A 144179-nucleotide genomic window follows, 5' to 3' on the forward strand; every position below is an offset into this window, starting at 1 on the left:
ATAAACAACTCCTCAAAATAAGTGCCTCCATACTCTCGGGTAACCCAGAGACTGCAGAGGAAGCTGCCATAGCACTGGCTTGTGTAGGCACAAAAGCGAGATACATCATCAGTGACTCCAAAGTTGCCAAACTAAATTTGAGCAGGGGCCGGGTCTCCCCTCTAACGAACACAATTCTATGCCGTCATGTAATAGACCGGAAAATTACGCTAGTCTGGACACAAGCACATGCATCCCTGCCTGGCAATGAGACGGCCCACTAGTTTGCCCGAGGCTTTTCTTTCCGGGCGGACCCGAGCGAGGTGGTCTTTACAGACAGGGATCGCATGGTGACCTACAGAGAAATTACACAACACTATCGTTTGCAACGAGCTAGACTTCCTCCAGCGGATAGATCCTTGTCCAGACACCAAGCCATCATCTGGCGTCGGTTACAAACTTAAGCATTTCCAAACCCGGCCCTCTGGAGACTTATGTACCCAGGGCAATTTTCAGAAAAATGCGCGAACTGCGAACTTAGGGCCACTTTGGACCACATATATGGGAATGTCCTCATGCTCCCCGGGAGGGACGAGGTATTAACACAAAAGATCAATGGGAGACCTTACTACTGAGCTCCGACCCGGCGACTCAGTTACAACTCGTCCGACTGGCTGAAGCCGCCGCCGAGAGTCAAGACCTTTCGGCCGTCGTCTAGGGCGGGTAGCCCTCTGGCTACCCTCTTTCTGTTGGATATTAAAAGTTTTCCTATCCTATCCTATCGCATGCGCCGTGTCAAGTGGAACGAAGATGAAGGAAGAAAGCCCAACGAAACGGAGTGGCAAAAGACTGACTTTGCAAGTACGATAAGTAAGATAAGTACGCACATTTGGTTGCGCACGTAATGAGCTGCGACGGGTGCGAGGCGCGTTTGAATGGGACGAAGATTCTTGGCAAGAGCATAGATAAGACTGCGCATGTTAGCCTGGAGGCTTTCTACATAAAGAAATTTGGCTGTAGGCGCATCCGTACACCTTTATCTCTTTTTACCTCAGAGTTTAACTCTTTAGATTCAGTTATCATGTAATTTTTCTTTTTCTTGCGTGATTTTTGGCTACCTGCCCGTTTCTGGGAAGTGATGTTGCCTCTGTTCACCTTCTCCTCCTTGTCACCCTTCTCTACCCTGGAAGCTTCACCATATATAAGCTGCGTCTTGGCTTCAATAAAATTCAGTTGTGAGTATAGCGCTTGTGTCTCGTCGTCGTTCGTCCTTGTGGTTTGCATGGTTTTGGCGCTAGGTTTTCTCTAATTGAAGTATGCACCAACTAGCCTAAAAAGAGGTGTTAATAGAGACGAAGAAAGATGCATCACTACTCCAGAGAGAAACGTTTAAGGGGTTCGTTATTGCCTTACAAACCTCTTTTCTGTGACTGTGAATTAGAATCTGACCTTTGCAGCTCGAATACCTTTCACCTTTCTCTTTGGACTACATCTTAGTGCATAACACTGGGAACGCGGGCTTCAATGTGACAGGGCCCATGTAACTGCACTCCAAAGAAACTGAGAGACAACCAGAGTTACAGGAATATAGAGACGTGTCCCACTTATTATACAGAGACTAGTTACCTTCGTCGCGGTCCTGGGGCTACCTACAGTAGTTATAGAAGCGACAGCGGAACATTCACAGCATCGTCCTGATAGCGTACGAGGCCAATGAGTATATCTTTCTTGAAATGCCGCGGTTGTTCCTGAATCGGCGCCTGTGCAGAACGCGACATCGTCGGTTTGCAGTTCCCTACCACTGAAGTGACCCGGAGACAAAAAAACGTGACGTAGCTCGCTGATTTAATAAGCCCTGTGCTATCGGGAGAATGAAATTCCATCGCGCTGCACTGAATTCACTTCCATTTTATTCTGCTGCACTGAAGCGTCACGCACGCTGCGAAGAAAAGCAAATATAAACCGAAACTATCGGAAGCTGGTTTGAACGCACAGGATTCGCTCCTACAGACCCCTCTTGCAGAGCCACAGAAAGCAGTATTCGTGTGCAGTGAGGTTGTGACAGAGAGAAATTTCGAGCCACCCTGAACGCACACCATATCTCCAAACCTCCCACCCCCCCCCCCCCCCCAAAGAAAAAAAGAAAGGAAAACAGAAGGTGCACTCACCGCACATCGTGCTCCGTTGGGCAGTAGCGCGCCCCTCCGTCTTTGCAGAAGGGAACTTCATACCTCTGTAGAATGTGCAAAGATAAAATTGCTTACTATTCCTAAAGACGCTTTAAGGCCTCCATTTTTTGTACTGCAAAAGCTACCGACTCTCCCGCCGGTAGGAATCGCAATACCTTCTTGCGTCAGCAAACGTTCGTCTTGTGTTTACTTTGGTTAAGGAGAGCTTGGAAGTGAGTCACGCTGCTTTCTACCACACTTACGAATATACACTTGGAAGCTGATCCCAGTGAAATGAAAGCTTCGTTTTTATGCAGACAGAAGGAATTAGAAGACGTTCGTACTGGGACTTATCCGCCGAGGCTCTCGCCTGGCTCTAAAAGTTTTCCGGCTTACATTTATTGCGAAAGCATAAGCAGAGCCATGAAGACGAAAACCCTCTGGCGTCGTTGGCATCCTTGTGAAGACTCCGCCTTCCAACCATGGCAGGTTGCGTTTGGGAAGATTTTCCTTTCTTAACCTGCCGCCTGCCAAACGTCCCCTCTTCCCGATGTTCTTCTCCATATACAGTGTTGTGCGTTTTTATCGTGAAGACTTTAAAAAGATTCCCCGCCTCAACCGCTGGCTCATTTGCCGTGAAACCGCACACAGAGCTTACGTATTATGGTAACTTTTGTATCATAGCAAGTTTGACAGCGGTACTTACTTAGTTGAGCCGTGCATGACGCGAAAACGCTATCGTCTACGTAGAGATCGGCGAACCAAACACCGCAGATGAAGTTTTTTCGCTGAGCTGCGTTCGTGCCGCCATCTGTTTTTGGCAGTGCAAAGCGTCTATACAAGGCCACCGAGGCGAGCGTTTTGAGAAGCGCGGCCCTTTGAATATGCCGTTCCGGCCGTTTCGTCTGCTTCAACTGAAGCGCTTGAAACATTTTCGGCTAATTGAGCGGTAAAAAATATCAGAAAACGAAATTTAAAGAGGCTTTACCTTTCAAAGAATATTGTTTGCAACGCTCGGCTCGGCGGCCTTGTCCCGACGCTTTTCACTGCCGAAAACAGATGGAGCCACCGCCGCCATTCACTGGGAAAAGCGTCGTCTGCGGGTTTGGTTGCCGATCTCTACGTAGACGATTACGTTTTCGCATCATGCACGGCACAACTAAGTAAGTACCGTTGTCAACCTTACTACGATACAAAAGTTACCATAATACGCAAGCTCTGTGTGCAGTTTCAGGCCAAATGAGCCAGTGGTTGAGGCGGGGAAATTTTTTTAAGTGTTCACGATAAAAACGTACAACACTGTATAGGGAAGAGGATCGAGACGCCGGATTAGGAAAGAGTCAGCCAAAATGAAAATGACTGACAATTACGAAGCAAAAATGAATAAAACAAGCCATTGCGAATAGAACTGCAATAATAAAGGGATCAGAAACAGAATAGAACCCGAATTGGAAAAGAATAAGAATAGAAATAGAAACAGGATTGAAATAGATTGGCGAGTAAACAGTATCTCCACCAATCTGCTTCAATCAGTCTGATCTTCCCTCAATTTTTTTTGTCTCCTAAAGGTGATATATTCTTTCAGCTTCCTTCTAGCGCTTTTTGTCACAAAGCCAAAAATTGTTTCACCTGAAATATTGATGCAGGCCTCAGGAAAGCGAAGTGGTCAAATTTGTAATGGAAAATAACACTATATTTAAAAAATTTATAGAGATGTAGAAAACTTCATACAAATCCTCACAATGGTTACAAATCGTAACATAAAAACACCAGAATTCGACTGATGAATACTCGAAGAACCAGGAAATAGTGTACAATTTTCCAGGAGATGCCTATAACACTGAAAAGCTAACAAAACGTCCTTATTACGGTTGACAAAATCTGAGTCCTCCAGTATGTCGACAGACATACTAACGAGCTTACTGTTTTGAGATATGTGATTTACTACGTTCGCTAGCAAGTATGCAAAAACACACGATTTGCGATATGTAGAACAAAAGAATCACTGCTAACTCTGGCAAACACCAAGAAGTTCTGAACGAATAGTGCACCAAATTAGGCACGTCGTGCCTGAAAGGCTCCCAGCTCAACGCCTTAGGAAAGCAGAGGCGACACAGGAGCTGGAGCACTCACCGGTGGAGGTCTGAAAGGACTCCTCAATGCGCGTGAGCAAGTACGTTCGTTTGCTTCCGCTAGGAGACGAAAACACATTAGAAAGATACTTTCATAGTTTTAAACAAATATCCCACAACAGAAAAATGTTGTTCAGAAATGTTCAGAAATTACGTAATTACAAATTGTGGGGATTAACGCCCCGAAGCATCCTACTGCTACTATGGAGTCTGCATTTGGTGAGGTGTGGATTATTTTAGACCCTGTGGATATTTAGAGCGTTAGTTCCACTGGTCGCTTTCCACGAATAGAATCCAAGATGGCGGCCTCCATAGCAATGACATTGTATCCCAGTGGTTGCCGTTTTAACCGAGGCTAGTTACATAATTGAATAAATAATAACAGGCGGCAGCGTGATGCCAAAGCACCGAAACTCGAAAATGAGCTATGTCGATCCGGTATATATATCGCTGTCTGGCACCCGCACTAACGAGGACTTCTGGCAATAAGCTCATTGCTTCATCTGTTTTGCCTTTCCGGTCTTTGTGTTAACCCGTTGATTCTTCGCCTTGGTGCCCCTTAGACACAACAGTGATGTCAATGTGAAATGGGAAATTTATGCGTATTCTTGTGAAAGTGCGTATAAGATCGAAAAAAAGACCTTTGTTTAAACGCAAACAATAAACAATGTCGTTGCTAGGAATTGGATGGAAAATTTGAATGCTGCTCACAGAGGTATGACCAGAAACGGCGACAAAAAAGGGACAACGATTTGTCGCTGAAGAAGAAGTGTCGTCAGAGGATATGGGAGATGACCACATTTAACAAAATCGATTTAACACGTGCTCTACAAGTCATTTCGTGAATGAAACAGCGAAAAGTATAAATTGCATAGGCAAAACCAAGTAAAGGAAGTTAATGTCATTTCCAATTAATTATACAATTCTAGAACAATATTCAAGTAAACAAATATAGTGCAGCCAAAGCATTTCTTTTTACAGCAAAGCACATGCACTAGATGCTGAGCTTAATCATCTCAAGCAAAACCAAATAGTAGCGCTTGAACAGTGATCATAAATTTGGTGGCTCGATGCGTGCTTCCCAAGGAATGCCTTAAGCTCGGAGATGTTAGTGCGGTTAATATCAATTCGATTGCGGTGAAGATTGTTTAGTAATGTTGGAAGGGAATGACGTAGCATTTGATAACCCAGCTTTCTCCTACAAAAAGGAGTGTTCCAAGGTATGAAAAACGCGTCACGAAGGCTTGTTAACTTGTTTAATTGGGTTATTGCATTAAGTTCTTGCTAATTATTGCGGAGTTGTTCGTGTATTTTTGCCAATGTATATAAATAGAAAATATGCACATTTGTTATTTTAAGCAGAGTAAAATTTTCGCCAGTGTCAGCTTGTGAGTCAGCCCCTAGAATATGACGAATGGACTTTTTTGTAGTATATATGTATGCGATATAGATTAGTTATGGTCGTTGTTCTCCATATAATAAACCGATAGTTAATATGAGAAACAATTAATGTATTGTATATATGTAGTTTCACGGCTTGTAGCAGGAACGGTTGGAATGTTGCCAAAATTCTAACAGATCTGAATACTTTTGTTGTAATATAATTAGCATAATTAACAATTAGGCTTTTGTATGTTTTACTTTTTTCCAGTACTGCAACGACCCCATGAAGCTGTACCTGAATTTCTCAATCATGGCACAGGAGACTGCATACGCCGTTCCATACAACTTCACCGAGTACCTGTCAGTCTTCGAAGTCATCTACACCGCTACGCTGAAGGTGTGGTGCTTAATTATTCACCGTCTCTCTTTAACTCCGTCGCTACCATATTGCCGATGAGAAAATAGAACACAGTTTAGTTTCCCAGCAGGACTGGACGCCGTGCAGAGAATAAGAACAGGACTGTAGCGCCAGCAGAAGACGAAAGACCAAGTGACAGACACGAACAGCAAACATGACAGCAGAACATGACATGTCATCACAAGTGGCAGCAGGATCGTTTTCGTAGAAACGCCATCTCTATCAGACAGGAATATATGACTGGAGTGCTAATACATATACCTCCTGATCCGCGCATCTTTTCAGTTTCAATTGTTGTCCTTTTTTGGTTGTTTTTTGCTTCGCTGTATTTTGGCTCTGGTGTATTTCCTCCGAGTAATGTTGCGAAGCTGGTGCGACACAGTAACATTTCTGTGCAGCTATTCGCTGTAATGGGTCTTTGGCTTTAGCGTTCGACTTCTGATCCTATGGTAGCCCCGGCGGCCGTAGTTCGATGGAGGCCAAGTAGGAAAAACTCGTGTGCTGTGCGATGTCAGCACACGTTAAAGAACTCAATGTGGTCTAAACTATTCCAGAGCCATCCACTACAGCGTCCCTTATAGCTTGAGTCCCTTGGGGAGGTCAAAAGGCCCCGCGTGCGCATGCATGCACTTCCTCCCTCCCAGCAACGGAAAGATGAACACTCGGTCGGTGGGAGAGCGTGCATGGCTCCATGTATGTACTGCGGAGAGCAAATATCCAAAGGGCTGTTTGGGCAACGGAATGGATTTGAAGGCGAGACAAAAGGAACAGCGAGAGGCGATTTCGGCGAATGAGTGTAGGAAGTTTTCAGGGATAATGGGGAGACAGCAGCTATCGCAAAGCAATGTTAATTGGAGGTCAGTGCGAAAGGCTATTGCCGCGCACTGGACGTAACTGTGCTGGTGATCAATATGTAGCTGGGTGCAAACCAGTTCTTCCACTAACACCCTCTTCTTGCTCATCCCTCCCAGTTGTGCGAAGTCAGGCGCCCTTACGGGGCGAATGTCAGCCTTGCCCTGTTCGACATCGAGTGCGAGGACTGGCGGAATGCGTGCAGCAGCACCGACTCCCAAATCGTCGCTGGTGCTAACGGGATCCGCCGCATCTACGACTACAGCGAGCACCTGACGCCCACATTCATCCAGAGCGATCCAGGCTGTCCGTGACGGAGAGGCCGTCCCGCCTGACGTCTCGTTTTACGCTGGTGACCTCACGGATGGCGTCCCAGTGAATACGTGAGGGTCCGTCGTTCGTTCGAAGACGTAACCTATTGACGCAATTGAGAACTTTCTGCCCTGTTATTAATAGCGCGAATATTAATCGCTTATTTGAAAACTTTCTGCTGCGTATTTGACGTATGAAGTGCTCCAGAAGTATGTTTTTTTTTGGCTTCAAGTGTGTCGAAGATTTCGCGGCATTCGTTTTATGTATGTATTTTTTTGTGACAGCTATCTCCAGCGTGTTCATAATATTCTGTCATAGGAGCTCGTGTCCGATGCACGTTGCTGTTTTCGATGCTGCTAGTTTGGAACCCGAAACTTCTAGTGCACGCTGGAATATTTGCGGCGCGTCATTGTGCCGAAATACTTCTGTTCTGCTATGCGTCTGGATTGTAGGGGACGTGTTTGATGCCCACGTTACGGCCCTGCTAAAAGTCTAAATTTAAAGTGTCACTCAGCTGCATGCAATTTCAGGAAATGAGTGTAAGTAGAAATGCTTCCGCCCCGGGGGATATTCGGTCTACACGAGTCAGATCGGACTCACCACGTTGATTAAATGTACGCATCACATGTGAGAGGCTCATAGGTTATCTACGCTGAAGTGGACAGTGTGCTGCACTGAGGTACACCCTGTATCTTGTATTCAAGCATGTGTTTTATTGAAGTACACCACATATCCAGCTGAGCTCTTGCAATAAGAACGGTGCGTGCTTGAATGCGACGCCGTGAGCAGACTGTCTCGCCAAACGGTGTTTCTATTTACAATTTTGACGGCTGCTTGTCATGAACACGAAAAAATGTGCGCATTCACTTGGTGGTGGTATTCCGCCGTTAGATGCTTTTCGTGCCAGGAAAGTGTGGACTCGTGTTTACTCTCATCTTACGTGCTGCCTGCTGACCACAACGGCAGGCTATACGTGATACGACATAGCGTGGGTAGTGAGTGTATAATGCAGTATGCGTGCCTTAGTTTGTGTGTGATGTACCTTAGGAGATGTGCAGCGGATCCCTGTATTGTTGTTTGCGTATATACCGTTTACAGTCGCCACCGTACGGCCTGTCTGAGCTGCAAATAAGTCCGCATTTTTTTTCCTGTCATTGGTGGTTGACAGTGCATGCAGATTAGCTGTCGCTCACTTTCTAACATTATTATATCGCACAACTTTTTTGTTCATATTTTTTATCCGCTGAAAGGATCCTTGTTATTGTCTTGAGTTCCTGCGGTCGATTATATTGCTCTGCTGCGTACAGTGTTGATGGTTGGGGCTGATACGCACCAAATGTAGCAGCAAGCGACGTTAGGCGAATGCCGCACTCAATCGCCCAGAGGTTTTGGGCGCACCTGCTACGTGCGATGCTCCAACGGACATTCCAAGTTTCTCCACTCACTGCAAGCCTCCACTGTCCTTTGTGCGTGATTTGTGCTCGGCCTGCGGACTGTGCGAGAATGGTCATCGGCTGTCACCAGCATGGTGAGGATTGACGCTGGAACCGGGAATCAAAGGACGAGCACATTGGTGGATCTACTTTTGTGGCGACCACTTGATAACTCCGCAGAGAACACAAATTTTCATTGCCGTTCTGCACTGTCGCGCTTCGTCGCTGTCCGGGAGAAATAAAGCTACGCGTCACTGTAGCATGAAGTGTTCTCGTCAACACTGATCGGTATTGCTTGGCCCCGTGAAACTAATGAGCAATCATTATCTTCGAGCGCGCGATGTACACAGCACCCTTACAAAAATTTATTTAGACAGTCTATATACAGTCCATAGATAGTCTGTAGACTCTCTATAGACAAACCCTAGTGAACAGTCTATAGGCAATGTAAGTTGTATAGACAGTCTATAGATAATTATGGTCATACAATTAGTAGAGTTTTGTTTATAGAGAGACTATAGACTACGAATAGAATTAAATAAATATCTATAGGAAGACAATAGTCTATAAAAAGTCTATTATAGAGTTGTCTATTTATAATTATTGTAAGGCTGCAAAACTGTTTTATTTCGAAAGCACTGCTCAGACGTATCAAACCCGAGCAAGAACCTTGTCGTGTCTTGTGCTCTCGGAGTAACCCTGGTAAGCTCAGATTAGTTCGGAGGAGCGTCGTCAAGCTGCAGCCAATAGGAGGAGGGCGTCAAGCCGCCTAGGTCACGTAACCTTGTGGCGTCATCACAATCTCCCACTGCATTGTGAGCAAACCGCGCGGTCCCCGCCTAATATGTGATTAGTTTTCCGTGTGTTGGACACACGGCAGACTGTGCGCGCCGATTTATGCTTGTCAGGAGGAACCATCACCTAGGTGATGGGCACAATCACCTGTCATCATATTCAGAAATGATCAGCGGAGTTCATTACAGGTTAGTTAAATTCCAGTGATGGAAAATTTTACTTTGTAAAAACTAGATACATGGGCTTCTATGAGAGCTTCCCAGGGGAATTTCGGGATGGATACTGCTTTGGTAAAACCATAATTTCAATATAGATGGTTTTCTTAAAATGGTTTGGCTGTATCCGCACTTGGCCGCTTGCACGGTCTTCTGTGCATCCGGGCCGTGAATCGAAGGCAAAGCGGAAGGGCCATGATTACGTAGCGCAAGTTTCTGGCTCGATAAGTCGCTCTGAACGCATTGTGTCACGCAACAGGAATACGAGAGATATAGCAGAACCAGAAAGAGCTGAAATGGTATCTATGCCTGTGCACAGCTCGCTTGAAATAGCACGCTCGCATAGTGATCTTTTTCCGCCGGGCCCATATAGTCTTGCACTTCCCCTACAGTGTTCACACGGTGAAATGGTATGTGCACCCTACGACCCCGCCCTATGTTGGCCGTCCTCTTTATTCTGTTGCTGGCTAAGCTGCAATTGCCGTAACTAGGCAGCCCCTGAAAATGGGTCTACGTATCGGTATACAACGAACTAGCCCGAATGCAAGCTGTACTCCGCGCTCTGCAGCGCGGCCACAGAACCCCTTTCATTAATACGGTCACGCAGCTGGGAACTTCGCAACTAATGGTGGATTACTTTATAGCAAGGCGGGATGAACACACTATGGAATCTCTCATAGCCAGAGAAAAATATTCTCGGAAAAATTATACCTGCAAGCCTTGTGTTCCCGGGTTCGAACCCGACCGCGGCGGCTGCGTTTTTATGGAGGAAAAATGGTAAGGCGCCCGTGTGCTGTGCGATGTCGGTGCACGTTAAAGATCCCCAGGTGGTCGAAATTATTCCGGAGCCCTCCACTACGGCACCTCTCTTCCTTTCTTCTTTCACTCCCTTCTTTATCCCTTCCCTTACGGCGGGGTTCAGGTGTCCAACGATATATGAGACAGATACTGCGCCATTTCCTTTCCCCCCCAAAAACCAATTAATATTATTATTAAGCCTTGTGGGCTGACAAGGGCGGTATTATTGCAATTGTGTGCTAAGACTCTGAACGACATACGTCAAATGTAAAAAAAAAATTGACAGATGATCATGATAGTCGGTAACGCGAAGTTTGAGCGCAGCTCTTCACGTATTTTAATTTTGCCACCTTTCGGGATGTTCCCATGGCAGCCAACTTCCAGTTGTCCATTCTTTCGCTTTAGCCTTGGCAGATGTCATTTCGCTCTGCTACTACCAGCTACCTTGTCACCTTTGAGGTGAGAGGTGACAGGGTGACTTGTGACCTGTCAGGTGCCGTGCTACGCAGACTACGCCGATGCGTAGGCACCGATTACGTGTTACGCTGCTGGCCACCTTCCGGGATCTTCCCTTGGCCGCCACTTTCCAGGTGGCGCTTCGCTCTGCTACTTGGACAGCCGATTACGCCGACAACGCCGACAACCTGCACGGCTGAAATCCATTAAAATGATGCGGATGTCCATCAACGTCCTTCTCGCGATTTGTTGTTGTTGTTGTTGTTAGCCTATCAATAGATGGCACATACCCACACTGGGGGATCGGTCAAGAATCGGGTGGCTATTCACCTGAACGCAGTTAACAAAAAGGAAAAGCACCTGGGAGCGCAACACCGGTGAATTTTTCGTCATGAACTGAAAAGGGATGAGTGTTTTGATTTTAAAATTGAGAGAATAATAATAAAGAGAGGGATTAAATATTAGTCAAAATGTAATTGATAGAAAAGAAAAGGTTGGAACACTTAGCAAGGCAGTCGGTGAGATTCTATCAGGAAATTTAGAACAGCGGTACAAACAGATCTGTGGCTGAACCCAAATGTGGTGGCGCCAAATGATAGCAAGAGCGGGCTGCTCAAACTAAGGCCAAGATGCTGCAAGGGCTCCTCCAGCAACCGTTTTCTCAGAGAGTTGAATCGGCGACAATACAGCCAAAGATGTTCAATAAATTCAGACTCACGGCAAAATGCACAAAGGGGAGAGAGCGCCAAACCCGACTTGTGTAAATAGAAATATAGAGGGGGGATGCGGCAGCGCAGCCTCGTCAGTGATACTTCAAGCTGCCGAGAGCAACAAATTTTCCTGTTCCAATAATATTTAAGGTGCTCATAATCCGCCGATGTTAAAAGTGATGTGTCTTGCGTGCTTAAAAACGCACGTCGCCGAAATCTAGATGCTCTAATATAGGCTGTAGCCGGGATGATTGGCAACATGGGGCCGCTGGGGGAAGCCTTTGCGAGATTATTAGCAATCTCATTTACTGTCACACTGCTGTGACCGGGAACCCATACTAAATGAACAAGGCTCAAATGCGGAGGAAGTAGGGATAAGAAAGTTGATAAAATGGGACCGTCAACATGTGCAGCGAGGGACGAACACAAAGATAAAGAATCAGTAATTACTGCAACTGCTGTAATAGAGGGGTCTAGCTTGCGTAGAGCAAGTACAAATGCTAGAAACTCTGCTTGAAAAATAGGGGTGAAATCCGAAAGGCGCAGAGAAAAGGACCAGTCTAAATGCGAGCAAAATATTCCCACACCTGCTTTTTCATTGCATTGCGATGCATCAGTGGCTATTGCTATATCTGTTGGTAGGGTCCTCAGATGATCTTCTAGAAGACCATTTAGAATACTCGGTGGCAAAAGTTTTGCATTTTTTGGGAATATGTCGTCGAAAACAATGTGGATAGTGGGCCCATTGCGAAGCGCAGGAAGGATATCATAAATGTTTACATCTAAAGGCTGAAGTAATCTTTGCACAAACACTACCTGAGGGGAATTGAAACGAGACCAGGGGACACCAAAAAAGAAGGTCGGCTGAGAACAGAAAATGCTTTGGGAACGGTGGAAATGGGATTCATAGATCCTGAGGTAAGTTCGCACAGTTAGAAATTGAAGTCGTGCTAAGAGACACGGAATGCGGGCTTCAAGGTACAGCACATTGATAGCCACAGATTTTGGAAGGCCGAGGCACATGCGAAGTGCTTCCCTCTCTAAAAGGGCGAGAAGGCGAAGTTTATACGTAGCCGAGCCTGAAAACAACACTGATCCAAATTCTAAAATTGGCCTGACATACATTATGTAGATCATTAATAGCGCATCTCTGCGCATGCCGTACCGGTGATGACATAATCTCCGTAACATACCCACGGCACGAGCCCCTTTCGCCGCGACATGGTCAATGTGAGGTCGCCAGGTGAGTTTGTTGTCATAAATGACCCCTAGGTATTTTAGGGATTGAACCTGCGGTATTATTTTTAACTGGCAAGTGAGAGAGACCACTACAGGAGTGAATAGAAGGAAAACAAGAGTGGCGCACTTGCCAACATTTAACTTCAGGTGTAATGCGCCCAACCAGTGCTCAAGTGTATTCAAATAGGACTGCAACAGACCATACTGAAAATGTATATCCGGCGCAGCAGCAAAAAGCGCAATGTCGTCCGCATAGACGTAAGTGCGTACATGGCGGTGGAGAGGAATTGAGCTTAACAGAATATTAAAGAGCACAGGAGAAAGAACAGCTCCTTGCGGTACACCTCGCGTTTGTCTATACCTCTCTGAATGAACAACATTATGGACGCAAAAGAATTCTCTGTTATGAAGAAATGCAGATATCCATGCAACTATATAATCTGGAAATTGAAGAGACTGTAGCCTATGTATCAGGATGGAGTGTTCTACACTGTCCTAAGCTTTGGCGACATCTAACGTAACCAAAGCCGCGACCAGGCGTTGACGACGAGCAAGGAGAATTCTGCTCTCAAGATCAGCATGTACATTCCATATCGAACACCGTGGCCGGAAACCGAGTTGGCACGTGCTGAGTATACTTTTGAGGTCCACAATGGCTGACACCCGAATTAGTAACACCCTTTCTATCAACTTTACTACGTTTGATGTTAAAGAAATTGGCCTAATATTATCCAATTCATAGCCTCCACCCTGATTTTTAAGTAAAGGGATAACCTTGGACAGCTTCCACTCAGAAGGTATCCAAGCGTGTTTGAGAGAGTAGTTTATTAGGTGCAATAAGGAGTTGGGAGACTCTTCAAATACAATCATGAGCACCTTTGTGGTAACACCATCAGGGCGAGGAGCAGCAGCTGGCAATCTCTGGACAACTTATGAAAGCTCTGATAGATTTACTTGTGAGGCATTATCATTTGGCACGACTGGTGCAAACAACAATGGTCGCAAAGGTAGTAAAGACGAGAACCGCTTTTGCAGGCCTGTGGCTATTAATTCAACCGCCTGGATAGCTTCTACAGGTGACATAACTAATGACTGAAAATTATGAGAGGACATGAGCTGTTTCCTAGACCGTAGAAAACCGAATAGTGCACGTCGGTTGCCCGCCTTTGAAAGATAATCGAAGTGTTCTGAGTCATATTTTTCCTTTGCGCGAGAAACTGTGCGTTTAAAGGTGGCTGCAATAAATTTATAATCACTCCAGTTATTCGGACATTGGTTATGAAGAAGCTTTTTCCATGCTGCCTTCCTCCGCCTGTAATCTCTTGTACAGTCTGCATTCCACCAGTTAGAAGAATTCCCTTTTGTTGGCCTCACCAGGAACTCCGACTTTTTATGGCTTTCCTCAATAGCCAGACATTCTTGCTGACTGGTGGACCTCGGCGATGTTAGACACTGGAGCAAGGGCAGAGCGCAACGCCGTGTGAAATCTGTCATAATTTACATGTGACCGCAACTGAGAAGACGCTGGAGTAACACGACATATGATATCAAAATGAATAGGTATATGATCACTTGAGGTGCCGCTATCAACTGTCGACCAATTCGTTACGCCAATTCCAGGACTAATGAACGTGAGATCTAAAACAGATTGAGTGTGTGAGCGAAGATAAGTGGCCGATTCTGAATTTAAGCACATCAGGTTGTGATCAGAAACCCAGTCCCAAAGGCGCTTGCCGCATGTATTAGTCCTAAAACCCCAAGACACATGGTGAGAATTGAAGTCCCCAACCACGAGAACTGTGTTTTTACAGTTTACGAGTAAAAAGTCCAGAGGTCTAACATCCTGGACTCCATTGGGGAAATAACGATTTGCTATTAAAAATGGAGAGCACCCAGGAAGTACAAAGTCTATTGCCAAAATCTCACAGTCAGGAGACATTTGTTGAAAAGATACCACAGCCCTGTGGCAAAATTTTGAAGAGACTAAAGTTAGTAAACCCCCGCCACTTGACTGGCGGTCTAGGCGAAATGAACGGTAATTTTTGATATGAAAATGTTTGTCGGTTAAAAGCCACGTTTCTTGCAGAATTATGGCATCCGGATTAAGCTGAGTAGAAAGGCAGTGTAAATCTGTGGAAGCGGAAAGAATAGAGCGACAGTTCCACTGCAGAACTCGCAACGATGCTATGGTTGCGAAAGTCTAGCAGCAGCAACTGCCTGCTCCAAAATGGTATCCTTGGGTTTAGTGCCAAGCTGCTTCTTCTTTGACTTGGGCTGGGTGCCCAGAGAAGACAACAAATGAGACATGGGGGACCCACTGCGCTTAAGAGGCCGCGCATCAGGCTCCACCATCTCGGAATCATACATTATATCAACATCCCTCGAAGTACCCGAGGTAGGTACAGCGTAAAGGACAGAAGTTTGTTCCTGGGGTTGTGATGCTACTGGAATTGGAGACCGGATAAGAGGAGATGGAATTGCTGTCGAAAGAGGTGCCAAACTAGCCTGCACGGCATGTGTAATCTGAGTCGCTAGAACATTTGTAAGGCACTCCGACACACTTGCGACAATCGTTTCTACCATTTTAGACATCGAAGCCTCCACAGCAGCTGCAATTGCCTGGGACAGCGTTGAGTCTAACATGACACCTTGCCGAGCGGTCACACCGGCATAACCGTGGGCACGTTCTTTGACCTCTGAAATAGCGTCACGGCGCGAACAGCGTTTCCTGTCAATTATTTCCAGAATTTGAATTTCCTGAGCTCGAGAAGGACAATTTGAGTAGTTTGCAGAGTGAGCACCACCGCAAAAGCAACACTTCTCATTCTTCTCAGTGCAGGTGCTCGTTGAATGACCATCCCCACAGTTGCAACACCTCAAGTTGGATTTGCAACCGCCAGCGCTATGTCCATAGCGCCAGCAGTTGTTACACTGCAGAGGCAGAGATGATAATGGGTCTACCCGAAAAATTAGAGGCCATGCCGTGATTTCAGAGGGGCAGGAAGTGCCGGAAAAGGTAGCAATCACTGATTCAGTGGGCATCCGCACGTTGTTTGCATCCCGGCTACAGCGGTGCACAGCAACAATACCTGCAGCCGACAGAAGCCCAAGAGTCTCTGCCGGAGACAGGGAAGAGTCTACGCCTCGTACAATACCTTTCGTGCACGCCAGATGTGAAGGGATGAAGGAATTTACCCGAAGGGAGGCAAAGGATGAGGAGTTTAGTAAATCTCTTACACAGGCGAGGTCTGGCGATCTGCACAGAATCCCGCCGCGTTTAAAGTGGCGAACCTCTGAGATTGACTCATAATGAGAAGTCGCCGACTGGAGAGCAGCCCGAACAGCACCAGGGTTGTTCATCTTGATAGCACCACCATCCTTAGGCACCAGTGCGACAGGGATACTGCCGACACCACTGCGCATAAAAGCTTCCAACGGTAGGAGATCAGTGGACAGAGAAGCCGACCAGAGGGAACTCTCCTGGCCGGGAGACTGGGTGGACATAGCCCGGGCTTACTGCCTTACCGCGCAAAGACGCAGAGAGAAAATGCCACAATCAGCCACCCGAAACTTAGCCGATCGTTCCCAGCAGAGCAGAGCCGTCGGGGCAGCGATGAACAGGACGAACGCCACTGGGTCGAACGAGGACCTCGAGATGATTGAGTACGTGTGCCGGAGATCCCTCTCTGGTGGCCCTGGGGAGATCACTAACTGTGCCAAATTACAGCTGCCTTTGGCGCGTAAGCAGGTGTTTTATTCGATAACGCATTTAGTCTACAATTTGTGGCTAAGCACAGCGCGTCCCATGTTGTGGGAAGTGAGAATCAATAAAGACTTATGTGCGGTATTCTTGCTGGAAAATTTTCAGTTCCTCAACAGTGTCTTCAGCTCTTGCCTGTGTCTAATAAAGTTTCCACCACCACCACCCCGACTATCCCTCAAGCATTAGCCGCGTTTGTGCCGTGAACGTTGTAGTCCTGTATTGGATCGGAAAGAGGGAAGTGCGAGCATGGAAACTGAATCTGCAGGCTTGCAAGCATGGGTTGACCCGGCCGTCCATCGTTCGCGCGGAGGCTGCAACTAGTTACCCAGACGACAAGCAAACTCATACGCTTCTCTACATACTTTATGAAAAGACCGCTGGCCATCATTGTCGAAGTTGCTTAAGAAGGCATGTTTTGCGCCAGCAGAAATCAATCTCATGCGTTGCGTATACAGGTGCGCCTTAGTGTATGGTAGTTGTGTAGGCAGAAAGGTTTTAATACGTTATTATTAGAAACCGCTTTCACGAAGAAAATGTCCGGCGTTGTCCGACGTATTTTGCGCCCTTGCATGCCACCTACCGGCAAAGTGAAGAGGCAAATTTAACTCTCCAAATGTAAGGAAGATGAGGGAGATGTAGGAAGGTGGCTCATACAGGAGGGAGCTCCCAAAAAATGAGTTTGAGAAATTGGAAATTCATAATGGCTAATAAGAAAATATGAAGAAAAAGTAAGAAGTGAGAGAATTGGTTGGTTGGTTTTTTGTGGAAAGGAAATAGCGCGGCATCTGTCTCACATATCGCGGGCACCCGAACCACGCCGTAAGGAAGAATAAAGGAGGGGGAGAAAGAAGAAAAGAAGAGAGAGGTGCCGTAGGGGAGGGCTCCGGAATAATTTCGACCACCTGGGGATCTTCAGCGTGCACTGACATCGCACAGCACACAGGCGCCTTTGCGTTTCGTCTCCATCCAAAAGCGGCCGCCGCGGTCGGGTTCGAACACGCTTACTCCGGATCAGTAGCCGAGCCAATAATATTTTGGAGACGACTCAATTCTAACACTCTGTCATTGCGTAATATTAATTAAGCAACCCGTAATCTATCTTTATTGTCGCTAAGGCCAAAATTGAAAACATTATAGAACACGAAACAGGAAGAAGACATTCCTTCTGGCATCTCCCAAAAAATTTGTGAATTCTATGCGCCTACGAAGGTTCTGGGAACTGCACCTGAGGTCTAAAGTGTATGGATGATCATTATTGGACAGTATATTCTACAGCTGCTTTCCTTTGCGCTTGGCTTACAGTGAAAGAAAGCATAGCATGATATACTGCATCAATAAAGGAACAGGTCGCATGCCTTAATTCGTCCCTGGCTTACAGCTTGCATCCTTTTTAACGATCGGGTAAACATCCTCTGCCCTGTATGTGCTTCATAGCTCTAGCCCTCTCCCCTCTCCACAATACCCGAATGTTATTAGCTACTCACACGGATCATCCTCTGCCCCCTTTGACCTTCATCGCTACAGGTCTTTTTCCTCTCCACTATTTCAGAATTTCGGAATTCGGAAAGGCGTATATTTTCACTGACATAAACAAAAGAAAGTGAGCATAGGCAGTGAGCAAAAAACCATACTTTTTGAACTGCAAGCTATCATTTTCAGTTGTTTTAAATATAGAGATGGAATAAAATGGGTTTTGATCTTCCTCTACACAATGAAAAGAAAAACAGACTAAAGAAATTTTGGCCATGCAAACTGCTCTTGGCGTTTCTACAAGCTTGAAAAAGCGCAAGGTGAGCGTTGACATGCTGCAACAGGTGACATGCGGAGCGCAGAATGAACTACAGAGGAGCAGTTCGTGACGCCAAAGCCAGCCCGAAGCCCGCCACTGCTCAATGAGAGAGCTGTCTAGACATACAATCTTAATTGGCTAATTAGCTATTAATATCTACACTCAAGAACCTTCTCATGAGCTTAGCATTTACGGAGCCGACCGTTCGCACTTTCCTCGCGGTGTCTGTCCGTCCGTCCGTCCGTCCATGACACTCATCTTGATAAGAAAAAAATCTTTGTGCACGATGAGATTCGATCCACCATCCTTCGGTTCCGTAGCTGAGCGTGCGAACGACTACGCTACTTCCTGCCAACGTCAATCCAGGCCGAGCACGAGCCGGAAGAGCTACCGCACCCGGTCACCAGGTTTCGGAATATTACCCGGATGTACCGCGAGGAAAGGTGCAAACTGCCAGAACCGCACCCCAAACTCACCAGGCAACAACAGGCGATCCTGCGTCGAGCGCAGGCGGGATCGCTTGCGCATCCCGTACTGACGAACCGCATGTACCCTGCGGACCACGATATGCTCTGTCCTTTTTGCAAACGAGAAAAGGGCACCCAGCAGAGTGCACAAAACTCAAGACCCCCCCCCCCCCTCCTTCCCTTCCCGCCAACACCCCCAGTCCCCAACCCCTTGAGCGATGGGAGACCTTGTTATCCAGCCCCGCCCTACCGATTCAGCTCGCACTGACGGACAGGGGGCAGGGGCTGCTGGAAACATATGGGTACCGTAACTAGGGAACCACCCCGTCTGGTGCCTGCGTGCACACCGATTTATTTCGGGCTTAATAGATGTTGATTCGTCATCATCCTGCCAACGCATATGTAGTTCTTCTTGTCTAGGACGCTGGAGAGTGTTTGCAGAAAGGCATCGAATCAGATGGATGCCTCCAAAATGCCCTCCAGTGTCTCCAGTATTGAAGATTCACGAACAGTCGTGTATTTAATTAACATCTTAACCACACATTAGTGACACAAGCATTAACACCGCGCTATAGGCTTTCGCCTCACCACACTTTAGGTCAACCAAGTGCCCCTTGAGGTATATTTTAATAAACCACTACTACTACTACTACTACTACTACTACTGCTGCTGCTGCTACCACCACTACTACCGGTACTACTACTACTACTACTACTACTACTACTACTACTGCTACTACTACTACTACTACCACTACTACTACTCTGGCGTTGAAAGTTGTGATATTTCATTTGACACCTTATCAGCTAGCTAACAAACGCTTCGAAAATATATGAACCGCTCTCGTTAGAGTGTTTAGAGGAGACGAAGTGGACTTTTATGCAGAATCACTTGAAGGAGCATAAATAAAATGTAAGATAATAAATAAACAGCAAATACTTAGTCATTCGCTTCGTGCTTGAGTAACAAACGGGCGGCATTATTTTGCACACCGATTGCAGTCCACACCTTCACGTCACCGGTTTCAGTCCTAGCAGGTTTCAGTCGCACATACTCGTCATTAAAATTGTAGCGATAGCTACATTACGGTAACATTTCGAGCCTTCAGCGTGGCGGTGACGGCGCCGCTACGCTGTCACGTGGTTGGTCACGTGGTGCGCAGCAGCTGCTGGCGGCGCAGCGCCGTGGCTGATCCCGTGGTTCGTCACGTGACCAAGTTCCACTAGGCCAACTGTAGCTGTCGCGTCACTCCAGGTTTAACCAAAGCTAAACCACCGCCATTTTTTTTAACCGCCAACTCAGATCTATACTCGCCATGGGAGATTGCACCAATATTGCCTATGACGAGTCTCACTCGTCCGGCCTGATGTTACGTTGCTCTCAGTGCCAGATAATAATTAATAATTGTTTTTTTGGGGGGGAAAGGAAATGGCGCAGTATCTGTCTCATATATCGTTGGACATCTGAACCGCACCGTAACGGAAGGGATAAAGGAAGGAGTGAAAGAAGAAAGGAAGAAGAGGTGCCGTAGTGGAGGGCTCCGGAATAATTTCGACCACCTGGGGATCTTTAACGTGCACTGACATCGCACAGCACACGGGCGCCTTTGCGTTTTTCCTCCATAAAAACGCAGCCGCCGCGGTCGGGATCGAACCCGAAAACTCCGGATCAGTAGTCGAGCGCCCTAACCACTGAGCCACCGCGGCGGGGCGCTCAGTGCCAGACGAGCTATTGCCGACCGTAGCTCAGTGCCAGACGAGTTACGGTCGGCAATAGCGTTTGTTGCAATTTTGGACAGTAGAGGACGCTAGTTGTTCACTAAACACGTTTTTCGCCTTTAGCGCATGTTTTAAGCCTGACATACATTTTCGCCAAAAATCACAAACAATTCAGTGATTTTAATAAGTTTTTGGCAAAAAAATGTGTCTTTTAAAGGGTTATTTCTTACACCCTGAGTGCGCCAATCGTAATAGCTTTTTCACATATAGCCGTTAAAGAAGTTTTCGTTGGGTAGCAAGCAGGCCGAAGCGATAATACGTAAATAACGATAATAAAGGCACGCTTAGGTGAACGCCATTATTATTAGGCGTTATTAGTTTTATTAGCAAAATTCACGTATGGCTGTGTTGCTCTGTTCATGTTTTCCGGCACCAAAATAGAGATGTATTGCTGATTTTCTAAAAGTCCAACCATTCTTCTCCACCGCTAGCCGATTCAAACTTGTGTCAAGACCGAGGAGGATTCAGCGGTCCTCGTTTTGCAGTGAATGCTGATGTAGCCTAACGTGTTTGGGCTACACGCACATCCCACAGGACCGCTTTATATTTACGCTATATCCATATTATACTTCGGAAACATTGATTTGCGCTATGATTGTCCTCTGCACGAAAAAATAATGCTTTTGGTTCTTGTTCGAGTATCAAAAACATAGTAAGCAAAGCAAAGTATGAGCTTAAGAACGAATATTTCGACATTGATGAAAGTGTATGCCTCTGAACATGAAAACTATGTAGGTCGGTGTTTTGAAAATGATCTATGTTTGCAGCATTAACTATGTGCTGAAACTGCCAGCAGAATTCTCTGCCGATAGACTACAAAGCGCCCTAACGCTTTGAAACGGCTGCTTTACCTGTGTTTCGACGATTTTGCAAGGGTGCATCAAATACCTTGAGGCTTCACGGCCAACGATTGCTGTTGTTGAGGGAGCCGGCCGCACTGTCCTCTGACGCAGTAGTCTCGGATACGTACGTACTCTGCGCTGCGGTGCATGCCATCCACAGCAACCGCAATCTTTCTGATCGGTTACCAGATCTCGCCTGCACATTTCATCTCCAACCGCTTCGACTCTGGAAATTATTGTTGTACACACAGTCATCTCATACACCCAGTTACTGCCCGCCCCACATTAGTATGCTCAATATTTGGATGCCATTCGCTCCTTTCAAAATCAAACAATCACACAATCCCTCCAGACCTCCACTACTCAGAGTGGGCAAATGCCCTGATTTTTGCTTTTCCTCCCTCACCCTCACTAATAAATCATCGCCCCTCCCTCCCTCACACCACTGCGGTGGCTCAGTGGTTATGGTGCTTGGCTGTTGTGCCGAAAGTCGCGGTGTCGATCCCGGCCGCGGCGGTCGAATTTCGATGAGGCGAAATTCTAGAGGCGCCTGTACTGTGCGATGTCAGTGCACGTTGAAGAACCCCAGGTGGTCGAAATTTCCGGAGCCCTTCACTACGGCGTCCCTCATAGCCTGAGTCGCTTTGGGACCTTAAACCCCCATAAACCATAAACTCCCTTTCGCTCACTTTGTAAACTTCCCTGGCCCTCCCTCACCCTCACATCGTTGGCCCTCCCTCAACCTCGCCTTCACAATCAGCAATATTCTAGTTTTCCTTATTTAAGATATGTGCCAATGTTACCGAGTCGCACTAGGTGGAAACTTGACTGCGTAATCTTTTGGCTGTGTCCAGTCGCGTCGATCTTGCTTTAGCACTTAGATTCACAGCAGCCAAGAATGGCCGCAAGAAATAACACTGACTACGATCATAGTGTAGCCTATCATAGGTAAGAGCTCGGTGACTCTGGTACTTCCGGTAGCGTCTAAAATTAAATCTTCCGGGAGAATCGAGGCCCGAGAAAAGCAAAGAAAGGTATTCACGGCTCCCTCAGCACCAAATCCGAGGAGAGTTCCGGGAGAATTTCCTGGAATTCTCCCGGCTCCTGGTAGTATAGTCACTTCCATAGTTAATCGGGCCGACGTACCCACCGCGTGCAGCCCAGCTTTAGGGTTCAGTACTTCAGTTGTTTTCCTTAGTTCTAGAGAACTCTTGTTTGCACAAGAGTTCACGTTTGCTGCACTGCTGCCTGCTTCAGCATGATACCTTTACATCCCAAGAATTCACTAGAACAAGCGGTGTCATACAGCGCAGATCAAGGAAATAGGACTCAAATTAGAACAAGAGTTTCTTTTTTTATATACAATGTGAGCTGTTAAAGTTGCGCAAGTGTTAAGGCCGGAACGGCAAACTCAAATTATCGCAATTTATTTACTCAAGCTACTAGAAGGGACGTACATTTTCAATCGATCTGGGTTCCTGTGAAGCGCGCGTTAATTTAGAACCGTTGAGCATAACGGCTGGTTCGAGCACAGCTTCCAGAGTAGCCTATGCATCGCTGATGCATTTGTATCAGGGAGCTCTAGGACGTGGATATGGCCCGTGCAATCTAAGGGAGTAAAGAACTCTTAGCAACATCTTTCTTTTCCTGGTTATCAAATGGCAAAAAGCTATCGAAGGTCATATAGCGCAGAAAAAAAAGAGTCGGAGGAGCGTGGAGAAGGTGCGAAAAAATTGAGCTTTGAAAGTTGTAAAAAAACAAAATAACGCTCCGACCACGTTTGAAGTGGGGAACACTGCCGTGCAGGAAGAGTGGGCGGCTCTGCTAGGCCGTCCCGTTGATGACCAGCCTCTGCAGCCTGCGCAGCACCGGTGCAGGACCACTGCCGCACAACTGCCGGTGGTCGTCTAATTCGGCGTGGTAAACTGCCAGGCACATGCGCGGGCCTTCGCGCTGACGGGCGAGGGTGGCCTGGGAGGAGAGCACCGCGCAGAGCACAGCGGACTTGGATGAGCAGTTTACGGTAAGACGATAAGATTACGTAGATAACACACACAAAACAAGCCGACGGCTCTTTCGGCTGCGTAAGTGCTAACGAATTACGTGGTCTAATTTCAGTAAACCGCCGATTTGCGTGGCTTCCATTTCGATCGCTCCTGGCCGGAAACTCAGGATTGACCACACGTTGTGCTTTTACAAAAAATCTAGCTTTGGCGATATCTGGCCTGCAAGCTAGCCTAGAGTGTTTAATCGCCATCATTCCAGGCATTTTGCCTATTTCGTTACTATGCGTAATGTATTGCTTTTTCTTGTCTTCCCCCTCCCTCTTCGTTATGAATGAGTACTTGGGGTGGTATATATGAGCGATGTACCTTGCGTGTGAGCGACCAGTCATCGTCGAAGGCGACCCACGTGTGCTTGGTGTGCTCCATGGCGTAGAAGGAAAGCGTGCGCAGGTCCTCGAAGCGCCGCACCGTGAAGCGTTGGCATATCTAGAAAAAAAGAGAATGAGCCTAGGTTGAGAATGTCAAGTAGAATGTAGCGCACTTTGGTTGTAGGTGGTCATACCGAGACCCTTATCAGGAGCCAGCCCACCAACAAAATTTTCAACTATAAGGGCTCCTGCAATAATAGTTTTCACCACCACCACAGCGCCACTCCACTCCCTACGCACGCACACCCCGCCGTGGTGGCTAGTGGTCGCTGACTTGCGGTGCCCAAGGTCGGGGATGGAATCCAGGCCGCATTCAACGGAGGCAGGATGTAAAATGACGAGCAACATCACTATGTTGAGCCCCAAAAGGATCCACTATACCTTCTCCCCGTTATCTGATTACTGAATTCACCCGGTACCACAGTTAAACTCGCGGCACTAGTGACGCCACCGCTTAACCTGGTCACGGTGGCTAGCACACTGTAGGCGCGTGCACAGGGAAATGAACCTCGTCTTTGCGTGGGTTTGTAGTGTAGTACGCATAATCAGGCGGCTCTTTTACGTGTGCTCACTTCGGAGAGAGATATCTCCTGCGGACCAGTCAGCGCGTCGTCCCCGAAGCTGAGACCCATGTGGTAGCGGAAGAGCAGGCCCCCCAGCGCAAAGGTCAGGCACCACTCCTGGCCGTCCAGGGGCTTGCGCAGGAGCGAGATCTTCTCAAGCTCCTGTAGCTGTTCGCACCGATTGAAATCATTAGGCCACCCAACTGACGAGCACGCTAGATCGTACTGTGGTCACTGCTATAAGTAGCTCCCTGACAGTACGAGCGCTGCACTCCGAACGAATCCTCTATGTGTTGCTGAGGGTGTAGTGACAGAGTGCACATGTTATGTGGTCAGTTCATGGTGGAGAAGCCAGCTGAATCAGACAGATGGGCTAGTTGGTGGTTTTACTTATATTACACAGATCAAACATGAGTATCATTCGATCGTCCTCTCAGCTCTTCATCAGCGTCCTTTTAAACTGGTGCAGTGCTGAATACCGAATTTCGCAGCAATAGAAACCCTATGAAAGCCCATTGGGGCTGGATACTCAGCCTAGCCCTGTTTCTAATTGTGCATCATTAGTGTCCCAAATCTCTTGGACCCAGGAGGAACTCTTGTCCAAGGATGCTTGTTTAGCCGCACTACATTAATTACAATTGAACCTCCCTGGGCTCAAAACTTGTAACAAAGGCTTTGCTTTGTCCTGAGAGCAGTGAGTGAAATAGGCTGTAGGAACTTTCGGAACAAGTAAGAAAAAAGTTTGACGAAACTTTTATGAGATAAACAATCAATGCTTTCTATGAGTATTCAGACAATTTCTGGACCAAACACGTTCCTTATGCTGTTGTGTGATCGTAATTATACTCAACCTCGGTAACATTCTCGCCTTAAGCATGCAATGAGAACTTCCACAATGAGCACGGGAACTTTCATGAAGGCAGTACGCTCTCAAAAAGTTTAAAGCTGCATTTTTAGGAGTTCCATTTTCTTGCATACCAGAAAGACCTCGGCCATGTCGGCTCCGATGTAGCGCCGGTAAGGGTTGGGCGCCCTCAGGACTTTGCTGCTGAGTTCGTGGTGCTCGGTGCGGAACACCACCACGTCGGGGCAGCTGTGTAGTAAGGGACTCAGCAGTTATCACAAATAACCATGACAATGAATTGTTGTTTATGTATCTTGAATATTAAGATCGTGTCTAATGTAGCAAATGGTGAAACGAACAACTTCTGATGGTTTGTGGAGGTTTAACGGCCCAAAGCGACTCAGGGTATGAGGGATGCCTTAGTGAAGGGCTTCAGAAATTTCGACCACCTGGGGTTCCTTAACGTGCACTGGCATCGCACAGCACATGAGCCTCTAGCATTTCGCCTCCATCGAAATGCGACCACCACGGCTGGGATCAAACCTGCTGGTTTCAGGTCAGCAGCCGAGCGCCATAACCACAAAGCCACTGCCGCGGCTGGAAGGAAGATTGGCGGGAAAGGAAGAACGCGCTGGAATAGTGGAAGGCCCTGGAACAATTTTGACCATGTGGATTTATTAACGTGCACTGACATCGCACCACATACGTACCCGCCGTGACGGCTCTGTGGTTAGGGCGCTCGGCTACAGACTCGGACTACCTGGGTTGAAACCTGGCCATGGCGGCCGTGTTGTGATGGAGACGAAACGCAAAAGGCGCCCTTGTGCCTGCGATATGCCAATGCATGTTGAAGATCTCCAGCTGGTCAAAATTACTCCGGAGCCCTCCACTACAAGAATATATCGGCGGATAACATACAAGCCTGTATCACACAGTTTTAGCATGTAAAAAACACCAAACGATACCGAAAATACCAAACTCGACACATGAGCAGTGGTACTGGGTGCCGCCCAGCTAGCACCTCGGCGGCCAGAAGAACCTGATCATGATGACCCGAGCAGCAGCAGTCTCCAATGAAGTCTTGGATGGAGGACACCACTCACATTAGGTCATCTAAAATATTCGTACAAAGAAAGTTATTACTAACACCACCATTACCACTCTCGTCTACGGCACCACTTTCTCTTTCTACTTTCACTCCCTCTCTCCTCCTTCCGCTCATGGCGCGGTTGAGGTGTCACCGATAAGTGAAATAGTTTTCTGCTCCTTAAAAGCTAATTTTCAATTTTCACCTCTCAGGCACACCTTTTCCGCTTCGCCTCCGTCGAAACACGACCACAGTAAGCGACAACAGGATCGTTTTCGCGAGTCGAGAAAAGAGAAGCGAGAAACATATTTTTTTAGTGGCGTCTTCAACATAGAATGCCACCACCGCTTCACAACGCCCCCGGACACTGGGAGGCGAAGACGGAAGGTTTGCAGTTGGACGAGGTTGTGCTACAATTTTGCGTTGCTCTCTTGGTTTCCGCAGTGGCGATGGTGCGAAAGACAAGTGTAAAGATTTCTTTGCGAACTGACAACGCCCAGTATCTAAGCATTGCGACAAACCACAGCTCAGTACGCATGCATTCCTGCGGTGTAGTCTAAGCGTAACTCAGACTAGTTCTCAAATTTTTAGTGCGCTTGTATTAGAGCTCACGTCAGAAGCAAAATTCGCTGTCATATGTCACAAAATTCGCTAATTTCTCGAGAGGTCACGTGACCATGTGGCGCCATCACAGCCTGCGCCCATAGACCACCCTTAGAGAAGTCACAAAACCTTGTGCTGTCATTCCAACTTGCCTACCGGGTTGTCAGCAACCTCCTGCTACACTAAAATGCAAATATCGGCACCGTCACAGCATAGCGGACACCTGCTACCGCAACTAGCAGTTCAAATATGGCGATTGATGGACCGGAAATAGTAATGAAACTGACGCGAACACGCACAAAATTGCAGCGGAAGCTCCTGCATGTGAAATTAAATGCTATCGCATTCCACTCTCTAGGTGACTTCAGCGTTTGCATACTTTTAACCCGACAGCGTTAAGGAGCTCGCGTCGCAGAAAAGCCGGTGTCGTCGACTTCGGCGCCTTTGGCCGTGAGCGAAAAATGGCGCATCTCGGTGGGCACTTGAACCGCGCCGTAAGGGAAGGGATTTTAACGCTACAGCGTTAAGGATTGATTGATTGATCGATTGATTCATGGATTTATTCATGGATTGATTGAATGACCGACTGATCAACTGATGAATCGACTGATTGATTGATTGATCGATCTATCGATCGATCGATTTTTCCTTCCATTACAGCGCGATCCGGGTGTCCAGCGAGAAATGTGAGACAGGCGTCATTTCCTTTCTTTGAAAGCAATTGTTCATTTCATTTTCCTTTCCTTACGGCCTGGTTCGGGTGTCCACCGAGATATGTGAGACAGGCGTCCTTTCCTTAAATTGTCCAACGGGCCACGCGTCGCGCCGAACGGGTGATGGGGCTCCGTGTACTCCTCGGCAACGCTGCGACACGCTGTCGCGTCTCACTCTTAAAGACGAAGCTTAAGCGTCCTCCAATTTTTTTTTAAAGTTTTCCGTTACGTACTGATCAGAGCACCAGTGAACAGCGAGGTCGTACGTACTCGACCAATTTCTCCATGCCGCCGTTGCTGGCCAGGAGTGGGCCGTAACGAAGCCGCAAGAACATGATGGAATCCGGGTCGCTGCTTTTCATTTCCTGGAAAAAAAACAAGACAAATCTACAAACGAAAATTCACCAGCACCAAATTTTACCGACATGTCAGCTGATGCTGCGAGTATGACCGGAAAAGTCAGAAGCGATGGTGGGTTTGAAGTCCACTACAGGCACAATATTCCACTTAAATCAATTTCGCAACTATCTCCTAATTCCGCGCACCATTCCACGTTATGAATAACAATGCGCATTTAGACGAACGTGTAATGCAATCTCTTTGCCAAGGGAAAAAAATCTGCGAAAACACCGAAAAAAATGACCCGCACTTGAAGGGCGCCGTAGTGTTTGAGAGCAGGCTCATGCGAATTGTAGTTTTTTGCAACGAAGGGAATGCAAAGCGATTAGCAGTTTTGTTAGAGCAATTCAGAAGCGAATATTTTGAATAGTTCTGACACACAAAAGAGGCTCAACGGCACAGTGCGCAGTATCAAAAGCAATATTAAGCACATGAACATTACGTGGAAAACTGGGCGCACTGAAGCTTTGTAGTTTTGACTAAAGTTATGTGAATTTTCTGCAAAATTGCCATCCGAAATTGTAAATGTTGACCAACACGCTGAGTTCAGCAGTTTGAGCGGCCTCATGTACAGGGTCGGTCAAAAGTTTCCGGGCCACAGGGTCTGCTTTTGAACAGTATAGTAAGGCCGTACGACACTCCTGAAGCTCAAAATATCTGTACAAGGTAGAAGAAGCATTGCTCTAACGTCTGAGACCCTTGACGGATTTATTGGCGTCTTAAATGCCAGGATATATTGACGAAAAGCTTACCATGTGGGCTGAAAATGTTTGACCAACTCTGTACGTTCACCCAAGTAGCGACTACAATGCGCCTGGAACCGGAGCCAATACTTCCTTAATTCATGAAGCTCCACGTGAAAGAAAAGTAGATTGTCAATTCGTACACAAATCGGTTCCGCAAGCGAAAATTAGAACTGCTAGCCATGTATACCCGCCTGACTCGAGTTAGCGGTCGCCTTATCGAGGCGAGCGGTAGCATGAGAGCAATCTTTCGGTCTTTCCAGTAACCTCCGGAAGTTATACGCCGCGGCGGGGTCAGACACGACAGGTCTGTTTGCGTAGTTTGGTCACAGCTTACCGCTGTGACCATCAACCTGGCTGCGCGCGGGTGGAGGGCGTATGCATGCAGGTTCCTCCATTTTGTCGCCTTTGGTCGCCACTTGCCACAACTGGGCTTAACTGCGCGCGCGCCGCGATGCTATACCGCAGGACGCTTGTTTGGTTTGGTTTGGATTATGGGGTTTAACGTCCCAAAGCAACTCAGGCTATGAGAGACGCCGCAGTGAAGGGTTCCGGAAGAATTTCGACCACCTGGGGTTCTTTAACGTGCACTGACATCGCACAGTACACGGACCTCTAGAATTTCGCCTCCATCGAAATTTGACCGCCGCGGCCGGGATCGATCCCGCGTCTTTCGGGCCAGCAGCCGAGCGCCTTAAACACTCAGCCACCGAGGCGGCAGGATGTTTGTTAAACAGAAACCACACGAAGAGAGTACTCCATAAACATTAATGGCTTGAAAGGAATACTTTTGAAATTCCGGATACCAAACATTCGGACGGAATCGAATATTGTATACCTTATTATTCGACAGAATATTATAAATCATCGAATATTGCCACAAGCCTAGCTAAGAGGCAATAAGCACTCGAGTACATAAGCCAAACAGAACACGAACTTGCGTTCACATCCGGTTTAACAAGCGAGCATCGCAATTGTGTTCGCCTCCAATTGGGCACGTTGTGAAAATACCCATGGTTTGCGTGACCGCCTCATCTCCTTTGGATATGACGCAAAGTGGTGTGGGTAGGTTTAAAGGAAACAAAAATAATGTTGCCAGCCCGCACCGCCTGAGGCATCACGAGATTAAACCAATATAAAATAAAATGTCGATAATATAAAATTTAGCGTTCCGGAAATAAGAAAAGGGGGGGGGGGGTCCTGGCTAGATGAATCGTCATCATCATCAGCCTGACTACGCCAACTGCATGCAAAAGGCATTTCCCGTATCTCTCCAATTAACCCTATCCTTGCCAGGTGCGGCCACTGATGATTATGAAAAAGCATTTGACTCAGTGCAAACCTCAGCAATCATGCAATCATTGCGGAATCAGGGTGTAGAAGAGCCTTATGGGAAAATACTGGAACATATCTATAACGACGGCACAGCTACCATTGTCCTCCATAAAGTCAGCATTAAAACTCCAATAATAAAATGTGTAAGGCAGGAAGGCACGATCTCTCCAATGCTGTATGAAGGGCGTCTAATAACATTTTTTCATCAAGCGAATGCCTGATGGGCAATAGATGCGCGTGTTCCAACACAGCAGAGCCAGCGCCATTCGCCCTACAGTTGGTTCTGTCGCCCAACATTTGGCCGACAGTATGTTCGACCGTCGCAGCCTCAATGACTTTCAAAGGCAGCTGCTGACGCTCCTTTCACAGGGCATCCGAGGAGCAAGCGCAGCGTTCGTCCACTCGCTTTGCAGGCCGCCTGCAACCTTGCGAGGACCTCCTCGTTGAGCGCGATTGCCGGAGACAGGCGCACCTCGACGCCGTGCAGGCTGGCGTTGTTGACGAGGCGCGCCATGGCACGGCCCAGCCGGTGCCAGCTCAGGAGGCTCGGGAGCCGCTCCCACAGCGGAGCCAGCGGCATCGAGGCCAGCAGTTGCGGGGACAGCGAGCCCGGAGTGCCCAGTGCGCGGAACGCCTCGAAGTTCGCGCTATCTGCAAAGCAAAGTTCCGTCCTCAAAAGCCTTTTCTACGGCAGCTACGCGCAAAGTCTGCAATGCGGATGCCAGTGTCGGAAAAGGAGGCTGACGACTATGAATATACAGGGTGTTTTATATAAGACTTTACACAATTTTAAAATAAAAAAGGCTTTTTGAGCTAGAAGAGCGCTTTTGTCAGCGGTGTAGTACATCAGAATACAGCTAAGATGTGACAACTAGCAGGCTGGTTAACGAATATTGGAAAGTTAACTTTGGATGTTGGATAAGAGTGGATGTTGAGACATCACCACCGGAGCCCGCTGAACTTTTTTCGGGAATCCAGCGTGCATCAATATTTCTGTTGGATAGTACTTCACGCCAAACGGCATGCTGTTGCAATAATAAAAAAAAGAGAATGACCATTCGGATCTCTGATGGTCGTCACACGCTAAACGTGCGTTCTGGCGAAACAACCATTACCATTTCCTCGCTTCAACATAAGTGCGGTAAGATCGCCCGTTGGGGCTGCCGGGAGAAAAAAGAACAGCATTTCAATATGACCATGCTCGTGGCGGGACTGTTCTCGTGGACATACACACCGGCAGGTAATAGCGTGTACTCGACGCCATCGCTGAGTATGTCCATGTCCCCGGTGTAGATTATGTGCGAGCAGAGGCTGGACAGCTCGGCCATGCCGGACAGCCGGGACACGCCGCACACCAGCGTCGGGGGAACGACTGCATCGACCCGTATAGAGGGTTAGCGTGATCATCAGACCCTAGGGGGCATATCGTTGAGTTAATACTCTAGTACCCCCATGCCAGCGCCTGTGTTTGGGTCAGTGACAATAAGTACCTCGAATCCAGCAGCTTTAATCCACAAGCTTCCTTAATATTGGTTCACTGATGATCCTCTCTAAACAAATTATGTTGTAACCTTAAGGTGTTCATCGGGCTGTTTACTCGAAAATCCAAAATGCTGCTGCCGGTGCAGGCATTATTAGCTATTCACAGAGAGAGGATGTCTGCTGCTCCCTCTTTGCGACACACGTGGGTTTTGCTTGAGGCGCAGCCAGTTTTAGAAATCGTAAGCGACAATTACTCTGATCAAATTACCAGAAGTCTTTCCCAGTTCCTCTCTAAGGTACGGCAGACACTACGAAAAGGACTCTCGGGGGCTGTTGGGGCATGCCAGTTGCCAGTTGGTCTCCGCGGGCAAACTTTGAAGCATTGCAATCTTTTACTTACAGCTGTCAGCGTTGAGCCTTCCTGGAATTAGGAAGGGAGAGTTGGGTCAGGCAGAAATAATCGATCACCCTTAACAAAGAAGCAGCAGAAAAATACGGTAAAATCACGACGTGGAACTAGTTCCGCGTTTTCTTCCTGCTAGTATTTCTAGATATGAAGATTTTCGGTGTTGGGATTGCGCAGATTACCAGGTCACCATGTCGTCATACTTGAGTCTTGACGCCCGGTAGAACTTCAAGCGAATAAGGCGCATATGCTGATCCTGCCTTACCGCCCTAAGGCTTTGCTGCCTAACCCACCGGCCTGTAACATTCATATACGCACAATAGTTATTGCAGTCCTTGATGAAGATATACAGCTTCTATTGAGGGTTCATTTTGATGCTTTAGGTTATTAACGTGCCCCAAAATCTCATCAACCGAAAGTTATTAATGTAGTAGCATTCAAAGCCCCACCGAAAAAAAAAGAAATGGCATCGGTCATAAAATTCGTCCGTTTGTTGAAGGGAAGTGGCGTCACCAGAGTGGACAATTCCAGTCCGCTGGACGAAACTGACGTTATCAGACTAAAAGTGACATCACTTTCGGCATAAGTGTCAGCAGGTTCTAATGCCATCGCATTGCCAACGCATTAGGGAATCAGGTGTACCCGCGCGTTTTTTTTTTATTTCGACTGGATCTATATGCAGCCGACGCAATCACGTTCAGAATGACATTATGCCACCGCTGTCACTGATATGGATTTAAGACTGCAGTGACGTCTAATTACTGCTTTTAAATGGAGATAACACTCACCCTGTCGGTTGACTCTGTGGAGTCGTACGATTAACAGGCCTACAAATAAAGGACAGAATAAGCGTAAAGGTTAAAAGTAATTATTAGCAGTACATCAGATTTAGAAGTGGCAACAAGAAATATCATTACGAGGCAGAGATCTGAATTGAGACGGTTTTTTGGTTTTATGGGGTTTAATGTCCCAAAGCATCTCAGGCTATGAGAGACGCCGCAGTGAAGGGCTCCGGAAATTTTGACCACCTGGGGTTCTTTAACGTGCACTGACATCGCACAGTACACAGGCCTCTAGAATTCCATCTCCATAGAAATGCGACTGCCGCGGCCGGGATCGAACCGGCGTCATTCGGGTCAGCACCCGAGCACCAACTACCGATGAACCACCGCAGCGGTTAACCTAACTGAAACGTGAATCCAAACGTGTGCAACGTACATTGTACAAACGTTCATTACATGTGCGACCTTCATTTCACAACACCATCGGCAAATTGAGCTCGCATGGTCTGGATCGCATGCTTTCCAGAAAACTTTGCAGGATTGGCACGCGTAGCGTATTTCTCAGGTATTACTCATATATAAGTTTAAGTAATATTTATAAGCAATAAGTAAACACCACGCGGTTCCGTTATCTAATCGTGATCGCTTTAATGTTGTCTAAGATTCGGGATAAAAGTGTAATGGAGTATATATTTCGCTCTCAAACGCTCAGGCATATTGTTTATCATATCTGTGCTAGATTCCACGAGATTGTCCGTTAGTGCCATTTCGCCTTAGAACCGTGTCATGGTTACTTTGTGTACATTCGTGCGTTTGTGGGCAATGCGATCGGAATCGAGCGCAAAAGGTGACGCTGCTCTCACTCTTCTGCTTGAATAGGTGGCGCGTGGAGGCAGCCAGTCCCGAGAGCACTGCAAGCGTGATGACGAAGCCGCACAGTATGACTAGGACGTCGGTCACTGTCGGCGCAGGGTGGCTGTACGGACGACGGCGCCTCCTGCGCAGGTGTAAAGATAGCGTAAACGAAGGCCTTAGCATGACACACTACATCACACTGCAGTTGAGGCCACAGGTGGTGCCGCGGGCCCTGTACCGAGACTTCCTAGCGACCACTTGTACATTGCGGCTGACAAGGAAAGTTTTTATGCTCATGTTTCGAGTGCAGTAGCCGAGTACTATTTAGGAGTAGAGTACGTCGGCTAACGGGGAGTTCTTCCTTGTCCACCAGTGCCGATGTGATGTTTTAGAATAGAACAATGAAAGAAACTCATAATGGATGGAGAACTATATGCGTAATGCAGCAGTCCATCGGAGCAAGCTAAGAGCACTGCGTGGATAGCTTTAGTAGCAACGAGGATAGCAATGGAAATTGCAAACATGGGCGCTACTGTGGATTCACATCACAATGTTTATTGGAAAAAAATCGACTTGAGGCAAAGAGATACGAACCCTTCAATCAATAGAGTCCATCAATTTTGCAAGAAAACGGCAAGGGTTGGCCGAGGAAAAAAATTGAATCTATCATCACTTCAAACAACCTTAGCACCCCGTATACAGGTCTGGAAGCGTAAGGGGACACAGAAATGATTTGCGCGGGATACGAAAGCACAAAAATTTGGCACTTAAGATGGACATACAGATAATTACTGTGCACATATGAGTCATCAAGAAACATGGAAAGCGCGGAAGTCCCTATTTCACAAATATACTGTTTCACATATATGGTTGGCGAATTTGCCTCACTACAAGCCCTCAGTCTATCTAGTGTCCATTTAACTGCAGGAATTATTGAATGAAGAATGTTGTCCCTGAAAACCGTACTAGTATCTTATGAATACATTATGTATTCCGGCATGTTGTCGAGGCTCGTGATATCATTCATGCACAAAAGAAAGAATAGCAGGCCTAGAATGCTGCCTGCGGAATACAGGTTTTAATGTTGAAAAAAAAAGATGACACCTCTTTTTTTATCACGATACATTGAAGATGATGCTGTAAACATGACCATATGAGAGAAAGGTGAGCGCCATGGATCCCTACAAGTTCTAATTTCTTAATAAACTCTGGGGATGAAGGCGGTCGAACGCTTTTGAGAAATCTATAAATAGAGCTGGACAGATCTGTTTGTCTTCAAAACAACCCCAAAAATTCTTTATGCATTAGCCTTCGAACTAAAAATTGACTTAGACCTCTTCTATACTTTTACAGAGACCACACAAGCAGTCGGCGTGCGCACGTTGACAAAATTACTGCGCTTTTCATAATAGACTTCGAGAGTTCCTTTCCTCCTCGTTTTTCTCACAGTCTCACACTCATTCTCAGTCATTCTAACGGTGCTAGTCATTCTCCACTGTAAGCCATAGTAAGTATGTATAGGGTTAGTCGGAAGTGTTCTGTCCAGAGGGTCGTTCATGAGCAGTGAAGTCGGTAAATTGTAGCACCCATGAAGCTAACAAGGCCCTCACGGGAGAGAATGAGACTCATTGTAGTTCATAGATGTTCAGCGCCGGCGCATAGCGGACATCCCACGAAGCGGCTCAAAGGCAGTGCCTGTAGCGTGGACACTTTTCGCTAACCCATCAGTCAGAATTTGACTCAGCCTAAGTGAATTATTTAAGCGCAAGCATTGCACCAAACCTGTGCTTAGCACCCGTCTTGCGGTCATTGTGTTCGGGTGCATCTATCATGACGTGTCTGGGGACGCCGTCGCCGGCGGCCTCGTTGGCGTGTCGCTGGTGCTTGGCCGCGGTCATCGTGGCTCCCGAGTTGCCAGACGCCGCCAACGAAGAGGCCCTGGACGCGGGAGACGTGGCAGCACTGCCGACGTGGCGTTCGTCACCGGCCACAGATTCGGGGGGAGGCGGTGACGGGGACACATCCTGGCACGGGCTGGACGCCCGAGAGTCGTCTGTGGGGGGCGCCGGTGACGAAGGCGCCTCTGACGGGGAAGGCTCCGGCGAGGGAGTGTCGGCAATCATCACTGCGTGTTCGTTGATCCCAGAGCGCGGATGAATACAGGTTGTTTGCCCAAGAGTTTAATACATGTAATATTGCCCAGTGGAACTTCACACTGAATGATTCCTATAATTCTGCAACCTATTGATATCGCATAGTGAAACGTCACTTTGAATGATTCCTATAATTTTGCATGTTTTCTGCTAGCGCATAAGAAAACTTCATGAAACGTACAGTCCCAAAAGACTGTGCGGACAACGTATACGGAGAAGCCGAAACAAATGCCGACTCCGTATGACGTCATGCAATTGCGGAAATGACAGAGAAATATCAAGAAAAAAGCATAGAATGCTTACGGATTTCCCTACCTTCTTTCTTGGTAACTGGATTCCATTTTTCTACAATTCTATCATGGCGCTGATACGAAAGGTCGCAGTTAAGACTTTATTATGTAAATTTTTTATGCACTCATATGGAATCCGAGTGAAAAGCTTGTCGGCGCTTGTCTACAGTCTGCTCTTCCCATAGCAACGCCATACGTACACTGAATAAGCCGCTGCAAGAATGCGTAACCTTCCTAGAATCCGTCACTAAATGTAACACACGTGAGATCTCTGGGCTGTTTTCGCTTGTTTGGTGAATGCGAACTCTTTTCAAATGGCGTCCACACCACGACCGACGCTCATCGGACATAACACTAGTAAATCCGAAGGACGGAGAGCTGGGCAAGCCGGTTCGTACCTGGCACAGTTACAACAGCGCGTATGGCTGCGAACGAAGAAAGGACAAGACAACACGGCGTTGTGTTGACGCCCTGTTGTGTTTGCCTTTTATCCATGCGCCGTCATTTGCGCACTTGTAGGTACTCCAAATAAGTAAATTGTGGAGACATGTCCGCTACTGTACCGACAGTCGGGGCAGTGGAGGCTGCTGTTGTCTCGACAGCCGGATGCACACTCTTCTTGAGGACCTCGCCCGTGTCGGAGTTCGTCACTACGGCCTCCACCGTGACTTCCTGTCCCTCGGGACCCCGTCTGGAGAGATGCTGTACCACCACAGGGTCGGGGTCGGACACCACCGCCACTATGTCGCCAGCATCTGCAGAATGCGGGTAGGAGGGTTAAACATTTGAAGTTTTGAATGGAGGTCCGCTAACCTAAGCGAAAGCGTTTCTGCACTATAAGCAAAATTCTGACTTGGTTCGTGCTTCGATGCCTTGCATGTCCAACATTCTTGGAAACAAATATTGAAAATTGGAAGACTTTAATAAACTGTTATTGAAATATTGAAAGTAATGCATTTTATGTGTAGCAAAATCTTTATTTTAACTGCAGAAGAACCGAAAACTGAGCAAGTTGGTGCATCTGTGCAAGTGTTTCCATCGATCGCATCGAACAGTTACTACTGCCATAGAAATCAATAGGGAATGCTTTTGACGATAGCAAGAACATTAATAGAAAAAAATACACGACTGCCGTCGATTGATCTGCAGATATATATTGAATTTTATTGTGAAATCTTACACTATATGAAAAATAATTGCTTTTATAAATGATTTCCCGCTCAAAAATGCGTTTGTCCAGGATGGTTGCGTATGAGGAACTGCGCAATGTGATGGCGGCCCCGCATTTCAGGCGCCGGTGTTATCGTAATACGTCTTTATAGTAGATCCTTTCTATCAGCCGTGGAAAGCAAGTGGAGCAAGTGGAAGCTTGTGCTGGCTCCAGGAAATGAGTATCGAAAGTATGTAGCTGTTCGCACGCGACAAATACGAGAGTTTGGCAGGCAGTTATAACATCGCAGAGGAGGAAAATGTTTTCAGCACATGCAAAAAAATTCAGGCCGAACTTAGCGTTCCATATCAAAAAGGTGGAAGGAAACCTGCTTAACCTAAAGTCTGACTAATACAGAAAGTAGCTTAAAAAGTCACTCGGTTAAAGGAGATATCAGAAAATGAAAGCAGCAGGATTCTTATTTTCCGCCAGGGCTTTGACATTTAAACCACGTGTTTCGAAGTTCCCTTCCGAGCTACGGCAGTGGAAAATTTCAAGAAATCAATGGACGATTATTATCGGGCAACGCGAGGTTCGGCCACAACTGTTGGTGGCGGGGAAGATAATATTGCTTATTTATTATTGTTTGCCTTCTTAGTCGGCGGCACGTCACTGTGCTGCCGCTCGTGACGTCCATGTGTTCCGACCACTGAGCACGGGGCGTTGGAGTGACGTCATGCATGACATCCCGGCACGCTGGCCTATAACAGCGCGGCTAGTCCCGCTAACGCCAACGCTTACTACTCATAACCGGGAAACGTGCCTTTAACAGCTCTCGCTATTAATATCAAAATTCCCCACTCTTAATCCTCTGTTGTTTCGAGCCACCCATGCAATAAAGATGTTTGAATTGAATAACTGTTAGCTTTGCAAGGTGCTGGTGACGTACTTTCCTTTTCGCTGTGGTCCAGAACAGGTCATGGCCATCAAGACAGCGCGCTATCCTTAACTTTCTTTATAACCTTATATCATAGTTTGGTTTATGGATTATTTGGTTTAACGTCCAAAAGAGACTCAGGCTATGAGGGACGCCGTAGATGAAGGGCTCTGAAAATTTAGGCCACCCATGGGGTTCTTTTACGCGCACTGACGTCGCACAGTACACGGGCGTCTAGAATTTTGCCTGCATCGAAATTCGACTGCCGCGGCCGGGACCGAACCCATCTTTCAGGTCAGCAGCCGAGCGCCATAACCACTGAGCCAACCTTTGATCCATCGCCAGACGTGTGCGCTAAAAGAAATGGGGTGCAGATGCTGGAAGGAGAGGGTGCAGGAAGAGGACGAATAGCCTTCTTGTTCGGAGGGACGCAAATGTGCTTCACGTAAGGGCAGTGAGCCTGAAAGGGGGAGGGAAAGGGAAGAGTAGAAGTGGATGAGTGGCGCTCTAAGCCCACAAGGGGCACTCACCAGCAGTTGCAGCTTCTACAGGAGCAGGAGTGCCGTCCTTTTCCATATCGGTCGAGATATCGCAGTCGTTCGAGCTCAGCTAGCAAAGAATAATGCGCCTGCGCGTGGCTTCTCTTTCTTCTTTCTCCTCGTTCGCTGGTGCGCGTGCAACTGATGTTGAGGGTTGGTTCATGGTTTGATGCCCGTGCGGATGAGTTGTCGTTTTCTTCGTCTCTACGCCGCAAGAGTAAGTTAGTTCCCGTGGGGCTGGTTTAGGGACGCGTGTGAAAGTGGTGTGCACACCGCAGCAAAGCTGCCTTTATAAATGGGCAAAGTGAAAAGGCCGAACAAGGTTCATCGTCTGGAACCTCATCAGAGTCTCAATGACAAGAGTAAGGAAATGCACAGGGAAGGCAAGCGCTGCTCCAGCGTTGTGAGTGCCTTCTTATCCCCATCCTGAAGTCGCGCTGAGACTCTTAATGCAATAAGGCATTAACAAATTAACAGTTCTGGCATCAGACTTAAGTCCAATAATTTCTGAGCACTTCGCCTATCCGTAAATGGATGGCACGATGGCTCTAGAGACTAAGTGCGTGCCGTCAGAGAGCAGAATTTTTTAACAGATTAAGCCTAGTGTACATTCGGCGGCTCTGGAATGTGGGTAGAATCATCACAGAACCACCAGCTTCACGTGTTTAACATGAGCGGCGGAAGGCCAACTGCCTTAAAAGGCAGCTCCGGCAGCTCCGAGGTCGACGCGAATAAGCGCTTTCCTTTCCGAAGCTCTCGATCTGCGGCTGCCTTACCACCTGAAATGCCCAGAAGACTACGTCCGATGCGTGGGGTTAATATAAACACATTTGATGATCCGTTCATCTACGCACTGGAGAATATCAGCTGATCTCTTACAGATGACTGCTGTCGTAGCGGGTGGTTTCCTCGAATGGGCTAACAAACGACATATAGGTTGCTGGTTAAGTTCGGACAAAACAGGAAATTCAATTTAGGTCCCTGCCTCCTAAAGACCCCCAAAGTTCCAATCCCGATCACTCCCGATTTAAGAAGCATCCGGAGGGACTTCAGTGGAGGGAGATATATTTTTAACAAGACCTGTTGCCGGGCTAATTGGGGATCGTCTGCAAAAGGCGATCAATCGGGACGGCGATAAGTGAAACCCTGCTCCAGAAGTTGAAAGGAAAAGCGCGCAAAAGGTCTGCAAACAATGCAACGAAATCTGTTGTGATGCCTTACGTACACAGCATCGCTTACAACCTGAAGAAAGTGGCTAGCACGTGCGAACTACTGATGACATTCTCAGCACCAACGAGGCTAGGCCAGCTGTGCTCACGCACGGCAAACCATAAAGAGAGGAAAAGTGGCTGTGGGAAAAAGGCGCACGAAGCCCTGTGTAAAATGCGCGACAGGAGTGGTTTACAAAATACGACTTACATGTGGAAAGGCCTATCTAGGCCAGACAGGGCACCCCGTAAATGATCGCGCATGTGAGAATGAGTGTTTATTAGGCGATAACGACAGCAGGAAAATTTTGTCGAAACATTGCAGAGACTGCTAATGTCGTCCATGCCTTCATGAGATAAAGATTCTTGGCAGGGGCAGAAGTGCCATTGCACGCGAGATTTTGGAAGCGTTTTTCTGAAAAAAAAAACGATAGCAATTGTGTAAGTGATGTGTCAGTGTGCTTGTACAATAACAAGTTGGTAATTTTGAGCTCTGTCTTTAGGGTATGATGAGTGCACAGGTGTATTAGGGCTTGTCGTGAATGTACCTTTCGTACATGCGCCGGTTTTTTCTATATTCAGGGGCTCGAACCCTGAATAAATCAATTGATAGTTTGCGCTCGCCCTGTGCTATGTGCTCTCTTTTGGGTTGTGGTTTTAGCGCAATGTAACATGATTCCTGTAGGCGATATATCTTTTGTCTTGGTTCCAGCTGAAAACCTGAATTATACCGTACTGTCTAAATATAATCGAAGGCTGCATTAAGCTGGGTGCTAAAGTTGAGTATTGACGTGAAGTTTTCTAATGGTGGTTACCAGCACCTGAACCTGCATATTTCGTTAACAGGCGATGCCGACTCCTCGGTCTAAGGTAGACTGCGTGTTTCGTTAGATGACGGCTTCTGTGTTCTCGGTATCACCGGCACCCACGGGGACAATAAAATTTGTCCGGCGTGTGGCGCTGTCTAGCTCGTCGAGGAAAACCAAGCAAAAGATAGAACTCATGGAAGAACGGCGTTATCGCGGAGCACTGGTGAGGGCGAGGGCGGAAGACACAGCTGCTGGCGAAGCGCCATCAAAACGTGCTCTCGGTTTAGAAAAAGCCCGCGCTTAAAGTAATCACATCGATAAAATAGAATGGGGGGGGGGGGGTATCTTATCGGCAGACAATGACCACATCGAAGCAGCCTTTACACAATTCTACCAGAGGCTTTTTTCGTGGCATCCGGCAGACGCAGTTGCATTTAAGCATCAGTTTCTTGGTGCAATGCCACGGCTGGACGAAGAAAGGAAAAGAAAATGGAACTAGAAATAACTGAAAACGAAGTAGGGCATGCGATAGATGAATTAAACCTCGGAAAATCACCAGGACCAGATGGATTCAGTGCGGCATTTTATAAAGAATTTAAGCATGAAATTGCCCCGGTGCTATGTACAATGTTTAACGAAGCCTATGGAATAAACTTTTTGCCTCCGTCTTTTGGGACCTCCCATACGGTACTCATACCGAAAACTGATGATATAGAGAAATTAAAATCTGTTACCGCATATCGACCGATAGCACTCACTAATGTGGACTACAAAATTTTTATGAAGGTATTGGCGCGAAGACTACAGACAGTGATAAAGGAAATTGTTGGACCCCACCAGACATGTGGAATAAAAGGGCGATCGATTTTTTCCAACATTCACAAAGCACGCAATGTACTTGAAACCTGCGATGCAATTAATGGGCGGGTGGCTATGCTTCAGATTGATCTCGAAAAAGCTTTTGATTGTGTTTCTCATGAAATCTTGTTTTCCGTTTTAGACCATGTGAATGTCGGTTCAGTTATCCGCGAGGGTGTAGCCCTGGCGTATCGAAACTGCACGACAAGTTTGATTGTTAACAAGTGCCTGGGGGCCCCCAATAGCGTGCAGCGTTCGGTGCGTCAGGGCTGCCCCCTCAGCCCTCTCTTATTTTGTATTTACATCGAAACACTGTGTAGGAAAATATTAGAAGACAATAGTATTAATGGCTTTAGGTTGCAAGCTGCTCAAGTTAAGCTGCTGGCGTATGCTGACGACGTTGCTGTATTCACGGTTGATCAGGAGAGCATAAGCGAAGCTGTCGGGTGTGTACGCGAGTTCAGCGAAGTCACTGGTAGCGGGGTTAATTGGTACAAATGCCTCGGACTCTGGCATGGATGGTGGCCATCCCACCCGGACCATTTTGCCAACGTACCGTGGACGACGACACCGGGCAAGTATTTGGGCGTTCCGCTCGATGCTTATCGCGAAAGCGAGGAGTATTGGAAACAGCAAACGAAAGAAGCACGTGACAGAGCTGGAAAATGGAAAGGCACCAATCTCTCCATTTTCGCCAGAGCTACAGTCTGCAACCTGTTTTTTATTAGCAAGCTCTGGTATGTGATGCAGGTTTTGCATTCCTCTCGGGTGCACATTCAGAAGTTACACCGGATTTTTGCCGTCTTTATATGGGCTTCCGAATGGGAACGTTGCAGCCGAACGAACCTGTTCCGGCGGGTAAAAGACGGGGGGTTGGGGCTAGGGCACCTCTTCTTAAGGCAGCTGGTGAACCGTTTTTTGTTCTTTCGCGACGTCTCAGACCCGTTCTTGCGCACCGTGTGCCAGGTGAGGCTGCGGCGATTGCTGCCCGAGTTTGTTGTTACCACAGAAGAGCTCTCGGGTGGAATTTTTGGTTACTACAAAGAGATTGTAGCAAGTGTTAGATTTCTTTCAGCGCGTTTTTCTAGCGATTATTTGTATAAAACTAAAAGAAAGAAGTTGTGCCATGATCTTTGTGATATTGTTTTCCCAGAGCCTATGTACAGGGCCTTGTACAGTGGAGGTTCTGGAGCTGATGTTTTAAAAAGGGTAAAGAAAATGCAGGTGCCACCAGGAGTAAAGACCCTCTTTTTTAAATTACACACCGGGACACTCCCAGTTAAAAAGTTTTTGGAAGGAAAGGATTTCTTTTTACCGTGGGGATCGAACTGCTTAATTTGTAAACAGCCCGAAACAATAGACCATGTTTTTTTGCATTGCTGGGAAGGGGTTTATTTTTGGGATGTGTTACAAAGGACAATAAAGAAAGAGCTACCACTTGACGCGCAGGGAATTCGTTATTTAAGCACAGACAATCAGGATGGGGTACCATTTGATCTCATAATGCTCTTGGGCCTCCACAGTATATGGCGCTCCAGAATGGCAGGCTATTATTGTGACAAAGACGCACGACCTGCCCGAATTTATTTTCGGGAAGGAATGGACTGCTTTCTGGCCATCCAGAAAGCAGCTGCGGAGCCTCCCGAGTGGCTCTCGAGGCTAGAACCGCTCTGTATGCTTCGTGAATTTTAGTATGACGAAGCCAGACTCATGATGGCTGACCACGACAGTGTCGTATGTACATAGCGTTTTGTGTGTTTTTTGTTGAGTGTTTTTTGTGTAAATGTTATGGGTCAAAGCCAGGCAATAAAGAAAAAAAATGGGCCCCGTGATGTTCCAGGCCTGGATTTAAAGGTTTTGGTTCATCCCGCGAAGGCATGAAGGCACGTTCGAACGTGGGAACGTGCGCTGTGAGACGCCGATCATTCCTCCCCACACCGGTCACGTGTCAGGCCTTTTTTGCGTGATCGTATACGGTGCGATGCAGAGTCCCGTACATGTGCCCCAAAAGCAATACTGAGCACGTGTCTATGGAAATTTGGCCGGTTTGGCCGCACCGCTCATGAGGAAGAAGGCGAGGATCTCATCTGGGTTGTATGCAAGCCAGGTTGGCAGCATGTGGAAGTGAACACGATGGCTACTCGCACTCATTGCTATGCTTCTTCGTCGGCGGCGCCGATGTCATGAGCCGCGCCACCAGACTATCAGTTTCGAAATTATGAAAGCGCGAATGGTGTGGTATGACAATCTGGCTTCGTTATTTTCTTTTTCTTCAGCGCTACTCAAAATTCATACAACAGCCGCGCCAGTACGCAGTGACAATTTGGTCTGCTCTGCTACGTCCGTACCTTAAACCTATACAAGGTCCGTTAGTACCCCATTATACTACCGGGCAAATGGCGGGGTGTGTATACACTCATCCACGGTGCGGTAGGCGGTCAGTCATGGCTGCCGGTGGATTGCGGGACCCCCTTATTATTTACCCTAGTGTTCAGGTGGGGGCACAAAGACCGGGGTCTTAAGACGCCTTTGAGGGAAGTGTGACACCTTCGCTGAGGGTCAGATGCCAGTAGGCATTCAAACGCAATCCGCACAATTTTTTTTCTTAGGCAAAATCTCTGCGTAAACACATCTCGTATGGATGCGACCCAGGTTGGCAGCATGTGGAATCTAAAACAAAGACTAATAAGAAGGTCCCTTTTGTGACAATTAAGCCCAAATCTGGCACGTGTAGTCAGATAAGGTGGCGGTATGAAGCTGTAGTGGTCATACTTTTCTCCTAGAGAGGAATTTGGGGGACACGAGGTCTACTTTACGTGAGCCATTTATTGTGTAAAAACATTGCCTGTGATATTTTCCATCAGAAATGTTCAAGAAATTCGTTGTGCAAACAGGACCGACCCACCCACTCGAACCACCTCTTTCAAGAGGTATCCGTGAATCTGTTCCTATAAGTAAATTTGCTCGGCAGAGGTCAGGACGCATGACAATTTTTCGTCCTCCTCGTGTTCACAATAGTAGTAGTTCAGTCGGAATATGTTGAGATACTGTGGAAACACGCGAGGAGTGGACGCCTTAATACGTGCCTAGTTTGCGATTTTGTTGACTCCGTTAGCGTAAGTTCCGGCGATTCGTGGCTATTTGTAGTACTAACCATTGGAAGGGTATGTGTGGTGTCTTTAAAAGAGGCGGAAAGAGGAGGAGGAAGCATAAACTCCTCAAAAGTACTCAGAAGGGAGAAAACTTGCATAGCCAGCGATTACGGTTCCATTGGGAAGTGCCACAGCGAGCAGGACCGTTGCATGGGAGGGCCGTATTTGGGTAAACATTTCTGCATCGTTGTGACCTCGTGGCCAGAACACGCAGCGGTGTTTTAGGGCGTGAGCACCGAATCCCGCTCTCAGCGATTTCTCCGATCTTTGTAAGGAGAATGCGTTACACTGAACCACGTGGAAGGTTGGCCACCTAGGACACCTGATAGTGCGTCGTAGCACGACCTGCCGATCGGATTCTCAGAAAACTGATCAGCGTGGAAGATGGCTGTTCGATTAACGATTGGTCGCGAGATGTTCCTCAGGAGGAGCAACCTAGGTCTCACAATTCCCTCCAGTGGCAGCCCCTACAATCTCAGGACTGTGGCGCATCGCTTAAGCGCAGCACCACTGCGCCAGGAGTGGTACGAGGGCTCCCAATGATGCATGAATGCAGGAAATGATCAAGTTCACATAAATGAGGTTAATTCATCGCATCATACCCTTAACGTGGAGCTTAAATGCCCGCTCCAGCTTTAGTGCGCTGGAAGTAAGGCCCCCACTCACCGATTTCCCTCTGTCAGGAGCTTGCTGATATTTAGATGAAAGCATCGAACCGAAACCGGAACTGAAGTGAGAACTGAAGCTCTAGCGCACCTAGTTCGTATCTGGCCTAAGGGTATGCCGCCTTAAAGGTTTGACCGGATAGCGAATGAGTTACTCCCATATATGCAGAAGGTCATTCTCTACATTCATAGATATCTGGGAGTCCTCATACCACTGCTGGCGCAGTGGTGCAGCAGTTAAGCGATGCGCCTCTGCCCTGCGATGACAGGTGCTCCCAGCGGTGGGCCCTGTGCGACTTAGCTTGTTCTTCCCAAGCGGCCAATCATTTAACTGCCACTTGCAATGGTGGGCAGTTTCGTCTCTATCCGGTGGGCAGGTAGTGATGACGCTACAAGGTCACGTTACCTAAAGGGGCCCACTTGCCTCCAAGGTTGCTCTCTGGGGACCGCCATCCAATGCCATTCCGGTTATTTTTCGCTCACAGCACCGACGCCGGCAACACTGACGCCGAATTTTCTGGAGAACGGGGCCTTTAACGCCTTCGAGTTAATGCTTACATATAGAAGAACACAACCACTCCTGACGACAGCCTGCAGTCAAGATACGCGCTGACATAATTAAACTTACCTTCAAGTTGCCGGCTTATGGGATCTCCATGAATTCAAAGCTAGGTATTATTTATCCATTAAATTTAGAATATAGGCTTTGTGATTTTCATGGCAATCTCTAAGGAAGAACTACAACACTTGCGTCTTGACCGAAAATGCGTATTATGAACGCGACGCTCGTGAATGGCCGAATGATCGAGTTGTATCGATGTTATCGATATTATACTCTTGAAACTGTGATGTGCGCACTAAATGGTCCGCTGCTTCCGAAGACAGCACGCCCTAGCATTCAGTCGTAAATACAGGGTGTTAAGAACACGAACTTCAAACTTCATGAAAGTATTTTTCTCAACACGAAGTCCACGGACAGGTTGTCTTACGAAAGCGCGCTACAATTGGAGAAGCCTCAGTACGCTCATGTTATCAGCAGTATTGGTTATAGACTTACTACTAAGAACCTTTTTTTGTCATTTTGTAAAGTTGACTTTATATACGCTTCTAAAATCATCTAAAGTGTTCTTGCTGGCGGAGAAAAAAGAGGTAATTTTCACCCGCAAGATTCCTTCATGTTTGCCCGCGCTTCGTATTTCTTGCACTCACATATTTAAGCGCTAGAAAATCCTTGCGAATGCGAGTTTATGTTAGTCGACAGCGTGAGCAGATGCAAGTGGACGTGAATCTTTAAGAGTGAGTTCATATATCAGTAGACGTCAGCCTGTGTGGACCTGTTCTCTTGTTCCTGCATGTGGAGTTTGTGTAAATTTGTGCAAGGTATTTCGTGTTAGCGCCAAACAATTCTCAATACTGACGTGTGCTACAGTTTAAAACTTTGATATAACAGGAGTTGGCCAGAATGGGCACTGCAAAACAGCTGAGAGCTAAGAAATAGGACGCAAATAAAAAAAAAAACTGCCTATTTTTTAAATAGAAAGTGGTGCTTTAAAGCTGAGCAGGTGATAATGTAGAGACGACTAACTACGAATATACGTGAACCAATGATTTTCTTGCTGAATCGTGGGCACCATATTTACCTTAACCACTAAGTGGGAAAAAAGTTTAAACTCGATCAGCATTCGTGTACAGAGATCATTAAATAAGAGAGCATGCATAACGGGCGACTAGACAGTCCACAGGTACAACAGCCGCATTCAGTACTCAGTCCAATTACAGAGCTGCAGGAGATGAATACTGCACTGAAAGCGCGGCGGAATATAAAAGCGAAGGATACATCTTGCTTCCTGTGTCGCAGAACATCTCCGTCTTCCGAAGTGTTTCTTAATGGCGAAAAGGGCATCGAAACTCATACATCACCAAAAAAAGATGGGAAAAATGAGTCACATATGCGTGGAAAAGATAGGGAGTCATTGGGTACTAAACTTAAAGAAAGAGAAAGATAGGACGACGCTCTGGTGAAGTTGGAAGCAGTGCTGCGGTGGGCATGCAGGAGGGCGGGGCTCTGCTAGGCCGTGCCATTGATGACCAGCCTGTGCAGCCTGCGTAGTACTGGGGCTGGGCCACTGCCGCACAACTGCCGGTGGTCGTCCAGCTCGGCGTGGTAAACGGCCAGGCATATGCGCGGCCCTTCGCGCTGACGGGCGAGGGTGGCCTGGGAAGAGAGCACCGTGCGCAGCAATGCGAAAAGTGCAGGGAGGCGTGAAGGCCTTGCTATATCACGAGCATAAACGAAAGAAGCCAATGGCGGTTTGTCACAAATGTAAGCATGGTGGCATAATCTACGCCTGACTTCTGTCTTCAGTCAGTGTGTCGCTGCTGAACATGCAACGATAAATATCTCTTGCGAAGCTCAGACACAATCAGTGACTGCGTCTGATTTGCTTGCCGTACTTTGGTGGGCATATTTTTGTGTTTTCGCCACTACTTGTGTTTCCCAGTACCTTTGTTGTCCGCTCTACCAAAAGTCGCTTCCTTCGATCCTATTTATATGTTGCACCTAAAAATTCCTATCGCACTGCTGCTCAATTTGTTTAACTGCTTTTTATTCACACCGCTATGGCATTACTAGAGAGAACTTTTACTGCATATTTTTTTTCCTCATTTTAACAAGAGAGAAATTTAGTGGATATTTACGCATATATTTATGCGTGCGTATAAGGTAGCCTGGACACTTCAGTCAACATGATTTGCTCCAATGCCCACGTCACGAAGGTACGTACAGAACTAATTTCTTCTACCCTGTAAGGCGAAAAAATAAGAATTTTCAATTTCAATAATATTTCTTACTCAAAATGAGCGGTCCCCTTCCTCTCCTTTATCAATGGGTCTTTGCACGTGGAACATAAACCACGTACCTTGCGTGCGAGGGACCAGTCATCGTCGAAGGCGACCCACGTGTGCTTCGAGTGCTCCATGGCGTAGAAAGAAAGCGTGCGCAGGTCTTCGAAGCGCCGCACTGAGAAGCGATTGCATACCTGCACAGAGACGACGGGCCTTAGTTGCTAGCATCAAACAAAATGTTGTAACCTTATTCCTACGGATCGTGGGTATCGTGTCAAGGCGGGGAAGATTTAAAACGACGAATCTCTAAGTATTACAGATACAAAGCCCATAAAAGGAAGCAACAACCTCCTTTAATCTCCGCAGTAAGTGCCACTTGTTTAGGCATTTGAACACAGGACCACTTTTTCCAGAATATTAGATGATCCAAGTCGTTAACAAAGGATAGGCACGTTCGAATAAACATTTGAATCGCTCTAATGCCATTAGTGTACTGCAAGCCACAGAAACATGACCTCGATATGCAGACTAGATAGACACGTTAGAAAAAACATTCGAACGTGCCTATCTACCTATCTAGATATCGAGGTCATGTTTCTGCGGATCGCAGTACACTAATGGCATTAGGGCGAATCAGGACTATAATAGAGCAGTCATATACTGGACCAGGTTGCAGATGCGCGTCTCAGTGGCCAGGTGAGGGCGCAGCCATGCCACTGCGTAAGCGCCGATAGCATCAAGCTCCTCCGGTACATGTCTACGGAAGTACGTAGCGTTTTTGATAAAAGGAAACCACGCAGTGGAGTTTACTTCTCAGCCCTAAACCGCAGGTCTTATGGCACCTCCAAAAGACCAAAAGTTCCAGAAAAGTGAGAACTTTAGTTCTTGCCGTAGACAGATTTAGAGCCCAAGTAGTGTCCAAAGTGCTCCGCCACAAGAGTAAGAACCGAACCCCATTTCTTGGTTACGTTTGGCAAGACCGGTACTTCGTCATGTCAAATCTCCATCGTCCTCACATATCATGGCCGTCTCGAAGCAGCCGCCTATAGAGAGGCTCTTTTGCACGTGCTCACTTCGGAGAGGGATATCTCCAGCGGACCAGTCAGCGCGTCGTCCCCGAAGCTCAGACCCACGTGGTAGCGGAAGAGCAGACCGCCCAGAGCAAAGGTCAGGCACCACTCCTGGCCGTCCAGGGGCTTGTGCAGCAGCGAGATCTTCTCAATCTCCTGCAGCTGTTCGCACCGAGTGCTGCTGTTAGCACCAGTTAGGCCCACCAATTTAGAGATGCACACACTATTATGAACAGTGGTTGCTGTGGTTACGTGCGGTTGCGTGGTTACTGCTGAGGTGTTAAAAGCGTACCCGGGTTATATGTTAAGCTAATAGTTCAGAATGTCATTACAGAATTGAGATCTGCTAGTTCAAGATACTTTTCAACCACTGCATCAGCGCAAATGACGGGATATAGAAGACCCGACTGAACGATCGCAGTTCCTGCTTTGCTACGTATACTGTCTTCGACGCTCCTGCAAGGACCCCCTCGGCAGGCACCAGCCTGTAAGGTACCTAGTCTTGAGAGTAGTCAATGAATTCCGCTTTAGAAATTTTGAGACGAACTAATAAAGTCAGAAAAGTTATCCTAGATAAGAAATTATAGTGCACTGCTGCTGGTAAGTTATGAGATCACTTGTAGACCAAATCCCATCCCGTGCATTCCGTGGGATGCGCGATGGGCTTCTCTACCACCTTGGGCGACCTAGAGGCCTTGACTAGCAAGAACACCTTCAAGAAGCCCGGACCCTTAAAAGGAGCGCTGCGTGCTCTTTAAAAGTTCATAGAAGTATTTCGCTGAGCTAAACTTGTAGCGTACCAAAAAGAGCTCGGCCATGTGGGCGCCTATGTATCGCTGGTACGGGTTGGGCGCCCTCAGCACCTTGCTGCTGAGTTCGTGGTTTTCGGTGCGGAACACCACCACGTCGGGGCAGCTGCGCATTAATGGGATCCAACAGTTACCACACACACACAAAAAAAAAACTGTGAGTGGAGCACGCAAATATTACGCGACAGCGTGAGGTTCCCTCCTGCAGAAAATTTGGAGTCGTTTGCGGCGTGAGCGAAAACTTCGGATTGGTCGAGAAGGTGGCTACGTCACACTTGGAGAGGCGGATTTTGAAAGTGATTGAAACATTATAAAACTGGTGATCGAAAGGTCGCAACATGACTCAAGCCTCATTGCGACATGTAAGTATACCGGGTGTTTTAGAGCAAAAGCTCTACTCTCGTACAAAGCTGAAGGTCATCTGGCTATGAAATTTGACCTTCAAGCCAGGAGGAGCGGAGGCTTGGCTCTGACGTCATGCCACGTGACTCGCCACGCCTCGCCACAGCTGCATATGCAGAGCCAACAGCGCTCTTGAAACTGCCGGAAATCGCGTGACACGCCGTTTGCTATATGAAAGCGTGTAGCGTGTGCTTACTTAAAAGAGCTTTCACTCGTCTTAGGAGGTTCAGTCGGGCTGGACCAAAGCTAATTTTTTGGAAGGTCGGAATGAAAAAAAAAAAGAATAGATGTTTTGAGGCAAATTTAAGACAAGATTTTTTTGGCATAGCATTTATCCTGCTGGCGGACATCAAAAAACAGGCGAATCATGTTAAGTAGCGAAGTGATTAACAAAATTCAAACAGTTGCAAGTTTTTCGGTCACGGTTTCGTGCGGGCGCAACTATTGAAGTCATCAATCGACTAGCCAGTGAATTTAACATAGAAGTCGCAATAGCACCATCACCAGAGAAAAATATCAATGAATTGGATATAAAACACTTGTGTGCTCATCACTGTTCTAAATTGCTGCACAAGCCTTTTGTGAGAATGAAGAGAAGGAGGTCTGGCGCTGTTGAGACGTGTAGAAAAACAGTTTGAATACACACGAAATAACAAGCCTACGGACTTACATGTGCCCTATCGTTCTTACTTCTCCACAGTTTTCGAGCTGGAAAGTTGCGTTATTAAGTTCCCCACCGTACTGCTCAAGAGCAATCCCTGTTGCGTGAACACTTCCCAGAAAGCTCTGCCTGCCAGGCAGGCTCTGTTTAACTAGGACGGCCAAACAAACCTATACACCGTGTCACAAAAGCATCTCCACAAGGAGAAAATAGCTTCACAGATTTAAAAAGTAGGTATGCATATAAAGAGAAGGATGGATTAAATAGAAAAACGGGCAGTGAGCAGGCCCATTGGAAGGCTGCGGTTTACTAGTGTTACATAGCGACTTGTTGCGTTGTTTACTGGCCACCCCTCCGCTTAGCGGCTTGATCGCACGTACTCGACCAGTTTCTCCATGTTGCCGTTGTTCGCCAGGAGTGGGCCGTAGCGAAGCCGCAGGAACATGGTGGAATCCGCGTCGGTCCTCTTCATCTCCTAAAGACAGGATAGATTATAATGAGGGAATCTCAGCACCACTCAACACTAACCACCGGTCGTTTAATGCTCGTGCAGGATGGAAAAATGAGCTAGAAGCGACGTTTGATTTACACTCCGGTTTAGCAACAACGCTGAGCACATCTCTAATTTTCCTTATAGTGCCAAACTACCTACGCGGCCTCTCACGCTATGGAGAAAAATTGAAGCCTAAGTAAACTTGTAGGATTGTCATTTACTATCTGTTTTCAGAGAAAAGTGCGACAAGGGCTTTATTACGCGGCTTCGAGCCGCTTTGTTCACGGCCTATCTCTTGTTTTTTGGGTTTTCAAAATGGCGAGCAAAATAAACGTGGATGTCAGCGCAACTGATTGGCTAGTTCCAGAGCCAGCTTGAAGCCTGAAGACCGGAGCACCCTTACCAAGGCTACACTATGCAGTTCGGGTTAACTTTTCCAAGCGCCTTGGGCGAGAAATTTCTCTCATTCATGCATTAAAATTTACAATCTGGCGTCGCTTTGAATGGTAGCAAAATTCGTGGAAGCGTAACACTGTTTTGTTTACTTTATGCCTCACATTCTACAAGCTACATGTGCACTTAGCTTACCACAACTAAGTGCAGATGTACAGTGCGTCGACATAGTTGCTGGAGCGTGCTTTTTCCTCTCAATAAAAGCAGTATCAGTGCAAAAACCAGTACCAATAAGTTGCCTATCGTCTAATGATCCAAAGAAAATAAAAATGTTTCCATATCCTAAATATCCTCGCTCGTTGGCATAACCTACATGTGCTTTAAATGTTTAACGTTTACAGTGCCTCTCTAAAAAGCTTCAGAGACGGCATGATTAGCACTACAGAGCCAAGTAAACAAACGATTATACTTTATGGTTTACTGTGGTTTCACGTTCCAAAGCGACTCAGGCTACAATAGACGCTGTAGTGAAGGGCTCCGGAAATTTTGACCACCTGGGGTTCTTTCACGTACACTGACACACAGTACACGGGCCTCTAGAATTTCGCCTCCATAGAAATTCGACCGCCGCGGCCGGGATCGAAGCCGCGTCTTTCGGGCCAGCAGCCAAGCGCCATAACCACTCAGCTACCGCGGCGGCTAAACGATTATATTGATCATATATATATACCCGTATTATGTGTATTACAACCAGAGGTCGAAAAGAAGTTTGTGCGATTTATGGAGGCATTCTTATTATTTGTGTTCTCTTATAAGTAGCGTTAAAAATTCAAGGTTCACCGATTGAAACTGTTCTTTAGATGTTACACCTGGCGTCGAAAAAGCGCTAAGTATCGGTTATATGTACGTTTCTATTTGAAACGGGCAGGAAGTCAGTTTGCAATAAGCACAGATATGCATAATAAAGTGAAGAAAACAGAAAATCACGCATTCACTTCTGACTTCACAAGCAGTAACCACGTCATTGCCCTTAAGTGCTCGCGTTGAGAAAATGCCAAGTCGCTTACTTCGTCACATCTTTCACATTTTCGAATGCGATATGATGCAGGTCGACCTATATAACTTTCCAGCAAAGGAAACCTTGACCAACGACAGACGTGCATCTGTATTTCGTTACCGTAGATATTGCGTCATTCGGCTGGCGGGTTTGGCCTGTACTACTGGCGGCACAGATCCCCAGGATACGTCTCGAGCAGCAGCACAAGATCACATTTCGGTTAGAGGGTGGCTCGATGATAAACTTGTGGGCACGAAAGTCGGGCCTAGATGCTGTAATATGTGCTAGTGAAATGAGGTGATGGCTCTGATATATGTCATCTATGGGGTATATTGCTTTTCGCACATCCTGGAGACTTTGGCCCCCGTTAGACGACGGCAACCTCACCGACTTGCACGGATTCTGAGTCATGCTGTTGACAGCCACAGAGATCCGAATGCAGCGCTCGCCCACTCACCTTGCAGGCCGCCTGCAGCCTTGCGAGGACCTCCTCGTTGAGGGCGATGGCCGGAGACAGGCGCACCTCGACGCCGTGCAGGCTGGCGTTGTTGACGAGGCGCGCCATGGCACGGCCCAGCCGGTGCCAGCTCAGGAGGCTCGGGAGCCGCTCCCACAGCGGAGCCAGCGGCATCGAGGCCAGCAGCTGCGGGGACAGCGAGCCCGGAGTGCCCAGTGCGCGGAACGCCTCGAAGTTCGCGCTATCTGCAAAGCAAAGGTCCGTCCTCAAAAGCCTTTTCTACGACAGCTACACGCAAAGTCTGCAATGCGGATGCCAGTTTCGGAAAATGAGGCCTAGGACGATTAATATATAGGGGGTTTCATGCAAGACTTTACACAATTTAAAAATAAAAAAGGCTTTTTGAGCTAGAAGAGGGCTTTTGTCAGCGGTGTAGTACATCAGAATACAGCTAAGATGTGGCAACTAGCAGGCTGGTTAACGAATATTGGAAAGTTAACTTTGGATGTTGGATAAGAGTGGATGTTGAGACGTCACCACCGGAGCCCGCTGAACTTTTTTCGGGGATCCGGCGTGTATCAATATACCTTGGATACTACTTCACGCCAAACGGCATGCTGTTGCAATAATAAAAAAAAGAGAGAATGACCATTCGGATCTCTGATGGTCGTCACACGCTAACCGTGCGTTCTGGCGAAACAACCATTACCATTTCCTCGCTTCAACATAAGTGCGGTAAGATCGCCCGTTGGGGCTGCCGGGAGAAAAAAGAACAGCATTTCAATATGACCATGCTCGTGGCGGGACTGTTCTCGTGGACATACACACCGGCAGGTAATAGCGTGTACTCGACGCCGTCGCTGAGTATGTCCATGTCCCCAGTGTAGATTATGTGTGAGCAGAGACTGGACAGCTCGGCCATGCCGGACAGTCGGGACACGCCGCACACCAGCGTCGGGGGAACGACTGCGTGGACCCGCATAGAGGATGAGAGTGAGCATCAGACCCTAGGGGGCGTCTCATTGAGTTAATAATCTGGTACCTCCATGCCAGCGCCTGTGTTTGGTTGGGAGACGCCATTTTGTTTCACAAGGACACCGAAGTCCTCTGATATGCACGTGACACTTCTGCATTTTTACCTTATATAAACAGTCCTTCTATGCATAGCAGCTCTATTGGACGGTCTCGTGGCTAAGAAAGAAATTCCACCTCTCGAATTATTGTTCAGTAGATGAAAATTGAAACTGCGGTTGAAAATGGCATGGAAGTCGGCATGCCCTGAGCGGCGAAGCTTGGCACCGAGACATCCTACGAATGAAGCGTACACAGGCCAGGGAAATAGTCACAAAGTTCACAACACGACAACGTCACATGCAGAGAGAACCCACAAGTGATTCTGACGTTACTGCTTTTTCACCGACACTTGCAATGTAAAAGTGAACTATGTAAAACAGGAATTGAATATTATTTTGCGGAAGCTGGTTCAATGTGAGCCGGTCAAGCTAATGCGAATTCCGATCTTTCTTTGCATGTCGTTCCGCGGGTGCTCGTCAACTTCTTCACCGGCGTCTCGAATCCAGGTGCCGCATTCGTAATACTTAAATGATGGTGCTCATATAGAATCCTCTCTACACCTCTCTTTCAATGTAATATCGGCCTGGATCGAAGGCGTATAAATAACAAATATTGCATGCGCCCTGAAGGCTTCCATGTTCTCTTCTCTTGAGCATTCAAATGTCCTCCGCCAGCGCAAGGATGTCTATGCTTTGGTAGATGGAGACTTGTCTGACAGCTTTATCCTTGTGACAGGTTTATTTTGCTTGCGATGAGGCCGACTACACTGTTAGTGGATAGCAGGTGCTTTGAGTAGAGTACCGGAAGACTGTGCGAACAGTTCACCAGGAGACGGCAATCGTAACGAAAACGATTCAGGTGCTGTTGAGGCATTGAAATTGGGTCCCGTGGGCAACATTTGCAGCGATTTACTTACAGCTGTCGGCGTTGAGCCTTCCTACAGTAAGAAAGGAAGTTTTTTGTGTCAGTGAAAGAGATTGCTCTTAATTAACAAAAATATACAAGAAAAGCACACCAAAGTCACCCAGTTACGGTAGTTTCGCACCTGCATTTTTCTGTAGGAAAACAGCGCAAAAAAAAAACACAGGGCAAGAAAGACAGACAGACTCGAGTGCTGTCGTTGTCGAGTGCCAGTGCAGCCGGTTTCAAAACTCCATGACAAGAGAGGCGAGCGGAAAAGGTCGAAACGCGCGGCGGCATTATATTTGTGTCTCTACATAGAGAGCAACACTCACCCGGCCGGTTGACTCTGTGCAGGCGTACGACTAACACGTCTGAAAAAAAAGAAAGCAGAAGTGGAACGCAATGTTTATAATGTAGTTATTGTTAATATTGTCAGATATAAAAATGGTGACCAGAATCTCCGCCACAGTCCTCACACCCTGAGTGAAATATGATTTTTGGTGGGGCACCAGCCACTGGGAGCAAATAGACGAACATTCACTGCGTGTGCGAACAGCGTTTCAAAACACCGTCGACAGATGTCACTGGCTTGATTCGGGTTACGTGCCTACAAAACATCGCACGCGCAGCCTATCGCGCATCGTGCTCGAATATTACTCATATATTTTAGACTGCAAAGTCGCTTGTTAATGCCAAAGCATTTATAGGCTAAGTCGACGGGGTCGTGTCACCAAAATGTGTCCGCAGCGATTGTGACGTTTTCAGAAGAGTTGGCATCAAACGAATCATTGTGATCGATAAAGGACGATGTGAGGATGAAGTGCAAAAATTTGAGGCCAATAGTATGATTAGTTTGAAGTTTTGAAGGTCTATTAAAACGAAATACAAATTAATTATAGGTTTCATGAAGTTAGTACAGTAGGTGATCCCAAAGGAGAACTGCCTGGCGCGGACGTCGATGTAGTGAGTAGACGGAAAAATAGCCGTGGACGACAAAATAGCGCAGAAATAGGCATAGAAGTGAAAATAAACTTTGAAATAGATTGAAACTTGTTTGATGAGTTATAATTAATCGAACAAAAAGTTTGATTGACATAGATTGCTTAGTTAAATAATTAGAAGTAAAAGTCAATGGACTCAAAGAGGGGTAAAGAGCGGCGAAGACTGTCGAGGAGGCGTCAATGCTTTCGCATTCCTCTAATACGGGTAGCTGCAGTGCTCTCTAACGTTTTGTATGACTGAAAGAGTGCTGGGCACTCAAACCATCCAGATAAGCGTAATAGAGAATAAGTAAAAAAAAGCAAAAGAAACAGGAAATACTGCATGATGTAATGGCCCAATTTAAATAGCTACTATGAAATTTTATTTACTCATGGAACGGCGCCCATGAGTGGAGCAGCTTTGGAAAAAGTTGCACTGATTGTTCCCGCGTGGCTGCCTTATCCTGTGGTCTAATTTGGATATCCATGTGCGTCATGCACTACGAGAGACCTTGGGGTTATTATTAGCTGCGCGCCACGTGAGTAGAAGATATGGAAATATGCACTGATATCTCGCTTCACTGGCAGCTTCGCAGAATTTGTTGTAAAAGATGATACCGGTAGTACACCGTCGAGAAGTCCTTAGAAAAGCAGCTTCGTGAGAGGAGATAGCTAGGAAATTCCACTACGGCGACGTAAACAGCAGCGATCAAGGTGCAGCAATGTCCGACTTACGCAAATTCTACAAACATGCACGATAAAAGGCCAAGCACGAATTCAGTATACCTATTCGCGATCTCTTCCATGCATGTTGGTATATTGCGAGCGGTGTTTGCTGGCGCGAAAATGCGGTGCAGATGCCATCAGGCATAACATTGTGCACTTGAGGTAGAATCCACGAGGTCATCTGTAAGTCGACCTATCAGCAGGTGCGACCTTTACGGTAGCGCTTTCGTGCGCATTGTCAAGTGGTAAGGACCGTGCATAAATGGTGACGTAATTCTCACTGTTCTGCTTGAACAAGTGGCGCGTCGAGGCAGCGAGACCAGCGAGCACGGCAAGCGTGATGACGAAACCGCAGAGGACGACCAGGACGTCGGCCACCGTCGGCTTGGGATGGCTGTTCGGACGACGGCTCTTCCTGCGCGGGCGTGAAGATGCTCTCCACGAAGGCTTCACATTGCGCAGTATCAGTCACTTGCACACCCCACTGCAGTTGCGACCCCCGGTGGTGCCTCAGGCAATGTATTGAATCTTTATAAAGACCTCTTGTACCTTTTGTTTGAATAGAAAACTTTTCTTCATTCCCAGAGACTGAAGATGGCGCCAGTGCCGAAAGACTCCCGCAGCGACCTCTAACGTTAGCTTTCGCTTCATACGCAGCAACTCTGTACTTTTTGCTATTGCGGTACGGAAACAAGGATCTGCTTGTAGTGCCATTGTCAAGGTTCTTCGGGTTTTTGAACGCAAGAGATAAGAAACGGCACATAATGAAGACAGAATATCTATACAATGCAGAAAGTCTCTTACGCCTAGGTAAGATGACCGTGCATACGGCTTTAGCGGTGACGAGCATGGTAACGGGCATTCCAAATGCAGCCACTTCCGTTGGTTCACATCGCATGGTTTAGTAACGAAGAGACTAAAGACCAAAAATAAACGATCCCTTAGAGCTACCAGTCGACTTTAACGTCAGGAAGATTATACACAGACAATGTTTAAGAGGGGCCAGGTGGATGAAGGTTTTTGTAGTTGCCCCTTACTGACCAAGATATTGCCTAATTCAAATAGCTGTCTATAAGATAACTGGCAACTCCAAAATAATTGCAACTGCGATTATGAGTTATGAAGTCCGCAAGCGTGTTGAAGAAGTCACTGCGCTTTTTACACTAGGCTCGGAGAGCTCCTCCGCTCTTCGCCGCTGCCTACAGCGCTGTAATCTTTACCAGAACAAGCTGTAAACACTATGTAGAAACATCAATCAGCAGGTCATTTAAGCCACTCAGGACACTGCATAATCAAACATCTTTAAGCATAAGGATTGCATCCAAACCTCTGCTTAGCACCGATCTTGTGGCCCTTTGGTTCTGACGCATCAATCACGACGTGTTCGGGGACACCATCGCCGGCCTCGTTGGCGTCCCGCTGTTGATTGGCCGAGGGTTTCATGGCTCCTGAGCTGCCAGATGCCGCCGTCGAAGAAGCCCTAGACGCGGGACACGCGGCCTCGCTTAGAGCGTCGCCTTTGTTCCCGGCCACTAATCCAGGAGGAGGCAGTGGCGGGGACACATCTTGGCACGGGCTGGACGCCCGAGAGTCGTCGGAGCAGGGCGCCGGTGACGAAGCCGCCTCTGACAGAGAAGGCTTAAGCGAGGGAGGCTCAGCATTTGCCCCTGCGTGTACGTCGAAAACAAAAAGCACGCATGATTTCAGTTCGTGAGCTCATGGGTGTCTAAGTATTTGATGTTACTTTTAATCCTTAGTTACATCCTTATTTTATGCTTATTTACAGAGCAAGGAATAGAGAGCCAAAGGCCCTTTGACGCCTGGTTTCAACCTGTTCTTCTTATAACCACGACATTAGTAGAGTGAATAAACTGGCACAGGGAAGTTCACCATATGTAACATGCATCGGCTCCTCTGGTCACTTTTCGCATTTGGGACGACAATGATTACTTTGCAGCGGTGCCAACTTCACGCCCGGAGTTTAGCTTCTCTAACAGAAGTAAATTGTGGATGAAATTTCATTACTCTACCGACAGCTTGGGCAAAAAAAAGGACGCAGGCCCACCCGGTTGCAGGGTCTGCTTGACGATCTCGCCCGTGTCAGCGTTCGTCACCACGACCTCCAGCGGGGCTTCGTGTTCCTCCTGCTGGAAGGGACCCTGTCTCAAGAGACGCTGCGCCTCCGCACGGTCGGCGTCCGCCACAACCGCCACCAAGGGGCCAGCTTCTGCGGATGAGAGAAAGGTCGCGTAAAACATTTCAAAGTTTTCGTGCCAACTTTGCTAAGCTCAAGTAGGGTGCTTCTCGCTACAGGCGACATTCCTGTTTGGGATAGTTGGTTCTTACTGCTGAAGCGAAAAGATTCACTAGGCTAGGTAAAGCAGTCGTCGCGTAGGCCGAAGAATGACCCTGAATGACCTTCAGCCCAAACTCGTTAGCCGTGAATGACCATAGTGGTACAGTAATGGTGTCGTACCCTTGACCTTGACCTATGACCTTTAGTCGACCTTTGACCTTTGACATTGTGTGACATTTGGGTCGACTGTTGACCTTAAGAACATCCGATGGGGTGATGTGAAGCCACGTGATGACATCCGATGGGGGTGCCGTAAGACAACGTGATACCACGTCATAGCCACGTGGTCGTGTAGATATCTATAGAACGGCTGTCGCGAGCGTGTAGCGGAGCTGCCATGGACGAGCCTCAGACGCTTAGTAAGCGTGCTTGCTTTTCGCTGAGTTCCAGGGTTAGCCAAGTTAAGCCAGTGCCAATTTGTAGGCTTTGAAGAAACATTGCGAAAAGATAGCGCCAGTCTGCCTCCAGCTCCCGTTTTGTCGTGAGTCTGCCATTAATTAGTCTCATTGTTCACCAGGACTTTTGTATTTAGATCATGTGTTTGTTCTGAGCTAAGGCTACTCAAAATAGAAACAGAAGAAAAAGAGAACTTGCTAACTAATCAATCAATGCTATACAATTTGTGCTCCAATCCAGTATTTTTCTGGTTTTCGCTATTTTGAAAAGTTTAAAGCTGGCCAGAGTGCGTGCCCGACTGAAATACCTGATCGAATATGGAACCCATTGCATTCGATTTAGGTACACCCTGCACCTTGTGATTAGCCGAAGCAACGTCACGCACCGCAATCGCTATTCGTAGTTGGCTCAAGACAGTCTCATCTGCATATCTTCTGTCTAGGTGGCATTCCGGTCTTTCAAGTGTTATCTGATGACGTTATAACCACATCCTCGGCTTTCTGCCCCACAGTCTTCGTCTTTATACCCCTTGCCTCAAATTATTAGCTTACCAAGCTTTCGTCCGACCTAAATTATAATTCTCTTCAGCAATGTGGGACCCTCACCTGTCGAACCTCTCACTAACGCTTGAAGAAGTACAAAATAACGCTATTCGCTTCATTTATTGTGATCACATCATACTGTACAAGTGTGTGTCCTCTAAAATCCACAGCCTCCTTTTTCTAACCTTGAAACGAGCAGAACAATATCTCGATTATGCCTGTTCCATAAGTTTTACCATTAATATTTAGGAGCATCAATCATATCAGCAGCACATCGTTTCTCCAGCTGCACTGACCACAACAAGACCGTGTATCCTGCACCACTACACCCTGCAAGACACTGAAAGAACTACATCTAATTTCCGATCTTTTTTGTCAAATCATCTCTGGACTGGAACGATCTGCCGCAAGAAGCCGTACACCTTACCAAGCCCATCGAATTGGAGAAAAAGATCGAGACCATCATCTTGTAGTCTGCAATACCAATCCCTCATGTAATTCCCCATACCCGGGGTCTCTTAGTTGATTAGGTAATATAAATAAATAAATAAATAAATAAATAAATAAAGCTGTGGTTCAACTACGGCTAAGCCTGGTCAGAAAGCGAGAGCCGTGGTGTATCACTGGATAGGAAACGCGCCCACCCCACCAGATGGCGGCTAAATTAATGGTTGGTCGCGGGAGGTTGGTCACCCAATGAACGCTGCGGCTTATTGCTGCAGTGCAGCTGAGAGCCATACACGCCATTCACCTACTGAATCCGAGATCGCTTGAGCAATTTTCTGACGACGATTGAGGAAAAGACGTGACTTTGCTAGCATATCAGGTCACATTATATAAATAATAAATAAAATAATAATAATATTAATAATAATAATGCTCTCCTCATAACCGGTCCGCGGCCTCTAAACCTGAAGCTCCACCAGAAAAGAGTTCAATCAAGTCGAGTGCAGATTCCATCGAAAAGCATGCTCTTGTATTGAGCGCACAGAGGTGAAAAGAACCAGCCTTAGTTTATAGCGACAGCACTCATAAAATTAAAAATGAAAACTTCTGCGCATCAACCAATAAGCTGCGCTTAAGTTACTGCACCAAGTTGCTTAAAATAGACAATGCTTACTACGAGAGGTCTGAAAAAATTAGCTGCGGTTTAACTACTGCTGAACCTGGTTAAAAAGCGAAAGCTTTGGCGTTTTGGGCAAGTAGACGGGGCTTAGCATCTGTAACGTTGAGTGCGTTCCGCACAATGGATAGCCAGGGGCCCCACCCTGGCATTTAAATTAATGGTTGATCGCGAGAGGCTGGCCACCCAGTGAACGCAGCGGCCTATTTCTGCAGTGCCGCGTGTATGCCACAACGTTGTCAGCGGTAATGCCCACATATCTCTCTCCCCACCGCCGCGTACCTTGAAGCGCGACTGAGGCGTCCGCTGCCACAGGGGGCCAGTCACGCGCCTTCCTTTCCTCATAATAATCGGAGTCTAGAGCGTTGTCAACGCTAACGCCAGTGAACACAAAGAACGCCGACGGTCTATAGCTTCAGTGCCGCGTTTCTGCTACAATGTTGTGAATGCCAACGCATGCAGCGCACATCTGTCACTACCGCCACGTAGCCTAAAGCGCGACGGAGGTGTCCACCGCCCTAAGGGGCCAGTTATACGCCTTTCCTTTGATTTCGAAGAAAATTGGATTGGTTTTTGAAGCGACAAGCTTCACTACGCCAGCTTTTCGAGCCGTCAGCGGGGCCGCAAGTTTCACCTTGAATGTATGTAGAGGTCAAATCATGAGCATAACTGGTGGTAATCAGGTTCGACACATGACGTCAGCTACAGCAGCGACACCAGCGGCGGTTGCACCAACTATGTCGGCATTGTCATTTGAACTTTGACGTTAATCTAGGAGCTTGACCTCCGGTCAAGCGGGAAAGCGTCTGCCGGCATTGCATGCGAATCCCCAGGTGGTCGAAATTATTCCGGAGCCCTCCACTACGGCACCTCTTCTTCCTTTCTTCTTTCAATCCCTCCTTTATCCCTTCCCTTACGGCGCGGTTCAGGTGTCCAATGATATATGAGACAGATACTGCGCCATTTCCTTTCCCCCAAAAAACCAATTATTATTATTATTGCATGCGCAGGTCGTGAAGTAGGTTGAAGTGAAATTGCTTTTTAAGGAAAGGAAATGGCGCAGTATCTGTCTCATATATCGTTGGACACCTGAACCGCGCCGTAAGGGAAGGGATGAAGGAGGGAGTTTAAGATAAAGAGAAATAGGTGCCGTAGTGGAGGTCTCCGTCATAATTTCGACCACCTGGGGATCTTTAACGTGCACTGACATCGCACAGCACACGGGCGCCTTAGCGTTTTGCCTCCATAAAAACGCAGCCGCCGCGGTCGGGTTCGAACCCGGGAACTCCGGATCAGTAGTCGAGCGCCCTAACCACTGAGCCACCGCGGCGGGTGCACCGCTCCCGTAAGAGAAGGAAAATGAAAGTTGGTTTTAAGGAAGTAAAATAACGCCTTTCTCGCATATCTCGGCGGACACCAGAACCGCGTCGCAAGGTAAGGGGAAAGAAGTGAAAGTTGGTTTCAAGACCCGCCGCGGTGGCTCAGTGGTTAGAGCGCTCGGCTACTGATCCCGAGTTCCCGGGTTCGAACCCGACCGCGGCGGCTGCGTTTTTACGGTGGCAAAATGCTAAGGCGCCCATGTGCTGTGCGATATCAGTGCACGTTAAAGATCCCCAGGTGGTCGAAATTATTCCGGAGACCTCCACTACGGCTCCTCTCTCTTTCTTTCTTTTTTCACTCCCTCCTTTATCCCTTTCCTTACGGCGCGGTTCAGCTGCCCAGCGATATATGAGACAGAAACTGCGCCATGTCTTTCCCCCAAAACGAATTATTATTATTAGGTTGGTTTTAAGGAAAGTAAATTATGCCAGTCTCACATATCTTGGTGGACACCCGAACAACGCCGTAACGGAAGGAAAATGAACGTTGGTTTTAAGAAAAAGAAATGACACCTGTCTCACATTAATAATAATAATAATACTTGGTTTTTGGGGAAAGGAAATGGCGCAGTATCTTCCTCATATATCGTTGGACACCATTTCCTTTCACCCCCCCAAAAAACCAATTTCTTTTTAAATTTGGCTTTCGGAAATTATCTGCAGGATTTGCGCGTCGTTTGGAAGCGGATTTGGTTCCATATCTCCGCATACAAAGAGCAACAATACAGTTGCATATATCACCGAACCTATAATAAATATATTATGTCTTGTGCTAGCGCCTTTGGTCTCATTTCGAATAAAGCAAGATGTTTAAGAAATAAAAAAAAATGCCTGCTACTGTGCGTGTGTCAATACGGCTATCTATGGAAACCGACAGTAGCTCTACCGCAAATGTAGCCAGGGAGATGCAGCTTTCAGCTTTCGACCAGGATTAACCAGAGCAAAACCACCGGGAATTTTTAAAAATTGGTTTTGCTAATCAAGCGCGCAACCTGTTCACATTTCTTATTGTGTAAATAGTTTGTGTATATTACCTCTCCCCCATCCTCTCTTTCTGTCATTTCACCCTTTTCATTTTTCCATTCTGCCTGCTATTCTTTATGTCCACTGCCTCAGCTCAGATGCTTCAGTATCGATGGCAGATGCCGGGGCTCAACAAAAAACGTACCCTTTCATTTTATTATTTTAATAAACCACTACTGCTACTAGAAAGGAAATGGCGTAGTAACTGTCTCACATATATCGGTGAACACCCCAACTACGCCGTAAGGGTTTTGACCTCTGGCTCACTTGGTCAAAACCACAAGCACCGCGAAATCGTTACGAGGGAGCGTAGTGAAGCTTTCGTTCGAATATTTCTGGCAAAGGTACAAAGGGCACCTGGCAACGTTAGAACCAATGGCGAAGGGCGAGAACACACAAAAAAGGAATAGAAGCTTCGATCGAAAAAATTCTCTCATCACAACAGAAATTCTTGCTGCAAGAATTCGCTCGCAAAGAAGCCCGGAGACCCCGCCCACCATCAATTCGGCCTTTTAACTTAGAAGGCACTGTTTCCAATCATTTCATATCTGACAATGCCGAGCATGGCGCTCCATAGGGGAGAATTGTGCTCGATAGAAAAAGGGTGGATTTCCACCGGCATAGGGTTTCAAAGCGAGAATAGTTTTCGTTTGCAGGACGTTTAATCTCCTACAAAAGACCATTGCTGCATTTCGTTTGGACAAATTGAACAACCAGAACAAATTGGAGTCAAACTTTCTCGATTTAGATTACCGCATTCTAATTACAGAGGCCTTTTTCTGACAAAAGGGGAATGTTGCAATCTAGAACAGGATTTAAAAAGTGACATACAGTAATCGCTTCATTTGGCTGTTTTCGCAAGAAACCTGCAGTGGCTTCAAGACTACTTTTGGCGCACGGATACGTGAAGATGTAGGCTACGCCTCCAGTTATTTCCAAACCGTGATCACGGGGACCTTTCCGCCCTCGTTGTTAAAAGTTTGAATTGAGTAACGGGGAAAAAGGCATTCCAAGTTTAAATTCATTTTTTAAAGCAATAAAACCGCCTTAGCGTTGCCGTACAAGCCTCAGCATTGCAATCAACAGCCATAGAGCATATTTTCGCAAAGAACAGAAATTTCAATGCAGTTGATGGGTAGTGTCCTTTGCATTTTAAGGTTCTACCGTTAGCGTTAAGCAGTGTAAGTGCTGCATAGGGCTTTCGCCGAGGGAATAAAACGGCCCAACCATGCCACTGTCGACAGGCATTATTTCTCGGCTTAATCAGGAGCTATAATCGGACACAACTCAAGAATTGAGCGGAAGATGTCCTTCGAAGGAGGCCCTCCATCCAATGGCGTCGACCGATTTTCATTACACAGAAGTTAGTCCGATTAAGCCGTGGTTATTCCACATTCATCTACAGCCTCTTGTAATTTCACGCTAAATGGTCCAAAGGGAGCGGTCATGAGGGAGAGGGGAACAAGTGATGAAGGGGGAGAATTGGTCGACCCCATTGGCTGGAGGTGCTTTGGTTTTTGGGGAAAGGGAATGGCGCAGTATCTGGCTTATATATCGTTGGACACCTGAACCGCGCCGTAAGGGAAGGGATAAAGGAGGGAGTGAAATTAGAAAAAGGTGCCGTAGTGGAGGGCTCCGGAATAATTTCGACCACCTGGGGATCTTTAAAATGCACTGACATCGCACAGCACACGGGCGCCTTAGTGTTTTACCTCCATAAAAACGCAGCCGCCGTGGTCGGGTTCGAACCTGGGAACTCCGGATCAGTAGCCGAGCGCCGTAAGCATGAGCCATCGCGGCGGGTGTGAGGCTTTTGCCGTTTCCATCTTGAGTTGCATCCGGCTATAGTGATGCACTTCTTGGTCGCTACATATATGATCGAGAAGACTGTATAATATAGACTAGACTGCGCATCTTTCTAGGTTACTCGCGTAGAGAGGAAAAAGCTGCGCTTAGGCGCCTATATTAGAGAGTCAACCTTGAATCAATCTGCGTACGTGCGCTTTAAGAACGGAAGCTGGGAAGAGATGGTGCAGGAAGAGGACCAATGGTGTTCCTTTTTTCCGGTTGCGCTAGTCTGCTTATTGAAAATGCAGGGAGGGTAAGGGGGTAGAAGGGGACGAGAGCCGCCTCAACGCACAAAGGGTACCCACCAGCAGCTCCAGATATTACGGGCGCAGGAATGCCGTCATCTTCCATGTCGGCCGAGGTATCGCAGTGCAACGCCGCAAGCAAGGATAACACGCCGACACGCAGCTTCTTCTTCTTCTTCTTCTCCTCAAGTAATATGGCACATACCCACGTGGGGGGGATTGGCCAAGGTATAGAGTAGAATGCCAATAAGCATTTGCGCGGGGAAGGAAACGTCAGAAGACTGAATCAAGATAAAAAAACGAAAAATAAAATGAATTCAAGAGGTATGAGTCATCCGGAATAGAATCAATCTAGCCTTTTTTGGACATGCGCTTCTTCTCCTTCTTCTTCACCCCAGGTATATGGCACATACCCACGCGGGGGGATTGGCCAAGGTGTAGTTGAATAAACAAAGAAGTTTTCATGGAAGATGATGACAAAAATGTAGCACAAATCGTGAATTTTGAAAAATCAATGAATAAAAACAAGAGAACAATATTGACAGTTAAATAACAGACAGCATTTTGGTGAAAAAGAAGAGCTCGTAGAAATTTAAGAGAATTAGCAAGTCAATCTACCAGTTGCAATTATGTAATCGTGGAGGAACCCACAAATAGAACCCAATGCAAATCCCTTGGCGTTCGCACCAAACGATAATAATACTGGCAAAGATAAAGGGAGCCCTAACATGGAGAGAGGGGCCTCCAGGTAAATTTGTCTCTGAAGTGCGAACTTTGGACAGTAGAGGAGAAAATGGTCTAAAGATTCAACTTTCCCACATGCGTCACATAGGTTCGTCGGTGTCAACCCACACCTGCATAGATATAAATTCAAACTTGGAATCCTGCACCGCAACCGCGTCATTGTTACCTCAAACAGCAGCTGCTCTTTCTTCTTCCGCTTCGTTCGCTGATGCCGCTGATGATGACAGGGAGATGGGCTGATGCCCGCGTTTCTGGGCTGCGGCTGACTGGATGGGTTCGACAACTCTCTTTCTTTCTGCCTTTCCAGTTCAGTGACGTGGTCTGGGGAACTTCATTTTGCAATCTTTCTCGCCTGTTCCAACATGCTTTTCGCATCTCTCTTTCAAATATTAAACCTATCATTTAATGAGACACGTTTCGAGACGCTCGTGAGGGGCTGGCCAGCAGAACATCATCGTCATCGTTACACATCGAATGAGTGAGTGAAAAACTTTTATTGAACATTTACGTAGTTCGGCGGCAGCAGGATCCGCGTCGTCTTCATATCAGGCGATCCCGGATCCCGTCTTCGCAAGGTCGGGCCCTCATTCCAGGTCTCCGCTGAGCCGCGCTGCCTCGTAAGCGTGCTGCACCAGGGTCCTTTGGACCGTGAGCTCGCTGCTGACGAGCCGGCTCTCCCATTGCTCCGCACTTGTGTGTTTGTGTTGGTGGAATTTTATGTTTCGCTCACACTCCCATGTGACGTTGGTACCGCCCCGCACCACGGGCATGTGTCTCTGTATTGTGTCGGAAACATCTTGTTTAGTATGTGTAAATTTGGAAAAATCCCCGTCTGCAGTCTGCGCCACCCGGTAGCCTCCTCCTTTGTTAGTGCCTTGTGTGGCGGAGGATATTTATACCTTAAGCCCCTGTATAGGGCCAGGTGCTCTCCATAGCCCCCGTCGCAGGCTCGGGTGCAAAAGTCGTCCGGTAATCCCGATCGGAAACTCATCGCTCGAGCATGGCCGTCCGCTCTTTCATTTCCCTTAATACCTGCATGTCCGGGTATCCAAACCAGGCTGTGTATGTGTTTTGTGTCCGAGACACGCGCTTTTCTGAGTATGTTCATGGCTGCGGCACCTATCCTTCCCATAGTGTAGTTCCTACATGCCTCTTTAGAGTCTGTAAGTATGTTTAGAGATTTGTTTCCCTGGGAGCCGCAAGCGACCGCTAGAGCTATGGCAACCTCCTCGGCTTCTGTTGCGTCCGCAGCCTCTGCCGCTGCACAGGTGATCAGTTCTCCCTGGTGGTCGACTACTACAGCCGCGGCCGTGGGCTTCCTATCCACCAGGTACAGCGCCGCGTCCGTGAAGACCATGTTTTCCAGATTGGCTAAGCCTCGCTCGATATACTCGGCTCTTGCTTTCCGTCTTCCTTCGTGCAGGTTCGGATCCATGTTCCTAAGCAGGGGTGCGACCCAAATGGCTTTGCTAATTCCATCCGGGACGTCCCTGCACCTGTCAAGGCGCTCTTGTGTTTCCACCCCTATTCTTTTCAGCAGTTCCCGGCCTGTTGGCGTGCCTCGGAGTCTCGTATACTGTGCCCTGATTTGGGCCTCCCTCAGCTCTTGGAAGGTGTTACTAATCCCTAGCTGGAGTAGTTTCTCGTTCGGTGTGTTCCTAGGTAGATGCAGGGCGGTCTTATATGCCTTCCTTAATATTACATCTATCTGTTCCATGTCGGCTTTGGTTGGTATCTGGTAGGGCAGTGAATAGGTGACTCGGCTGACTATCAGGCTACTCACGAGTCTGAGCGTGTCTTCCTCTTTCATGCCGTACCGCCTATGCGAGACTCTGCTGATCATTCTTCCTACCTGCTCTGCTGCTTTACTTATTAGGCTGATGGTGTGGCTGCATTTCCTGCTTCTTTGCAGCCACATACCTAGCACCCTTATCATGTCTTTCTCTGGGATCCTCTGCCCTTCCAGGTAGACTTCCAGCTCCGCTTTAGTGGGATGTCTTCCGACTCTCAGCAGCTCCGATTTCTCGGTTGAGCATCTGAGGCCTCTTTCTCTGGTGTACTGCTCCACGCACGCGGCTGCTTCCTGTAGTCTGTCCTCCTTCTCCCCCAGAGAGCCCTGGGTGACCCATACCGTGACATCGTCGGCATACATCGCGTGTTTTATCCCTGGTATCCTCTCGAGTTGCCGCGCAAGCGCGATCATCGCAACGTTGAATAATATCGGTGAGATGACCGATAAACGGCGCTAGCTGTTCAAATTTATACAGTTTCATCATCATCATCATCATCATCATCATCATCATCATCAGCTTGACTACGCCCACTGCAGGGCAAATGCCTCTCTCATGACGCGCCTATTAACCCTGTCCTTTGCCAGCTGCGGCTACCGCATCCCCGCAAACTCCTTAACCTCATACGCCCACCTAACTTTCTGCCTCCCCTTGCTACGCTTGCCTTCTGTTAGAATCCACTCCGTTACCCTTAAGGACCAGCGGTCATCTTGCGTACGCATTACGTGCCCTGCTCAAGCCCATTTCTTCCTTTTGATTTTGACTAGGATGTCATTAACCCGCGTTCGTTCCCTAACTCACTCTGCCCGCTTCCGGTCTCTTAACGTTACACCTACCATTTTTCTCTCCATAGCTCGCCACGTTGTCTTTAACTTAAGCTAAACCCTTTAAACCCTTCTCATTCGCTGAAATTCACCTCGCTGCAACTCAATCTACAGAAGTAAAGAAACGCGCACGACAGGTCCAGAGCCCGCCGTGTTTGTCTCATCTCATGGCCATTTAGGCTGAGATTCTCCACGCAACAAGGACATTAATTTAGCGGCATAAATCATTAACGTTGGCGAGCTGTTTCAGATCAACCTTCCTTTATCCGCAGGTGGGTGGTGCGATGGCTATAAAGACCATAAAATGTTTAGTCCAATTAGACAGCAACTATTAGTGCGTAAGCATTGTATGGCTATGTTTGCTGCTTCGTGTCATCACGAGCTTGTCAACACGATAACGTTCGAACGAACTGAGTTATAAGAAAAAGAATGATTGCACTAGATAGAGCGTCAAAAAATCTCGCCGGAAAAATCATGAGGTTCATTTAGGGTAATTCGGTAATTAATTATATCCAATAAGAGGAAAATTGTGACAAAATGGCGTTCGGGGTCACGGATCACCGTGGACGTCAAAAGTGTGGATGGGTTACGTCATAGATATGATGTCATATGGTGCGACAATTAATTAGAGTTTACGCATTCCTCCAATGCGGGTGCCGCAGTGATCTCGTAATTATTTTTTCATAACGTTTGACCGGACATATGTTTGGGAGCTTACGCGTGTTCGTAAAAATCAATTGTAAGCAGCATCAGCGGGCATCTTCAGGGCCACCAATACTCTCGGTGGGACTGGCGCTGCCTTATGCTGCACAGAGCTTTTTTCATACCTGTTTTTCCCCAAACGGCAAGCATTGTTCTCTTTCTGCACCTTCGGACCAACTCAAGGAGCGATAAAACAAGAGTAGGTTTTTTAAGGAAACAAAAAATTGCTTGCGGTTTAGCTTTGCTAAACTAAACACGAAATATTCTGCGAGAGCGCAGTTTTTTTGCATGTGGTCACCGCCGACACGTACCTGAAAGCGCAGTTGAGGTTTCCAGTAGCCCAGGGAGCGTTACGCGCGTCTTCAGCTTTTTCACTGTAAATTCCAATTTACCTAATGTGCGCCGACGACCTATAGTCCAGTGCCGCGTTTCTGCAGCAGCCTTGTCAACGCCAACGCGTATTGCTCTATAGTGCCGTGTTTCAGCCACAAAGTTGTTCACGCCAATGCATGCGGCGCGCATCTCTCTCACTATATATACCACCGCATAGCCTAGAGCGGGAATATTAGTTTGGCAGTGGTATTAGCTGAGCAATTTGACAATGCACAGCGCGAGAGTGCGTTGTAGTTTAACACGAGCTGCAATCAGCTGCGGCGATCGCCTAGTGCTCTCGCGCAGCAGCCTGCAAAGCTGATCTGTTCGCGCCGCCGTGGGCTCGAATCCAAGTCAGCGATATTTATTTGATTACTTTTGTAGCGATAACTACATTACGGTAGCATTTCGAGCCTTCAGCCTGGCTGTGGCACGTGACCGTGGCGGCGCAGCCACCGCCGCTAGTTGCTCACGTGAGCAGCCACATGGTGCGGAGCAGCTGCTGCTGCCGGCGGAACCGAGCTGCCACAGCTGTGCGCATGCGCCGTGTCAAGTGGGACGAAGGTGAATAAGGAACGCCCAGAGAAGCGGGGCGGCGAAAGACTGACTTTGCAATTCGACTGAGCAAGTTCCACTCGGCCAGCTGTAACTACCGCGCCACTCCAGATTTAACCAGAGCTAAACCACCGCTTATTTTATTTATTACTTCCGTTTGGCACAAACCCATGAACACCACAAGCATGCAGACATCCAAAGATCTTGCTCGGCGTTGACCCATAGGAGTGATGCCCTTCGCACCAATATAACTATTATATTTACGCTAGGTCTTCTACAACGTCGCAATGCAGCGTTATGCCCCACGTGCTGGCTGACGTGTTGTCCAACGAGTAGACGAATACTAATCGCGACAAATAAACCCGCAAGTTAATTTATTAACGCTTACGCTCCAGTGTTCCACAGTACAGAAAATGTGCCGTGTAGAAATCTGCTCCTTTCCGGCCGATTTCTTACTCACCAGGGCTAATTTCGCATTTTTTTTCGCGTGTTTGGAAACCAAATCTTATCAGCCTTAAGTGGATTCGGGGTGCATGCGTGCCAAGTCGTCTTTTGTAAATATCCGAATAATTTTATTGCGTTTTTCGAAGTCACCTGAAGCTAAGTAACAAAACTTCTAGTTTTAGCCCACTCTTCTCTATGTGACGTATAACGTCCCAAAGCTGCACACGGGTTACAAGGGGCGCCGTAAGGCTACGAATTAGTTTCGGCCACATGCACTAGACGCCACATAGTGTGTTGTTGCATATTGCCTGCATTGAATGCAGCCGACGTGACCCGGATTCAACCCCGCGTCGATCGGCTCAGAATTTGAACGCCGTAGCTGCTAAGCCATCGTGATGGGTCGAGCAGAAATTAGCTGTACGTCATTTATAGCATATAAATATATACTATATACTCATACAGTATATACATGGTGGAAGTCACAGTCAACGAAACCAAGGAGCATAGAGGATGTTTTACTTTCTTCTTCTTCTTTAATATATATGTTAGTGCTCTGAAATTAAGTGTTCTTTTTTGGCATAAACATAATTGTAAGAAAGCAGCAGAAAAAAAATTGGCAGTGGTTTAGCTCAGGTAAAACCTGGAGTGACGCGATATCTACAGCTGGCCGAGTGGAACTTGCTCAGTGTTCGAATTGCAAAGTCAGTCTTTCGCCGCTCCGTTTCGCTTGGCTTTCTTCCTTCATCTTCGTTCCACTTGACACGGCGCATGCGCAAAGCTGTGGCAGCTCGGTTTCGCCGGCGCGCCACCCCGCTGGCAGCATGCAGCTGCTCCGCACCACGTGGCTGGTCACATGACCAACCACGTGACCAGCTACGTGTTGCGGAGCACCTGCTGCGCGGCGCGCCGGCGAAACCGAGCTGCAACAGCTGTTCTGCATGTATGCGGACGATATCACCATGTGGATGACCCGTGGCCACGACGCGCACATCGAAAGTACGCTACAGAAGGCCATAAATGAGGTCGAAAACTATGTCAGCCGTAGGGGCTTGCAATGCTCGCCGCAGAAGTCTGAACTTCTTTTTTATAGACCTCTGCATCAAAGACAAACTAGAACCATCCCTAACATCAAATTACAAACTCAAGGGGCGGAGATTCCTCATGTTGAAAAAATCAGAATTTTAGGAATGATTATACAAAGCAACGGGTATAACGGTGATGCAATAACTAAGATGGAAAACTGCGCAAAACAAACTATGCGGCTCATACAGCGGATTGCCAACAGAAGACACGGCATGAAAGAGCAGAATCTCCTACGGCTGGTACAGGCGTTCGTAGTAAGCCGTATCTCGTATGCTGCCCCCTTCCTTGATCTTAAAGTTTCAGAAAAGAAAAAGATAAATGGAATTATCAGGCGATGCACGAAACAAGCTCTAGGATTGCCCATCCGTACATCCACTCACCGCCTCCTAGAGCTGGGAATGCATAAAACCCTGTAAGAAATTACGGAAGCAGTGAGAACGTCCCAGATCGAACGCTTAGCCGGGACCACAACCGGCAGGGCCATTCTAGAAAAACTCAATCTTAGCCGAGATAACAGAACAACCGCCAAAGTTGACATGCTCGGAAAAATTCGAGACAATATAGTTGTACCCCCATTACCCAGGAATATGCATCCTATTCATCACTCAGTGCGCCGGGCCAAGCGGGCAGAGGCGCTAGAGAAACGCTTCCGCTCCTACAAAGACGAGGATGTGGTCTACGTGGATGCCGCTGAGTATGGTAAGAACACGATGACCGTCGCGGTCGTCAATATTAAACAACTCCTCAAAATAAGTGCCTCCATACTCTCGGGTAACCCAGAGACTGCAGAGGAAGCTGCCATAGCACTGGCTTGTGTAGGCACAAAAGCGAGATACATCATCAGTGACTCCAAAGTTGCCATATTAAATTTCAGCAGGGGCCGGGTCTCCCCTCTAACGAATACAATTCTAAGCCGTCATGTAATAGACCGGAAAATTACGCTAGTCTGGACACCAGCACATGCATCCCTGCCTGGTAATGAGACGGCCCACTAGTTTGCCCGAGGCTTTTCTTTCCGGGCGGACCCGAGCGAGGTGGTCTTTACAGACAGGGATCGCATGGTGACCTACAGAGAAATTACACAACACTATCGTTTGCAACGAGCTAGACTTCCTCCAGCGGATAGATCCTTGTCTAGACACCAAGCCATCATCTGGCGCCGGTTACAAACTTACACATTTCCAAAGCCGGCCCTCTGGAGTCTTATGTACCCAGGTCAATTTTCAGAAAAATGCGCGAACTGCGAACTTAGGGCCACTTTGGACCACATACTATGGGAATGTCCTCATGCTCCCCGGGAGGGACGAGGTATTAACACAAAAGATCAATGGGAGACCTTACTACTGAGCTCCGACCCGGCGACTCAGTTACAACTCGTCCGACTGGCCGAAGCCGCCGCCGAGAGTCAAGACCTTTCGGCCGTCGTCTAGGCGGGTAGCCCTCTGGCTACCCTCTTTCTGTTGGATATTAAAAGTTTTCCTATCCTATCCTATCGCATGCGCCGTGTCAAGTGGAACGAAGATGAAGGAAGAAAGCCCAACGAAACGGAGTGGCAAAAGACTGACTTTGCAAGTACGATAAGTAAGATAAGTACGCACGGGTGCGAGGCGCGTTTGAATGGGACGAAGATTCTTGGCAAGAGCATAGATAAGACTGCGCATGTTAGCCTGGAGGCTTTCTACATAAAGAAATTTGGCTGTAGGTGCATCCGTACACCTTTATCTCTTTTTACCTCAGAGTTTAACTCTTTAGATTCAGTTATCATGTAATTTTTCTTTTTCTTGCGTAATTTTTGGCTACCTGCCCGTTTCTGGGAAGTGATGTTGCCTCTGTTCACCTTCTCCTCCTTGTCACCCTTCTCTCCCCTGGAAGCTTCACCATATATAAGCTGCGTCTTGGCTTCAATAAAATTCAGTTGTGAGTATAGCGCTTGTGTCTCGTCGTCGTTCGTCCTTGTGGTTTGCATGGTTTTGGCGCTAGGTTTTCTCTAATTCAAGTATGCACCAACTAGCCTAAAAAGAGGTGTTAATAGAGACGAAGAAAGATGCATCACTACTCCAGAGAGAAACGTTTAAGGGGTTCGTTATTGCCTTACAAACCTCTTTTCTGTGACTGTGAATTAGAATCTGACCTTTGCAGCTCGAATACCTTTCACTTTCTCTTTGGACTACATCTTAGTGCATAACACCGGGAACGCGGGCTTCAATGTGACAGGGCCCATGTAACTGCACTCCAAAGAAACTGAGAGACAACCAGAGTCACAGGAATATAGAGACGTGTCCCACTTATTATACAGAGACTAGTTACCTTCGTCGCGGTCTCTGGGGCTACCTACAGTAGTTATAGAAGCGACAGCGGAACATTCACAGCATCGTCCTGATAGCGTACGAGGCCAATGAGTATATCTTTCTTGAAATGCCGCGGTTGTTCCTGAATCGGCGCCTGTGCAGAACGCGACATCGTCGGTTTGCAGTTCCCTACCACTGAAGTGACCCGGAGACAAAAAAACGTGACGTCGCTCGCTGATTTAATAAGCCATGTGCTATCGGGAGAATGAAATTCTATCGCGCTGCACTGAATTCACTTCCATTTTATTCTGCTGCACTGAAGCGTCACGCACGCTGCGAAGAAAAGCAAATATAAACCGAAACTATCGGAAGCTGGTTTGAACGCACAGGATTCGCTCCTACAGACCCCTCTTGCAGAGCCACAGAAAGCAGTATTCGTGTGCAGTGAGGTTGTGACAGAGAGAAATTTCGAGCCACCCTGAACGCACACCATATCTCCAACCTCCCCCCCCCCCCCCCCAAAGAAAAAAAGAAAGGAAAAGAGAAGGTGCACTCACCTCACATCTTGCTCCGTTGGGCAGTAGCGCGCCCCTTCCGTCTTTGCAGAAGGGAACTTCATACCTCTGTAGAATGTGCAAAGATAAAATTGCTTACTATTCCTAAAGACGCTTTAAGGCCTCCATTTTTTGTACTGCAAAAGCTACAGACTCTCCCCGCCGGTAGGAATCGCAATACCTTCTTGCGTCAGCAAACGTTCGTCTTGTGTTTACTTTGGTTAAGGAGAGCTTGGGAGTGAGTCACGCTGCTTTCTACCACACTTACGAATATACACTTGGAAGCTGATCCCAGTGAAATGAAAGCTTCGGTTTTATGCAGACAGAAGGAATTAGAAGACGTTCGTACTGGGACTTATCCACCGAGGCTTTCGCCTGGCTCTAAATGTTTTCAGGATTACATTTATTGCGAAAGCATAAGCAGAGCCATGAAGACGAAAACCCTCTTGCGTCGTTGGCATCCTTGTGAAGACTGCGCCTTCCAACCATGGCAGGTTGTGTTTGGGAAGATTTTCCTTTCTTAACCTGCCGCCTGCCAAACGTCCCCTCTCCCCCATGTTCTCCATATACAGTGTTGTGCGTGTTTATCGTGAAGACTTTGAAAAGTTTCCCCGCCTCAACCGCTGGCTCATTTGCCGTGAAACTGCACACAGAGCTTACATGTTATGGTAAATTTTGTATCGTAGCAAGTTTGACAACGGCACTTACTTAGTTGAGCCGTGCATGATGCGAAAACGCAATCGTCTACGTAGAGATCGGCGAACCAAACCCCGCAGGCGACGTTTTTTCGATGAGCTGCGGCAGTGGCGCCATCTGTTTTGGCAGTCGTAAGCGTCACGAAAAGGCCGCCGAGGCGAGCGTTTCGAGAAGCGCGGCCCTTTGAATATGCCGTTCCGGCCGTTTCGTCTACTTCAACCGGACTTTTCGGCAGAAAGAGTCAGCCTTCGGGCCCGAATATTTTGGACGACATCCGGGCCATTGTCCAGTGCCTGCTGCAGCCGGATTTTGCCAATCTACGGACACCTAGGCATATTGCCGGCTGACTGCCGGCCTAGCCATCGAGCTCGACCCAGCTCGTCACCTCTCCGCCGGGAACTGAGCGCCCAGGGACCCGCACAGATGGAGTACGCCGTGGAAGGCGAGAAAATATCACCGTCGGAGCTCGAGGCCGGAAAATGGGAAACCATTCTTCGTTACCGCGACCGACAACGAGGCCTGAAGAATAAAGGGCCCGCATCAACTGACGACGAGCCTGCGCAGGGGCACGGCCAAGGCAAGTCTAATTCCAATTTTACATCGCAAAAGAACGGGAAGAAGCTACTTGCACTCAGCAAGAAAGCCCTTCTCCCGCGCTTACCGACCGACGACTACAAAATCGTCTGCCGACCACAAGGTTGGAATCTGAGGGACTTTGCACCCGGACTACTACTCTTCTGCGCCTGCGAGGTGGCCAGTCTGCCTTATGATACGGTGAAGAATGAAGACATTATCAGAGTCAATACGGCCAACAACACCTTTACGCTATGCACGCCCGATCGTCCACGGGCGACTGCATACGCCAATATTGAAAAACTGAACCTCCAAGATCAAACCTACAACGTAACGTCGTACGTGGCGGCGCCCGAAGACTCGGTAAAAGGGGTTATTTACAACGCCTACGCGGGAGACTCGCCCGAAGCGGTTCGCCAAGGCTTCGGAAACCGAAACGAAGGAATAGAAGTTGTGGATGCCCGAAGGATCGGGAAATCCAGAACAATACAAATCACCTTTTTTGGAAAGAAGCTACCCAGCCAAGTAATCTATCAGTGCGGCGTCTTTCGGGTCCACCCCTTCAGGGAGCAACATGAGGTATGCTACAACTGCAGGAGAGTAGGACACCGGGCCGATGTCTGCTACAAACCTACAACGAACCTCTGCCGCCGCTGCGGAGAAAATCACTCGCCTCCACCTGAGGGAGAACAGCCAACCTGCCAACCCGTATGCATCGTCTGCAACGGGGGCCACAACACAGGCAGCCGGAACTGCAAATTCCGGCTGATCAACAAGAACAAACAAGGAACGCCCCATGGCAACCAGACACCCAAGCAAGGGGACAACGACTCATCACTACACGGACACCAGTCTAGGCCCAGGAAGAAGGACCACGGTGCTACCGGAAAAGGAGGAAGCCACAGCCGGAACAACTCCAGCTCCTTCCCGCCCCTGGGGAACCCTGCAGGGAACGACAAGAGAAGCTCAAGCCGCGGACGCAGCGATAGCCGCTCCAATTAAAAGGTGAGCTGGCCAGCAGAGGCCTCCCAATCTATTGACGCTCGAGAGAAGGAGTTTCAGATCCAACTACAATCCCGAGACAGAGAAATTGCCAGCCTTAAAAAAGAGTTGGCTGACATTAAACGCCTGTTACAAGCGCATCAGGTACAGAATGCCACTGCGGCTAGAATGCCACCCACCGCGTCCCAGGATTCGACCAATAATGCGATGGAAACAGACGCTATTTGCCACACTCCCTCCAACGCGTCCCAGTCTTCAGCCCATAACGCGACGGACACAGACGCCAGAATAGCAACTAAAAGACCGCATCCTATAAAAGAAGGCGAGGAATCCAAAAGAAAGGCCGAGGCTTCGGAAGCCGACACCCCGCAGCCGTCGAAAGCGCCTACCAAACTCAGGGCAGACATCAATACTCTGTCAGAGAGAACTAGCGCTATATCAACAGAACAAGCAAACTTCCAAGGCCTCGTTACTACCAAATTTGCAGAGATAGATATTCGCTTTGCAACACTAGAGGGACAGGTATCCCAAATAGCCACCTGCATGCAGCAAATAATGGATAGGCTTACAACTATCGAGGCCCGCCTACCCCCCACCTTGGATCTGTCCACGACGCCACAACCATCTATAACCCAACATGGCACCACGCCAAAAATTTGAAATTTGGCAATGGAACTGCAGAGGCTTCCGCCGCAAGCGGGCCCACTTGCAGCTCCACATCCAACAAGCACCGTCTGTTCCAACCCCAGACGTGATTGCATTGCAAGAAGCTAGCGGCAGGGCTACACTGCCAGGCTATAAAGCATATCTGCCACCTCGTTATGATACTAGTAACGCAGCCGGCTCCTTCACAGCCACTCTGGTGCATAGAAATATCACCGCAATTCAACATTTTATAAATGATTCGGAAGAAGATTACACCCTACTTGAAATAGTACCAAGGCAAAAAGGAGGCTCAAATCTCTTCATCCTTAATGTATACAACCCTCCCAGAAACAAAGGCAATGGACTCCCACACTTGTTGATAAACACAGTAAAGCTGGCTGCTAGGGCTCAACTATTAATTGTGGGAGACTTCAACGCTCAACACCCAGCATGGGGATATACCAAAGCAACTCCGAAAGGGAACCTGCTCTGGCAAATCATACAGTCACTAGGGCTCACAACGCTAAACAACCCGAGCGACCACACACGAATGGGTAACAGTGTATGTGTAGACACATCTCCAGACTTATCCCTCTCTAAAAACGTCAAGGACGCAAAGTGGGTCAACACCGGGCAAAACCTTGGTAGTGATCACTTCATCCTTAGCATCACCTTCCCCACGACAAAACTTAAAAACAAAGCAAAAGAAATACGAACCACGGATTGGGACAAGTTCAGGCACCTTCGCGACAAAACAGCTCCAAAGGAGATCTCTAACCTTAGCGACTGGGTTATCTCCCTGAATGAGGATGTCAGCTCCACTAGCGTTGTGGTGCCAGTTGAGAAGGAGGAGCAGATTGCAGACTCAAAACTGTTACACCTGTGGCAGGCACAAAAAGGCCTCCAAAAACGCTGGAAGCAGCAAAAACACAACAAGCGACTACGCAAAAAGATCGCTGAAATCGAGAGGCGAATCGAGGAACATACACTTACTCTCCAAACACAACAATGGAACCAAATATGTGAAAGCGTCAATGGACAGCTCGGAAATAAGAAGACATGGCATCTTCTAAGACACCTGCTCGATCCAGAACAAACACGTCCCGTGCAACAAAGTCAACTGTACAGACTCATACATAAATATGAGGGTACAACTGAAGACCTAATCAAAGAGCTAGCAGAACGTTATCTAAACACGGATGATAGTACCACACAACCAGACTACCGGGGGACTCCTAATCCAAATTTAGACGCAGACATCACAGACGCAGAGGTCTGGTACGCAATTGGAAAACTGCGGACAACATCTGCGGCAGGACCAGACAAAGTAACAAATAAGACTCTCAGGAACTTAGACGCAACGTCGATCGCGGCGGTTACAGACCTTATGAACAAATACTGGCATGCAGGCAACATACCACCAGAGTGGAAACACGCGAAAATCACTTTTATTCCTAAAGCGGGTAAGAAACTCAGCACTGAGAATCTACGCCCAATTTCATTAACATCATGCCTAGGCAAACTCATGGAGCATGTCATCCTCAATAGGCTCCAAAACTATGCGGAGGACATGAACCTCCTACCTGAAACAATGTTAGGATTCAGGGCCCAACTATCTACCCAGGACATTCTCTTGCAGCTTAACAAGGACATAATTGAAGCTGACGAGGGAACAGGAACGAAAGCAATATTGGGTTTAGACCTTGTTAAAGCTTTCGACAACGTCACCCACAAAGCCATCTTGACAAACTTGTCAGAAATCAACCCCGGAGAAAGGACGTACAACTACATCCGATCCTTCCTCACTAACAGAACAGCAGTGATAACGGTCGGAACAATAGAGTCTGCCCCAATCAAACTAGGAAGTAAAGGAACGCCACAGGGCTCCTTCCTGTCCCCTTTCCTTTTTAACCTCTCCCTCATCAAAATTCCCCCCAAACTGGCACAAATACCAGACCTACATCACACGTTCTATGCAGATGACATCACACTTTGGGTAACCAAAGGATGCGAAGGCTACATAGAAGACACACTCCAAGCAGCAGTGGACATCATCGAGGCATGCGCATGGGATTCCGGCCTCACTTGTTCTGAGCAAAAATCCGAACTCTTCGTGATCCGTCGTAAACAAAGAGGTAGGCGTACCATGACATCCCCCCCGCAAATAAACGTCTATGTTAATGGACGATCTGTCAAAGAGGTACAGACCATGAGAATACTGGGGTTGTATTTACAAACAAATGGAACAAATACTGACACACTCACTAAGCTAAAACGCACGGTAGAAGCGACGGCGCGATTACTCCGCCGCATAGCTAACCGCAGACAAGGGGTGAGGGAAAGAGATTTATGCCGCCTAGTGCAGGCCTTTGCGCTGAGCAGGATACTCTATGCCACCCCTTATCTGAAATTTTCGAAAGCAGAAAAGGACAAATTGGATAGCATGATACGGCAGGCCTATAAGGCTGCGTTAGGACCACCACTAAATGCCTCAACCGAAAGGCTTATGAGGTTAGGAATACATAACACCTACAATGAACTGAAAGAAGCCCATTTAATGGCTCAAACAGCGCGATTAGCCAATTCCAGAACTGGCAGGAGTATTCTTACCAGGCTCGGAATTAACTTTCAACCTACGAATAACGATGCTAAAGTAGACTTACCCCGCGCCTATAGGACGGCCCTACTAATCAAACCACTCCCCAAAAACATGCACCCCTTACACCATGAGGGTAGAAGACAAGCCCGAGCCAAAGCCTTACATAAGAAATACAGACAGTGCGCTGCAACACTTTATGTAGATGCGGCAGAATACAAAAATACGAATGCCTTTGCAGTTGTGGTTGTGAACGAGAATGGTGACCACATCGTCTCGGCGACAATCAAAACGAAATCCTCTGAAACGGCAGAAGAGGCGGCTATAGCCCTCGCCCTAGCACATACCCAAGGGAGCATCATCCTCAGCGATTCCAAAATGGGTATCAATAATTTCGCTAAAGGGCGAATTACAAACACCTCCCTTCGAATCCTTAACGCAACCAAATTCTCACCAAATTATTCGGAATTGATATGGGTCCCAGCCCATTCGGGGAATCCGGGGAACGAGGCAGCCCACAATAAAGCCCGAGATTTCGTCGACCGGGCAGTGGATGAGTCTGGCTCCCTGAATTTCACGAAGAACTCAATGATCACATATCATTGTCTCACCAATCATTTTAAACTAGAGAGGAGAATTTTCCCCCCTCCAGACAAAAGACTTACTAAAGAACAAGAGGTTACGTGGCGTCGTCTACAGACGAGATCGATACGCACCCCATCACTCCTCGCGCACATTTATCCAGATCTTTACAACCCAAACTGCAAACACTGTGGCCAACGTGCTACCTACGATCACATCCTGTGGGACTGCAAAATAGAGCCACCTCCGGGTGATCTAGTTACAGCTCCTTCTCTCGAGCGGTGGGAGACCGTGCTGGCTAGCTCTGACCCCAGAACGCAAGTTTTGGCGGTGGAGTGGGCTGACAAAGTCGTCGAGGGCTATGTACTCTCGACCACTTAACGCGACCTCTTGCCAAGCTCTTCCCGGCGAATAAAATGTTTTACAATCAATCAATCTACTTCAACCGAAGCGCTTGCAACATTTTCGGCTAATTGAGCGGTAAAAAATATCAGAACAACAGATTTAAAGACGCTTTACCTTTCAAAGAAAATTGTTTGCAACGCTCGGCTCGGCGGGCTTGTCGATACGCTTTTCACTGCCGAAAACAGATGGCGATACTGCTGCCCTTTAGCGGAAAAGCGTCGTCTGCGGGTTTTGGTTGCCGATCTCGACGTAGACGATTACGTTTTCGCGTCATGCACGACTAAACTAAGTAAGTACCGTTGTAAAACTTGCTACGATACAAAAGTTACCATAATACGCAATCTCTGTGTGCAGTTTCACGGCAAATGAGCCAGCGGTTGAGGCCTGGAAATTTTTAAAAGTGTTTACGATAAAAACGCACTACATTGTATAGGGAAGAGGATGGAGACGCCGGATTAAGAATGAGTCAGCCAAAATGAAAATGACTGACAATTACGCAGCAAAAATGAATAAAACAAGCGATTGCGAATAGAACTGCAATATTAAAGGGATCAGAAACAGAATAGAACCCGAATCGGAAAAGAATAAGAATCGAAATAGAAACAGAATTGAAATAGATTGGCGAGTAACAGTATCTCCATCACTCTGCTTCAATCAGATTGATCTTCCCTAAATTTTTTTGTCTCCTAAAGGTGTGACATTATTTCAGCTTCTGTCCAGCATTTTTTGTCAAAAAACCAAACTTTTTTTCACTTGAAATGTTGATGCAGGCCTCAGGAAAGCGAAGTGGTCAGATTTGTAATGAAAAAGAACACTATATTTTAAAAATTTATAGGGATGTAGAAAACTTCATACAAATCCTCGCAATGGTTACAAATTGTAACATAAAAACACCAGAATTCGACTGATGAATACTCGAAAGAACCAGGAAATAGTGTACAATTTTCCAGGAGATGCCTATAACAGTGAAAAAGCTAACAAAACGTCCTCAATTACGAGTTACAAAATCTGAGTCCTCCAGTATGTCGATATACAACCGAGTATACTGTTTTGAGATATGTGATTTACTACGTTCGCTAGCAAGTATGCAAAAGCACACATTTTGCGATATGTGGAACAAAAGAATCACTGCTAACTCGGGCACACACCAAGAAGTTCTGAACGAATAGTGCACCAAATTAGGCACGTCGTGCCAAAAAGGCTCCCCGCTCAACGCCTTAGGAAGGCAGAGGCGACACAGAAGCTGGAGCATTGACCGGTGGAAGTCTGAAAGGACTCCTCAATGCGCGTGAGAAAGTACGTTTGTTTGCTTCCGCTAGGAGATGAAAACACATTAGAAAGATACTTTCATAGTTTTAAACAAATATCCCACAACACAAAAATGTTGTTCAGAAATGTTCAGAAATTATGTAAATTACAAATTGTGGGGATTAACGCCCCGAAGCATCACATTGCTACTATGGAATCTGCATTTGGTGAGGTGTGGATTATTTTAGAGCCCGTGGATTTTTAGAGCGTTAGTTCTACTGGTCGCTTTCGAGCCTCCGAGTTATGCTGATTCCACGAATACAATCCAAGATGGCGGCCTCCATAGCAACGACATTGTATCCCAGTGGTTGCCGTTTTAACCGAGGCTGTTACATAATTGAATAAAATAATAACAGGCGGCAGCGTGATGCCAAAGCACCACAACTCGAAACTGAGCTATGTCGATCCGGTATATATATCGCTTTCTGGCACCCGCACTAACGAGGACTTCTGGCAATAAGCTCATTGCTTCATCTGTTTTGCCTTTGCGGTCTTTGTTTTAACCCGTTGATTTTTCGCCTTGGTGCCCCTTCGACACAACAGTGATGTCAGTGTGAAATGGGAAACTTATACGTATTCTTGTGAAAGTGCGCATAAGATCGGAAAAAAAACTTTGTTTCAACGCCGACAATAAACAATGCCGTTGCTAGGAATTGGATGAAAAATTTGAGCGCTGTTCACAGAGGTATGACCAGAAACGGCGACAAAACAGGGGACAACGATTTGTCACTGAAGAACAAGTGTCGTCAGAGGATATGGGAGATGACCTCAGTTAATAAAATCGAATTAACACGTGCTCTACAAGTCATTTCGTGAAAGAGGGAAACCCGTCTTCTTTTGTTCTCAAAGCATGTTTTACGCTACGTTGAAAGAAACGCCGTATTGCCGCGTTGAGAATAACGTTAGTGGCTCTGCTAACAATAAATGCGCGACAAAATTTGTGCGTCTACACACTTATATCAGTACAAAGTCTTACCTCTAACAAACGGTAAATTAAGGCACTAGATAATATTGACAAGAGGGCGACAGCACAAGTAAAAGGCTTTATTCCTTAAGGAGGAGGGGTTGATTGAATCATTTTAGAGAAATGGTATTTGCCTGATATGACTGTTCCAGACGACATGCTTTTGACGCTATGATATGTTAGATTTTAAAACAACTTTTGGGAATATTCAATGTCATTTGACAGAGGATGCTAAGGCAGAATACTCGAACGAAAAGTGTAGTGACCGAAATAGCAGTAACTGCCTCACTAAATAAGATGCCAAATATTATAACAAAAATTTTGTTTTAGTCACGTCTTCTGTGTAGGCCAAAAGGTTTGGGGATATGAGAACATTTCCTATAGCATTGATGCAGTATATATCTATAGCCTTTTCACAGTGACCTGAGTAGACTATTGATCACAGCAAGCGAATAAAACCCAATTTTAAACTTCCGCGTCCCGTAACTACTCATAGAGGTTTAGTACAAGGTGCCTTTTAATTAAACAGGCACTTCGTGCGTCAAAAATAGCGCAACCAATGTGTAGGTAACGTGGTGATTGTGCGAGAAATGGCAGCACTTACTTTTGCACATAGCTAAGAGGAGAACAATGATTGCCAAGAATTTCGTGGTATGTCGGCTTCTGGCCTACGTTCGTGATCTGTTGTGCATAAAAAATAAAAGAATAAATACACGAAGTTTCCGGCACTGCAATTAGGATTCCTCGCCCCTCCCCTAGCACAAAAATAATTGCATCAATGCGCCCATAAGAATAGCTTATAAAAATGATCTAATGCAGCATTAATTCGCAGAAATTCTCGCTTGGCGTCCAGATAATTTATTCCCATGTTATCGTGCAGGCCCATCCTCCTCTATTTTATAGCGGATCATGAGCCTTTCCACTGCCACTGCTGTCGCGGTCACGTGACTTCCGGTGACCGGCTCACGTTGGGGTAGGCGGTTCGTTTCAGTCGAAGACCGGAACGGAACGGATGGCAACTGTCAGTGTTTTTATCAGACGCTGACTGGAACTTGTTGCATCTTGTTGAATAGTTATGGGCTCAAGCTGGAGAGTTTTGCATAGAAACTGCAGCTCTGTGCCTGTGACTTTCGACTGCAGAATTTGGCCCCAGTTGGTGAGACCCGTTGCCGGGCGCACGACTGCTGAGACGCTCAACGCTACCTGCTCAACAGTTAGAAGCCCGGAAGCGGTGAGACAAGAAGATGAAGAGCAAAGGGGTTTCACGTTGCGCTTGTATTTCTTTACAGCAATCGATTTTTTTTTTGCTGCCTGTGGCCAAATGGCCGGTGTCAAGTCCAGCCATAGTGACATGCTGTAGAAACGCGGTAGGATTCGGTGCCCGTTGTCTATTTCGCGCGAACGTCAGACAAACCGCGATTACATGCTTGAAGGATACAAAGATGTAAACAGCAACACAGCTTGGAGAGCCTGCCGATTGAACTAAATGTAGGCACTGCCTCTTCAAGAATGACCAACAAGTACCGGCGATAAAACAGCGAAGAAGGTTGCAAACACCTCGCGATTTCAAATACAAAGAAATTGTTTTCGTTGATATAAAATGGTTATTTTCAGGCATGAAGAAGCATACTATTGAGAGTGAGCCAAAGAAGTTGTGTTGGAAATTTGGTCCAAGTAGAAATAAGAAGTTATTGTCGCAGTGACATGGCGCCCGCAGATGACCCCAAGAATTGGTGGGGCGTTTCTGTAATATTTTAGGTGAATTTCTGGTTAACGCTAATTAACGACAGGATGAATCCTTTACAGTTCAGAAAATGAGTCTTTAAACAACGTTAGATTAACAACGGTTACAGGAGGCAGTGTAGCGTGGAGTTCATCTTGCTTCTTCCCTTGTGCGTCTTTCTCCCCACGGTTGCCAGAAGATTCCGCTCGTTCTTCTACGTGCTCAGGCCGTGCATCGCGCGGCGAAGGCTCGCTGACAACAGTTTACTAGTAAATTAGAGTATTAACGATTTATGGAGAAGGACTGAGCTACAAGTCTTGCAGATGCTTGCGGAGCCTTTATCAAGGATTTTTTAAAAAGGAAGATGCGTAACTGTGTTGTGTTGGGTTTAATGGCGCGTAAGCAGCTAACGCCATCATGAACAAAGCTCAAGGTATAATAACTGTCTTGGTTTAGGTTATGCTTTGCGTTTCTTTTTCTCATTCGTGCATACTGCAAAGGCGTGCGCGATGCTGCAGATACAACGAGTGGTATATTTAATACGATCACAGAGTGTCTTTGAGGCATTGAAAAAGAGCGCTTACCTATGGATTTCAACCTCGTACTGTACATCGAAAGTGAAAGCTGGGAGGATCTCGCGACCGTTATGCGTTTCTGTGAAAAAGCACAGAAAAATGAGTCATGGATTTGTCTTTTCGAAAGGCAGGTCTTTTCTTCTAGTGTTGTGGTTAAAGTGGGTGTTATGAAACAAAAATAATACTGAATTGAAGGTAAAAACATACATTTCTAATAACGTCATCGAAGCGAAAGGAGTGTTTTATCGAGCAGTTCTTTTACAGAAAGGCTTATATGACTGTGCTGTCAGTAATAAGAAGGCGACCAGAGAATAGCGTTCTGCGCATTGAATGCAATGCCTGATTTTCAGAGGAGGACAACCGGTTCAGAGCTAATTACTACTGCGTGCTGCCGCGTTGTAGGCGCATCATGCTGAAAATGACATAACATGTTTTAATTCGAGTAAGCGGCTGCAAATTATTGAGGAAAATCGTGTAGAGCGCGTTGTTCTAGGTGCACGCCTGACTCTTATGCCGCAACACGTTGTTGGCATCTATAGTCGGGTACAACTTTAGAAGACAGGAGAGGCCCCGCCCAGATGACCGAAGCGCAGCAGCCAATTGCCTCCGCGACTAAAGAAATAGTCCCGCTCAAAAAATTGTGACTGCTTCTAAAACGCGTATTTCTCGGTATAAATAAGATTTGTGTATCTTGATGAGTGGTTTAGTAAAACTATCATGATGCAAATGCTTCAGCACATGCCGGATCGCGAGAGAAAAATAACTCCGTGCCTTCTACAACGCTGTGCGTCGTCTGCTAGGGAGCGAGATCGACGGCTCCGGGCGTGTAATTACAAAACAGTCTGGCTCAATAGCGTAGGATTCATATGTACTTTTTGTGTGTTTTCACAGCCTTATTTTTTAATGTTTGAGCCTTATTTTTCAATTGCTACTTGTTTCATTTTTTTGCGGTTGCGAACCTACAATCTCGTGAGTTCACGCACGTTCGCGCACGGCATTCCGTACCTCTTTTCCGCCATGGAGCCCAGCGAGGTGACATCGGAACGCGAGACTTTGTTGCCGAACGAGCCTTGTGTCGCATCGATGATCACACCACCAAGGAGCCTCGGCAAGAGCAAGAGCGGCTGCATCCTGAACAGCGATTCACGCAACATGATCTTCCACTGCTACACGTTTTGGCGTAACAGGGAGCCTGAACGCAGCGTAGAGGAGACGAGCAAGTTTGTCGCTGACATGCTCGGTGTCAGCGAAAGCACTGTGTTCAGGGTGAGGAAGGAAGTTAAAGCTTCTCATTTTTCGGGTGGCAAACTGACGACGCCGTCGCGAAAGCGCCCATGCAATGCGGAGAAGAGAAGACGCAGCGCGAAGTTTGACAGCTTCACGTTGTGCGTGCTGAGGTCATGTGTGCACGATTTCTTTCGCCGCAACGAGATACCGACGGTCGAGAAGATCACTATCGTGTTCTCGGAACGTATGGAACTCCCATCACTAAGGCGGTGGACTGTGCGTCGCCTGCTTGCCGAGATCGGCTTCAAGCACGAAAAGAGAAGCCGCAACTCGCTGCTTATCGACCGGGATGACATCACCGATTGGCGGAATCGCTACCTCCGTGATGTTGAGCGCTACCGAGCGGAAGGCCGAAAGATCTTCTACCTGGACGAGACATGGGTGACGGCGGGACACACTCGGTCGATCGTGTGGACAGACACCGTGGTGCAGAAGCGCGGACGCCTGTTCGCTCGAGCAAATGGCCTAACGACGGGTCTAAAACAACCTTCTGGGAAAGGTCAGCGCCTGATCGTCACGCACATCGGCAGCGAGGATGGCTTCGTCGACGGCTGCTTGGATGTATTCCGAGGCCAAAAGACAGGCGACTACCACGAGGAAATGGACGGCAATCGCTTTGAGGGCTGGTTTAATGGCGCTCTGAAGAAATTGCCAGCTGGTAGCGTCATTGTTTTAGACACTGTACCTTACCATAGCCGGCGAGAAGAGAAATTGCCAACGATGGCCTGGAAGAAGGAGAAGATACAGGAGTGGCTCACAAGCAAGAAGATCACCTACGCTGAAAGGATGATAAAGAAGCAGCTGCTTGAGCTGGTGGCATCTGTAAATTAAGTCACGCTTTCTGAGCTACATCGTAGACAACGCAGCTGTGAGCGCCGGATGCATTGTACTCAGGCTCCCGCCGTATCACTGCGAATTTAATTCCATTGAGCTTGTTTGGGCCAAGGTCAAAAATGGCATCGCTGCGGACAACAGAGACTTCAAGCTGTCCACGGTCGACGCCATCTTGAGGGAGAAAATCAAGCACGTAGCGGCGGAAGACTGCGCGAAGAGCATTCAGCACGTGACGGACCTGGAGGCAAAGTTCAGACTTGACACGTCTGAGAGTGAGCACATTCAACACATCATCATCCAGCTGGGTGAAGATGACACTGAAGAACGCGACTCCGACTGCGAGCTGTCTGGCATTGAGCCACTCGACGAAGCATAACGGCTTTTTTAACGAAAGAAAAGCCTTTATTAGGGCTACCAAAATTTTTCCCGTTGGTTCGCAACAGACAACCATCCATTCCGTGACCTCTGAAATAAATAAGCAGTTCCATTTATGGCGTATTCCTTATAATAGAAGCTCAATTCTGATAAGCAACGTCCAGCACACATTGTGCTCAATTTAAGAAGTGGCATAGAAACATGTTTAAATGCTGGTATATCTGAATTGAAACACAACTGTCAACTCTGATTATCTTTGGCCAACTCAAAATGCTCATTCAGGCAGCCATCATCGAGTTTGACAGGCCCCACGTTGAAATAACAGTATTCAAGGCACGCTATATAGCTCTTCTAGCAGTCTGCGCTGGAAATCGCGGTCATGTCATAGCCAGTACTGCTGCGATACCAGTAGTCAACACGAAACTGACAGCCACTGTTAGCAGCTTGCACGCCAAAGCACATTCATGTGGTTGCATTATTTTGGTTATCTGGCTCACACAAGTAATGAGAATAAGAGAATAAATATAAACCATCATTAGCTTATTGAGGCCCAAAATGCTCATTCAGGCAGCCATCGTCGAGTTTGACGGGCCCTATGTTGAAATAACAGTAGTCAGAGCACGCTTTATGGCTCTGTTAGCAGTATGCACTGAAAATCGCGGTCATCTCATAGCCAATGAAGCTGCGATACCAGTAGTCAACACGAAACTGACAGCCACTGTTAGCAGCTTGCACGCCAAAGCATATTCATGTGGTTGCATTGTTTATTTTGGTTATCTGGCTCACACAAGTAATGAGAATAAGAGAATAATTATAAAGCATCATTAGCTTATTGAGGCCCAAAATGCTCATTCAGGCAGCTATCGTCGAGTTTGACGGGCCCCATGTTGAAATTACAGTAGTAAGAGCAAGCTTTAAGGCTCTGTTAGCGTATGCACTGAAAATCGCGGTCATCTCATAGCCAATGAAGCTGCGATACCAGTAGTCAACACGAAACTGACAGCCACTGTTAGCAGCTTGCACGCCAAAGCACATTCATGTGGTTGCATTGTTTATTTTGGTTATCTGGCTCACACAAGTAATGAGAATAAGAGAATAAATATAAAGCATCGTTAGCTTATTGAGGCCCAAAATGCTCATTCAGGCATCCATCGTCGAGTTTGACGGGCTCCATGTTGAAATAACAGTAGTCAGAGCACGCTTTATGGCTCTGTAAGCAGTATGCACTGAAAATCGCAGGAGGCAAGGTGGACAAGAGTGTAAGGATTTAATGACACCGAAGAGGCCAGCCCTCCTATTCACAGGACTTGGAGCTTTGAATGAGACGAGTTAATAAAATTGTAAAGGACGAGGTGGATGCAGCATGCTTACAAGAACAAACACAAAAATAAAAGGACAGAAATAGGGATAATAAACACATACATGCACAGAAGCACTCACATATTCACACACATGCACACAAACGCGAGCGCGATAACTAAGATCTAAAATGCAAAAAAGGGGAAAATAACAAATATAAACTAACACGCAAGAAAACATGCACACACATTTAACACCGACGCAAGTAGAGGTATTAGGAGTGAGTTCACAAGCAGCTGTTCCTACTTTGTCGTACTTTTATTTGATGTACATATTGGCTCTGTTGCCTTCACTGTCTTGGAATTTTTTTAGTAGCAACTTATCATAACAATCGAAAAGCAGCGCAAAGCTATGCTGTGGGAAAGAAAGTCGAGCGCTGGCAGCACAACTGATGTGCGATTGTGTCACGGCAGGCATTCTACAGCTGGCGCGTGCAGTGAGCGAAGAATTCTAAGCCATACAGAGACGCGAATTCATGCCAAGCTCCCTTGTAAAGGCACCAGTGTATCGGTCATAATTTCATATTAGTACTAAGGCTGACATTAAGGAAACAAACACTGCTCCCACACGCCTGGCCGTTAATAATCCAATGACATTCACTCAAGAAGCCCGTGTTAGTCACTGATTGTTAGCACTGGTGGAAAGTGATCAATCGACGGTGCTACACTACACTCGAACGACGCTCTGCTAGACGCTCGGCTACCTTATCATACTGCTGCCAACGATCGATCGTTTGCGCGCTGAGCTGGCAGCAACAAATCTTTGCGTTGGAGGTTGCTTCCGCAAATCTTTTCGGTTGAGGAACTCGTTGGTTGGTTTCATCCGCGCACGCTTTTCTCATTTATCCTGAGAATGGTTTTGCTCCACCACTTCGCCACGTCCGACGAGAAACCCAGGGGCACAGTACACAAACGCACCCGCCGCTCACAGTAGGTACCAGACTTTGGCAAGTTCTTCTCGTCGTATCTTCACTTAGGAGCAAAACAAAACACCATAGAACAAACACGCACGATATTTTTTTACAGCGGTGTGCCGCTGCGGGATCCTGTTTCCAGACGAAGCGCAGCGCAGCGCAGTCACCGATGTTTTTTCGCCTCACGGCTCAGAACAAACGCACGCGGCACAAGTTGTGCATCGTAAGCTTGCAATAATATTTCCGGCATGACAGACGCCCACAAACAATTCGATGTCGCTCTGACGAAGGGAGACGCACACAGCTGACGCGGCCCGGCACAGTTCGAAGCGAGGGCGGCCATGTTAGGCATGTTCTCCGTCGGCGGGGTCACCGGCCGTCCTGCTCATGACGTCACCTGAAGTGCGCGCCTATTGGCGGAGGCTCGTGTGCATCCGCCGTTGAGGGGCAAATGCCGCTGCCTTCTTAAGTTGTACCCGACTATAGATAAGAGAGCGAGTTATGAACGGGTCTATCAATCAAAGCTCAGCTCACTCAGAATTCCCGCCGCCAGTGTGACTACAGCGCGTTACTACTATATAATACCTGCAGTGCCAGAAAATGCAAATTGGACAGATGTATTTTAAATATGTGGCGTTAAAGCAAAATTTACTCGAAAGGAATAAACTTAATTAGCTTGCCATAAACGAAACTGCATTTTCAAAGTACGCAGACCAACGGCGCCGCACCTCGTCTTCGTCTTCTTTCCACACTTCCATGTTTCTTCTTTTTTATTTGAGCGCGGAAAAGATAAAAAATGACGATGCATTTTTGAACGAAGTTCACCAAGCGCGATTTTCGTGCGATGAGCTAGGGATGTTTAACGTTAAGAGGGTTCATCAGTGCCAGCGTCCGTAGGAAATACATGAGAACTTGCCGAACCTATATCGTGTCTAAATGTGGTTCAATTTTCACGAAGTTTGTGGAAGCGTTTTATTCTTTTGTGAATAGAGGAAATGTTGCAGAGATTTTATTTTTCGTTTATTTTTTTTTACAAATCAGAAGTAAATATTCATAAAAATAGAGCTTTTCGATATGTTAGTCTTTCATGCCATCTCATGAAAAAACTAAACTTAATATCACACTTTTGCCCGCAACATTTCCTCCATTTCTCTTTACTGATTGTTAAGCCGCAGTTGACTTCTGGCTTGACTCCTGGCAAATCCACTACAGATTGGAAGTACGTCTGCCGCAAAGGTTAAAAACATGCTTTCTCGCCCCCATATTCTGCGTAAGTTCTGATAGCAGAAGTGTATACTCTTTTGAATTTGTGTCAGCACGTTATGACTATATTCTCCGGTGCAGTATAGAGAAATGGCCTTTTCCACATCAACATAAAGTTACTGGCATAATGAGGTTCAATGGCTGAAGAAACAGAGTGTGCCTTTTCGTGAATATGATTTCTTCAGGTAACATGGAAGACAGGACATGCCTTATTCTATCAGCGTTCAATATGCAAGAGATGTTTGTGTATATATTGATACGGGAATAAAAGAAGAGGCGGAGAGCGAGCGCGAGCGGCGAGCGCGCGGCTCTAGCACGAGGGAGATAGAACGAGAAAGCTTGGCCGCCGCCGGTCGTGCTTCGCCGGCTCTCCTCCGTACTGCTGCTATATTTCTCTGGGCGGGCCCGTGGCCACCCCGTGGCATCCCACACCGTAACATTTTGGTGGCAGCGGTCGGATCATGCCGCTCACCCGCTCCCAGAATCAAGCACCCGACGTGCCAGACGACAGGAGTCCACCACCAGCCGATAGCGCCGACGACGCGGCGGCCGGCGCCGCTAGGCCTAGGCGCTCGGAGAGGCTCGGCTCTTCGCAGCCGCCGGACGCCGGTGTTGAGCGCCTCCTGGATACAGTCACCCAACGAATGGACGCATGGGAGGCCCGTCTGACTGCCCAGGCTGGGGAGATGGAAGCTCTCCGGCGCGAACTCTGTCACCTGGTGCCAGCCGAGCCGAGCACAGGTCAGGTGCCTTTGGGCGTCCCCGCCGCCGCTGTTTACGGCTCTGCCGTCGCTGGGCCTGCGGTCGTGGCCGCCAATGGCGTGCTCGGCGCGGGTACGTCCTCGCCGCAGTGTTCGTTGGACGTTGTGGAATTGCCCACATTTGACGGCACCATCTCGTGGGATGCTTACCGCATCCAGCTGGACGGTATTGCGGCGGCGAGAGGCTGGGACGAGCAAATGAAGGCATGGATGCTCGTTGCAAAACTGAGGGGCCGCGCCACCGAGCTGCTGCAGAACGTGCCGCCCGACCAGCTGGGCTCTTACACTGTTCTGGCGGGCCTCCTCGCCGACCACTATGGTGCCTCAGGTCAACCCCGTGTGCAGTACCACCGCCTGCGAGCCCGCCGTCAAGAGCCCGGGGAGACGTACCAGGACCTCGCCGCCGCCATTGAGCGCCTGGCTCTGCAGTCGCTGCCGGGAGCGCCTCAGAACGCCGTGGCCCTGGTCGGCACCGAGGCGTTTGTCGACGCCATCCGACTCCCCGAGGTGCAGCGCTTGGTCCGCTCTGGCCGTCCTGATTCCGTCCGCGCCGCCATGGCGCTCGCCATCGAGGCGGAATTGACTTTGCTGGCCACGCGGGGGTCGCCACCGTCTGCCGAGCGCAGCGTCCGGGTGCAGGCTCCTCGGTCCGCAGCCCCAACTGCGGCCTCTATCCGACGCCTGCGTAACGACGTCCGCATGACCTGCTTCCGCTGCGGCCTGCGGGGACACTACGCGAGGGACTGTGCCGGCCCTCCAACGTCGGGAAACGATTTGGCGGAACTCCGGGGGCACCGTTCCGCCGAATCCACGTCCACGTCCACGTCCACGTCCACGGCCACGTCCGTCCCCACACTCCTTCGTTCTCCGCGTCCCCTCCTTTCGTCGGCTCCGATTACCACTGATGCTCCTTACGTGCTCGTCGACGTCGCCCTGCTTGACCGGCACGTAAAGGCCTTGGTTGACACTGGAGCGGCTGTCAATGTACTGCACAAATCGTTTGTTGCTAACGCGCCCCACCTGCTTCTGCCAGCCGCCAAAACCCGGCTCTTAGCTTTTAACGGCACCCCTGTGGAGCAAGTCGGACGTGTCGTCGTCAACCTGACAGCACTCGGAAATACCATCTCCACCGAGTTTGTTGTCGCAGACAGCCCTATTTGGCCAGTGGTCCTCGGGTGCGGGTGGTGCCAGCAAGCCGGAGTCGTCCTTAATTTTACTAGAACCAAACCACGGGCGAGCCGAACTCTCTGTGGGCCGGGCTGGCTTAGCCGGGTTTCCAGCCTCGGTGTCGCCATGTGGCAGTCCCTGGTGTCGGCGACCAAGCGTGCCTCAGCATCTCTGCGTGACCTCGCGACGAAGTGGCCGTGTCGAGTCAAGCCGTTCGACGTCACTACCGTGACTGTGGCGTCCGCCGTGACCCTGCCACCGGGTGCGGCAACGTGGGTGTATGCCAAGCTTGACAGTCCGGTCACAGCAGACGTGCTGTTCGAACCCATCCGGTGTTCAGCTCCAGCCCGTCAGATGACCTCCCCTCGAAGCCTTCTGCCTGTGCTCAAAGGAGAGGCCCACGTATTTATACTCAACATCAGCAGCGTACCTCTCGCGCTGACTCCCGGCACGCAATTGGGTACAGCCTCAGTTTTGGACCCCGGGTCACCAGTGGCGTCTCTGCAACCTGAAGCCCCGCCTCGCCACCCTCCAGCGCCGGCGATCCTATCATGGGAAGAATTTAACTTTGGACCCAGCCTGACCTGCGCGGAGCTCGCCTCTCTGAAGACCTTGCTGCTCGAGCATCGCAGTTGCCTTGCTCTCAGCGCCGGTGAACTCGGGTGCACTTCCTGGGCTCAACACCGGATCAACACCGAAAACCGCGGGCCCGTTCATCACCAACCTCGCCGTGTAGCGCCAGCCGAACGGAGAGTCATCCAGCAGCACGTGTGCGACATGCTTGACCAGGGAATCATTGCCCCTTCTTGTAGCCCTTGGTCCTCCCCTGTCGTCCTTGTGCTCAAGAAGGATGGAACATTCCGCTTCTGCGTTGACTATCGGAAGCTAAATGCTATTACTAGTTGCGACGTGTACCCGCTGCCTCGCCTCGACGATGCGCTTGACCGCCTGAAGGGGGCCCGTTATTTTTCCACGCTAGATCTGCTCTCGGGCTACTGGCAGGTGCCTGTTCACCCCGATGATGCGGAAAAGACGGCTTTCGTGACTCCCGACGGCCTTTACCAGTTCAACCGTATGCCCTTCGGTCTCTCGAACGCTCCATCCACCTTCCAGCGTCTCATGGACCGAGTCTTAGGCCGTTTGAAGTGGACTATGGCGTTGGTCTACCTGGATGACGTAATTGTCTACGCGGCTACATTTGAAGAACACCAGAGACGCCTCAAACTCGTCCTCGAAGCCTTTACCTCTGCTGGGCTTCGCTTAAAACCAAACAAATGTTTCTTCGGTTTCGCGGAGGTGACGTACTTGGGTCACGTTGTGAGCCGGCATGGCATCCGTCCCGACCCTGAAAAGCTGAAAGCGCTTACAGCTTACGAAGCTCCCACCACCGCCAAGGAGCTCAAAAGTTTCCTTGGATTTGCTTCGTATTTCCGTCGTTTCATTCCGGACTTTGCCAAGCGCAGCGCTCCATTGACCGCCCTGCTGAAGAATGCACCGTGGAGTTGGACGCAGGCCCAACAGCTCGCGCTTCTTGACGTCAAGCACGCCCTCCTCGAGCCTCCTACATTGGCCCATTACGACGAATCGGCCCCCATCGTCCTCCACACGGATGCCAGCCAAGATGGGCTCGGCGCTGTCCTCCTGCAAGAAGACGAGTCTGGTGACCACAAAGTCCTAGCTTATGCCAGCCGCCAGCTTTCCGACGTTGAGCGCCGCCGCCACTCTTCAGAACTCGAGTGCCTCGCCGTTGTTTGGGCCGTCGAGAAGTTCCGTCCCTACCTGTACGGCCGTCACTTCACCATAGTCACGGACAATAGCGCTCTCACTTGGCTGCAGTCCGCCAAACATTTGAATGCAGAGATTGCACGCTGGTCCCTGCAACTTCAAGAGAACAATTTCACAATAGTGCATCGGCGCGGCTCTGCCCATCAAGATGCCGATTTCCTTTCTCGCCACCCTTGTTCCGTGACGGCTTTGACGGACCTGAGGACTGCACAAACGCAAGATCCCGCCATTCCTGCCATAATCCACTCCCTTGGCACCGCCGCCGGCGCAGGCCTCCCCCAACTACGCCGGGTCCATCGAATGAAGGACGACCTCTTGTGTCATGTGAAACGGCTCCGTGGTCGACCACCCGTCTGGTTGCCAGTTGTGCCGGCAACACTGCGGCCGCAAATCTTGCGCGGCTTACACGACGCTCCCACGGCTGGTCACCTTGGTCGCGGCAAGACCTACGCACGAGTGTCGGAGCGGTTTTGGTGGCCTAATATGCCCAGAGATGTCAAGGAACATGTGGCGTCCTGCCAGACATGCCAGTACAGAAAACCGTCCACAGGTGTAACCAAGCCACCCCCGCAGGCTTTTTCGCCACCAAGTTCACCTTTCGAGCTGGTTGGACTGGATCATTTGGGCCCGTTTCCGAAGACGCGTGCCGGCAACCGGTATGTTCTGGTTGCGATCGACTACTTCTCCAAGTGGGTCGAAGCACTGCCCGTTCCAGACACGTCGTCCGCTCATGCCGTCGCGTTTGTGGAACAGCATCTCGTTCTTCGGCACGGTGTTCCCCGGCGCCTCATCACGGACCGTGGGAGCTGCTTTATGTCCCATGAATTCGAGCGAGCCCTCCGCTCCTTCGGCATTGCGCATTCCACTACATCTGTCAATCATCCGCAGTGCAATGGCCTCGTGGAGCGTGTTAACCGTACACTCACGGATATACTCGCATCCTACGTCGCTCCGTCCCACACAAACTGGGATCGTTTTGTTCCTGCTGCAGCTTTTGCAGTCAACACTGCAGCGCAAGAAACAACGCATGTGACGCCGTTCTCAGTCGTCTATGGCAGAACGCCCTCCATCCCTCTCGACGCGCAGTTGGGCCTTCCCCATCCTACTGCGTCACCAGCTGAATCTGCTCAACGACTTCATTCCGCCCGCCTCGACGCCCAGCGCAACCTCCTCACGGCTCACGCGCGTGTGCAAGCGGCCAACGCGGCAGCACCACCACATCCCCCCTTCCGGCCCGGTGACTTGGTCCTCGTTCGCCGCACCATCCGTGCGACTGGCCGTGCCGCAAAGCGCTTGCCCCGATACCGCGGCCCTTACCGTGTCGTTGCCCGACCCGGCCCCGTGACATACCGCCTCGAAGACCTGCCAGAGCATCGACCATGCGGTGTGCACCACATTTTCCGAGAACATGTTTCAAACATGAAGCGATATGTCTACGGCGCCTGCGGTGACTCCGACTTAGCTACCGGGTCCTCATCAGTGCCGTCGTCGCCTGCTGGCTCCATGCCTTCCCCACGCAATGCAGTCCCATAAACGGATCGCCGCTGAATATGCATAAACCTCTCTGAAGTTAGCCTAACCGGTGTGGGACCTTCTTCGGCGACTGCAGACACCTTCGCCCAGCTCACACACACCTTCGCCCAGCTCACACACTTCGAATTCAACGAAGAGTGCGACCGTTTCCTATCTGCGAGCCCACATTGCATCGCCCCAGGAAACCCTGCATCAAAGCACGGCCTGACTCCTCCGCCCCCCCCCCCCCCCCCCCGGTGGAAAGGTGATACGGGAATAAAAGAAGAGGCGGAGAGCGAGCGCGAGCGGCCAGCGCGCGGCTCTAGCACGAGGGAGATAGAACGAGAAAGCTTGGCCGCCGCCGGTCGTGCTTCGCCGGCTCTCCTCCGTACTGCTGCTATATTTCTCTGGGCGGGCCCGTGGCCACCCCGTGGCATCCCACACCGTAACAATATACGCAGTGTAACCTGCAAACAAGCAGTGACTGACGGGCTTTCGCACATGGTTATAGTGTGCTACCGTTCCTTCCTCGACACCCGAGAGCTTCCTTTCGTGTGTCAGTTGTACGGGAGTTCCCTATATTAAAAACAAAGCCAGCATCCATTCGCTAGGTCTTAAAGCATCACTGTTCAGCATACTTTCAACCATTATAGTGCATACTGCAACATCTATCGTTATGGTTGTATTCCCTTATCTACTATAATAAACTTAAGCGTTTCATGAACGATCAGAGCAATGTAATCAGATTTCAGAAAGAGAAGAAGACATTTGGTGTTGCCGCAGAACTGGCGGCTGTGAATGCGCATTTAAGATAATACCGAGTGACTCCTGTGAAAAATTGCAAGAATTCCTCAAATTAGGGTGGTCTAAATAGAAGCAAAGAAGGAAACAACTCGCAGGAACGAACTGTGAACCGCGGCGTGCCTCAGTAATTCTGAAAACCATGCCCATTGCACTTTGTAATTGACTTGCTAATTAGTGAAATCTTGTGGTTAGGTCCAATGGCGAGTTCTTTGACATGCACCAGATGAAGGATATCAGTTCGTGAAACGAAAAAAAAGACGTCTTCTAAACCTGTGCTCGCCCTGGAGCGCGAAGAAATCTTTCGCTTTTACCGCTTAGAACCGAGCGCGCCCACGAAGTGTTCAGGAAGTTCAGTGCAAACGGAAGGTCCGCAAGTGACATGCTCTAACGCCCAAAGCGCTTGATTAGAATGCCACCAATGTTGTACAATGGCATGTATTTTGTTTTGCTGCGCGGCTCCAAAAAGCGATGGCCACACAGCTGGTGATGACTGTGTTTCTCGTTGTTAATATGTATTTAATATGTTAACAAGTCTGAGTTAGTTGTAAATTTGCAAAACTATTAGCATGACTTTTTAAATTACTTGCGCCGACCGCGGCTGACTGTTTATTCCAGAAGAGCTCTTTTTTCGACCACTTAATTTTCATTAATTTTCGAAAATGTTCGCTGCAGCTCCCGATGTTGCAGTCAGCTAATTCATGAATGATGATTGCATTTTATCGGCACGACATCTCTTCGCACAGCGGCTGGTGGACGGCATGGCATCCTATTGCCGGAGTTGCTGGATATAAGCTGCAGCATGTTAAGTAAGTTCCACTCTGACAGTCGATCCAGCTGGAACTGCACACAACTGCGCCACCGAGGCCACTTACGCAATCATTTCCTTAAGCAACAATGCGGAAGCTTGGGCTGCTGTTGCAGAGTTGTCAAGTAGACAAAAATTTTTGGCAATTCTGATTAATTGAAAAAAAAAGTTTCTCCTGAAACACTAGAAACGGGTTGAACGATCTCGCGGGCTTGTTGGTTCATTGCAGAAAAAGGGTTAGTACTGCGCGAATGAGACCCGACACGTTTTTGTTCCTGTTCTAGTGTCGTGTCTCATTCGCGCAGTACTAACCCTTTTTCTGCACTAGAAACAATTAGGAGGATTTTAAAACAACATTATGCACATAATTTTGATTCGGGTACGCTCGAAGTTTCACACCCAACATACTTTTCCATAGATTTTCTTCGCATATATGCCCTGATGTGTGGTACTTGCGGTATCCATGGTCGATACTTTCGTGTACCCTCATTGCCATGGTAAGGCAAAAAACTCGCACGCGGAGCAGCACTGAAAGCTGCGAGAATTGGCCACCAACGGGTCATCTGTTCAGTCTATAGCAGTCGTGTTTCGGAAATTTCGTCTGGTTGCAGGCACTCCAAAAGAAAATTCGGCGCAGTTCCCAGGTCAGAGAGTATGCTGTAAACAGCTGTCTGCACAAAAGCAAAGAAGGAAGCTGACACAAAAGCCGATAAGTGTAGTATTAAAAATAGGGTTAAGGCGCAGAATGTGCCAGGTTTTCGTGTTTGTGCGGTATTTTTCGCTCTGTGAAAAACCTTTTTGGGAATTCCTATCGCGCAAATCACTCTAAATTGCCTCAAGATAATCGATAAGGCGATATACACCTGTGGGACAGCTTTGTTCTTAAGAAACGATACTGGGTTGGAATCTTCCAGGTTCGCAGACTCTCGGCCATTGAATGCGACTGGGCGACGAGTTAAGTAGTGGAAAAAAATTGTAAAAATTTGATAAAGACTCTCACGTGGCCTCTGTGCACTTAGCAAAGTAAACGGTTAAATTGATGGTATCCAACTTTGCCTCTCGGTCATCATCACGCTTTGCACTTAGCGGCTACGAAATGTGTTTTTCTGACTTTTCACAACTGAAAAATAAGTGCTTTAATGTTGTCAAGACCGGAAAGGGCACAGGTTTTTTATTTCTTGTGGAAGCAAAAAATTTAGGCACAGATAAGTGGTAGCGAGGAAGCAGCAACCGATGAAACAAGCCAGTTTTGAAATTTTAACCGCATATAGCCGAATTCTCATGTAGGACAGAACGGAGCAACATTCCTCGTTTAGGTCTTCGTTACCAACTGACAAGTAGGCATGATGTAATGGTGCAGTAACAAATTACTTTGGAACTGAAACATAGTGCTAAATAAAACGCCCCTTTTTGGAATTTTTATATTTTTTGGTGTAACCTTTCATCACAGTTTCAATTTGCACTGGTAAAATTTTCAAAAGTCATTTATTGCTCCTCTAGACCATATCCGATTTTTTCCGAACACCGGAAAAAGTTAGAAAGGAGGATGTAGTTTTCCAAAGTTCTCAGTTTGTTTCCCCAGCCCTTTCAATATTAGCATGAAAGCAAATTTGATGAGATTTTATATTTAAACTGTGGCCTCGGTATGCAGCGTCGGCGTCACTCTGGTAAATAAAGTGTATATCTCATGTTCTTTATGTGTCGTGCGCAAATCTCTTGCACTGAAGATCATCTATCGACACTTGTAAGTTGTATGGTTTGCAATGCACGTGAGCAGCTCGAGTGTATCAGTTGAGTCCACGATACAGCTGTTTAGCCACCATACTTAAGCTGCTGAAGGCTGCGTTTGGACTTCATAGTGACTAATCATGCTTAAATCTGAGAAACATTCTTGGGTCGTAGAAAAGATATCCTAATTTTATGTGCTGAAAGTTCAGGAATGTTTCTGAGCTGTGGGGAGAGCTTTTATTGTGCTTTCATGAAACAGAAGCGCACAAGGCGTCCAAGAGGCTTCAGACCACGCCTTCCACCCGATAACACACATTACGCGATGCACTGGCTGCATTAACTGGGTGATCACCTGTCCACGGGGAACAACTACACGTGGTCGACGGCAGTGACATGTAATCAGTGGCGGAAGGTGCCATGAACATCTCTTGCTGGAAAAGCATAGTGTCTGTAGGGTTCGAAACGTTTTCTGCGAAGTTTGAGCTGTGCGTTGTAAACCCTTCATTGTGATTTGGAGAAGGCATAGCAAGACAAATGTTACCCCTTCATTGGGGTGCAGTTGGTACCACAAGATTTTTGTACAGCGAAGCTTGCCCCTCCAGGAACAGTCAGTTGCTTCGAAACCCACGTGTCACCTTGGAAGAATGCGCGCTGAAGCTTCCAGGGTACTGATGTGTCGAGGTGCGTGAGTAGGGAGGAGCCTTCCGCCCTAAGCGCCAGTTTACGCTGAGTCGACGTCCAGATCGAAAGGGTGGGGCCTGTGGTGTCTCAGGTGTCGGACAGCGGATGACTTAAACCTCTTGTTGTTGTGAATACGTGTAAGTAGTGTACATATGCTTCATTCACTTGAGTTCAAATATGCATTAGAAATGAAGTTCGCTTCGTTACTGCTCAACGTTACTCAACAGAAGCAAAACAGAAAGCACCGGTAATTTACTGATACCAAGAGCGCGAAAAGAGAATAATGCCTTCCAACTGCTGCATTGCTTTGAACACAGTTTATTGCATAGCCACATGCTGCCTAAGCTCTCTCAGATAAAATCCTTATCTTAGTGCTTTAGTTATTAGCGCACGTGCGAATCACCCTGTTTTTGCATTTGCCATTTTCGCAGACGCCGACTTCGCACGCAACTTCACCTCCATTATTTTTGTTCTGGGACTGACTGACCTGTAAAAAGAGAAACACATTTCAGTGACCACCGTAGGCGAAATCACGGCGCTGTACAAACTACGCCGTCTTGGAAACAAAAATACCTTCACAACCGGAAATAAGTGAACGAGGATATGTCACAAAATTGGATTTTACGACGGCTTTTGCAGAGAAATTAGGTCAGAATTAAGTAGAAGCTTTACTCGCGCACGTCGTGGAAGGAAGATAAAAGCAAATTTAACGAGACTACAATTGGTTGAATTGCTGACTTAAAAAGTATGCGGAGAGGATATTGATTTTTCATAAAGGTCAAATAACTAGTTCTCACAAGCCTTCAACTTCGCTTAAAGAAGGCCACCATTGGAAAAACACAGTATAAGACACAAGACAAAGTGACACAAGGGGTTTCGCTATGCAGCACCAGCTAGCCCGTCAGTTCGCTCTCGTAAGCCTGTCATACCTGTGTAATGCACTGAGGTGCCGAGAAATTATCCACCACCAGTTGCAGTCATAGCACTGCGGGTTCAGAACGTTTATGAATTATGTAGAAGGATTGCGAAGCTGTTCTCTGGTACCAACCCGAAGCTATAGGTTCCAGGCTCTCATGGAGCAGCTTTGCTTACTTTGAATGGCGCATCACGTGGTAACTTTTGCGGCTACATAACCACCGGTTACAACGTAGGCATGGATGAGTTATAGTGGGAGTAAGAAGGACGGCCGAGAAAAATCAATAGGGCATCATCAAAAGAGCACAGGATTTAAACACAAGTTGGTTGTCGAACCCCGCCTGCTTATTATGTTACTGATGAACCAGCCGCAACTACCACTAAATTGCGAAGGTGCCAGCGTGTGCACCTTAGTCATTTCTTTCGGGGAGGCACTCGCATGCGGAAATCAGAGCAATCACCTTCTCTATATATTAGGCAGTTCAGAAGGGAGTACGAGCCACTGGATGAATAATTAGGCACGGAACAAGATATAACATTGAGAAGAAAGCGAAAATGCACGTCCTCAAGGTCAAAAAGATATTACGAAATCTATTCAGAAGACTATGAGCTATATGAGCTGAAACTGGTATAGAAGCACATTTATACCGCACAGTATGGGACTGTGATGACAACACAGAAATGGTAAGGATAAAAGAACCGATGATTAATTGAGCAGTGGCAGGAAATACTGTCCAAATCGGACCCGAAAATTCAGCAGGAGCTAATAAAAAAGGGGGAGAGGGGCTGTAAGATTCAATAGGCTTCCGGAATAGATGAACTAAACTCCAATTTTAGGTCCATTTACAAGGTTTTTATCATCATCATCATCATCATCATCATCATCATCATCATCGCCATGATCATCATCATCTCCACTTTCCGTTCCACTTTCCACTCTGCTCCTTCATGGCCGCCTACCGTGGCACAATAAAGCGGCTTGTCGCCGTTCTTGGCTACAGTAAGGTGCATAACTGCACTGCTCTTGTGAAGCCCCCAGCACTCTAACCATAACTGACCTTCCTTTCCTAGTGTCGCCACTCCGTTAGCGCCCCCGCACAGGCCTCACTCTCAGAGTCTTTTTCGATGTGGTGGGTGTGTTGCAGCAGATTATACTGTGTTGCATCAACATGGAACAGTGATAGAACATAGTTTCAACACCGAACTCTTGATTGAGCTGATGAGGGTACATTTTTCTCCGAGTTTTATTAAGAAATGAAGCTTTAAAGAAGTGAAGATAGCCCGCCGCGGTGGCTCAGTGGTTAGAGTGCCGGGCTACTAATCCGGAGTTCCCGGGCTCGAACCCGACGCGAGAAAACCTGCTGGTGCCGGCGAAGCAATGGCCACCAACATATCAGCCTACCGCTATTACCTGGCCGTAGAGCCAAGCCATGAGCTGATTTTCTTCACTCAAACAAGTGGCTTGTTTCATGAGCGGGAATAAATTTATGCTCAGAGTAAAATGACCAAAAGTGCCAGAGTTTTCGCTTGCCTTGTCCGATTTCTCCCTAGCTGTCGTCAACATGCCACTTTCGCGGCAGCGCTTCGCGAAGCGCGAGGCGCAGTTGCACGACGGATTCTCCTTCCTTCGCTCGCTGCGCGTACAGCCAGCAAAGAATGCATGAAGCGTAAGGCGCTACCTGTATCTCATTGGTTCGCACAGAGTTTTGCGACGAAATGGCTGCGCTTTCAAGATTTAGTCCAAGCTTTACTCTATATTAAACCTAAATAAACGTCAATTACGGTCGCCATGAAAACTGAACCGTAGAATAAACGGAAACCCGCCGCGGTGGCTCAGTGGGTGGCTTTGTAAGTTTTGCGGATGAGGATATCTTTCGCAATTTGCGCAAATAAAAAAAAAAATGTCTGTCTTGTCAACTTCTCCTATCCTGGGGGTGAGATATGAGAGGGAGCAAACGAGGTGAGTTAGGATGAAGGCTTGTACGAGGCGCACAGTTTCGTGCTCTCGAAGCCCTCGATTCCGCTACCCGGCTAGCCTCTCCAATCGGGCATCTCTTTCTATGTTAGGAACCAAATAATCCCGCGGGTTCCCAACCGCCAAAACACATTTCTTCCAGCAAATATCCCAACACGTAGACCAGACCATCCGTGTCATGAACCGTATCACCCATTATGCGAACTTTCGCTTCTGTTTTCCGCTTCATGGAAGAAATGGCTGTGGTTTAGCTCTGGTTAAATCTGGAGTGACGCGGTAGCTACATCTGGCCGAGTGGAACTCGCTCAGACGAATTGCAAAGTCAGTCTTTCGCCGCTCCGTTTCGCTGGGCGTTCCTTCTTCCCACTTCGTCCCACTTGACACGGCGCATGCGCACAGCTGCGGCAGCTGTTTCGCGCCGCGCAACCGGCGGCAGCAGCTGCTCCGCAACACGTGACCAACCCACGTGACCAACCACGTGACCAACGGCGCCGCCAGGGAGCTCAATTGGTGCCACGCTGAAGGGTCGAGAAGGTAGCGTAGTGTAGCTATCGATACAAACCATGCAGCATATGAGTCGGCGCAAGAAAAATTTACCAGGCAACCTTTTCCATTTTGTGCTATACTTCCTTTTCAATCGTAGCAGTCAACATCAGCTGGCGTGGCTGAAAAAAAAATAACATGACAGCTTTAGCAGATTCGAAGCCGCATAAACATTTTTGTGTTTCATTTATGGAGCATGCGTAACAAAGGGAGCAGTGCTGTAGTGCTGTAGCGGAGTGTTATGAGAAGAATAACATAAATTTGTTTCATACGATTTCCAATGCAGTGAGTGGTTCTACGACGGCTGACAGAGAAAAGGGTCTAGTTTTTTCTTGGGCACTCCATTGGCCGCAAATATATTTGTATAAATCTTCCGTCGATAATCAAATTCGTGCAAAATTGTGTGGAGAGAGACAGAAATTAATTTAATGAAAGGGAAGGTGGAGAAGTCGGCCCGCGGTAAGGTGACCCTGGCCTGGAACTACACACTGGGGAAGGGGAAAGTAAACGGTGAATGGGGGTGCGAATGGAGCGTGCGTGCGTGCACGTGCGTGTGAGCTAGACCGCCCCAAGCAAAACACACACACACACACACACACACACACACACACACACACACACACACACACACACACACACACACACACACACACACACACACACACACACACACACACACACACACACACACACACACACACACACACACACACACACACACACACACACACACACACACACACACACGCGCACACACGCACACACGCACACACGCACACACACACACGCACACACACACACACACACACACACACACACACACACACACACACACACACACACACACACACACACACACACACACACACACACACACACACACACACACACACACACACACACACACACACACACACACACACACACACACACACACACACACATTGCTGAATAAGCTGGAAGTACGCACACAGATGTCTATGTATTTTGACTAGACTCAAGTGCATCCTAAATATACGTTTGGCTGGCATCCGATGTCAGGAATGCACCACTCGTCCTGCTAATTGCTTCTTATTTCGCCGGCACTTACTCGTCGAATTAGGGCAGAACGTTACAGTCCTGAGGCTGTAGTGGTCTGCGAAGAATTCCTGGTTCCGGACGTAGTTAACGAAATTCTCATGGGACGTCACAGCATCTACTTCTCAATTGTGAAATGAGAAGAGGATTACTTAAATAAGTAATCCTCTTCCTTGTACAAACTATCATATTAGTGAAGGTTGCATCACTGTGGTCTTGTTATGCAAATCTTTCGATTTACTTGTACTCAAAATTTCTATTTAGTATCTTTTAATCAATATTTTTCTGAACTCTCAGTAGATTTTTTTTAACTTTAAACATATCAACAATGGACCACAAGTGCCGGCCCCACTTCCCCGGCTTATGTTCCTCAGTCAATGCCTCGCGCAGATTAAGTTACTGTCTGATGACATTCGTTGACTCTGCAGGCTATGTTATGACGCTGAGTAGGTAAAATGCCGCATTCGCATTTCGTACGGTGAACTGGCGCAGAAGGGTTTTCTGGGTGGGTAAGGAAGCGCTTTGTTTGTGACGCAATCATCCATCACGTACGTGAGGCGTTCGTCCTTTTCTAGTAATATATTACAAGGCCATTGCAGTGCGTTTCTTCTCAGACCTATTATGGCTTGCAAGAGTGCTGCTCAACCTGCTTAATGTGTCGCAGTCTTCGAGCAGAACTACTTGTTTCCTCATGGTATATTAGACCCGGTGTATACTTGGGCCTGAAAATGGCTATTCAAGCACCGTTCTTATCTCCTCGAGTGTCGTGCAAATGCCAGACAAGATGGCTCTGAGAAGCTTTGGCGGGGTGCGAAGTGGTAGTCTTATAGGTTGCTTAGTGACTCAGTTGGTGTCGTGCCAGATCTAAGTAGCTTTTATAATGCCCTGTTCTGATTCATGACAGAGCAGCCCGCCCATGAAAGTCTCGCAATGCTTAGCGGCTTTAATGCACCGAGAAATAAGATTAAAGCCCACTTTTTGTTGACTTTAGTTAAGAGCTAAGTTGATGAAAATAAGAAGAAATAACATGTTATGCAAAATTAATATGTTTAGATAATTACGTTTTAGATTGAAGTATGCTTGCTTTCTAGGCTTACTGACTAAACTTTCTTTGCATAAATTTCCGCGGTGGCCAGAGGCTCTACAGGAATCATTCAATAGGTCCGAACATAAAGGAGAATGAAGACGCAACTCTTACGTTTATTTGAAGACGGGGGCGAAGACGCCGATAACTCGAAACATAGGACAACCAAGGAGCAGAACAGCAAAGAGCGTCGCATCTTACATCCAAAAGTTGAAGCATCCATCACCTTCAAGAGTTGTTTGGTTCTGGAAAGTATTGAAAGTAAGAACTCCTGCTCAGCAGAAACTAGTAAAGAGCAGCAAGAGAATTTGTGGCGTAATAAAAGTAGGTGCAAATGCAACGAAGGGTGCGCCAAAAGTCCCAGTGTCTACTCATGCATATCTGGTGGTGCACAAGGATGCCTTAGCAAGAAACAGCATTGGTGGCGATGCATAGAAGAATAATCGGTTACGACCAAAAAAAAATACAGTTCTAAGAACGACAACTATATATAATATTAAGATAGTCTTAAAATACGAAGTTTACGTTGTATTTAGCTACAGGTGAAACTAGCCTAGCGTAATTGTGCTCCCCCTAGCAACGCTTATGAAATGACCAGGAGAACCACTTGTGGCGCAGTTTTGAAAAAAAAATAATACATTTGCCTGCGTGAGTGCATGCGTGCTATGTCCGGCTGATCTTGAAGCTGATTGTGGAGTGAAGCTCACCTTTAAGGTGACCTTGAAGGTTGACCTTGAAGCTGACATTGACAAAATGCAGCAGAGCAACAGCTCGTGCAGAAATAAAACAAATATTGCCACGACTCGATTTCGAGCCAGGGGCGGCACGAACCGATCAGCTTCACTGGCCACTGCACGAGGGCACTATGCTACCGCAGCATTTTTTTTTCAGCATGATATTTAGTACACGAGGTTATGTATGTAAAGAAGGGGGATGTATACACATTATTTACAAAGAACTCAGCTAGTGGCTGCACTGCACTTGCTCGACAGAAGACAACACAACTGAAAGGGCGGCATGAGCAGCGGAAACCAATACGGTAGAAAGTGTCTTTGATCATAAATGTCCCCGAGTTGAAGACTTTTTTCGGCTAAAAAAGCTTCCGGTTGAAACAAGAGGTTCATCGTTGCTGTCTAACATCCGCGTTTTCCACAGGCTATGAAGTCCAATGAGAAAGAAGCATGTCATATGGTTCGTAATCAGGTTGAGTCGCGACAAGATAACGGACACTGTATGAGTTTAAAACATAGTATTTTTTTTAGTATCCTTTGCAGCACGTCCCATAGCGAAATGGCATCCTTGGAGTTAGTAAAACTGCGGTCAATGGTTTTAGGCACACTGAACTGACGACAGTTAGCAGGAAGTGCAAAAATGTTTTCCCATGAAGCCACATGTTAACAGGTAGAGCTTCGGTGTGGAATTTAAACAAAAATGTTTCGGAGCAAAGAGGAATCATCATTTTGCACAGGCGCGTCAACGCATCATTATCTTTGAGGCCGAAGTACACAAAACGATACAATGGCGGCGAAAAGAGCATCGTTATCAAATCAATGTAGAGTCTATTTCGCGAAACAGAACGTAAATACTCGTTAAAAAATCGCACTGTCAAAAGCGCTACAGATGCACAAATTTTTAACGCATTAAGCGCAGTAAAGAGGGGCGCTCAGTAAAATCTGAAGAAACCACTAAGTTTGTTATAGGGTCACGAAATCAAACTGCAAGATTGGTCTAATACTCGGATGGGCGCAATCACGAAAAAAGAAGAAACTGGCTACTAACTTCCTCACATACAGGTGAAATAAGCCCAGCCGTACTGCACAAACAGGCCTGAAAAGATTTTCACGTTGCATCGGCTAAATATTGGATGTCCAAATAGAAGTCGCAAATATTCGATGAAAAAGCTGGATGATATGTCGAGCGCCGTGCAAGACCTGGAGTAAATGACTTTTTGTTGCCAGAAATGTGCTGCAGGCCTGAGCACGACGAAAAATCCAAATCCACAGCGGGACAAAGCTGCGGGCATAACACTCAACTGCTGGAACCCGCCCGTTCCTTCTAATAAAGAGCACTTGACTTAAATGAATGAAATGGACAGCCAGGATATTTAGGAATTCACACGACCATTCAATTCCGGCATAACGGAGTGGCGTTGAACCTAGTGAGCGAAACCACAGGCCCGAGCTTTTGGAGTGATTCATCTGAGCGCCAGAGAGCACGCCAAATTGATTTATTGCAGATACAACTTTGTCAGTTCTGTGCTTGTTAATGCATAAAAAAAAGCAAGACCATCAGCAGATGCAAGCACTTACCCAAATATGAATTACCTAAATAGATAAGCCATGGCTATTAGTTTTATACAAAACACTCAATAATAAGCGGTTCCAATAAAGGGCAGAAAGCAGTAAGGACACCAGGCAGCCTTGCTTCACAGAAGAGCGGATTGGCACGTGGTTTGACAAATGACCATTAACAATTTTGCGAGTCCAACAATTGCTGTAGCAAAATTGCACACCTTTAAGAACAGTAGACTCAACATCTGCTCGCTCTATAGAAGTGAAAACAGGAATGAATGGGAGAACACGGTCAAACGCCTTCGCAAGATTGATCACCGCACGTCTGGTGAGAGCCAGTGAGAACTGACATTGCAGATTGTAGGTGTCTTGATAAATGTGTAGCAAACATTTTGTAGTCCATATTTGCCAACGTGACAGGCCTAAAGCCCACCACTGAGCGTAGTTTTTGTTCATCAGTACTTTTGGAGTTAGGACTCTGTGGCTTTATGGAAAAGACTGTGGAAGGGCCTCTATATCAAAGCCCACAGTGCAGACCAGCCTCGTGTTGTTGTTGTTTTTGCATCCAAAGCGATGGTACATACCCACGGAGGTGGATTGGCCAGGCTTTGGTGCAGATCGAAACAGGAGGAAATTCATCCAAGTTTGTCTTAAGCGGCTCATAATTATAAATAGAGAAATTTGTGAAAACAAACAACGAATTTTGAGAGATCTTGAGGAAATCGGAATGAAAATCAAGGAAACAAAGCGGTGAAGGTTGAGGTAAATAAATTTTAAAGGAATAATCACAAATAAATTAATTTTGAGAGAAAAGTAAAGGCAACGAAGAGTTAACACAAAAATCTCCCGTTTTCGATAACATACTTGCGAAGAAGGTCACACACCTGCCTAAGGTCATGCCCTTTGCCTCGTGTTAAACTGCAACACGATCCCGCGCGGTGCATTTCACGTCGTCGTCTTCATCAACTTCTATCTGCGGCTTGAATATCAGATCATCTTTATCTCGATCAGAGCTAACCTGAGTTTAATACCGTCGCCAGAGGTGCCAACGACCCAGGAAACCAAAACTGTGATCCAACCAGGCTAAACACATGCTTTCGCACGTTATCTACTTCAAGACCCTACCATTTGTTTTCTGTGTCAGCTATAAAGACCTCTTAAAAATAATGCGGTCAATCGCAGCACGCAAGTAATATGCAGCGCCAAGCACTCACAAGGACACCATCGCGCAGATTAAGACCCGACCATTTGCGATGGTAAGGAAAGTGTGAAGTGTAGCTCTTGAAGAACCTCTGCATAAGGCGAATTGAGCAAGACAGATTGAAAGTGGATGGAAGGGGACACGCAGGTTATCAAAATGAGGATTTTGTTTGTTACCTTCCACTGTGGGCAAAAGAGCAGGGAAAGATTTTATCGATCGGTAGCAGCTCACGAAGTCCAGAGAAGTCCTGGCACAGTGGAGGAAGTTGCTGCCGCGAGTCCCTCTCTTCGGTGGCAGCAAAGAAAACGCAGTACCGAAGGCTTTTATTGGCTTAAGTTTTAAATTTCAATTAGACTCCATCAGGACAATTATAAAAGGGCAATTTACAGAGACTTTTCGTGTGCACATTCATCATACGTTGCCTTTACACCGCATAAGTGAAACAAGACAGCTCGAGCAGCTGTTGGCCGCTTTTCCGCTTATTGGAATGACAATGTGTCATTTTGCCTCGAAGACCGCTGGTTTTCGAAGATTTAGGGGTATTAGAAACGCACCATTAACAGGAAGAGTGGCAGCAGCCACAACTTGACCCTATACACTAAACTCCACAAGTTCCCTGAATTGTTGTATGAATTTGCTATTCTAAGGCCGTGTTCAACAGCATAATTACGCCTGTGCAAATGCGCATATTAATTACCACTAAAGGCACGTCATTGAGCTGAATGATGTTTATGATTGAGTAAAACGAGCATAACGACCGGAGCGAAATGTTTTCATTCTTGGGGAGCTTTTTATGCATCGCCCCTGGACGCCACACAATTCACGATGCAGTAGTAGTAGTTTCAGTTTCAGGTTATTCGTTTCATTCTGATTTACACAAACCGGAGCAAAGGCAAAAGGCAAGAAGCCTGACAAAGGCCTCTGCTCCGTATGCAGTCAGCAGACAGGCATCAGAAACATACTATTGATTTCCTTTTTAGGGGACGAAAGGGATAAAACAAGCAACACTGAAAAGCCATAAATTCTAGCAAAACAACAACAACAAGAACTACATATAGAACCACAAATAGAACAAGAACTACATATAGAACTACAATTGCTAACAATTGATTCCCCCTTTAGTGGACAAAAGGGATAAAACAAGCAACACTGAAAGGCCCTAAATGCTAGCAAAAAACAAGAAAAATAAATCAAATGAATTCAATGTTTTTTTGCAATATTACATTCCCAAAGAACTTCTTGGGAAATGGGTTGGTGAAATCAAGTAGTTTTTCAGTGCGATTTAGTAGTGACGGTATTTGGAACTGTACGTGTTGCCTACCGTAGTTTGTCCTGACCATAGGGATTTTTCTGCTATGTGCGCGGAAGCTGAAGTTTGAAAGTTTTATTAGGTAATTTTATCTCTTTAAGTGTAGAAGACAACCATGATGTTAAAATTTCATTGCCGCACGGACAACTTTGGCCGCGAAGCGCCATCATCATTACCATCATCGTCAGCTTGACTACGCTCACTGCGGGGCAGAGGCCTCTCCCATGTATTCCCAATTAACCCTGTTCTTTGCCAGCTGCGCCCACCGTGCGGCCGCAAACTTCTTAATCTCATCCGCCCACCCAACTTTCTGACACGAGGTCGAAACTAATTTTACAAGAATTTCGCGCCAAGGAAGCCGAGCACCAGGCCAGGGAAGGCTTGTAGCCACTGTATCCCCGGAGGGTACCCGACGGCAGTGGGGATCGAACCCCATATCTCCAGCATACGAAGTGGATGCTCAGACTACCAGGTAACTAGTGCGATCTCATCTAGTGTAAAAAGATAATGGTGTATTCGGGATATACTTTGCAATTTGCGAAGCAGTCGATGCTTGGAACGCAATTTATTTAAATGATGACAGAGTAGTGTCAAAATAATGCCTCATGGTACGCCGCATATAATCTCCACAGCTGTTCATAGCTATTGGACCCTGAAAACGCAATTAAAATGTAATGTTAAGATATTTGAAGCTACCAAAGTTTATCAACTTAACAACGTAATTCGGATCGGACGGGTTAGAAAAGTCAGTAATGCCTCAAAGTTACCTATTTTACTTTAGTCTCATACAATAATATTTCTTTTTGGAATAACAGAGCTTTCCCTGTTGATAAACCTCGTTTTCAACCATACTTTTAAGCAGTAATGAACGAATATTCATTGCGAAGTTCTCAAGTCGTCCAAAAGATTCTGAAACAGCTGGTTCGGTTTATGCGGTTTAGTGTCCCAAAACGACTGAGGTTATGAGGGACGCCGTAGTGAAGGGCTCCGTAAATTTGGACCACCTGGGAATCTTTAACGTGCACTGACATCGCACAGTACACGGGCCTCTAGAATTTCTCCTCCAACAAAATTTGACCGCCGCGGCCGGGATCGAACCCGCGTCTTTGGGTTGAGCAGTCTGGCACTATAACCACTCAGCTACTGCTTTCCTTTTTTTTGTCTTTATTATTACCACTCAGCCACTGCGGCGGCTCTGAATGAGCTCGAAAATCGATATGGGTTTGTAAGTTTTCGGGAAACTTCTTTAATTTAATACCGATGACATTATCACTTCAGCGTTCTTCATATTTTAAGCAAATATTGCCAGCAATGAGAACACATGCATCAGTTAGACAGGGCTATAAGCAAAAATTCTTAATTGGTAGCATAATTTCCGATACATAGTTGTACATTCGGAGCCCTGAAATGCATGCAACACTTGGCTATGTCTGTTTTATTCAGCGATGTTTTCCCCTACTAGGAAGGAGGTTCAAATAAATGTTTAAAACCGATACGAATGCTCTGAGGAAGAGATTTAAATTTGCTACTGAATTTATCTGCTTAAGTTTCACGTTTTAAATTTTCGTATTTTAAGTTAAAAAAGTGACAGCATTTAGCCTTAGTATACTCCCCAGCGCAAACAAGATTGGTTGCTTGGCTGGTTTTGTGGGATTTAGCGTCCCAAAGCGACTCAGGCTATGGGGACGCCGTAGTGGAGGGCTCCGGAATTTCGACCACCTGCGGTTCTTGAACGTGCACTGACATCGCACAGTACACGGGCCTCTAGAATTTCGCCTCCATCGAAATTCGACCGCCGCGGCCGGGATCGAACCCCCGTCTTTCGTGTCAGCAGGCGAGCACCATAACCACTGAGTCACCGCGACGGCTTGCACACAGGATTGACGGAAGGAAGTTAACAGTTACTGAAACCAAGGTGCATAGAGGAATGTTTCTTTTTTTTTTTAACATTTGTAGTGCTGATGAACGGGAGAATAACAATTGATTAATGTGACGCTTAAAAAAATTATAAAGCAACAGAAGAAACAGACATGCCGCAGATGGGATCCAAACCCGCTACCCCTGAACTTCGCGAATATATATGCACACATAGTACACATCCCTTAGCGAAAACTAATACGTTTGGAATATGCTTCGGGATATTTATAATGTATTGTAAACATATTTTTTTTCACGAATGCATGCACTAAAACATGCCGGAAATAGGTTCCTGAAATTTTATGCATGGTATTTGAAATATATTCTTAAAATTTGCGAAAGATACGTCAACTAAAGCACGCTTCGAGCACATTTCGAATACGTGAAAAAATTTGAATGCGGTTTTAGCATCTTGTCAGTGTATTAAATGTGTATTTTCGCAAATATGAATTTCATTCATCTGAAGTATACGTCCCTTGAAGCATGTTTGAAACACATGAAAAAATACATATGTGGCCTCAGCATCTTGTCAATGTTTTAAAAGTGTTCTTTCGTAAATATGAAATTAATTCATTCGAAGTATACCTCTTAAATCATGTTTCGAGCAGGTTTCAAACACGTGAAAAGTATGTATGCGGTTTTAGCATCTTGTCAACGTATTAAAGGTGTACTTTCGTAATATGGAATTAATTCTTCTGATGTACACGCCAATTAAAGCGTGTTTCGAACACGTTCGAAACACGTGAAAAAAATATGTATGCCATTTTAGCATCTTGTCAATGTATTAAAAGTGTACTTTTGTAAATATGAAATTTATTTTTCTGAATTATACTCTAATTTTAACATATCTGAAGTTTTCCTATCCTATGTCGAGCAGGTGCGCGAGGGGCGCAGATGCACGAATTCCGATTTCTGCGGGGAGCATTGCAGGCCACAGTCCCGGGCATAGCGGTCCACTATGCTGGCGGCCGTTTGCAGGCTGGTCTCCATGTCCCCCAGGCATCCTTGCGTAGCCCAATATCGATCCCAGTATCGTAGCCCAGTATCTTATGAGTATCGATCGCAGATGCCGGGGCTAGCAAAAATCTTTTTCTTCCTTTTTACTGTTATTTTAATAAAAAAAACCACTACCACCCCCACCTACTTTCAGCACGCGGCAGCGAGCGTGGCTCGGCATGAGCCAGTAGGCAGGCCCGTGCACTTATCTTTTCTTCCTATCAGCAACAGCAGTAGCAGCAGTAGCAAAAATCTTTTCCTTCCTTCTTATTATTATTTTAATAAAACCACTTACTACTACTACGCCCACATTTAAGGAGCACGTGAGAAAGTTCTACAATCGCCACTAGTGTTGGCGGCCATTGTTCACTAACAAAATCTCGAAAAGAAGCTGAAAAACAGTTTCAGAGTGCAGTTTGTTTAGAAGACCTGCCGTGCAGAATGCCTATTGGTCGAAAATTTAGGCCAGCTGTGAATTTGCCAAAAACTGAGTTGGCATTTTTACCCATCGCAAGCTTCGCCACTTGCTCGCCTTGCTGGGCCGCCTGGGATGCCGTCCGTCCGCTGGTGATGGTATCGGTTCATCGCTCAGGCCTCTTCTCACACCTCGTACTAATCTTTCGCCTTTTACTAAAGATTACCGTGGGAAGGGGCACTCCAATGAGCCTATAGGCCAATTTTTGAGAGGCTCTGCCCGTTTGGGCGGAGCCTAACTTATCAATCCAAAGAAAGAAAAGTATGTCATACCCCGAACACACTACAACGGTGCTGGCCCTTAAGACGCGGTTTCGATCCCGGTCGCGGCAGTTGGATTTGGATGAGGGCGAAATTTTACAGGCCCGTGTACAGTGCGATGTCAGTGCACGTTAAAAAAGGCCGCCACTGTATAGAAGAGGTTGAAGTACCGAGCGTTAGCTGTTTGGTTTACTAGACGAAGAAAGCGAAGAAGAATGTAATGCCATAATTTTGGTGAATCTATTCGGGAACATTGCCGCCTCACTGACGTCAACCGGAGATAATATCACTGGAATTTACTCTGCACCTGTGATATCTGTTGTTCAAAAGAACGTCGTCGCTTCGGCAGAAGCCGCCGCGGCAGCTCAGTGGTTAGAGCGCTCGGCTACTGATCCGCAGTTGCCGGGTTTGAGCCCGATCACGACACCCCCCACCCCCTTAAACTACCCGAGAGGATTGGGAGGCGGCTCTGCCCGGCTGCCAGGAACTATCGGTCCAACAGACCCTGCATGGTTCGGCGGACCTGCGCAGCGGTCATTACCAACGGGGTCCGAGAAGGAGGGACTCTGCCTTGCATTATAAGGGGTGAGACCCACTAGGGGCCTCTCCCGGAGCACCTCTCTGTATATAGAGATAAATGCTTGTCACCGCCACCACCGTTTCGATGGAGGCGAAACGCTAAGGCATCCGTGTGCTGTGCGATGTCAGTGCGCGTTAAAGATCCCCAGGTGGTCCAAATTATTCCGGAGCCCTCCACTACGGCACCACTTTCTTCTTTTACTCCCTCCTTGCACTTCCTCCGGGATCGGCGCGGGACTTGTTAGCGCGCGCGCGTCTTTACTTATCTTCCCTCTTGTATCTTTCGACTCTCCTACTTTCAGCACGTGGCAGCGGTTGTGGCTCAGCTTGAGCCAGTGGGCAGGCCCGTGCACTTTTCGTTTCATTCTTCCAGATAGCAATAGCCGTGAAATCATCCCGCGGTGTTGAAATTTATTATTAATTATCAAGCATATGTTGATTGGTTATCTATAGCCAGATACAGCTGAAAAAGACAGCGGCAATTCCTCCGTAAAGAAAGCCTTCAAGCCATTGTCGCCGTACTCAATCGGCTTTTAGCTTCTGGCGTGGAACCGCAGGTGGATGGCTTTTGACCATGATCCCATGAAAATACGTCCATGCCACAGGGTGGAGAGCCTCATTTGAGGACGATTCTTAGCTGCATTCCTTATTTGTATCCGACTGTAGAATTGGAATTGTGTTGCGTCTTCGATTTTTCGCAAACTAGTGTTGTATTTGTGCTGCTTATGCTGCTCCTGTCGATTCGCGCTTCGTTTTGTTTTTGTTTTAATTAAAGCAGTAAAATGACGATTACGTGCTTTGGCTTATTGTTTATAGGTGGTGCTGTTTTCTGCATGGCAGCGGCACGCGCATCCGCCTTGCGACTTCTCGTTCAGCCAATCCTGGCAGCTGTTCAGCAGGTTGGTAGCGATCTATGTCCTTGTTTGTAAAAAAGTTGTGGCTCCAATCCACGATGTTAAGGTGGTTCGACAGCGAAACTGTAAAACGTCAACTAATTATTCATTGCGATGTCACTTCAGAATTCACACACGTGACTCTACAAAGAGTGAAACCATAGACAAGTGATAAAAACTTGAGTTCTATGCTGTATGCCTGATTTCAAAGAAGATATGGTGTGTGCTTTCAGTTTTTAGCCTGACGTTTTTGCTTACGACAACTACATGAAAACGCAACCGTAATATTTACCGGGAAACACACGCGGGGAGAAGGAATGTGCTTCGCAGTGTTTGCAGGTGGCGTTACCATACATTATGCGGTTTGCACTTCATACGAGGGCTTCGAATGACATAACCCGTTTGGAAGCAACTGCAAACCTGATGTTTACCGGAGCACGTGGTTGTTTTGTCGGCATCGCGCGTCGAAAATGGCCCTCATCTCTCAATGGGGAGGGACAGCCGGAGGGTAGGATGGGGTCGTCTTTTTCTGTTGGAGAATAAACTCTTTCACTCACTTCCCTTACGGCGCGGTTTGGGTGTCCACCGAGTTATGTGGCAACGCAATCGTACACTCCGCGCTCGCATCTCTGACCTCACCTAGTAAGCTGCCGAGTATGCTGCCCAGCTCGCTGACAATAACTGGGTAGACAGATGCAATAGTGCAGCAAGACAGATGTCAAGCCGCAACACTTGGCGTCTCTTTAGGAGTCTAATAGCCCCTATACACAAACACGCTCGGAAACCCAGAAACACCTCACTCGCGCGATACACAGCGTTCAAGGAAACACAGAGCAGCTAGCGAACGTCTTACGCTCACAATACCTCAATCAGGATCAAGACCCACTCGGGCAGGATTCATAATAATAATAATAATAATAATAATATTAATAATAATAATAATAATAATATTAATATTAATAATAAAATTAATAATAATAATAATAATAATAATAATAATAATAATAATAATAATAATAATAATAATAATAATAATAATAATAATAATAATAATAATAATAATATTAATACTAATAATAAAATTAATAATAATAATAATAATAATAATAATAATAATAATAATAATAATAATAATAATAATAATAATAATAATAATAATAATAATAATTGGTTTTTGGGGAAAGGAAATGGCGCAGTATCGGTCTCATATATCGTTGGACACCTGGACCGCGTCGTAAGGGAAGGGATAAAGGAGGGAGTGAAAGAAGACAGGGAGAGAGATGTGGCGTAGTGGACGGCTCCGGAAGAATTTCGACCACCTGGGGATCTTTAACGTGCACTGACATCGCACAGCACTCTAGTTGAATATATCAACGCCATTTGGACCGGGCACACTTCGTTGCCACCCGATTGGAAGACATCATTGGTAACCTTTATCCCGAAGGCGGGGAAACCGGTAAACACTGACAACCTCCGGCCCATCTCCCTCACTTCATGCGTAGGAAGACTGTTGGAAACGATGGTCGGTGACCGCCTCTCGGAATATATCGAGAGCAAGAACACCTTCGCCGGCACCATTTTCGGCTTCCGACCTCAGGATTCCGCACAAGACGTCTTTTTACAGCTTCATCGCGAGGTTCTCAAACCCACAGAACACCCACACAATGAAAAGATAATCCTAGCACTCTATCCTAAGTGTGCGTTTGACAATGTTAAACATGGCGTCATACTAAAACATCTTAGCGAGACAACTGTGGTCCTCGCACATTCAACTACATCACACATTTCTTAACAGACCGCTTGGCCTATATACGCATACAAGAGACCGAGTACGGCCCGTTTGAGATGGGAACGCGGGGCACACCACAAGGCGCTGTGCTGTCCCCGCTTCTCTTTAATATTTCCATGATGCACCCCCCGGCACAGCTGGCGGGTGTCGGCGGTGTTCAGCATGCACTGTACGCCGATGACATCATCATCTGGGCTACTACGGGTAACATAGGAGAGATGGAGGAATTCCGGCAAGCAGCGGCGATCATAGTCGACCACTATGCTACGTTTTGCGGCCTTCAGTGCTCCCCGTCCAAGTCTGAATTTGTGCATATTCGACATTCTCCGAAATGCAAAATCTCCGTTCAGCTCTCTCTCGCCAGCAGCCCCATCCGTGAAGCGCAGGAGCTCCGAATACTCGGTCTCTTCTTTAATCAGCATCGAAGGCAGACATGACCCTTGCCAAACTCCGCAAAGTCGGCGACCAGGTGGGCCGAATGGTTCGCCGCGTTTCCAACAAGCGAGGAGGGTTACGAAGTAAGGATGCGGTGCGGTTCGCCCATGCCTTCGTAACTAGCCGAGTACTGTACTTGACTCCTTACCTACGCTTACGGAAACATGACAAAGATTGGTTGAAAGTTGTACTCCGCGAAATTTTCAAGAGAGCCTTCGACCTCAAGATCTCCATTTCCAACGCGCGACTACTCGCGTCGGGGGTGGTGAACACCTATCGGGAACTTCACGAGACGAATCTCGTTAACCAATACACGCGTCTCGCCTAGACCGTGTCCGGTCACCGCCTCTTGGACCGGTTACATATCAAAAGTGACCACAATACGATTGAACGGGTTAGGGTGCCCTAACTGTGGAGACGCGCCCTCTGCGTTCGACCCCTTCCGACTAGGTTGAACAAAGATGATCATAATGGCCGGCGCCAGGCGCGGGCGGATGCCCTGCACCGCCAATATGGCTCAAAGAAACACTTCTACGTCGACATTGCAGGCCCCTACCACTCCAGGGGGAATAGTACACGGATGCAGTCATACACGAAGGAAAACAGGTAGACGGCCTCTCTTTCAGAGCGCCCAGCTCAACTCATGCGGAGGCGGTAGCGATCGCCTGGCAGCCTCCCATCGCGACTCTAAATTCATCCTCACTGGCTCTCGCGGAGCCTGTCGTAACTTTGAGTTCGGTTGGATCATTCCACTTGCTCACCAAATTCTTCGCCACAGTATTCGCGACTGCGATCCAACTCATCGCTCAATCATATGGGTCCCCGGCCACCAAGGCTTGCCAGGTTACGAATCCGCCCATGAGGCAGCCCGCGCACTCACTTACCGGGCACCAGGAGTCCCTTGGGAGGACCTTAACCCAGATCACAGCCCTCTTCTTTCTTTTAAAGATATTACTGAGCACTATCGTGCCGAACACCGGCGCTACCCAGTTCCTATGAAGGGACTGGATAAAGCTGGCGAACGAACTTTCCTCAGACTCTTTGCAAACACCCTGCTGTGCCCGGCGGTTCTCAAGCTCTTTGATTCTTCTTTTGACAGCCGTTGCTCATTCAGTGGGGAGGTAAACGACACCTTTCACCCGGAATGAGGGACTCCGCCTTGTATTGTAAGGGGCGGGACCCGCTACGGGCCTCTGCCCGAGCACCTCTCTGTATATACAGCTATTAAATGCGTTTCACCACCACCTCTCTTAAATACGAAGCTTAGGCGTCCTCCAACTATTTAAATCCTTTTTTTTACTTTTGTATTATTTTAGCCAGTTATGCCGCTGCCGTTGTCATACATTATGCGGTTTGCACTTCACAGGAGGGCTTCGAATGACGTCAACCCCTTTCGAACCTGCTGCAAACCTAATGTTTACCGCAACGCGTCGGACGGCGTTCCCATTGTTCACACGTGCCTTATCATTCATCATGCGGTTTTGATGCTTGTTTTGTGGTTTATCTTTAGCCTAGTGTTTCTTTGCTGACGACGCCGACACCACGAAAATTTCCTTGGGTGGTAGAGGTATACAGCTTTGCGGCGCTGTCCGGTGGCTGAACTACTATACTTTATGTGCCATTTTCGCGATGCAAGTGTCGTCGTCAACGGGGCGGCGAAAGTCGGGCTCTGTCGTCGTCCAATTAACCTATCTCTTAGCGGCGACTGCGCCGAATGGATTGTGCTTGTTTTCTGCTTTATGCATTCTCTCTGTGATAATAAATGTTATTTTGCGTAAGTGCACGCTGAATTCTGCTTGCTTCATATCGATGACTAACTCTTCGTTTTCCTCATATTCCGATCGTTCGTTCTGCGCTTCTTGATTCCCGCTTTGAGGCTGCTGCCATGAACGTGCGTCTGAGCCGGTTGAATTAGGAGATCCAGAGAGTCGCTTATGACCGCATCGGCAGCTTCATGTTGCTGAAGACGAAGATGATAAGATGGACAAATGTGTCGCTAAGGAAACGTTAAACAGCGAAAGCAGCTCGGAACCTCATAGCGCCGCGCCCAGCATGAACAGAAGCAGCTGAATGTGGCGTCACTTTTGACGCAAATTCAGTGTTTTATTTCCGTGTAAACCATTGCAGCGAGCTATGGAAAGATTAATTAAAGACGTAATGTGAAGCGAGCAGTGTGGGTGAGGGAACAAACGCGGGTTAATAGCATCCTAGTTGAAATCAAGAGAAGAAATGGGCTCGGGCAGGACATGTGATGCGAAGGCAAGATAACTGATGGTCCTTAAGGGTAACGGAGGGGATTCCAAGAGAAAGTAAGCGTAGCAAGGGGAGGCAGAAAGTTAGGTGGGCGGATGAGATCAAGGAGTTTGCCGGCATAAGATGGCCGCAGCTGGCATAGGACATGGTTAATTGGATAGAGGCCTTTGCCCGGCAGTGGGTGTAGTCAGGGTGATGATGATGATGGAAGCTACCATCCACATTAGAATCCGCCGGTAACAACCTCCCGACCAGATTCAGCTATCCCTGTTGCGTAAAATGCGACACAGTAACCGAGACATTCCCAAAAGGAACGGACAGAAGGTTCTGCGGAATGCAACACGTGCCCTGAGAGCAATCGACTATAGGGGACAAAAGTCTCCAGGATGCAGAAAAACCCGATCTATAGGTCCATAGGTGTCCCACCAGCCAATGAACATTAGCTTTCACTGCACCACACTGGAGAGTGTGAGTCCGCCTATTACTTCCGCAAAGCTTTGCTTTAATCAACTGTCTAATAACGGGGCTATCGGATGTTGTTCCCGGTATACATTCAGGAAAGTTTTGTCCTCAGTAGTTTACGTATGGAAATGTGCACACACCGAACACACCGCCTCTTGGCGCAGCGGCAGCATCGTCGGACCGTGTGAGAGAGGGCAGTTCTCGGCGTGCGCTCACCGCCTTCGCTTTGCTGTCACGGTGAGCTTTACCTAAACCAACTCAGCTGCAAGTGGAAAATGTTTGACACGCACATATAACCCACGCTGTGCACAGACGCTCGCAAAAGCCGGGCGGCGACAATGCTGAACCACTGCTGCTGCCTTCCTGTAAGCGAAAATGTTCCTGCATACACTTTGTTTCATCGCTATAGGCGGGCTGGCTGGTTCACAAGACCGAGAGAGGGCGATAGAGTTACAGTGAAGCAAATATGACGCGTCCTGTTCGAATAGAGAAAAAAAGTAAACGCATTTACTTATTATCCTCATCATCATAATAGATTTCCTTTTTATGTTAAGTTTCATTACTAAGCTAGCAGTTCTTGTATATATATATATATATATATATATATATATATATATATATATATATATATATATATATATATATATATATAGCCTACGTCAGCTTTTAAATTCGTGCCGCTGGTAATAGGTTTTGGCTCCTTCTTAGGCGACCACGTGCACGTACCTTTACTTAGGGGCTTCTGTCTGTGGCTATGCAGCGGAAGCTACGGAGGCGAGGAGCGAGGCTTCCACAAGTGCGCTCTTATCACGCGCTCGTAGCTTCCCTTCCGTAGCCACAGAAATTTTCCGCCGAGTATAGTGACACCGCTGTGCTTAGTTTAGTTCGAATTTCGGTGCCAATAAACAGTTTTAGAACAGCGTATTTGCGCTTAATTCCGCTCCACTCAGCCGGAAAACGGGAGCGCTACTGCGCATGTGCCAAATGCTCAGACGGGAGCGCGCGAGCGGACCGGCACTTCCGCTCCGCTCGTACGCAGTGCTAGCGGAGCGCGGAACGGTGCGAGGAGCGCGGCTCACGCAAATCCTTCTGGTCTCGCGCTTGCACGCTAGTTCAACATGGCGGCCGGTTCTACAGATGTCGCATGTATCGCAACACCTGCAGAACGGACAGGCGTCTCTAGGCGTAAACCTAGAAGGAAGAGGTTGCGCGCTGATGAAGATTTGTGACTTTTGCGCGAGGTGATTTCGGCAAACCCATTCAACAACCTCTGCGTTTGGGAGCAAATGCGCAGAAATAAGAAAATTAACAAACGTCTGTCCAAAAACAACGTATGTCTTTCACTTCAAATGTTATAAGATGTTCACGAGCAAAAATATTTATTTGAAGTGCGGCGGAAAAATAAAGGTGTTTTTTTTTATTGTCTGGTTCCACTTTTTATCACCAAGGAGCTCCTCGTGCAGTTCGCCTGTCTGCCTCCGTTTAGCTAAACAGCTGTTTTACAGTGAACGCTTTGGTAAGGCTGAGCGGGTACCGTGAGCGGAGGGCACAAATACGCTCTGCTAAAACTGCCTATTTTTGGAGACTGTGTCGGGCGCATACATCACGATGCGTCTGTGTGGCTGATGCGCGTGGTGCGACCGGGCCGTCATCATTTCGCGGGAAATACACCCCACACTTTCCAAGTATCGTGTGCTCGTCTTGTTCCTGTAATGCTGTTGTCCCACGACAGGCTATCATCGAAAGCAGCGGACGGAAAGGCTGAAGACACCTCAACCAATGCGCCTGGCAAGGAACATCTCCGAATCGTGAAGGCCTTCCAGTCAGAAGTTCGAGCTCTTCCTGCGAGCGTCACAACTGGAAGACAAACCGAAAAACGAAGATTTGATAGTTGCGCTCCTGCTAAGCATCGCCGGTGACGAGGCACTCGCCGCATGCAGCAATTTCAAGTTCGAGCGAGGAGAGCACGGATGAACACTTCTTGATGCGGAGTTAAAACAGCGCGGAAAACACACGAAGACGGAACAAACGCGACGACACGAGCGATGACTTTCAACTGGTGATTTATTACGCACATGTGTACATACTATTCCCGCCAAACACTAAACAGAACAAAAAATACTCAACAAACACTGCGTCATCACTGAACATCTTAAATCTACCTTGCTGCAAATGCATGCTCCAAACAGGTGATTTCGTGGTTAGCCAATGATAATGAGGGCTTGCTAATGCATGCTGCACCCCCCTTGTCAATGTGATATTCCTCTATTAGTTCCCTTACTATCTGATCTTTACGTTTGAAGATGACGGACGTCTGATGAAGAAATTGGATCACGTGTGCTTAGGATACCTGCAGTGCAGCGCCAAATTCGAACCGGCTGCCATGTCCAAAGAATTGTGATGCTCCCTCAGCCGTTCGTTAAGACATCGCCCAGTCTGGCCAACATACCACCCACCGCATGAAAGGGGGATCTTGTGTACTACACCTTCGACGTACTCAACCCTCCTCTCTACGTGTGCTGTGGTACAACCACCACCAATCCTACTTCTTAGTAGGGACTCTCGCTTCCGCTGCACAGCTCGGCAAATGTTGCTTAATTTTCTGCGAGACGAAAATACATCAACTTGAAATTTTCGCCCCACTTTATTCAGACGCTGTGATAATGCGTGGACGTAAGGGATGACAGCAATCTTCCGGCGCTTCGAGACCATGTTCTTGAGGAACACGCTTATGCTGCGATTTGATTTTGGCACATCAGCCTTTCGCATAACCTTCCGATAGTTGCCTCAGGAAAGCCAGCGTCCTTAAGCCTAGATATCTGGCCTTGCACACCTTCTTCAATGATATGGACACACGACTTGTTGAGGGCGGCGCGAACACAAGACAGGACGATGCCATCCTTTACCAGCTTAGAATGAATAGACTGAAAGCTGAGTAAAGGCGTGACGGAACGAGGCGAATACAGCCAGCAAACATGTCCGGGCTCAAGTCTCAGCTCCACATCCAAGAATTATATCCTACCTTGGTTAACGACCTCCGTGGTGAAAGCAAGTCCTTGACCATTTCTGACAAATGTCGTCACGACATCCTGCGTGCATCCTTCGTTTTCAACAAAAATGGGGTAATCGTCTACGTATCTGTGTACTTTCAGTACAGCAACCGGTAACTCTCCTGCAATTGCTTTGTCAATTCTGCTAAGGAACAACTCACTTAGCAGCGGAGCCACGCGAGACCCAATGCATATCCCGGAACACTGCATAAACTCACTGTCATTCCATGCAACAATGGCGGACCGGAGGTACATCAACAGGAAAGCATCAACAGATACACCGCAAACATTTAGGAAGCGCACTTCGTCATTGTCCTCAGTTATAGACGAAGATGAAGTCTCCTCAAGAAGATGAAGTCTCGAAGTGCCGGAAGATTGCTGTCATCCCTTATGTCCACGCATTATCACACCGTCTGAAGAAAGTGGGGCGAAAATTTCAAGTTGATGTTGTATTTTCGTCTCGCAGAAAGTTAAGCAACATTTGCCGAGCTGTGCAGCGGAAGCGAGAGTCCCTACTAGGAAGGAGGATTGGTGGTGGTTGTACCACAGCACACGTAGAGAGGAGGGTTGAGTGCGTCGAAGGTGTAGTATACAAGATCCCCCTTTCATGCGGTGGGTGGTATGTTGGCCAGACTGGGCGTTGTCTTAACGAACGGCTGAGGGAGCATCACAATGCTATGGACAGGGCAGCCGGTTCGAATTTGGTGCTGCACTGCAGGCAACCTAAGCACACGTGATCCAATTTCTTCATCAGATATCCGTCACGTTCAAACATAAAGATCAGATAGTAAGGGAACTAGTAGAGGCATATAGCATTGAGAAGGGGGGGTGCAGCATGCATTAGCTAGCCCTCATTATCATTGGCTAACCACGAAATCACCTGTTTGGAGCATGCATTTGCAGCAAGGTAGATTTAAGATGTTCAGTGATGACGCAGTGTTTGTTGAGTATTTTTTGTTCTGTTTAGTGTTTGGCGGGAATAGTATATGTACACATGTGCGTAATAAATCACCAGTTGAAAGTCATCGCTCGTGTCGTCGTGTTTGTTCCGTCTTCGTGTGTTTTCCGCGCTGTTTTAACTCCGCATCAAGAAGTGTTCATCCGTGCTCTCCTCGCTCGAACTTGAAATTGCTGCATGCGGCGAGTGCCTCGTCACCGGCGATGCTTAGCAGGAGCGCAACTATCGAATCTTCGTTTTTCGGTTTGTCTTCCAGTTGTGACGCTCGCAGGAAGAGCTCGAACTTCTGACTGGAAGGCCTTCACGATTCGGAGATGTTCCTTGCCAGGCGCATTGGTTGAGGTGTCTTCAGCCGTTCCATCCGCTGCTTTCGATGATAGCCTGTCGTGGGCCACTTATGACATCACCCAGCACACATTGCAATAATCTTGTGTTCGTCTTGTTCCGGTTATCATGCTGAGCCGGGGAGCAAGGGACAACAGCATTACAGGAACAAGACGAGCACACGATACTTGGAAAATGTGGGGTATATTTCCCGCGAAGTGATGACGGCCCGGTCGCACCACGCGCATCAGCCACACAGACGCATCCTGATGTATGCGCCCGACACAGTCTCCAAAAATAGACAGTTTTAGCAGAGCGTATTTGTGCCCTCCGCTCACGGTACCCGCTCAGCCTTACCAAAGCGTTCACTGTAAAACAGCTGTTTGCTAAACGGAGGCAGACAGGCGAACTGCACGAGGAGCTCCTTGGTGATAAAAAGTGGAACGAGACAATAAAAAAAACAGCTTTATTTTTCCGCCGCACTTCAAATAAATATTTTTGCTCGTGAACATTTTATAACATTTGAAGTGAAAGACATACGTTGTTTTTGGACAGACGTTTGTTAATTTTCTTATTTCTGCGCATTTGCTCCCAAACGCAGAGGTTGTTGAATGGGTTTGCCGAAATCACTACGCGCAAAAGTCACAAATCTTCATTAGCGCGCAACCTCTTCCTTCTAGGTTTACGCCTAGAGACGCCTGTCCGTTCTGCAGGTGTTGCGATACATGCGACATCTGTAGAACCGGCCGCCATGTTGAACTAGCGTGCAAGCGCGAGACCAGAAGGATTTGCGTGAGCCGCGCTCGTCGCACCGTTCCGCGCTCCGCTAGCACTTCGTACGAGCGGAGCGGAAGTGCCGGTCCGCTCGCGCGCTCCCGTCTGAGCATTTGGCACATGCGCAGTAGCGCTCCCGTTTGCCGGCTGAGTGGAGCGGAATTAAGCGCAAATACGCTGTTCTAAAACTGTTTATTGGCACCGAAATTCGAACTAAACTAAGCACAGCGGTGTCGCTATACTCGGCGGAAAATTTCTGGGGCTACGGAGGGGAAGCTACGAGCGCGTGATAAGAGCGCACTTGTGGAAGCCTGGCTCCTCGCCTCCGTAGCTTCCGCTGCCTAGCCACAGACAGAAGCCCCTAAGTAAAGGTCCGTGCACGGGGTCGCCTAAGAAGGAGGCAAAACCTATTACCAGCGGCACGAATTTAAAAGCTGACGTAGGCTATATATATATATATATATATATATATATATATATATATATACAAGAACTGCTAGCTTAGTAATGAAACTAAACATAAAAAGGAAATCTATTATGATGATGAGGATAATAAGTAAATGCGTTTACTTTTTTTCTCTATTCGAACAGGACGCGTCATATTTGCTTCACTGTAATTCTATCGCCCTCTCTCGGTCTTGTGAACCAGCCAGCCCGCCTATAGCGATGAAACAAAGTGTATGCAGGAACATTTTCGCTTACAGGAAGGCAGCAGCAGTGGTTCAGCATTGTCGCCGCCCGGCTTTTGCGAGCGTCTGTGCACAGCGTGGGTTATATGTGCGTGTCAAACATTTTCCACTTGCAGCTGAGTTGGTTTAGGTAAAGCTCACCGTGACAGCAAAGCGAAGGCGGTGAGCGCACGCCGAGAACTGCCCTCTCTCACACGGTCCGACGATGCTGCCGCTGCGCCAAGAAGCGGTGTGTTCGGTGTGTGCACATTTCCATACGTAAACTACTGAGGACAAAACTTTCCTGAATGTATACCGGGAACAACATCCGATAGCCCCGTTATTAGACAGTTGATTAAAGCAAAGCTTTGCGGAAGTAATAGGCGGACTCACACTCTCCAGTGTGGTGCAGTGAAAGCTAATGTTCATTGGCTGGTGGGACACCTATGGACTTATAGATCGGGTTTTTCTGCATCCTGGAGACTTTTGTCCCCTGTAGTCGATTGCTCTCAGGGCACGTGTTGCATTCCGCAGAACCTTCTGTCCGTTCCTTTTGGGAATGTCTCGGTTACTGTGTCGCATTTTACGCAACAGGGATAGCTGAATCTGCTCGGAAGGTTGTTACCGGCGGATTCTAATGTGGATGGTAGCTTCCATCATCATCATCACCCTGACTATACCCACTGCCGGGCAAAGGCCTCTATCCAATTAACCATGTCCTATGCCAGCTGCGGCCATCTTATGCCGGCAAACTCCTTGATCTCATCCGCCCACCTAACTTTCTGCCTCCCCTTGCTACGCTTACTTTCTCTTGGAATCCCCTCCGTTACCCTTAAGGACCATCAGTTATCTTGCCTTCCCATCACATGTCCTGCCCGAGCCCATTTCTTCTCTTGATTTCAACTAGGATGCTATTAACCCGCGTTTGTTCCCTCACCCACACTGCTCGCTTCACATTACGTCTTTAATTAATCTTTCCATAGCTCGCTGCAATGGTTTACACGGAAATAAAACACTGAATTTGCGTCAAAAGTGACGCCACATTCAGCTGCTTCTGTTCATGCTGGGCGCGGCGCTATGAGGTTCCGAGCTGCTTTCGCTGTTTAACGTTTCCTTAGCGACACATTTGTCCATCTTATCATCTTCGTCTTCAGCAACATGAAGCTGCCGATGCGGTCATAAGCGACTCTCTGGATCTCCTAATTCAACCGGCTCAGACGCACGTTCATGGCAGCAGCCTCAAAGCGGGAATCAAGAAGCGCAGAACGAACGATCGGAATATGAGGAAAATGAAGAGTTAGTCATCGATATGAAGCAAGCAGAATTCAGCCTGCACTTACGCAAAATAACATTTATTATCACAAAGAAAATGCATAAAGCAGAAAACAAGCACAATCCATTCGGCGCAGTCGCCGCTAAGAGATAGGTTAATTGGACGACGACAGAGCCCGACTTTCGCCGCCCCGTTGACGACGACACTTGCATCGCGAAAATGGCACATAAAGTATAGTAGTTCAGCCACCGGACAGCGCCGCAAAGCTGTATACCTCTACCACCCAAGGAAATTTTCGTGGTGTCGGCGTCGTCAGCAAAGAAACACTAGGCTAAAGATAAACCACAAAACAAGCATCAAAACCGCATGATGAATGATAAGGCACGTGTGAACAATGGGAACACCGTCCGACGCGTTGCGGTAAACATTAGGTTTGCAGCAGGTTCGAAAGGGGTTGACGTCATTCGAAGCCCTCCTGTGAAGTGCAAACCGCATAATGTATGACAACGGCAGCGGCATAACTGGCTAAAATAATACAAAAGTAAAAAAAGGATTTAAATAGTTGGAGGACGCCTAAGCTTCGTATTTAAGAGAGGTGGTGGTGAAACGCATTTAATAGCTGTATATACAGAGAGGTGCTCGGGGAGAGGCCCGTAGCGGGTCCCGCCCCTTACAATACAAGGCGGAGTCCCTCATTCCGGGTGAAAGGTGTCGTTTACCTCCCCACTGAATGAGCAACGGCTGTGCAAAGAAGAATCAAAGAGCTTGAGAACCGCCGGGCACAGCAGGGTGTTTGCAAAGAGTCTGAGGAAAGTTCGTTCGCCAGCTTTATCCAGTCCCTTCATAGGAACTGGGTAGCGCCGGTGTTCGGCACGATAGTGCTCAGTAATATCTTTAAAAGAAAGAAGAGGGCTGTGATCTGGGTTAAGGTCCTCCCAAGGGACTCCTGGTGCCCGGTAAGTGAGTGCGCGGGCTGCCTCATGGGCGGATTCGTAACCTGGCAAGCCTTGGTGGCCGGGGACCCATATGATTGAGCGATGAGTTGGATCGCAGTCGCGAATACTGTGGCGAAGAATTTGGTGAGCAAGTAGAATGATCCAACCGAACTCAAAGTTACGACAGGCTCCGCGAGAGCCAGTGAGGATGAATTTAGAGTCGCGATGGGAGGCTGCGAGGGCGATCGCTACCTCCTCCGCATGAGTTGAGCTGGGCGCTCTGAAAGAGAGGCCGTCTACCTGTCTTCCTTCGTGTATGACTGGAGCCGTGTACCATTCCCCCTGGAGTGGTAGGGGGCTGCAATGTCGACGTAGAAGACGTGTTTCTTTGAGCCATATTGGCGGTGCAGGGCATCCGCTCGTGCCTTGCGCCGGCCATTATGGTCCTCCTTGTTCATCTTAGTCGGAAGGGGTCGAACGTAGAGGGCGCGTCTCCACAGTTTGGGCACTCGAACCCGTTCATACGTATTGTGGTCACGTTTGATATGTAACCGGTCCAAGAGGCGGCGACTGGACACGGTCTAGGCGAGACGCGTGTATTAGTTAACGAGATTAGTCTCGTGAAGTTCCCGATAGGTGTTCACCACCCCCAACGCGAGTAGTCGCGCGTTGGAAATAGAGATTGGGAGGTCGAAGGCTCTCTTAAAAATTTTGCGGAGTACAACTTCCAAGCAATCTCCGTCATGTTTCCGTAAGCGTAGGTAAGGAGTCGAGTACAGTACTTGACTAAGTACGAAGGCATGGGCGAGCAGCACCGCATCCTTACTTTCGCAACCCTCCTCGCTTGTTGGAAACGCGGCGAACCATTCGACCCACCTGGTCGCCGACTTTGCGGAGTTTGGCAAGGGTCATGTCTGCCTTCGATACTGATTAAAGAAGAGACCGAGTATTCGTAGCTCCTACGCTTCTCGGATGGGGCCGCTGGCGACTAAAAGCTGAACGGAGATTTCGCATTTCGGAGAATGTCGAATATGCACAAATTCAGACTTGGACGAGGAGCACTGGAAACCGCAGTACGTAGCATAGGGGTCGATTATGATCGCCGCTGCTTGCCGGCATTCCTCCATCTCTCCTATGTTACCCGTAGTTGTCATGGTGATGTCATCGGCGTACAGTGCATGCTGAACACCGCCGACACCCGCCAGCTGTGCCCGGAGGTTCATCATGAGAATATTAAAGAGAAGTGGGGACAACACAACGCCTTGTGGTGTGCGCCGCGTTTCCATCTCAAACGGGCCGTACTCGGTCTCTTTTATGCGTATATAGGTCAAGTGGTATGTTAAGAAATGTTTGATGTAGTTGAATGTGCGAGGATTACAGTTGGTCTCGCTAAGATGTTTTAGCATGACGCCATGTTTAACATTGTCAAACGCACCCTTAAGATCTAGTGTTAGGACTATCTTGTCATTGTGTGGGTGTTCTATTGGTTTGAGAACCTCGTGATGAAGCTGTAAAAAGACGTCTTGTGCGGACTTCTGAGGTCGGAAGCCAAAAATGGTGTCGGCGAAGTTGTTCTTCCTCTCGAGATATTCCGAGAGGCGGGCACGGACCATCGTTTCCATCAGTTTCCCTACGCACGACGTGAGGGAGATGGGCCGGAGGTTGTCTGTGTTTACCGGCTTCCCCGCCTTCGGTAAAAAGGTTACCAATGATGTCTTCCAATCGGGCGGCAACGAAGTTTCCCCGGTCCTTATGGCGTTGATATATTCAAATAGGGTTTCGCTTGCCCAATTGGGAAGGTTTGCCAACAGTTTGACTGTGACCTTATCTCTCCCGGGCACCGTCCCCCTGCGCATTTTGACAAGAGCCGCTGATCCAGAGCCGCTGAATCCTGCCCACCCTCCGCGGTGGTTCAATGGTTATGGCGCTCGGCTACTGATCCGGAGTTCCCGGGTTCGAACCCGACCGCGGCGGCTGCGTTTTTATGGAGGAAAAACGCTAAGGCGCCCGTGTGCTGTGCGATGTCAGTGCACGTTAAAGATCCCCAGGTGGTCGAAATTCTTCCGGAGCCCTCCATTACGGCACCTCTCTCTCCCTGTCTTCTTTATATCCCTCCTTTATCCCTTACCTTACGACGCGGTTCAGGTGTCCAGCGATATATGAGACAGATACTGCGCCATTTCTTTTCCCCAAAAACCTATTATTATTATTATTATTATTATTATTATTATTATTATTATTATTATTATTATTATTATTATTATTATTATTATTATTATTATTATTATTATTATTATTATTATTATTATTATTGTTATTATTATTATTATGAATCCTGCCCGCGCGGGTCTTGATCCTGATTGAGGTATTGTGAGCATAAGACGTTCGCTAGCTGCTCTGTGTTTCCTTGAAAGTTCTGTATCGCGCGAGTGAGGTGTTTCTGGGTTTCCTAGCGTGTTTGTGTAGGGTCTATGAGACTCTTAAAGAGTCGCCAAGTGTTGCGGCTCGACATCTGTTTTGCTGCGCTGTTGCATCTATCTACCGAGTTATTTATTGTCAGCGAGCTGGGCAGCATACTCAGCAGCTTGCTGGGTGAGGTCAGAGATTCGAGCGCGGAGTTTACAATTGTGTTGCCACATAACTCGGTTGACACCCAAACCGCGCCGTAAGAGAAGTGAGTGAAATAGTTTATTTTTCAACAGAAAAAGACGACCCCATCCTACCCTCCGGCTCTCCCTCTCAGTCGAGAAATGAGGGCCATTTTCGACGCGCGGTGCCGACAATTACAACTACGCGCTCCGGTAAAGATTAGGTTTGCAGTTGCTTCCAAGCGGGTTTACATCATTCGAAGCCCTCGTATGAAGTGCAAACCGTATAATGTATGGAAACGCCACCTGCAAACACTGCGAAGCACATTCCTTCTCGCCGCGTGTGTTTCCCGGTAAATATTACTGTTGCGTTTTCATGTAGTTGTCGTAAGCAAAAACGCCAGGCTAAAAATTGAAAGCAAACACCATATCTTCTTTGAAATCAGGCATACAGCATAGAGCTCAAGTACATTTCACTTGTCTCTGGTTTCACTCTTTGTAGAGCCACGTGTGTGAATTTTCAAGTGACATCGCAATGGATAATTAGTTGACGTTTTACAGCTTCGCTGTCGAACCACCTTAACTGCGTGGATTGGAGCCACAACTTTTTTTACAAACAAGGGCATAGATCGCTACCAGCCTGCTGAACAGCTGCCAGGATTGGCTGAATGAGAAGTCGCAAGGCGGATGCGCGTGCCGCTGCCACGCAGAAAACAGCACCACCTATAAACAATAAGCCAAAGCACGTAATCGTCATTTTACTGCTATAATTAAAACTAAAACAAAACGAAGCGCCAATCGACAGAAGCAGCATAAGCAGCACAAATACACCACTAGTTTGCGAAATATCGAAGACGCAAAACAATTTCAAATCTACAGACGGATACAAATAAAGAATGCAGCTAAGAATCGTCCTGCAGCTAAGAATCACCCTGTGGCATGGACGTATTTTCATGGGATCATGGTCAAAAGCCATGCACCTGCGGTGCCACGCCAGAAGCTAAAAGCCGATTGAGTGTGGCGACAATGTCTAGAAGGCTTTCTTTACGGAGAAATTGCTGCTGTCTTCATCAGCTGTATCTGGCTATAGATAACCCATCAACATATGCTTGATAATTATTAATAAGTTTCAACACCGCCGGATGATTTCACAGCTATTGCTATCTGGAAGAATGAAACGAAAAGTGCACGGGTCTGCACACTGGCTCAAGCTGAGCCACAACCGCTGCCACGTGCTGAAAGTAGGAGAGTCGAAAGATACAAGAGAGAAGATAAGTAAAGACGCGCACGCGCTAATATGTCCCGCGCCGATCCCGGAGGCAGTGCAATACCAGGCGAACCCGTGCCGGAGTGCTTCAAGCAGTCCACCAGAAGTTGATTGGAGCGAGTGCAGCGCCCATAAAGTGAGCCGGGTGGGATATGCGTGTTATCTACAGAAACTGGTACATTATCCTTGGGTAGTTTATTAAAACAGGCAACTTTTTTTAAGTTCTTGCTCTTTCAGGCAGGGATTCCTTTCTGGCACTAGAGCTAGCATTAGGGGAAATTAATGGAAAATTTTAATGATAATGAGAAATAAATTAGTGGTGTTTATATGCCTTGTTGAATAATGACGTAACTCCATTAAGTAGTACTGAATTAAGAAATTAGTTTAATTAATATAAATTTATCCATTAATAAGCTGAAAATAAAGCAATGAAAAACGATGACGTCATCACTAACTAATGGTAGAAAAACGATAAGTGCGAGCAGTGTGGGAAGAGAGGGATTCTCGACCACATAATCTGGGAACGAGCTAGCTCCCCAGGGGCTAAAGCAAACATAAATTGTAGAGAAGCCTGGGAAGCCCTGCTGCGGAGCGATGTCTCTGCTCAACAGCAACAAGCCATCCGTCTGGCGACAGAAGCCGCGAAGAGTCAAGACCTCTTTGCCTGCTTGTGATCGCGGAGGTCCCCGCCCCCGTCCTCTAGGCCTGCGTACCGGGGTCGGGGAGTAGAGGGCCTCCTTATCTGGTGGAATATTAAAGTTGTTATCATCATCATCATCATGGTGGAAATAGGCGCGCGGCGCAAAACCACGCCTGCCGAAGCGAAAATTGGTTTTAGGCAAAGGAAATGGCGCAGTATCTTCTCACAATCGGTGAACACCTGAACCGCGCCGTAAGGGAAGGGATAAAGGAGGGTGGTGGTGGTAGTGGGTTTATTAAAAATAATAGTAAAAGGGAAGGAAAAGATTTTTGCTAGCCCCGGCATCTGCCATCGATACTGAAGCACCTGAGCTGGGGCAGCGGAAGTAAAAGAAGAAAGTGGTGCCGTAGTGGAGGGCTCCGGAATAATTTGAACCACCTGGGGATCTTTAACGCGCACTGACATCGCAGAGCACACGGGCGCCTTAGCGTACCGCCTCCATCGAAACGGTGGTGGCGGTGACAAGCATTTATCTCTATATACAGAGAGGTGCTCGGGGAGAGGTACCTAGTGGGTCTCAGCCCTTAGAATGCAAGGCAGAGTCCCTCCTTCCGGGACCCCGTTGGTAATGACCGCTGCGCAGGTCCGCTGAACCATGCAGGGTCTGTTGGACCCATAGTTCCTGGCAGCCGGGCAGAGCCGCCTCCCCATCCTCTCGGGTAGGTTAAGGGAGTGGGGGGGTGTCGTGATCGGGTTCGAACCCGGGAACTGCGGATCAGTAGCCGAGCGCTATAACCACTGAGCCACCGCGGCGGGTTCTGCCGAAGCGACGACGTTGGTTTGAACAACTGATATCACAGGTACAGAGTAAATTCCAGTGATGTCATCTCTGGTTGACGTCAGTGAGGTGGCAATGTTCCCGAATACATTCACTAAAATTATGGCATTATGGCATTGCATTCTATTTCTCGACACGACCGGCGCGTTCTTCGTCTTGTTAACCAAACTGCACTGACATAGCACTGTACACGGGCCTGTAAAATTTCGCCCTCTTCCAAATCCAACTGCCGCGACAGGGATCTAAACCGAGTCTTAAGGGCCAGCACCGTTGCAGTGTGCTTGGGGTATGACATACTTTTCTTTTTTTGGATTGATAAGTTAGACTCCGCCCAAACGGGCAGAGCCTCTCAAAAATTGGCCTATAGGCTCATTGGAGTGCCCCCTCCCACGGTAATCTTTAGTAAAAGGCGAAAGATTAGTACGTGGGGTGAGAAGAGGCCTGAGCGATGAACCGATACCATCACCAGCGGACGGACGGCATCCCCGGCGGCCCAGCAAGGAGAGCAAGTGGCGAAGCTTGCGATGGGTAAAACTGCCAACTCAGGTTTTGGCAAATTCACAGCTCGCCTAAATTTTCGACCAAGAGGCATTCTGCACGGCAGGTCTTCTAAACAAACTGCACTCTGAAACTCTGTTTTTCAGCTTCTTTTCGAGGTTTTGTAAGTGAACAATGGCCGCCAACACTAGTGGCGATTGTAGAACTTTCTCACGTGCTCCTTAAATGTGGGCGTAGTAGTAGTAAGCGGTTTTATTAAAATAATAATAAAAAGGAAGGAAAAGATTTTTGCTACTGCTGCTACTGCTGTTGCTGATAGCAAGAAAAGATAAGTGCACGGGCCTGCCTACTGGCTCATGCCGAGCCACGCTCGCTGCCGCGTGCTGAAAGTAGGTGGTGGTGGTAGTGTTTTTTTTTATTAAAATAAGAGTAAAAAAGAAGAAAAAGATTTTTGCTAGTCCCGGCATCTGCCGTCGATACTGAAGCACCTGAGCTGGGGCAGCGGAAATAAAGGATAGCAGGCAGAATGGAGAAATTAAATGAAAGAGGTGAGGGGACAGGAAGAGAGGATAGGGGGAGAAGTAATATATACAAACTATTCCCACAATAAGAAATGTGTCCAGGTTGTTTGCGTATTCAGTATATTTTAGAAGAATTAAAACACACGCGCACAGCACTGTGTTGTCTACAACTGGAGTGGGGCGTCCAGTTATTAATCGTTCAAGGTAGAACTCGCGGAGCGTTCGGTCACTGCGTGTAACTACAAGGCGGATTTAAAGTGATGGCGAAGGCTGGGCCGAAAAGTGGTTTAGCGCGACTGCAGCACAACCAGAGGACGGGGGGCAAAACACTCATATAAAGAAATGATAAAGCTACAAAATTGGAATGTGATCTGCCAATAGAAAAGAAAAAATATATTAGCACCTTGTTTTATGAAAGAGGTAAGTCATTTTATTAAAACCTGGCAAATTTTGTATTTTTGCAACACTCTTGACCTGCCCCCTATTCATGAGTGTGCGGTGCATTACAGCCCGTCTTTGCAGGCCTTGTTTCGATACCCGGCTAACCCGGCCACGCCAGTGTCTGGAAGTGTTGCTGCCTTTCTATGCTGCCCCTCCTTTACCAGTCACTTTCATTGCGTTCCCAATTGCACATTAACAAGGCCATAACTAGCAGGAACTCGAGCACACAAGGCGAGCACATTTGACTGGCAAAGGTTGGGGCGCGCTGAAAGGCAGCAACCTTCGAGAGGTACGGGCTCGAAAACGCGGATTGTACAGAAAGACCGCTTTATAATTCGCGCCAAAGCATACGTATGCGTGACGTCCTTCTACGTCACGTTTGCGTAGTTTGCCCCCCCAAAATCCAGGGGGCGCTGGAGTGCCCACGAGCCGCCATTTTTTGGACCAATGGGCGTCTACGGAGCCTTCGCTACCAGTGTACATCTACCTTGGTAACTACCTGACGGAGAACGGACGGGACGTCAAGCCCGTGTGTTCGAGGAATGCACACAGGCTCACCAAAGTTCGCTCACGAGTGCGCGCACTGCCCTGCGGCCACAATAGCGTTTTGATGGAGTCTGGTAGTATGCCCTGCGCCCTATAGGCCGCAAGTATACCGCGACGAGCATCGGCGAACGCGGCACAGTGAAGGAGCAAGTGTTCTAGTGTTTTCACTGCACCGCATCCGTCACACACATCACTCGTCGCGATTCCGTGACGCTCCCGTCGTTCCCCGGGCCACACGCAGCCAATGCGCGCGCGGAGGATCATTACACGTTGTGACCGTGTAAGTGCGCGACAGCCGGTGATGCTGTCGATGCGCTCACCTCCTGCGATGCGTGGTTTGGGGTGCTCCTTTCGGAGATGGTCGTGGATGGCCGCACGCACGTCCTCCAGCGCAAGGGGCAGATCGCTGGAAGGTAGTTGGTGTGCAGCGGTCTCAAGGTCGTCAGCTTCTTCGTTGCCGACGATGCCGACGATGCCGCAGTGACCAGGCACCCACTGAAAGTAGGAGAGTTAAAAGATAGGGGACCAAAAATAGAACGAAATGGTGCGTGCTAATATGCCTCGGGCCGATCCCGGAGGCATTGCAATACCGGGCCGACACGTGCCAGAGTGCTTCAAGCCAAGCACTCCGCCATATTCCAAAAATAAGTTTAATATATCTTGGATCCAAGTACCCGCAGCAGATATTAAGTCAGGTATCAGATACACGAAAAGATTTTTGCTAGCCCCATCATCTGCCATCGGTACTGAAGCACCTGAGCTGGGGCAGCGGAAATAATAGATGCAAAGAGAATGAAGAAATGAAATGAAAGAGGTGAGGGGACAGTAAGAGATGATATAGGGAGAGGTAATATACACAAACTATTTACACAATAAGAAATATGTCCAGGTTGTGCGCGTGATTAGTTCATAATGGAGAAATAAAAACACACGCGCACAGCGCTGCGTTGACTACAACTGGAGTGGGCGGTCCAGTTGTTAATCGTGCAAGGTAGAAGTCGCGGAGCGTTCGGTCACTGCGTGTACTACCTGGCGGCGAACAGACGGGACATCAAGCCCGTCTGTTCCAGGAATGCCCAGAGGCTCACCAAGGTTCGCTCACGGGTGCGTGCTCTGCCATGCGGCCACAATAGCGTCTTTAGGGAGTCTGGTAGTATGCCCAGAGCCCTATAGGCCGCAAGCATATCGCGACGAGCATCGGCGAACGCGGCACAGTGAAGGAACAGGTCGGCGAGCAAGCGTGGCTTTCATGACATCTTTTTGCTTTTTTAATGAAATGATCGAACTGACGCAGTAATAGTCTCAAATTATCTCCCGTGGACACCCGAACCGCACCATAAGGGAAGGGATAACGTGAAAGAGGTAACGTAAAAGAGGGAGTGAAAGAAGAAATCCAGAAAGAGGTTAAGTGGTGGAGGGCTCCGGATTAATTTCGACCACCTGGGGATGTTTAACGTGCACTGCCATCGCACAGCACACGGGCGCCTTTTGCGTTTCGTCTCCATCGAAACGAGACCGCCGCGGTCGGGTTGGAACCCGGGTTCTCCAGATCTGTAGCCGAGCGCTCTAACCACGAGCCACCGCGGCAGGTATCATGTTCAGGATTTATAAAACAGAACGAACACGCTGTTTGAAAATTGATTTTTATAGAAAGGACCTCGACAGAGAAGACTCCTGAGGTTACAACCAAGGCGAGAACATCTCTGAAGACGTCCCAAATCCGCAGAAAGAACTACTAGAGTAATATAAAGTTTTGAAGCGGAAGTTTCAATATGCTAGGCTTTTAAGAGGGCAGCGTCAGTGCAGTCACGAGACAGGTGTCACGTGGCAGGTCATGTGACCTACTGACGTCATCACACTCTGCCCACCGTGGCAGGTGGCAACTTCCCCATCGGACTGAGAGCAACTTCCCTACCGTGGCAGGTGGAGATTAAATTGATGATTTACCGGAGACCACGTGACCTTTTAACTTCGTCTGCTCATTCAGCCACGTGGTCTCGAAGCGTCCGGTCTAACCAGCGACGCAGAGTCGGAGGTTTCAACTTCGACACTGCACGCGGGGACGGTTTCAAGTGAGACGGAGCACCGGAAGATTGACTTTGTGATCAGATTCAGCGAGTCTGACTCGGCTACAGGTGCATTTCATCGACGATTTACAGAAAATCCGTTCGGCAGTTTGTGTGGCGTTTGTGACCGTAGCCGTGCAAAGGAAGCTTTCTCTTCTCACCAGGGTTAACCAAAGTGTAAATAGCGGGTAATTTTTAATGCGAAAGCTTTACTGGCCGCAGGTTAAGTAGTTTCACGTGATTCCTGGAGAGCCCTGCTGTGCATGCGCGAGGAGCAGTGACTACACACGGCGCATTTCTCTCTCTCGCTCCCTAGTCGCAAATGCGCATGCGCAACTAGTAGCACCGAGAAACAGGTGTTCCACCGCGGCGCAGCGCAGCGCCTTTCCTCAAAATGATAATAATAATATTTTTTTTTGGGGGGGGGAGAAAAGGAAGCAGTATCTGTCTCATATCGTTGGACACCTGAACCGCGCCGTAAGGGAAGGGATAAAGCAGGGAGTGAAAGAAGAAATGAAAAAAGAGGAGCTGTAGTGGAGAGCTCCGGAATAATTTCGACCACCTGAAGATCTTTAACGTGCACTGACATCGCACTGCACACGGGCGCCTTAGCGTTCTGCCTCCATAAAAACGCAGCCGCCGCGGTCGGGTTCGAACCCGGGAACACCGGATCAGTATAGAGGCAAAACGCGAAGGCGCCCGTGTGCTGTGTGATGTCAGTGCATGTTAAAGATCCCCAGGTGGTCGAAATTATTCTAGAGCCCTTAAGTGCGGCACCTCTTTTTTCCTTTCTTCTTTCCTCCCCCATTTATCGCTTCTCTTACGGCGCGGTTCAGGTGTCCAACGATATATGAGACAGATACTGCGCCATTTTCTTTCCCCAAAAACAGTAGCCGAGCGCCCTAACCACTGAGCCACCGCGGCGGGTGGAGGACGCTTAAGCTTCGTCTTTAAGAGTGAAACGTTACAGCGTGTTGCAGCGCTGCCAAGGAGTCCACAGAACGCCAATGCCCGTTCGGCGCGACGCGTGGCCCTTTGGACAATTTAAAGAATGGACAGCTGTCTCACATATCTCGGTGGACACCCGTACCGCGCCGTAAGAGAACGAAAATCCCTTCCCTTACGGCGCGGTTCAGGTGTGCATGGAGATGCGCCATTTTTCGCTCACGGCCAAAGACGCCGACGACACCGGCTTTTCTGCGACACGAGCTCTTAATATGCTGTCGCGTTAATACAATGTAAACATCCCGCCATATATTCCAAACCTATTAGTTTTCGCTAAGGAAAAAGACGAAATCGGGGAGACCCTGCGTGTTGACAAGAAGCTACATAGCCAACGTGCAAAGATCATTGCCCGAAACGCGATTTCGAGTACTAGATTGTTCTACGGCAGCTAGAAGTGTGCTTCAGATATGTTAAAATAGGATTATAATTTCAAGGGACGTTTCAAGGGACGTATACTTCAGGCGAATTAAATTCATATTTGCGAAAGTACACATTTAATACACTGACAAGATGCTAAAACCACATTCAAATTTTTTCACGTATTCGAAGCGTGCTCGAAGCGTGCTTTAGTTGACGTATCTTTGGCAAATTTTAAGAATATATTTCAAATACCGTGCATAAAATTTCAGGAACCTATTTCCGGCATGTTTTAGTGCATGCATTCGTGCATAAAAATGTTTACAATACATTATAAATATCCCGAAGCATATTCCAAACGTATTAGTTTTCGCTAAGGGATGTGTACAATGTGTACATATATATTCGCGAAGTTCAGGGGTAGCGGGTTTGGATCCCATCGGCGGCATGGTTGTTTTTTCTGCTGCTTTATAATTTTTTTAAGCGTCAGAATAATCAATTGTTATTCTCCCGTTCATCAACACTACAAATTTTCGGAAAAATAGAAACATTCCTCTACGCCCCTTGGTTTCGGTAACTGTTAGCTTCCTTCCGTCAATCCTGTGTGCAAGCCGTCGCGGTGACTCAGTGGTTATGGTGCTCGCCTGCTGACACGAAAGACGCGGGTTCGTTCCCGGCCGCGGCGGTCGCATTTTGATGGAGGCGAAACGCTAAGGCGCCCGTGTACTGTGCGATGTCAGTGCACGTTCAAGAACCGCAATTGATCTAAATTCCGGAACCCTCCACAACGGCGTCCCTATAGCCTGAGTCGCTTTGGGACGTTAAATCCCATAAACCAGCCAAGCAACCAATCTTGTTTGCGCAGGGGAGTATACTAAGGCTAAATGCTGTCACTTTTTTTATTTAAAATACGAAACTTTAAAACGCGAAACTTCAGCAGATAAATTCAGTAGCAAATTTAAATCTCTTCCTCAGAGTATTCGTATCGGTTTTAAACATTTAATTGAAACTCCTTCCTAGTAGGTGAAAAACATCGCTGAATAAAACTGGCATAGCCAGGTGTTGCATGCATTTCAGGGCTCCGAATGTACAACTATGTACCGGAAATTATGCTACCAATTAAGAATTTTTGCTTATAGCCCTGTCTAACTGATGCATGTGTTCTCATTGCTGGGAATATTTGCTCAAAATATGAAGAACGCTGAAGTGATAATGTCATCGGTGTTAAATTAAAGAAGTTTCCCGAAAACTTACAAACCCATATCGATTTTCGAGCTCATTCAGAGCCGCCGCAGTGGCTGAGTGGTAATAATAAAGACAAAAAAAGGAAAGCAGTGGCTGAGTGGTTATAGTGCCAGACTGCTCAACCCAAAGACGCGGGTTCGATCCCGGCCGCGGCGGTCAAATTTTGTTGGAGGAGAAATTCAAGAGGCCCGTGTACTGTGCGATGTCAGTGCACGTTAAAGAACCCCAGGTGGTCGAAATTTACGGAGCCCTTCACTACGGCGTCCCTCTTAACCTGAGTCGCTTTGGGACACTAAACCGCAAAAACCGAACCAGCTGTTTCAGAATCTTTTGGACGACTTGAGAACTTCGCAATGAACATTCGTTCATTACTGCTTAAGAGTATGGTTGAAAACAAGGTTTATCAACAGGGAAAGCTCTGTTATTCCAAAAAGAAATATTATTGTATGAGTCTAAAGTAAAATAGGTAACTTTGAGGCATTTACTGACTTTTCTGACCCGTCCGATCCGAATTACCTTGTTAAGTTGATAAACTTTGGTAGCTTCAATTATCTTAACATTACATTTTAATTGCGTTTGCAGGGTCTAATAACTATGAACAGCTTTGTGAACAGCTGCGGCTTACCGTGAGAATATATTTTGACACTGCTCTGTCATCATTTAAATAAACTGCGTTCCAAGCATCGACTGCTTCGCAAATTGCAAAGTATATTCCGAATGCACCATTATCTTTTTACACTAGATGAGATCGCACTGGTAACCTGGTAGTCTGAGCATCCGCTTCGTATGCTGGAGATATGGGGTTCGATCCCCACTGCCGTCGGGTACCCTCCGAGGATACAGTGCTACAAGCCTTCCCTGGCCTCGTGCTCGGCTTCCTTGGAGCGAAATTCTTGGAAAATTAGTTTCGACCTCGTGTCAGAAAGTTGGGTGGGCGGATGAGATTAAGAAGTTTGCGGCCGCACGGTGGGCGCAGCTGGCAAAGGACAGGGTTAATTGGGGATACATGGGAGAGGCCTCTGCCCCGCAGTGAGCGTAGTCAGGCTGACGATGATGGTAATGATGATGGCGCTTCGCAGCCAAAGTTGTCCATGCGGCATTGAAATTTTAACATCATGTTTGTCTTCTACACTTAAAGAGATAAAATTACCTAATAAAACTTTCAAACTACAGCTTCCGCACACATAGCAGAAAAATCCCTATGGTCAGGACAAACTACGGTAGGCAACGCGTACAGTTCCAAATACCGTCTCTACTAAATATCGCACTGAAAAACTACTCGATTTCAGCAACCCATTTCCCAAAAAGTTCTTTGGGAATGTAATATTGCAAGAAAACATTGAATTCATTTTATTTATTTTTCTTGTTTTTTGGTAGCATTTATGGCCTTTCAGTGTTGCTTGTTTTATTCCTTTTTTCCCTTAAAGAGGGAATAAATTGTTTGCAATTGTAGTTCTATATGTAGTTCTTGTTCTATTTGTAGTTCTATATGTAGTTCTTGTTGTTGTTTTGCTAGCATTTATGGCCTTTCAGTGTTGCTTGTTTTATCCCTTTCGTCCCCTAAAAAGGGAATCAATTGTATGTTTCTGATGCCTGTCTGCTGACTGCATACGGAGAAGAAGCCTTTGTCAGGCTTCTTGCCTTTTGCCTTTGCTCCGGTTTCTGTAAATCAGAATGAAACGAATAAACTGAAACTGAAACTGAAACTACTACT

General features: G+C 47.5%; 3 protein-coding genes and 2 non-coding genes across 5 annotated transcripts; 1 reads left to right on the forward strand and 4 right to left on the reverse strand.

Moving 5' to 3' along the window:
• Positions 1-23248: 23248 nt before the first annotated feature.
• LOC144118733 (uncharacterized) lies at positions 23249-24607 on the reverse strand. Its single transcript, XM_077651577.1, has 3 exons — positions 24537-24607; positions 23903-24022; positions 23249-23501 (listed from the first exon to the last, which is right to left on the reverse strand). Exons 1-3 carry the CDS (start codon positions 24594-24596, stop codon positions 23355-23357), a joined length of 327 nt encoding a protein of 108 aa, XP_077507703.1. The 5' UTR covers positions 24597-24607; the 3' UTR covers positions 23249-23354.
• An 859-nt stretch (positions 24608-25466) lies between these two features.
• Positions 25467-66424, reverse strand: LOC144119828 (uncharacterized). The gene is made up of 9 exons (XM_077652358.1): positions 66379-66424; positions 59472-59633; positions 58734-59073; positions 57688-57821; positions 56033-56071; positions 54552-54689; positions 53724-53968; positions 28045-28139; positions 25467-25620 (listed from the first exon to the last, which is right to left on the reverse strand). Exons 1-9 carry the CDS (start codon positions 66422-66424, stop codon positions 25467-25469), a joined length of 1353 nt encoding a protein of 450 aa, XP_077508484.1.
• Positions 30580-38945, reverse strand: LOC144118350 (uncharacterized). The gene is made up of 8 exons (XM_077651301.1): positions 38837-38945; positions 36783-36974; positions 35559-35901; positions 33785-33918; positions 32928-32966; positions 32134-32154; positions 31486-31623; positions 30580-30902 (listed from the first exon to the last, which is right to left on the reverse strand). Exons 1-8 carry the CDS (start codon positions 38880-38882, stop codon positions 30580-30582), a joined length of 1236 nt encoding a protein of 411 aa, XP_077507427.1. The 5' UTR covers positions 38883-38945.
• A 49485-nt stretch (positions 66425-115909) lies between the features above and the next one.
• Positions 115910-116034, forward strand: LOC144122261 (U5 spliceosomal RNA). Its single transcript, XR_013312868.1, has one exon. It is a non-coding gene; the product is annotated as a U5 spliceosomal RNA (small nuclear RNA).
• A 20076-nt stretch (positions 116035-136110) lies between these two features.
• Positions 136111-136235, reverse strand: LOC144122269 (U5 spliceosomal RNA). The gene has a single exon (XR_013312875.1). It is a non-coding gene; the product is annotated as a U5 spliceosomal RNA (small nuclear RNA).
• Positions 136236-144179: the final 7944 nt, after the last annotated feature.

Source organism: Amblyomma americanum, chromosome 2 (assembly GCF_052857255.1).
Source record: "Amblyomma americanum isolate KBUSLIRL-KWMA chromosome 2, ASM5285725v1, whole genome shotgun sequence".
NCBI classification, from domain to species: domain Eukaryota; kingdom Metazoa; phylum Arthropoda; class Arachnida; order Ixodida; family Ixodidae; genus Amblyomma; species Amblyomma americanum.

What these genes read in the sequence shown, in the direction of transcription:
- LOC144118733 (XM_077651577.1), bottom strand. Translation starts at nt 24,596, where the DNA reads ATGGGTCTCAGCTTCGGGGACGACGCGCTGACTGGTCCGCAGGAGATA. An exon ending in AGGAGATATCTCTCTCCGAA is followed by an intron (nt 24,023 to 24,536) that starts GTGAGCACACGT and finishes CTTTTTTTCTAG; the next exon opens with ATATGCCAACGCTTCACGGT. An exon ending in ACTGGTCGCTCACACGCAAG is followed by an intron (nt 23,502 to 23,902) that starts GTACATCGCTCA and finishes CTCTCCTCCCAG; the next exon opens with GCCACCCTCGCCCGTCAGCG.
- LOC144118350 (XM_077651301.1), bottom strand. Translation starts at nt 38,882, where the DNA reads ATGGAAAAGGACGGCACTCCTGCTCCTGTAGAAGCTGCAACTGCTG. An exon ending in CTCCACTGCCCCGACTGTCG is followed by an intron (nt 35,902 to 36,782) that starts GTACAGTAGCGG and finishes ACGAACACGCAG; the next exon opens with TGATGATTGCCGACACTCCC. An exon ending in AAGGCTCAACGCTGACAGCT is followed by an intron (nt 31,624 to 32,133) that starts GTAAGTAAAAGA and finishes GGGTCGATGCAG; the next exon opens with TCGTTCCCCCGACGCTGGTG.
- LOC144119828 (XM_077652358.1), bottom strand. Translation starts at nt 66,424, where the DNA reads ATGGAAGATGACGGCATTCCTGCGCCCGTAATATCTGGAGCTGCTG. An exon ending in CGTAATATCTGGAGCTGCTG is followed by an intron (nt 59,634 to 66,378) that starts GTGGGTACCCTT and finishes TCTCATCCGCAG; the next exon opens with AAGCTGGCCCCTTGGTGGCG. An exon ending in GTACACGCTATTACCTGCCG is followed by an intron (nt 53,969 to 54,551) that starts GTGTGTATGTCC and finishes TTTGCTTTGCAG; the next exon opens with ATAGCGCGAACTTCGAGGCG.